General features: G+C 40.0%; 4 protein-coding genes and 1 long non-coding RNA gene across 5 annotated transcripts; 4 read left to right on the forward strand and 1 right to left on the reverse strand.

The window, feature by feature from the left end:
* Positions 1-25,075: 25,075 nt before the first annotated feature.
* Positions 25,076-51,328, forward strand: LOC139214367 (RNA-binding Raly-like protein). Its single transcript, XM_070845206.1, has 8 exons — positions 25,076-25,331; positions 43,917-43,992; positions 44,746-44,793; positions 45,535-45,728; positions 46,711-46,824; positions 47,087-47,244; positions 49,907-49,944; positions 50,579-51,328. The coding sequence occupies exons 1-7, from the start codon at positions 25,076-25,078 to the stop codon at positions 49,937-49,939; spliced, it is 879 nt and encodes a 292-aa protein (XP_070701307.1). The 3' UTR covers positions 49,940-49,944; positions 50,579-51,328.
* A 3,185-nt stretch (positions 51,329-54,513) lies between these two features.
* Positions 54,514-68,360, forward strand: lrrcc1 (leucine rich repeat and coiled-coil centrosomal protein 1). The gene is made up of 19 exons (XM_070845767.1): positions 54,514-54,637; positions 56,042-56,247; positions 56,417-56,482; positions 56,591-56,758; positions 57,998-58,164; positions 59,144-59,356; positions 59,857-60,053; positions 60,758-60,929; positions 61,632-61,780; positions 62,923-63,127; positions 63,421-63,560; positions 63,980-64,181; positions 64,669-64,854; positions 65,123-65,297; positions 65,804-65,967; positions 66,210-66,418; positions 66,638-66,775; positions 67,557-67,692; positions 68,067-68,360. Exons 1-19 carry the CDS (start codon positions 54,594-54,596, stop codon positions 68,175-68,177), a joined length of 3,048 nt encoding a protein of 1,015 aa, XP_070701868.1. The 5' UTR covers positions 54,514-54,593; the 3' UTR covers positions 68,178-68,360.
* A 780-nt stretch (positions 68,361-69,140) lies between these two features.
* e2f5 (E2F transcription factor 5) lies at positions 69,141-78,713 on the forward strand. The gene is made up of 8 exons (XM_070845442.1): positions 69,141-69,272; positions 71,693-71,802; positions 71,953-72,104; positions 72,940-73,058; positions 73,559-73,886; positions 77,218-77,352; positions 77,658-77,696; positions 78,577-78,713. The coding sequence occupies exons 1-8, from the start codon at positions 69,144-69,146 to the stop codon at positions 78,651-78,653; spliced, it is 1,089 nt and encodes a 362-aa protein (XP_070701543.1). The 5' UTR covers positions 69,141-69,143; the 3' UTR covers positions 78,654-78,713.
* Positions 78,714-81,691: 2,978 nt separating this feature from the next.
* Positions 81,692-87,345, reverse strand: ackr4a (atypical chemokine receptor 4a). The gene is made up of 2 exons (XM_070844723.1): positions 87,286-87,345; positions 81,692-83,541 (listed from the first exon to the last, which is right to left on the reverse strand). Exon 2 carries the CDS (start codon positions 83,524-83,526, stop codon positions 82,423-82,425), a length of 1,104 nt encoding a protein of 367 aa, XP_070700824.1. The 5' UTR covers positions 83,527-83,541; positions 87,286-87,345; the 3' UTR covers positions 81,692-82,422.
* A 10,945-nt stretch (positions 87,346-98,290) lies between these two features.
* Positions 98,291-99,500, forward strand: LOC139214692 (uncharacterized). The gene is made up of 3 exons (XR_011585472.1): positions 98,291-98,438; positions 98,608-98,676; positions 99,246-99,500. It is a non-coding gene; the product is annotated as an uncharacterized lncRNA (long non-coding RNA).
* The last annotated feature ends 10,663 nt before the right edge of the window (positions 99,501-110,163 follow it).

Below are 110,163 nucleotides of genomic sequence, written 5' to 3' on the forward strand. Positions count from 1 at the left end.
CAGAGAGCGTGTTTACTTGCAGACAAGTGCATGTACTGGAGGTTGTAAATTCACAAAGTTGCTCACATACAACTAAATTAAAGTAATTTATAGTACAACAACGAGCTAGACGTGTCTCCAGCCTCAGGAGGGACGGTGTCAAGAATATTCCTCTTGTAAATATTCCCTCAGCAGCACAAAGACATCAAACCAGTCCTTAAAAATGTAAACCAAAGTAAAGACAAAAATCAGATGACATCTTTAAAACATTTAATAGAAATATGGCACACTTCTTTCAAGTGTGTAGACTTTTTTTTTTCCTTTTGGATACAAATGTTTTTTGTGTTCAAAGGCAGTGATGCTGTCAAAGTGCTTCTCTGCCTCAGGGTTTATTTATAATTCAAAACGTTCCTACTTTTTTACAAAAAAATGGGACTGGGCCTCACCACAGCCATTTTAATGCTACTTTTTTGGATTGTAGAAAATAATCTACACATTTTCAGCTTACTTTTGGGGTGAATGGAGTTTTGTTTCAGCTTTTTAAAGCTTGTTTTAAGGCTACATCTCCCTTTCCCTTTTTGTGCATGAAGCATTTTTAAAAGAGGATCCCTCTGAGCCCTGTGGAGTTCAATGGTATTGACCATATTATGGATGGAAAAGCACACACACACACACACACACACGCACACACTGCTGAGCTTTTGCTTTGAAGCATTCGCTGCCCAGAATATTCCTCTCAGTATGAATTTCTCATAGTTGCTACATCTTTAACTCTTGTGCTCTTGATGTCGGATAGAAGCAGACTTCACAGGTCAGACTCTCTACATCTCTTTGACCCAAATACTCTCAGATTGCTGTCAAACATGCCACACGTTTATGCTGAACACAGACTCGTGTAGTGAAACCATCTTAGGGGGCTTTCAGTGCTTCAACTGGAGGCAGCATACTTTTCATGGATCTCAGACGTAGCTGACTCTACCGTATATGAATTTAAAAAAAAAACAACAACACAGTAGCATTTGCCATGGATGCTGCATTTGTATAAGGAACTAAAAAAGGCAGAGAGAACAGAGTCAGGAGGGAGATAGTGTGTTTCCACTGCAGGAAAGTACAAGACTCACATACTGTGGTCCCATGTCCCTCTCTCCTGCCTTTTGAACTTCACAACACATTTACTGAAGGTCAATAGTTTGCTGCAGCAGAGTGGAAGAGAAAGAAGAGCAGAGGCGAGATGGCATATCCTTTGTCTGTGAAGCAACACACTATCGTCTTTGTGAGACAAGGATAAGTGGCAAAGCCATCTTGTTTTGCTGTCTTCATTTCTCCAGCCGCAACCTTGGAAGAATAGAGTTTTTTTTTCTGATTCACTCACAGCTGGATGACTTATTCAATGCCCCTGAGGTATCTCCATATCATATATCTTGCCTTTTGTTCTTTGCCGACGAAATGTTCCACTGTAACGCCAATGCGGCCTTCAATAATACATACTGTGCAGAAATGGCATTTTCTGTATTCAGTGGTGAGCGTGTTTGAACCTCAAAGGAGTTGTTCAACATTTGGGGAGAGTTTGATGAGAAGATCAATACCACTCTCATATTTGTGAATTAAATATGAAACTATAGCCAGCAGCTGGTTAGCCTACAATAGTACAGAAACCGAAGCGTAAAAGCGGCTGCATCTGGCCAAGACACACCACTGCATATGACCACCTGTTAAACCTGTTAAACCTGTTGTACACTCTTTGTGCTAAGCTAATCTAACAGGGCGCTGGCTTCATATTCAAAAGATAGATATGAGAGTGTCACTGATCTTCTCATCTAACTCCTAGCAAGAAAGCAAATAAGGGCATTTCCCCAAATGCCAAACTCCTCTATTAATAATCTACTGGGGAACAATCTACTGCAACAGCAACGAAAGATGACATGAAAACCCTTTATTTTTACTCCCCATCTCTCTCTCCTGCAGAGAAACACCTTGACAGCTCTTCTAATGTACTCTGTGCTTTCTTTTGCTTTATCTCTCTCATGGTTGCTTATTATTTACTTTTTAAAAATCAATGCACTGCAGCATCTCGGGGTATGCAGCGATGTGAAAAAAAACCCCTGGAAATTTGCAGAATGATCATTATCACGGTAGTAGGGCTTTTTATCTCGGAGTTTATGTGCTTTTAATTTGGTCTGTCTCTGAAGCACGGAGCTGACCAGTCTGCTGCTCGGAGGCGGATGCAACAAAACAGATGCTTGGCAGATGTCAAGGTTAAAACATGCTTGGAGGAATTCACTTTCTGTTTAATAGGCTGTTGAGAACATGCCTTTCAAGTGTAGCCTATGGAAGTAGAAAGTTGTCACTGTAAACCTTTCCATGTATGTGTTTGCAATCAAAGCTCTACATTTTTGTTTGGATTGTGAGGTTGGTTAGTAAAGAGTCATGAACTAAGATGCTGCTCTCTGCCAGCCACAAAGATGATCATTTTCAAGACTGAACTTAAGATGAAGCACTGCTGCCTTTTGAAACGCATAAAGGACCAGCGCTCGTCTTTTCACGGGCAACACATGGGAGACGAGCGCCAACAGGGAGTGAAGAAAAGGTAGATTTCTTGTTTGGAGCCGTCACAAGACCAACACCACGTGGGCTTATTTCTCTTCCTGCTGCTTTGTTCCAAACTTTTGACACATACAGTAGAACATATTTGCATACATTACTGATTTTTGTCACTTTTATTTCAGAAAGAGGTACAATAAAAAGAGAAGCAAGCAATTGTCAGTGTAATCACATGGAAACAATTTCATCCCATCTCTTTGAGAGGATGCTGTGAGTGACATTTTGAGATTTATGGCGCCGTAGAGACAGAGGGGCGGCTTCAGCTACTTTTTCATCTTTGACAGTAACAGCTTCTCAGCAGAACAGCCCTCCCATTAGCTCAAAGACTACCATTACCTCTCAGCTATCCATACATGCACAAACTGGTCTTCAAGAGCTCATTTGGGGAACAGTAAACTCTGTAGCATTTCTGTTTACATCCCCACCTCATGTCTTTATATAGGCTGACTTGTTTTAGTTTTTATTTATTTATTTCCTGCTTCTTTTGTTTTAATGTTGCTTGACATTGATACTTGCGTAAACACAAACCGACTTACTGAAAATTATCAAGGCTGCATCTCTTGTTAGGTAGAGGTGGGAGTGGGCACGATACTGCGAAATTACCCACCTGATGCTTGCTGTACGCGTCATACACACAGGGAATTGCTTTGCTCCTTCACCATTTGATAATCAGCTGCAACAACAATCAGAATGGGAAACGAGCAGCCATAGCAACCTGTGCCTCTTGAGTGCACAATGCAAGCAATAAATACGCCTGCGACTCACTTTCAATTCTTCTCCTCAGCCAATCCTGCTCTGCAACTAGTTGTAACTGATGATTTATTAATATGTTCTCACTAATCATGCCCTGTATTGTAAGGCCTGCAGGGAGAAAGATTCAGTCACACTGTGCTCCTGCTCCCGGTCACCATCAGGTCAATCCAACAGAACCTGTTCAATAATTCAACTGCTTGACTGGAGGGCTGGGACCCACATGTCTCACACAATGAGGTGGCACATGACACTAAACTCCAGTCGGGCACTCACGGCTCATCATCAGCCGCCGACGGGTAATGAACCTAAATGACCTGACATGAGCAGAGAGAGATAAATTAAGTGCTGTGGAACCGGAGAGCAAGCACAGAGGATATCTAGGTTAAAGATGGCCCCTTTATCCTTATTTAATATTTATATAATGCTCCATCATATGACAGAGCAGTGTGACATTTGGTAAACACGCTAATTTGGAGTCACATGGTTCAGGTACCAGTAAGAATCTAAGGGTCGGACCAATCAGAGACAGACTAGGCTTGGGACTTGTCTTGGCCATACCATATCTAACTCTTGGTATAAAAGTAATTAAGAATGTTTCACAAAATGTCAGAACTATCCCTTTAAAACAGCTGTTGTTTGTGGTTGTTGTATTTGCAGAAGTAAATTGCGCAAGCATCCTGCCAAACACCCTTCAATTTTCAAATTTATGCTGAAGAAATTCCCCAAAACATGAAGTCAGAACCTTTACCGGCAGCAGCTCTTATAAGAGAGAACTGACAATTTTTGACAACTTGTGAACATTTTAAATCCGCGCAGGAAGCTTAATAACCACCCCTTGAGCTTAAACTAAGAGAGGGAGGAAATGAGCGCGAGCATCAAACTTCTCCATCAGCTGAATTAATCAGGAGCCTAAGAGTACTCTTCAGAGCGCAGGCTAGCATCACGTCTAATGATTCCAAGTCGGAGCACACTGTGTCCCTAATTGAACTTTAAACACTTGAGAAAGACAAGGAGCGAGAGGACAGAAATAACACTGTGTACCCATTACTTTTTGCATAGCAGAGCAAAAGTTCAGGCTGAATTCTCCGTGGGAAACAGAGATATGATTTCCCTCTGGGGTTAAAGGTGCAAACACAGATTTTCAGAGGAATCGGAGTCACAACAAATATTCAGGGTCTCTTTTTTTTTAGAGCAGATGCAGTGTTTTGATTCTATTCTTACTGAATGGCCATTTTCAGGAGTACTCATCATGCAGTAAGAACTTGCTTTGTGCAGTAGGCACATATTCCCTGGTGCACTATGATACATCATGGAGTTTGCATAGCAGGCAAGTCACTAGTTTCACATTTGCAATTCATAGCAGCTCCCCCCACATGTCTGCTCACTCTCTGGAGTAATAGACTCCTGTCATTGATGAGTCCCTGGGGTGTTCAGAGTGAATCCTTTCTCACGTCTGCATTGATCTGTCCGAGAGTCCTACCTGATTTACATTGACAGGAGCATTGGGGTCCAAATGAAAGTAAGCATGTTTTCCAAATTGGAAACACAAGGGACACGCTGCTCCACAAACAGACAGCTAGGAAGGTAAACACTGACGTTTGGATTGAATGCAGAGGAAGAGGGCTGACTTGGCTACTTTTCTGACTCAGTCCTTGAAAGGTAGTGGCCACTTTAGACAAAGTCTGTTCTCTTCAGATAAAAGGAAGGCTAACCATAATGAGAAGACTATTCTTAAAATTAAGTTTCTTTAACTAAAAACGTTTTTAATGTTTTTCTGTTTCTTATATGATGTTGCTAATACTATGGACTCAGCTCACAGACCCAAAACAAACATTAACCCTGTCAGGTCATTAAAGTGAAACTGAAAATGTAAAACGCTTTCAGGGAAGGTGATCTGGTACAAAAGTTTAAAGTGAAATGTAACACTGAGGGAAGCAGAACAAGCTGTTAAAACAACACTGATACGTTATCACCTCATTAAGTCTTCATGGCTAATGTGTTAGCCAACAGTTGTTTATTTACATGTCACGCTGTCCAACATTAGAATTCATTTGCAACAATATTTCTGGCCACCTAATGATTATAAATCCAATATTCATTCTCCTATTTCCTCTGTTTTGGTCTCCACCAACTCCTGAGGGGATTACCTGGCTCTTTAGCTGCTTAACGCCTCACTCTGTTCTCCAGCTAGTTACTAAATTTGTCTGTCTACCATTTCCTGCCGAACATCTAGTGTACAGCTGATTTTTAGCCTCATAATTTTCTGGAAGAGAGACTGATGAGAATGGTGAGAGTGAAGTGAAAATATAAAGTTGAGTACCAGAAAATCAAAACAATGAGCTGAATGACTCTAAAATTCTGCTTACAGTTGCTTAAACTGTAGAGTCAGTCTCTTTAGGTTTAGCACTACAAGCAAGTTACATGTAGTGATCTGAGCCATAAAAATATTGATCAGTACAGCTTTAAAATCAACATTTTATATTATTGATGTCAGCAGAAGGACGTTGCTCTGTGTTTCAAAGCTCGAGTTATACTTTTGCATGAACAGTTAAAGCTTCACAGAATAAAACCTGGAGTGAATCACAGAGTTTGCCAGGTTAATTCACAGTATGATACAGAGACCCACAACATATGGGTGGCCATATTGAGAAGCCAAAAGAACAGATGGTCTAAAATCCACATAGTCATTAGGTGTCAGGGCTCATTTAAGTGTTAGTATCATAGGCTGGGCATTTGATTTAAAAAAAAAGTGAGTATTCATTTTTAATATCAGCGAGATGCAGTCTATAAAGTGTGATGGACACACAGCCGGAGTGAGTCACCAGGTTTGTTTTCTTTTAAATACACACAGCTGCTGCACATTGGGAAATCTATGGAGCTCTATAAGTAGTCTGATATCAAGTATTTCACCCACGTGGACAGAGCAAGATCATCAGATGTCCAAATTACATCACACACAGACAGCGGGTGGAACACTTTGTTTTAAAGCAAAGACGGTAACTCAAATTCATATTTGACATGGGGCAGATGAGGTAGTGAGGCTGATGCATTTATGTTGTTGGTGCCGGCTTTGCACAATACGAGAGCTGCCAGGGCCGGCAGCTCAGGGTAATGTGAGCCTAAAGAATGTCAAGGGTTTTAGTTTCTCAGAGGAACACAGCAGATCTTAGGAAATGTCAGTGTGTAAACACATTAAAAGGTTACGCTTCATCAGTCGCGTGCGCGCTGGCAGATGCACGGACAAACACATGATTTGCAAACGCACTCTCAAACAAATAAACGCACAGAGAGACACACATAAATACAAAAAAAAACACCCACCAGTCCACCTACACAAACACTTGCACAACAACTACAAATGACCTTTTGTCTAATTATTTTTGAGTAAGCAGCACAAATGGTGTTTTCATGAAACTCAAAGTACTTTTCTTTGCGTAATTTCTGAGAAATGGCAGCAAATGAATTACAGAACAGAAGAAAAAGGGAGCAACGTAAGAAAAGAAAAAAAAAACAGACGAGCACTCAGAGTTCCCTCTGTATCTGTATCTGTAGCTGGATTTAGACACCAACCTTGAATAATACTTGCAGCATTACACCACGACAAATTTTGTTTGGTTTGCATATACATATATATACATATATACAAACACACACCACTCAGCCACTAGCTTTCATTTCCCTTTCGGCGCATCCTAAATTGTATTTAATAGCTCCAATCAGTGTGTAGATAGTGAATCCCTGCTGCTAATGCACTATCCACGTTTGAAAAGGGACTACTGTGGGCGAAGCATCAGCCTCTTTGCCATTAACGCTGCATTACATGTCCTGTTCCCCACTATAATTACAGCTCTTGCGCTGCCAGAGTGCAGACTCATGACTCGACCTGAGGCACAGAGTAAATCCAGCCCATCAGGTGTTTTGAGGAAGAAGGCTCGGCCTGAAAACGCACACACACACACACACACACCTTGACTGCGATCGCCTCCTCCGCCTGCAGAAGCATGGCTCGGAGCTGGGAGTGTCAGCCAGAGTATCAGCTAAAACAAGCTGCATGCCAAACGCTGTTGGACTGTCCACACAGAGTTTGGGATCCCAGCCAGAGAATTACCATGTGTATTGGAGTGGAGGAAGGTGGATAGAGATGAGTAGATACAGAAATCCTTTGTCACACTGTGCTGGAATGGTATCTGCTCAGTGATGTGTGTGTAACACTGAGATAGAGGTCTGGTTTGATTCTTCTTCTTTTTTTTTTTGGCTGTGTTTAGGTTTTAGCTGATGTGAAGTCCCAGACTATTCTGATGTGCAACATCTGCCCACAACAGGGCTGAGGTTGATACATGCAGTGCTGAAATCAGCCTCAGCTGTTTCCGGCTTGTTTTTAAAACTGCTGGATTGAGTTTTTAATGAATACTAACTAGTGTCAAAGAAAGAGACGTAATCGTGTTTTAAAGCTGCCATAATCCATATTTAATCACATGACTACTTGCATGTGAAAGATGTAGCTGTTAGTTGTAAACCCCCGCATTTCAGCGTTTATTTTTAGCTTGTTTTGGTTTTCTGGCCTGCAACATTACTGTTTTGGTTCACTCTGATGACGCCGTTTTTGGCCACAACAGGCAGCTGTTTTTAATGAAAAAGCTGCTAATGAACCCACCTGCCTCCCACCACGTGTCAAACAGACAGCTGGTGAACATTGTGGCATCTAACGAGATAAATACTTCCCTCAGGGATTGGTAGAGACCAAAAACAGAGCTAAAATGAGAGTGAATATTTAGACTTAGACAGTCTGATCATTGACGACTGCAAGCTAACGCAAAAATGTGAGAAGGAAACCTCTGAATATGCCAACGTAGCAAATGCATTTCAGTAATTTAGTCTCCATATTTGGCAGAATGTTTTGTCATTTATGGTATATTGTGCTATCATGTGAAGTTAAATTTAGTCTTCCTAGTTTACATAGTTAAAAAGGCTTTTGTTAAGTGTTGGGATGTTTGTTGCAGATATGTATGCGTGTATATATTCAATATAATCAAGCTAATGCTAGTTCTGTCTGTTGTTTTGGTTAACAGTTTCACCTGGATCCAGTTTAAACTTCACCTTGTTAGTTATAATAAAGTGTTAACTAAATAATGATTAATAGAAATCAAAATCACATTGAAACAAACAGGTTCTTACATAGGAATTAGTTATTTAATATTTACACGACTGCCAGGTGTAACTGCTACATAGCTCACTGTGTTAATGACAAAACTAGCTTTAGCTTGCTAGTATCTTATTCATTAAAATAGTGATGTTGTTTCTATAATTATACCTGTTATTGGGATGGTATGTAGGTAAAAAAAAAAAAAAAACAGCAGCCAGGCGAGATGCTATTATAAGTAGCCTATAAACTGCTGTAAATATGTCCAGCTAACTGATTAACACTGACACTGGACAACAACAGCATGCGTATTACAAAGCAATCATTACTGCTCATGTGCAAAAACACCAAAGACAATAAGAAATTGTTTATTTAATATTTTTTTCATAGCTTTTTTTTAGTTGATGTAGAAAAAACACAATTTGTTATAGATTGCTACAGACTATTTCCCAAAATAAATAAATAAATGAATAAATAACCATGATGGAGATGAGTTTGGCTTTTCAAGAGCACATGTAGCAAATGGCACCATGTTCAATTTATCATGAGTTCTTCTTTGAACTCAGATGTATTTCCCAGGTAGCAATTTGAATCTCTTGATATGGGGCCTGGTCTCCACTCAACACGTTGGAGCCTGCTCTATCTGCGGGTCCCCCCACCCCACGGGCCCCAGTGCAGCCCCACTGGGTGCACAGTCTAAATTAAAGCTGATACAGTATTTATTTCCCCTTTTTTCTTCGTCTTCTCCTCCTACGCCCATTCCTGAATTGTTTGAACACACATTTCTCCATGTGTGCGTACATCAATAACATGAAATAAATAAATAAAACCAAGCCATTCAAACATTTACAAAGATTTAGTTATGATAAATACATCTTGTTATGTAACAATGACCTCTTGTCTATATAGTTAATTGCGTTTTATTTGAGGGCACTACAGATGTTTTCTAACAACTAGTTTAATACATTAAAGTCTTGAATAGATAAGACATTCCTTTAGTTTCAATGGAGCCACCAGATTTCACTAGTTTGGACATTAGGAAGGACACACAAACTATATAGCTGGTTGTGTAAATTTGAACTTATGAATACCAAGTCCAACCTGCTCCTGCTTATTTGTCTGTAACAGCAATAAACAACAGCGATTTAACACATGGTGAGATTGTAATATGATTCCAAATCACACCTCATAAACTCACAAGAGCACAAAAACATGCCTGATAGATGCTTCTCCCGTGATGCTTGCCAAAATCTATCAAGCAACTCACCCTTGCAAAAAGAAAACAAAGAGGCCTGGTAGGAAGCGCGCTGGCTTTGCATCTGTCTGTCTGTGTCCATCAACCCCTTGAGAAGTCATTGATCCATACAGACCCTCTGCTCATATGCCCGGCAGACGCTGCAGCAACAGCAAAGACTTCTGTTCCTCCCTGACAGCATGACCACTCGCGTTTCCGTCAAGAATGGGTAGGAACCCTGGAGCTGTCAACCTTAGAGAGCGGGATCAAATGAAACATGATGACAAGCCAGGCTGGAGTCGAAGTTTTCCAGACTAGAAATACATTGCACCTTTAATGTCCCGGCGTTACCTTAATGCTTTGGAACACGCTCAGTCATTACGGATGTATGGGCTGTATGTGAACTCACCGCCCAACATTAACTCAGCTGTAAACTCTGTTAAGAACTGCCCCGAGTGTCGACATCCTCATTGATGATCAATATTCTCATAAGGCTCAATAGAAACTCAGTTGATTAAGCCTTTAAGTAGTTTTTAATGACAGAGCACTGAGACGTTGGAGTTGTGAGGCTGATGATATATGGAGACCTTTTTCAGTCACTGGGCTACAACAGCCTTCAGCAATGATGATAATTAGTGCAAGAGACTAAATTTATGTAAATAAGGCAATGAGCAAGAAGCAATAAAATGAAGAATACTGATTGACTTAATTATGGCAAGATTTTCTCCTTTATGTTATAAATGTGGTGGTGACATAAAGGATAGTCAGGGTTTATTACACATTTTTGCAGTTATGTCCATCATTTTTGTTACTCTGATCATGTTATTTCTTGAAGGATATAAGCAGTAACATGATCAGACAAGTTTCAAACAAACCCTCCAACTTCTTTGGAGAAGGGAGTATATAGACCGCCTCTCTGCTTCAGCTTTGACCTGTTGTACTTTTTCTGTGCAATGAGGGATTGTTACCAGGGATTCATGTGTGCTCACGTAAATAATTCAGATAATATGGCTAAACTGTTGGCTTTACCATAACTTGTCTGATCGTCTGACTACTTTTATTTCTTGCCCCACTGGACGTCGTTGTGGTGTAGCTGCTATGGCAATAATGGGGGAAAAAAAACAACCCCAATGTTTGAACTAAACTGCAATTATCCTGTAAAGGGTTAGTCTGACATTTTGGGAGGTGCCGGCAGTTTAATGTTGTCACTATTGGACAGAGCCAGGCCTAGTTTCCAGTCTTTATGCTAAGTTAAGCTAAGCTAACCAATTGTTGTAGCTTCATTTGAACCACCTTTTAATGCAACTTTTCATGACTTACAGCCCCTTTAAAAGCAAAACAATGTCTACCATCATCAGACTTTATCTCTGTCCAGTAACTGACATGTGGTGTCTTCATTATGATAACCATGACAACAAAGCTCCAGTAATCTTAAGGAACACTAAGATGTCTTTCTAAGCTCGTCTCACATAGCCAGGCCGGTCTCTACACTTTGTTTCTGGATAAAGGTCTGTCCATGACCCGTGATCGTTCTGGTAAGGGGGGGAAACGCTCCGGCTTGGTTGCATTTCTTTAAAACTATCATGAGCGTCTGTGATACAGTTTTTACTGCTAACAAAGACAAACGTTACTTCTTCCTCTGTGCCCTGGTGGTGAAGCCTGATTTAAGATGATTTAATCACTGCACAACAACAACAACTTGTGAGCACACCTTAGACCCAGCACCCAGACTCTGTCTCACAAGATTCTCACAAGACACTGGTGTTGATTGGTTCTCTGACACGACCATCGTGAGTCGAGGTTGACTTGGCACTCAGCGGCAGCATACATCACCGTATCAATGTACCGATCCTTTCCACTTCACAGGAGCTTCTGTCATATCGGTTTAAGAACATTATCAAGTTACGTTGGTCTCTTTTATCTGTAAAGGTTGCTTTTGTTTCACACAACGATGTGGAGGAGAGTGGCGACTGGCATGGTCCGCTAACAGAGAGGCAAAGTCTCGTCTCTTCCAGTTATTCTGAAAAAAACGTGCCGTAGTCGACGACAAGAGACAAATAATGTTCTGAACCTGTTTGAATTGTGCCATAAATTACACATATGCTGTTTGCCACTGGGCCAGTGGTTAGCAGTGTTGCCTGCTGGGGTCGTTGTGTGTGGAGTCTGACCCCTCTGCCTGCTCCTGTGACTGCATCCCGATACCAAACACACAGACATCGTAGCTTTAGCGACTTCTTGACTCCACTTGTGCAACTTAAGGGTGTTGTTTTTCTAGTTTTATGGCAAATTGAGACTGTTTTGAAAATTATCTTTAAAAATGACAAACATGTAATAAAACGGGATAAAAAAAAAAGACTTTTCTCTGTGTACGTATGTTTTTTAACATTAGGTCCCACGGTGGGGGAGAAGGGGAGGGACTTCAGGCTTTATACCCACATCCTACTTCCTGTGGGTCAATCTATTGCAAGTGCTAATTATAACAACAACCACAATGTTTCCCTGAACTTTACGAAGTTGTTAGCGTGCCTCAACAGATACTAACCATAGTGCTGTCACAGCATAAAACCTACTTATTTTTAAACAGTGATTTGAAAATGGTTTTGGAAGCCACAGAGAAACTATTTTTTGCTCTGTGGGACATAATCAGTTAAATCAAAAAGGGGATATTTTCATCTTAAATCATAAGATACAGAATACAGTGATTAGAGGTAATTATTGGTTTTAATCCTGACAATTTTGTGTAGCATAGATTTTCTGTTTTGTCGTCCTGTTAAACTTTTTCACATTCAGAATCCCCCAAATCATTTCATGTTAAACTGTCACTAAGAGTGCATAGGTGATGGGAAGTCATCTGAGGAGGCGTCTGCTGAATGACCTGCAGGATATTACTTCAAATAGAGCTGGATAATCGTCTACATCTGCATGTTTGCAATGATCAGACTGCAGGTCTGTGCACGTAATAGCAAAAATAAATCCTACTTTCCCTCTACAGGGACCCAGTGTCGGTGACACCGTGCAGCACCCGGACCCCAGTTTGAGAAACTCGAATAGCGCTGTGCAGAAAAATCAATGGCATTACCAGAAAAGATCCTATCCATTACAGCACTGAATGCCTCCGCGTGTAGCTACAAGAGAAAAAGCTCAGACTGATTCAAAAACTCTCAGTCTCTCAGTCACATGACTCAGCCACCGGCAGCGATAGAGAGCGCAAAAGGGGACGCAGAGCCTCGGTTTATACAAGCCTGCACACCACCAGTCCTCCACCGCTATACGCCCAATTTCTTTTTAATTGAAACCTTTTACTCCCGCTCGGTGAGTACATTTTCAACTGCCATATTTTTATCCTCTTTTTCTTCCTTTCTTGTCTTGGTGTTGCGACATGGGGAAAATGTTTTCTTCTGCATGCAATGATTTAAATCTTGGATGCTGAGTATTGTTGCTCCGGCGACATCCACTGAGAAATAGCCCTACGTGCTTGCGGACGCTCTTGATATATTTTTTTTTTTTCCTCCTCTCTCTCTTCCTCTTCTCTTCCCCAAGCAGCGAGCTCACTTGTTATAATCCCAACCTTTTGCTTATTTTCAGCCTTTTTTTTCCTCCTTCATCATGGCTTGTTTTGGTGTGGTTTTGGTTTTGGTGCTTTTCTCTGATCTTGCAGTGTTTCTCTGGTGTTGGAGCCTGTTCGTCTCCGAGGGCGCAAAAATAACAGTTTTGATTTTCATCCTTGAGGATTTTGCTTTTCTAATAGGTGAGAAATGGGACTTTGCTAGAGTTTGCCTCGGCATTTTCTTTGTGCTTCTTTATGCAGCCTTAACGTGCGAATGGGAACTTTTTGTTTTTCAATCTCGGACAGAGCTGGATCTGTATTGAAAAGCCAAGTAGTTTCAGATATTTTAAATAATGCAGATGTGTCTTCAAATCTCAGCAGAAACAGCATGTCACAATTAAAGATATTTTACACCTTAAATCCATATTCCTGTTTTTTTGGAGGACTAATGAAAAGTGATGTAAGAAGTCACAGAGTGCATGATTTTTGCCCTTCAAAGTTGCCTTTCAGTGGCAACAATCTGACAAAATTCAAACAAGTCTAATGAATGCAAATCACTGCTGTGCAAAACAAAACAAATTCCTGCCAATTGAACCAGACACAGCTGTGCTCCTCCACCCTGTTTCTCCTGCTGCACACACAAACCTCGTTGCGTTTAGGAATGATAACCGGGCGACTCACTCAGACATCACTCAGAGACGCTTGGAAACTTGGAGACTGGCTGAATGAGTCAATGGAGACAAGGCCGGGGGGGGGAGGAGGGACAAGAGGGTTGGAGGGGGGTCTTTAAGGCCCAGGCAAATTTCGCAGCAGTTCATTATGCAAATCGGGGCTGATAGATTTGATTAATAGTTTGACCTTGACATGGAGCCAGAACTCACCCACAAACCTGCAGGCAACAAATTAAAAAACACACGAAATCTCCTGCAATTAAAAGACAAAAAAGAGTGACATTGCCCTTTTCGTTATCACCTCTGTAAAATCCTTCACCAAAGTTCGTTTTTATGCTTTCAAGACAAAAACCTCCTTTCAATCATTTGGGAAAGATATGGGTGAAAGCGTTTGACAGCTATTCCAGCCCTCAGACTTCGCAGGTCAGGGAACAGGTGGGGGAAGCCGAGCATGAAATGTGCTGCTACGCAAACAATACTTATCTCTCACCAGGGATGAGGTGGGAGGCTGGCTGTGGAATAGCCAGCCTATATACGCATGCACTGAATCACTATGAGCCCAGAGTGGAGGAAGGAAGGAATAAAGTTTAGCCAGGCATTTCTGGACCGGTCAGTAATCCGTCTCTGCTCAGTCGAGGCCTGTCTTTACGTTTCTGCACCCGTGGGCCGGGATGATCATTGACCCTTAGCAGGTGTACGGTGTGGGCTGCCTCAAAGCCACGCACCACAGAGTCCATCTTCTGCTAGATACAGATGAAAACACATTTTAGAGCTGCTCCAGCCTTCAGACTATAGGTCAGAGAACAGATTAGGGGAGCTGCGTCTCTCCGTCGCTTTGTATATCCCTGCATGTGAAAGATAACCGAAGAGAAAAACAGATGAGGGAGTCAGACAAATATAAAAAAAGCTCACGTGAAAGAAAAAGAGCGAGTTTCTCTACTCACATGTATGATATCCACTTCACATAGCTCTATGTTACATTATGCATGTGGCAATACCCACTGCTGCCTATTAGACCTCCTATTCTCGGATCTGCATCTGCATGTTCCACGCCTGCATTAGTCATACTCAACACATTTTTCACTACTGCCTTTCCAGCCATTGAAAAGCAGCAGTTTGGATAAACAGCAGCCACGGTATATGCATGCACCTGATGCTCTGTTCTGTTGTGAGACGTGCCATTAGCCCAGCAGCATCAGTATCTCACTGATGCTACAACGGCCAGCTCCTTTTATTCTCCATTCAGAAAGATAGCGGTTGATTTCAGCACCATGGACAGCTGCCAGCACTTTATTACTCTGGCAGCTGGAGCGAGCTGATTCTTGCCTGGAAGTCTGGAGTGTCTCTACTCACTAACCCCTGCCCTCTCCACCGCACACGTCTTATTCTGAGCTATTTCGAGCTCTGCACCCTCCATTCAAAAGGCTAAAGAAGAGGTTGCACCCTAGATAAGAAACAAAATGATAATACCTCCTCAGAACGAGGCCCTGTATATTTGAAATTTGTCAAAAAGGCTTAATTTAATCTTTTTCAAAGCAAAGCTGGAATACACCTTGTGTTGTAGATGTATAGGTCTACAAAGGCTTTATGCTGTTTTCAAGAAAATAACAGGAGCACAAACTATGCACAGTAGTCACCATGAGCTCAATGAATGCTGCTATTGTTACATGAATACTGAATTGTGTTGTCAGGTGTGCCAGTTACAAAAGGGAACCATTCAACAGGCTAAAAAAGAGCTTTCACTTAGTTAAACAAAACAATAATACTGTCTCTTACAGAGTTCCTTAAAGGATACCTTTGTTGGATGTCCTGTGTTTTTCTTATAGACTACAAATCCCAGGCACTGTCTTATTAACATTGTTGTCTGTGTAGCCAAAGCGTTGCAGCTGATTTCTCAAGGCCACAGACATTTCATCTCATTTAAGAGAAACAGGATTTGAGCAAAGGGTTAAATAACGACACAAATAGGATTATAAATTGGTGTGTGATCTTTAGTGTATTTGCTGTGTCTTTAACCAATGAACTACCAGCTACGATAGGCCGACTGCACATGACACATCTCAGTATTAGTATTATCAGTATTAATCCCCAGCTGAAAATAGTCCCCACTGTTTACTCCTGTTTGCTAAAAACGGCAGTGCCCAGCTGGGTTAGGGACTTAGTTAGTCTTAGAAAACCACAGGCTTTCAGCAGCCTTATCCTTTAACTGAATCTTTTTAAACTGGAGTAAGTCTCATAAGGACAGACCTTTGATTTACATACAACAAATATTTGTGTCGCTTTGCCAACCACAAACAAACATATGGCCCCAGATTTGAATGAACACCTCTCTGACACAGCCCCAACAAACGGTAGACACTCTGAGCTTAACAAATGAAGCCCACCACATACTATGGGAACGGTTTATTATTGCATTATGTTGTCAGGTGTACCTGTTGTGAAATGCTTGTGAACAAATATAGAAACTAGGCAGCCAGTGGATCACAGACACAGAAAACCAACGCCTGCCTTAGTGTTTTCTTCTTTTTGCTGGATCTTTCCCAGGTGTGTATTTGCATTCATGAAGATGAACATTATTTACTGTTTTACCAGTTTTGATGTAACATGGTTTCACTTGAGTCTAAAAATCTGCTCCTTATCCAGTAAACTGAAAACATTACCAGCTTGTAATGTTTAATGGCAGAGGCCCTTTTTTTCCCATTTAAATTGCAAATTATCCCTGAAATGGAATTAAAATCAGTTCTTAGTCATGTTGTTTTTAGTATTAGCATTGAGGAAACTCAGTGTCATACCAGCTCGGCTTCATACATGTGTTCCACTTTCACCTTTGACCTCTGATCCTCGCTGTTAGGTCTGTCCTAAATCATCACAACACCCTACAGTCTTCTGGTGCCATAAAGCAGAAATCAGCTAATTACTCACAGCTCTAGTGACCCAGTTACTTTAGCCTGGTACAGCGGATGCTATATTTGGCAGTCACACAAGAGGAGAATTAAGAAAATGGAGAAATGCATCCGTGCCAAGAGATATGAGAAAGCGTAGCATATGTTCATATGCCCTCAGGCAGAACTGTGGACTCCCTGCTACAACAGTAGGTGGAGACTGTTCCCTCTTTCTTTCAAATACACATATTGATGCAGGAGCAATCCTTCGTGTGGAGTGTTTTCCACAGTGTGAGAGCAGGAATGTCTCCAAGTAAAATAAGAAAATACACTCAGAAGGCAGCAGCATGATACGCGGTGATGCAACAGAGGGTTTCTGAAGCAAACTAGTTGGCAAAGGCTGCTGGTAAAAAGACAAACGGGGTTAAAAGGTTCCCTTGAAACAATGCGTCCCTGAGGAATCAACCAAGCCACATCTAAGGAGCTGCTTGCCATCAAAGTCGCCCTGATCTGTGTATCACATTCATAACTGTGCAAAAGAGCAAACAGAGCAAAACAGTTGTAAGCTGTCCAAAGCTGCCCTCAAAGATCAGGTTTGTGACATGTAATGAAAGCGCCCACAAATGCCCTGATTAAGGAGATAATCAGCCCTGCTATTATTGCGAGATGCACGATAAAATGTCTTACAGAGATATGGCTTCATCCCATCTCCCTGTATAGGTCACATTGCGCTTTTATCTCCCCGCTGTCATCGCCGGTCGAGGCTATAGGTTGCTCAAATCAGATTATGGTACAACTCATTTTAGGCACGCGATCGTTTGCCCTCAGTTGTCACGCTTCAGAGCGCTTCCATAAATTCGCGCAGTGGGGGGAAGAGGAGAGATAAAGCTGATGGAAATTGCAATGTATTTTCTATACAGGAGCTCTGCACAGCCGCATACCTGTGGGCTCTCACACGGTGAAGCATAGCCTCACAGTTCAAGAAGTCAGTTCATTAAAGGTGTGAAAAATATATAAATGATAAAAGGCTGATAGGAAGGTAATATAAAAGGATAGTCATAGTAATAATTTATAAGCTAGCACAACCTACCTACCGCATGATGTACGCATGCATTTTCCATCTTTGATATTCTGGTCCGAGGCCCAGTTCTAAGCTCCTTGAAGATGATTGGCATTGCAAATGCCCCCCCCCCCCTTTTTTTTCGAAGTTCTCTCATTCCCTCCTTCCATCTCACCCCCTTTTATTTCCCTCTCTGCTTCTTTATCTCTCTCCTTTTGTTGCCATTTTCCTCTCCCCTTCTTCAATTCAAACTCAAGACAGGTATTATGCAGAAGGTAATGGGGTGTAGGAATGGAGGAAAAAAAAAACAAGAATAGTGCTTGACAGTCATCCTTCCTCGTTAAGATCCACAGCAGAACTGTTTCAAAGAAATCCAAGGAACACGTAGTAAACAGGGCACAAAACTGCAAGGCAAGTTGCTCGTTATATGTGGCCAGTAACAGGCTATTCTCTATCTTCTCTGCACCGTTAGCTGGTATTTACTGTACAAGTCCTGCAGGAGAGATTAGATTCCACTGGGCTCCTCTGGGCTGGGAGCAGAATGGCCCAGCAAGGACCTCTATTCATTAAGCTCTTAATTGCTAATTGAGGTCTTTGAATGATTCAGCAATAGCTGCTCCTGTTGGGGCATTAGCTGAGTAATTTATGGCTGCAAGGGAGCAGGGAAAAAAATGAACAAGGGCGAGAGAGTGTTATTAAAAAGGACATTGGTGCCAGCCCAGCGTTGTTATTACACAACCACCTCGTGTTAACTCTCAGAAATCTGAACAATGCTCTTTTTTATGGCTGGCTTTTACCATTAGTCTGAGTTTAATTCATTATGTTCTTTGATTAAATACCTTTTAGCCATCATGCAGTTTGTGTCTCTATTCGTCATGCAAATTTAATTTGATTTTTTTTGATAAAGCATATTATTTTGTCTTTGTGGAAGCTTGGCATTTGTAATAATGATGGTTTCTCTTTTGTCCACAAGTGATAATGGGAAAATTGTAGCAGTCAGGTCATCTACAATTATTACTCTTGCTATAAAATCTGTCAGTGGTTCTGTCATTGAGCACTATTTTTAGCTTTTTAATTATTCGCAGCAGTATTTTGATAAATCCTCATGTTATATGCTGCAAATGTTCTCACAAAACAGCAGAAAGACAGAAAATAAACCCACACCTGCACTGCAGCGTACTTCGTAAATTTAGACTGTATAAAAATGTAATTAGATTTCAGTCCACATTTATTCCCTTGTAATGCGTTTGGCTGTCATTCAAAAGACTGAGGCAAAAGGGGGAAAATGGTTTATTATAGACCCATATTTCATTCTCTTATGCAGACATATTTTTTCCAGGAAGGCGCTAAAAGTTGAGACTTGGCTCGAGAGATGTCCGTGTCCTGAACCTGATAAGGCAGGAGGTGATATGTCGATGTCTCTGCAGGCCGGCTATGAAGACGTCTGCAAATTAAACTTTCCTCTGGTGACGACAGTTGAGGTTAGATGCTTTTGGCTGTACACTGTCAACTCACTAAAGATAAAATGCTGCAATGCAACAGTCAAGCAGCGGAGAGTGAGTGTGGCCTGAATGCATCCTTCTCATCCCATATGTATTTGTCATATTGGATGAGGAGTTTTCATCTTTTCTCCTCAGACGTGAGCGTGAGTCAGTGAGGAGAGATCAGGGAGAGAGGAAGTGCTAAAATGATTACTTTCACCAGTTCCTCGCTTCTTTATCTCCGGAGAATTCAGACTCTGAAGCCCCTGACAGTCGCTGTGAAAGGACCAAAGAGGATCCATGAAATACTTACACTTGGAACCTCTGCAACACAGGAGGATGCTGTAGAAAAAAACATCACTGTCAAGAACTCACTTCTCCGCTATAAGAAAAGACTTTCAAGAAACAAACAAAACGTCTATGCGTGGAAAAAAAAACATGCCAGTGATGAGTTAGGATGCGTTCGCAGCTACACTGATGCATGGAAATGTTATTTAGCATTAATTCCTGGTGCACTGAGCATGCCAAGATGAATCCAAACTCAGCTCTCTCCTCCTGTCTTGCCTTTCAGGCTGCTTTGAATTCAGTGTGAGTGTTTTCTGGCCTGGGACGCTTCCACCAGCGTTATGCCAGCAGTTATGCCACATGTTCTTCTTGAAAGGCTTTGAGGATCTTAGAGTCTCATGAATATTATAAAAGAGTCATCTTTGAAGTCTCCTTTTTTCCACGCTAAGCACTCACTAAACATAACATTTTCTTGTGACTTTTTTCATTAAAAACATGTAATTGAGGGCAATTGACAAAGTAATGTTTGAGCATCCCTGGGGTGTTAATCTGAGGTGATAGCCTACATGTGGAGAGAGAGAGACAGACTGAAAGCTTATGAAGCCTTCACAGACCATAGATTGCCTCTAGTGCTTTTGTATTTTTCTGCCGGCTGCAGCCTGCGGTTATTTTCAGCAGAAGTTCAGCGGTTGCTCAGTGACCATTTGATGCTGTCAGCTGCTAATACAAGTGTGACAAGTTTACAGACTTTCTAGAAGACCACAGACCATTAGTGGAGCTGATGTCTTGTGTCCATAAGCAAGTTTGCATCAGCCTTGAAATTCAAAACAGTCACAGATACTTTCAAAAGCAGCTTGCAGTTTCTTTCTGGTCCACAGCCGCTTTTCCCTGCTATGATACTGAGCCTTTGGAGAAGATTGTTTAAAACTACAACGTCTTTTTTTAGCTTTAACATTGAGAGACCACTAGGTTTCACTTTTACACCTGCTTGCAAAATCAAAACACCTTTTATAAAAATATACTCATTTGGTTTTTTTTTTTGGTAAGAGTTAAATGAGAAAATGAGAAAGTCTCACACATAACCTCCTGTAAAATGTGTACAAATTAAATATAAAAACAACCAGTTGTGGTTTTATGACAAGTTGTGTGTTGTAGTTAGCACCAGGCTAACTGTCTTCCCTTTGTTTCCAGCCTTTATGCTAAGATAAGCTAAGATAAGCTGTTGCTTCATATTCACCGCACAGACATGAGAGTGATAATGGTCTCCTCATCTAACTCATCTCATCCAACAGTTTCGTTTATTTTACATGAGAGATTTCTGTATTTTCTTCTGTGCTCTTCTCACTGGTTTGAAGCGGGCAGGGTGTCTCATGCACCAGTCACTGATGCTAAATAATACTTTATGTTTAAAATAATGCCTTTTTTTAAATAATGTTGTTTGTTTAGTGCTTATGTTACTTATGATTTTTTAGTTTTCAGAGGCATTTGAGAGGAAACTCCTGTAACATGAGCCACATTTCTCAGCTTCAAACTCTTTACAACAAAGTATGAATGTAAATATTGAATAACTCTTAGCAACTTTTTTTCTTACGCTCACTTCATCCTAACTAGCTACTGCAGTCTTTCTAACCAGAAACTGTCCATTCAAAAACGCTTCAACTAGTTCACTTCAGCAGCGACCAATCAGTCCATTCATTTGGCTCTATGCCTCAGCTCAGCGTGGCCTTAAATTAGGGAGCTGACGCTTTCTTCTATTAAATCTGCTTAAAAACGTGCTCCTGCTTGCTTAATCAACCGGCTAATGGGTTCACCTCTGTACATTTGCCTTAAAGAGGCCATTCAACGCGCCTCACACCCATCAATCACCTAGTTGGTTAGGTTAGGCACCCGAGCTGTGAGACTGTTCAAAGGTAGACGGTGTGAATAGGATTTGATTTGATTGGATTGACTGGTGGGCTTTTTAGTGCCCCGCTCTGTTGATAATTAAGTTAATCAACTCCAGAAAACTCAATAACGGCACTGCCACATTATGGGACTCGCAGCAGTGTTAAATTATCTTCCATTCTGCGAGGTGCAAATGCAGATTTCTTTTTTTAAGAACAGTTGAAGAGATTTAGTGTGGATTATATGTAGGTAGAGGCAAAGGGTGGAAGTAAAGAGCAGGTAGGATGGGGAAAATTGTGACGGGAAACGTGCCCAAGACTTGATCAACTGCACAGAGTATTGGCATATGCATTAGTGCACTTATGTGTGTGTGTGTGAGTGAGATAATGTGTGAGTTATATTTTTGGAAAATACCCGTTCATATTATTAAATCTTTCCCTATCCTTTCCCTGTACACACTCATTTCTGTTCAGGCCCCTGACGGGTTTGAGCTGGAGGCATGAAAAACATTCACAAATTAAAATACATTCACAAGTCTCCTGTTCACCTCTTTGGACACACAAGAAACCAGAATAGAACTGAAATACTTTTTCAATTAAACAATTTGTTGATAAACAGAAAATTAATTAGCAATTCAACAAATTGTTTAATTGAATATTCCATTCAAGCAAACAAACTCCAAACATTTTCTGGTTCCAGCTTCTCAAATTTTAGAATTTTTTTTGTTTCTTATCAGTACAGCTCATAGACTATAAAGATGGATGACGCACCTCCAATTCCTCTCACTGTACAAAAATTAAGTCCAAATAACATGGATATAAGATATTTGCCTTCTGCAATGGTGATGTCATGTCATCACGGGTTAGAGTTGGCTGTCAATTATGACATTTCTGTCACGGTAAGTTGCAGGAGGTGGACCCAAATGCAAGACAGAACGAACCAAACACAATAGAGAATCCAACAACAGTGAAATGAAAATAGGACTGAAATATACACTGAACTAATGAGGGAATGGAGAACAGGTGACAAGACATGATAAGCAAAGGAGCTGGTAGGTTGGCGAAACACTGGGAACAAGGCAGAGCAAACAAAGGTGACGCAAGACAGGTGAAGCAAACAAGGAGCAGGTGCAGACAATCACAAGGACGGGGAAACGCACAAGGGCAGAAAGTAAAGCAGAACAAGACAAGACTACTAGAAAAATAGGAAACAGTGACTGGACAAAACCAAGAAATAACCAGTGAAGTGCAAACCTAAACTCAACTCAAAAGTCAAAAGCCCTTAAGGTGAACACAAAGAAGGGAACAATAAACAATCCGGATCTTGATTACAAGAACTGGTCTTTACTAAGTCTGGTCGTAAGCTGGTCTTTGTTAAGACCTGTCGTTAGGATGGACTTTAAGTTGGGGGTCTCAACAATGTGTGTTCATGTGAATGCCCACGTCTCAGTGGCTGTGGTCTGGCAGCGAGCGTTGTGAGGGTACATCGTACAACAGTCTGCCGCTGTCTTATTGTTTTCGTTGCTGATAATTTCTCATTTTCGGCAACAATATGGAGAATGAAAAGGAAATGTCATGGACATTGAAATACAGAAATTGAAAGAGCCGCACAGCCAACACAAGACCTTGCTGACTGCCAAGCAGTCTGATGTTATGACAAATTATTAACATGAGGAGATGATTTAAAGGGAAAAATGGAGCTGATTAAAGTCCTGAAACGGGTGCATTTCTCGGTCAGCTCTGCTTTGTGCGGTGATCTCTCCTGATCAGTGTGTCAGCACAGTAGACACTAATCGTCAGCCTGTGACACCCTCCATTGTGTTGATCAGGACAGATTACTAGACTTAAATCCATTAATATTTTGTTTACTTTAGTTGTAAGGGCCTGGCAGGCGGTGGACACAGCTGACAGCGCTGTGCTGTTCTGTTCTGTGGTCCGACACAAACTGCAGGTCCGGTGACAGAATCAAAACCTCTCCGTCAGCTCCTCATCATTGTAAATGTCTCATGGGTTGCTTCTGTGCCTAACTGCTCTCTCTCTCGCCTATTACAGCGTCCTGTATGAGACGCGCTATTGTCTGTGCTGTTACAGTAGAAACAGCCTAGTTTTTGACTTTATGTCTGCTCCTCACTCAGTGAAAAGAAGGCTTAAGCCCTGGTTTCTATTTGGCAGTAATGAAGCTGTCTTTGGTGCAATGTGCAGCCTGTGTTGTTAATACCAGTGGTAGAAGAAGTATTCACATCCTTTACTTAAGTAAAAGTACCAAAACAACAGTGTAAATGTGTAAAATGCTGCAATACCAACATTCAAAATCCTACTTAGGTAAAAATAAACACTTGTTCTGCAGTAAAATGGACCCTGTGAATGATTTATATGACAATACTGGATTGCTCATACTGATGCATGAAAGTTTTTTTTAATGTTGTCGCTGGTTTTAACTACTTCACGTACAGTCACTGTAGCTGGTTTAGTCCAGTGGTTCCTGGTCCCTCCCAAGAGTCACCGGATGAATCTGAAGGGTCATGAGATGATTCACAAGCCTGATTTTTTCTTTTGTACTAATCTTTGTTTTTCTGTGGAATATTCTAAGAAACGTCTAAAAAGTTATTTGGATTATATTAGTTGAGAAGGTTAGAGGGGAAATGTCTCATAGACATCGAAAACAGGACAGGATACTAAAACTAGACACTGTTTCTCATAATGTTGTTGTTGGTTGGACTAAACAAACAATTTAAAGTAGAGATGCAACAATTAGACAATTAATCACTCAGTTATTAACATTAACTGGCAGCTATTTTGATAAATGATTGATCAAATGAAGAAGAGAAAAAATGCCAAAATTCTCTGCTGTCAGTTTTCTCCAATACATGGATTCTCTCCTTTTCTTATTTCAAGGTAAACTGAATGTCTTTGACAACATTTGACATTTGAAGATGTCACCTTGGACGCTGGGAAACTGGGATGGGCCTTTTTCACTCTTTTCTGATGTGCTATATACTGAGCGATTAGTCAGTTGAACATGTTGCAGCTGTGACATGAAGACGTCAAGTTGAGTTTTGAGAACTTGTGATGGACAATTTTCACTATTTTATGGACAAGATGATTAACAATACAAAACAAAAACAAAAAAATCAGTGACTTCATTAAGAAATTAAAAAGTCATTAGTCGCAATTCACTGAAATTGTAGTTTTCTTGTTTTTAATTCTCATATAAACAAGTGAAAAAACATGATCTCATGAATCAGGCCTCTGCACGGACCAAAACATTGAAAAATCTTTTGCCATATCTTCAGAATGCTTTTTAGAGCATGAGAAAGCATTTTTCTTTATTCTGACCATCCAGTGGCTTTTACCATGGATTTATACTAATGTGCTATTTTGTGAACCAGTGGAAAACCCTGCTACTATCTCCAGCATATGCTTTCAGCTCTCCCCGGTGTTTACATCCCACCAGTGCTCGCTGTTTGGCTTTCTGTCTGTGACCTCCACAGTCTAACCTTCCTGGCTTTCTGAGCAGTGTGCAACTGTGTCTCCCAGCAGGCAGTGCTGCAGGACTAGGATGACTGGGAAGACCCAGACCAGCAACGTTACCAACAAGAATGACCCGCGCTCCCTCAACTCCCGCGTCTTCATCGGCAACCTCAACACGGCCGTGGTAACCAAGGCTGACATCGAGGCCATCTTTGCCAAATACGGCAAGATTGTGGGCTGCTCTGTGCACAAGGGCTACGCCTTCGTTCAATACGCCAGCGAGAGGAACGCCAGGGCGGCCGTGGCCGGGGAGAACACCAGGGTCATCGCCGGCCAGTCACTCGGTAATGTTGATCAAATGTGCTTTGTATTCTGATTACAGTCATAGACTGTGTGAAAGAAGTGGACGTAGCCTCCAGGTCTGAAAAGTGAAGCCATGCAAAGTCATAAGTCAATGAGAAAATGAGCCGTCTTCTCTATTGATTTATTACCTCAGTAAACACTTTGCTAATGAGTTTATCATCTCAATCATTAGTTTCAAGTCTTTCTCCAATACAACATGATGTTGTCTTGTCATTTTTTTTTTATTCACAAACAGGCCAACAGACCAAACAGAACCAAAGGAGGAGGCTACGTCACACACAAATAGGGGAAGATCACATCATCAACAAAGACAGTTTTACACTTCCCTACATGCAGCACTGCAGCAGAAACACGTAGGCATAAACAAATACAGAGATCAGCGCTAACAAATACAAACACGTGGTCACTGCCATCAGAGACAGCATCCAAGTCCTGCATTCCTGTACAGTACAACATCTCTAACACTTCAGCACTCGTATATCTTAATCCTGGCAACCACTTAGCAAATCAGTCAGGGCATTAGTACAACATGTGCTTTCCTTACTGTGATCCACCAGGATCCTTCAACACAACAGCTGCCAGTCTAGTACCAACATAGTGTAGGAACTCGGATCTTATAAAATCACTTAATCACATCTTTAGACATGCATGTCAAATATACTATTAGTATCATAGAAAAATAATCATCCCATCCCCACCCAGCTACTGCTGGAGTCTATCCATTTCAGAAATATAGTTTTTTCCATGAGTCGTCCATATATTTTCTATAAATATAATCCAACGCGTTGAATAAAACTCTCAGCATTACACAGTTCAGATTTATTGTGATGTGTTTTATGTCTAAACTGGGGAGTAAAATGCAGATGTTTTACCGTAGTAGTTTAAACTGAGTTTCCTTCATTCTATTACAAACTGAAATGTGATTGAATTGATTTCCATATTTGTAGCCAGGTTGCTTCATCGACATCAGTGTTCAGGTCATGCTCACTGTGAGCATGAAGGCCTTTATCACATTTAGAAAGTACCAAAGCCCCAGAACACCTTTCTTCTCTCCAACACAAACTATGTTCTCCAGCAGTGAAGGCTGATGATAAAAACTATTTAAAAAACGTTGTATCTGGAGATATCTAAAAAAAAAAACAACAGATTTTTTGGTATGTTGTATTTCTTTCATAGTAAATCAACTGAAAGTACTATTTCCTTTTTATATACCCAACTGTAACAATCCCTTTACTGTCCCATAACTCAAAGTTCCCACACAGCAACAATGATAACATGCACTAGATTGCTTATAAAAATACACCATATTGAAAAGCTGACATGTAATTCATCATAAAGAATATTTTACAAGCATGTCGTAATCCTAAAATAAATGACTTTACAACTAATTTAATTATAATATCATTCCTGTTACCCAGATTTCTCAATTTTTCCTAAATATTTGTGTTGGTACCAATTAACACGGTAATCCAAAGTGTTTAATGAATATTTGCATAAGTCAATGAGACGCCTTCATGTTTCACTTTAACAGGTAGAAAAGGGAGACCTGTGGAATATGATACTTTATTAACAGCCTCTTTATGGTTCATTTCACAAAACCTTGCCACAAAACAAAGCACTGTAAATAAAACGTGTACAATTTTACTGCAAAAGCAATAAAAACTAGACAAGAAGTAGATATAAAAGCAAGGGGAGAGTCATAAAGAGCGTCAATACCAATAAGAAAAGATCATTTCATAAAAACAGGTCTATATAAAAAGATGTGTAAGACTGGAAATATGATACAGATTTAGTCAGTGTGAGACCTTCAACCACTGAAAATGATCAACTCTTATTTTCAATCAATATTGTCTGAGAAAAGACAGAAGAACAGACACACAGACAGACACACAGGCAGACAGGCAGACAGGCAGACAGGCAGACAGGCAGACGGCTACAGGGAGGATACGTTCAGGGCCTAGTCCTCTGGGGCGTTCAGTGGATCCCTGTAAATCTTCCTTATATTACTTATTGATCAGTACTCAGCCTCCTCCCTGGAAAATAAAAGTCCTGCTGTCTCATTAAAAATGAATAGCAGCGCTGCGGGGTCACATCTGAAACTGCACCCTGTGTTTGTCTAGTTTCATGCATTTTTTGGTGTGTGAAATTACACATGGGGCTGGTAAAACTGCAAGGTTGTGTTCACACTCATTTGCTGCATAATTATGTGACTATTATTGTAGAGCTTTTTGTCTGATACATACTTATGAGCTGTCAGACAATCAGACACGTTGTAATCAAACCTTTAAGATTAGCCAAACTTATTTATAAGACAAATGAAGGCCAGCAATAGAATTATGACTGAACTGGCACCCATAACAGTTTACAGACCAGGCTGTTTATTACTCACATCTCAGGAGTGTAACGTCAGGTTTTGCTTACAGAGGAAATGGTTTAGATGAACTTTTTGCTAGTTTAAAATCCTATGAGAAAGAGCAGGTTCAGTTTTAGTATGAGACTGGATTGACTGACTAAAGCTCAAAAGCACAAACACACATACACACACAATATTTTAGTTCTTCTGTTGTAATATTTTTACTTACCATAAAAAGTGGTCGTTTTTTATTTGTCTCCAAAGATGCCAAAGTCAGACAGTAGTTGAGGACCTTTGTCTACAACCCATAACATCATCTTGTTGTTGTCCTGGATCTTTTTGTTTTCGTTGTTTGATGAGGAAAGTCTTATCATAGCACAGAGAAACCGCAGCGTATCATTTTTTTCATTTTGGTTTGTGTCTGACATAAACAAACAAGATGTGACAAGCTCATTAGAGAGCTCTCGAGCTGCTGGTGGGCAGAGTTTCTAACCTGTGAACAGAGCCAGGCTGTTCTTCTCTTCCTCCTGTCTGCAGACTGTGTGCTAGGCTAGAGTTTGTGTCATTTTGCACAACACATGCTTCAGCAGTGTTTTAAGGAGGCCTTCACACCAGTGTCAATACTGACAGTGATAAATTGTAGATGATGGCCATAAATTGTGGCTCTGATACTGTAGAGTCATTGATAAAAGGTCAGATGACTTTGAACTGTATTCAGTTACTGAATACAAATTACACGACAATTCCTGTAGTAATGTAATCCATTGGAGTAATAAAAAAATGTAATCTAATCTGATTAGTTATGGATTACTTCGATATCAAACATTGAAAATATTACACCTCATGCTGAATAAGTTGATACAGTCACAAAAAATTGAGTTCCACAGTGATTATTTTTTCACTTTAAACATCTCAAAACATGTTCAATGCAAATAAAATGCACTTTTCATATTCAGCGTTTGAAAACCAGAGCTGCTGTGTGTATTCAACAACATGTGTGTGGGATGCTGTTTCTTTTGCATACGTGTGTGTAAATGATGGCATTGTTGGTAACTTGGCACAGATTGAAGGGGTTTTTGGAGGGACTGCTGCTGCTTGAATGTTTCATCTTGACCCAACACCGTTGTTTTTTCCCCCGCCATGAAGGGGAGCGCTTCTGTGCCCATCTGTCACTGTGAGTTCACAGCATGAAGAAAGCTGATTTTAAAATTATGATTAATTGATTAATTATGATCACTTAATCCTGATTTCATGTGAGGGGTTACTGCCCACCTCTGTAAAAGCTTTACGTTAAGGCTTTTCATCCATAGGACCTGATCACTGCCAGGAAAAGCGAAGGCCATCTGTAAATACCACAGTGTAATGTTGCCACACCACTGAAATATTCACTCTGCTGTCAACACAAATTCACATGTCCCGTCTGTCTCGTCCTGTCTGCATCGTTGCATCCACTCAGAGAGGCTCCTCTCATTGTTATGCAGACTGATAAACCACAACACTTACATTATCTGAGAGACACAACAGCCTCGCAGAGAAAGGAGAGAAAGATCTCAGGTGAACATTGGCCGCCTGAACAAAGGCAGTGAGCACTAAATAATCACATAGAAACATATAGCAACCAAAGTGAGGTGTTTCTTTGGTTCATTGCAGCTCCACTGGCTGCACTTAACTGTAAAAACTGAGCATCTGTGGACACACACACACACACACACACAGTAAACTCAATATATTAGCATTGCACCATAAGTGTCAGAGGGTATACCAAAGGTGCCTACAGTGCTGTCTCCCTCTGCTTTGGAAATCATCTCCTCTGCCTTTATTCTGCTGCCCCTGTGAAATGTTACCCTCACGGTCATCACGCCTTATCTTTAAAACATGAACTCCATATTTGATTAGGCTCTGGAGCTATATTGCCAGAAGTGGGTGCAGTCTGCATGAGATGTGAATTCTTGATATTTTCTTTAACACATTCCACTTTTATTAAATTACGCACAGCGACGGGCGACGCCGAGGACAGTTGTGTAAAGGTGTGACATGCGACAGGAGGGTCAGATTTTAAACCTGTGAAGTACACAGCAGGCAGCTCGGCCCGCTGACTGACCAGAACGCCCCACGCTTGAGTAGATTTAATAGCAGTGAGCTACTGAGGCCCCGGTGATTTCTTTACTCAATTTAATTCCTTTGGACATGACTGGATTGCCGACACAATGACTTACAGTAGTTCTTGCAAATAAAAGTGACATTCAATCACACCGGTGGTTGGCCTCAGACAGCAGCTGCTTCGATCCTGATGAAGATGTCTTCCTTGTGATGAAGAGCACACACACACACACACACACACACAGCCAGGGGGGAGGGTTTGGTTCTTGTTTCAGCAACTCAGCATTTCTACTCTCTGCATTTGTGGATGAAATCTGGACATAGATTTATCGCTATCGTAGGGTTCATTTTTTCTAATCAGAGCCTGGTGTGATCTGCTTTCCCGTCATCTGTGGTTCACAGTGTGTGAGAGCTTTCATGCGTGACTGCTGTCTGGCAGTCTTTGAGCGTCTCTCTGTGGTTGAAAAACTTACTGCAGAACATCATGATAAGTCCAAGATATTTCTACTGTCTTTATTCATGATATTCTGCATTTTAAGTTACATAAAGCTGCTCCGTTTTGTGATGAATTCTTAGAAAGGGTGTGATAAAGCTTGAAGAGTTTTGAGACAGTTGTTAGTTTAAAGTGACGTAATGGTGAATGATCTGTTTACAATCAAAACCTCACATTGAAAATCTGAAAAAGAGACAGCTCGAGTTTTAGCTTTGTTTGTTTGTTTTTGTAAATATATATATGTGTATGTGTGTGTGTGTGTGTGTGTGTGTGTGTAAATTAAGGGAAGACAGTGTGACTACAACAATATAGACAACAAAAAGATCATAAAATCTGTATGTGATTGGAAAAATAGCACCTGTTGAATGCTAATTTGATTATTATGTAGTCAACATTGAACTTTGATCAAGAAAGTTACTCTGTTTACTCTGAAAACAGGGGATTTGAGCTTAGCCTGCCAGGCAGTTTTTCTGCATTTGTGACTTTTCCATCTGCATGAACACTAGATGGTGCTGAGAGAATAGCAATGAGGACGGAGCCACCAAAACTGGGACATGTCATACTGTCCCTCTGCACGAATGATCCAGATACATCCTCAGTAGGTAACTCTTGCAGGAATAGCATTGCATTTTGTGTCGAATATTCAGCCTCATGTTTGTCTTTGTCAGTTACTTAATGCCATGAAAAGCAGCGTTTATGATGGTTTCTACATTAGTGTTAAGCAGTTTGGACACTGTTGACACATGGATTGTTTTATATGAAGATGTGACAATAAGATGAGAATATGGAGTCAAATGTGTTTGAAAATTACCCTAGAAGAGAGCAGCAAGCACAAAGAACAGCTCCTTTTCACCCCCCACATCAAATAAGTAGAGACATCAATTTAATATTCCTCCAAAGATTGTCAAAGTGTCACGATAGCGGAGCACACCGGCGTTTGATTTCTGTGACCGGCCTGGAAACAATGAATCCGTCACACTCCGCCTCTATCTTTCATGAGCTTTTAGTTTCTTGTCTTTTCTTATCGGGAACAAAGAAGCCCGGGGACTATTAAGATGTCAGGCTGTGCGCGAGACAGCTGCAAACGCCGTGTCAGTGTAATTAGATATTGCAATTACAAGGCTTCATCTACAGCAGAGACCAAATGCTGCAACAGCTGGAGAATCAGTAGGCAGCCCCCGAAACCCCCCCCACACCCCTGGGTGCTCTGCTTTTTCAATCTGTCCCTTAAGTCCACAGCCCATCCACTTTAAATTACATTTTTTTAAAAAACACAGAGATGAATGGGAGACAGTGAATAGGAAGCTGATTTACCAATACAATGGATGAAAGTGACTAGTGAGGTCAGACAGTGTTTTCCTGCAGCTTTAATGTGGAGAAAGACGGACCTTGAATATCAAACAGGAGTCATTCACTTATGATTCTCTTGATTAAGTTATTTTTGTTAATTTGCTACAAATGTGTGTTGAATTGCTTGAGTGAGTTTAACAGAGAGAATCATAAAGCACGGCATGCTTCAATGTAGAACATTTCTTCTCTTGGTTTTGTTTCTTTTATGCATATCATTTCCTTTTTTCTTTTTTTAATTCTGAGCATTTCTCATTTCCATTATGTGCTAACAGCATTTCATTCCATAATTTCCTTCTAGTCAATTTATACTGCTTATGTCTGTGTTATTTTGATAGAATAAAGCTTTGTTAAATTGAGAGAGGCATGTTTCCACTTGTTATGAAATAGTTTTACAGTGCTGACAATACTGTTGAATATTGTATGTAGATGTAGGAAACAATAAATGCTGTAGATACAATCTATGCACTGGTTAAACAACTGATTAAATAAATGGAGAAAACAGATTCAGGAGAAGAACAACAGAACAGTAACAGACAGAGGATGTATCATACATGACAAGGATGCACTGACGTATATTAAAATGTGTTTTACAGTCTATGATTAAAACTGATTCAGTGCTCACAGTTTTGTTGTTGTGCATTAATCAATAATTTCCTATATACACAGCTCCTCTCAGCTCTACAGACCTCTTTAGCGTCTTTCATCTCATTGTCTTGGTTTTCTGGCCCACAACTTAATGTTTTGTCTCTCACTCTCACTGCTCTGATAAATCCACTTAACGCTACCTTCCAGTACCAAGTAAGCAACTAGCTGTTGAACACACTTGAGCTTTCAGCAGCTAAAGAGCCATGTACTTCCCTCAAGAGTTGGTGGAGACCAAAAGCAGAGCTAAAAGGAGAGTTAACGTTGGACTTCCTCAGGTGGAAAGATACTCAACTCTCATGTGCTAACATGCTAACGTTAGCCCATGTTTGAATCTAACATGAATCTGAAAACACTCCTCAAGTTCATCAGGTAAATCAGTCTATAATGCTACATTATGTAGATCTGAACTGATATTAATGTAGAGAAAAATAGTACATGTAAATATACCATGTAAAGTATTACAGAGGCACTGATGTGCAGTTTAAAAATCTAAAGTTGAAAAGATAACTTTTTTTCCATCTTCTTTGATAGTAGATCAATATTTTCACTTCATTTGGACTGTTGGTTGGATAAAACAACATAATCTCTGACTGGTAACTTATTCACCTTTGCATTTTACAGACCACACACTTAATTGAGAAAACATTTTGCAGGAGTCTTATACACATGAGGATAATTCTAAATAAATTATTAAAACATCTGTATTCTTTCTTACAGCTAATTAAAACATTTCCATGGGCTTCTTTTTTGGCGTCTAATCACTTTTTTTCTGAGGGTGATGGTGGACTAAAGTCCTACAGCAACTTACTAAACTACTGTGGAGTAGTTTAATGATCTCTATTTTCTTTTACATCCATCTGAAGTGTTTTGCTCCAACTGCTTCACTCTGGGAACACACATTTATTATGGGGGACTTTTTGGAAGTCAAATAATCTGAAACTATCATCCATAAAAGACCATAATTAAGACTTTTTGTTATTTCTCAAAGCCTAATCTTGCAGAGGCAAAACAGGGGGTGTTTGGTTCAGTTTTTGTTCGTGCTTTTGGAGGAACAGGATGGAGGATTTGAGGCGAGAGTTTCCCCCTGGAATAGTTTGACAAATGGTATGGTCTGAAGCGCCTGGGCTCACAGTCTGGAGCTGGGAGCGCACCGGCAGGCTGTCTATTTTTGGGGAGAGAGAGAGAGGGAGAGAGGGAGAAAAGGGGGGGAGACAGACAAAAGGAGCAGCAACGAGTTATCACCCGCGTTTTACCCGCTCGTCATGACCATGTACAAGGGCAGGCGTCGCAACCACAGATGTGAGTATGAGAGGCGTCAGTGGAGCTCCTGTCACTGAGTGAACGCTCCCAGGTTTGACTTAAAGTTGATTAAATCAGGTGTTTCCAGCGATCACTGTCCTTTCCTTTACGTTTAAATTCGCTGCAAATGCATGCAAATGGGGCGTAAATATTTGAGAAACTTATTGATAATCATTGTTAAAACACATCTACTGCATGCAGCCTACTTTGCAGTGTTTTTGTCTGTTGTCTGACAGTTGATTGAAATCTGTGCCCTCTGCGCTCTGCTTCTTTTTTCCCCCCTGTCGCTCAGCATGTGTCAGCATTTGCATGTAAATCAGTTTTTTTGTGTGTGGAAGGAAAGTAAATCCTTCTTTTATCTTAAAATGCACTCTTAGTTTCTGCGTTGCAGCTTTCATCACGCATGGGAATTAAATTCTGGGAGCTGATGCAGATCATGCAGGGTAGTCATTGATATGCTCAGGTTAATGTGATAATAATGTACCAAATCACTGACATCAATCATCAACATAAATCCATTTTCATCCAGTTTTTTTTGTACTTTTCACAGGAATCGTCTCAGTGATTTGATCACAGGCAGGAGATTGCTGCCTAAAGGGCATAACATTTGTTTTAATCTACTTGGTGACTGCAGTCTGAAAAATTACTGTGGTGGTCTTGTGATGTGGACTGCAGAAGTGCCTCTGAGCAAAGTGCTTCTCCCTTGATTTGAGCTTTTAGTGGAGCTGTTCACTGGTTGGTTGCACGTGGCCGCTCCAGGTGTGCTGTTGGGCACCTGTGTGCACATGAAGCTACGATAAGATGGAGATTTTCTTGCGTGGTTAGCAGATCTGTGGGTAAATGAATGATTTATAATAGTAATTAATTTCTTATTTTACCATATATAGCCTAGTGTATGTACTTATTAATGGTCCAAATCAATTCTTAATACAGCCAGTGTGTTTTGCTTTTCAAATCCTTTATTCAAATACATGAAGTTAGGTCTGCAGCTAAGTATTATTTTGATTATCAATAGTTCTTTCTCACAGCAGACATTTTGACTGGTGTTACCAATAACATTAACGATGGCTCTGTTCTATTCAAGTGTCCTTGTTAGCCATGACAGTGTGGCAGTGAGCCAGCTTGCACAATACTCTGAATATGAAGCAGCTAAATGGAATACAGCCATCATTAACTGTATTATTTATATATGCGCCTCATCTGTTTCCTACTTTTCTCATTCATCGATGAATCATGTGGTAATGAAAAGAGGGAAAATAGCCGTTGTAATTCCTCAGTGCCCAAGCTGATGCCTTGTTTTGTCCGCCAAACTTTACAAAGTCTACCACATGAGATAACGAAATGCTCCACATCTTCACGACCGAGAAGGTGAAATCAGAGTGTTTGACATACTGCATGTCCATAAAATTAAACCAGTGCAGCTTGTCATTGTGACTCCTGCTGTCACCAGTTGTAACCATTTCAACTAAAACCTGATTTTTATGCTTCCTTTGAATAACGTTTAAAAGATCAGAAATTTAGAGAAGTATCTGAAAAACGTAATCCACAGATTTAAATTACGATCCTTGTTGGGGGCTTGACCCACAAATTGGGAACCACTGGATTAAATGATTAATAAAATGTCAAAATGTTTGCATATTCATTTTCTGTTCATCAGCTAAACAATGCATAAAGTAGCCTGTCAGTGATGCATAATGCAGCACAGATGTGTGCTGCGCAGTGTTTTCACAGTCAACTCATGATCGACGAGGCCAAGTTTCAGAACAGATGTACAAGTGGTTTCAAGCAGGTGGCAGCTGCCGGTTACTTTTCCAGCTGCTTGCTCAAATTCACGAGCATGTGGTGAGGATGAAGTGATGGACGAACCCGGGGGATTAAGATGTTTCAAAGCGTTGCATTTAAGAGCCACATAGTTACATCATCAAGGAAAAAGTGCCAAAACGGAAAAGGAGGAAAAGTGCATTAAAAGCTCAGGAGAGATGAAAGACAAAATTAGTTTTACCTCAGGCAGTTTGTTCATTATGATTTAATGCAAAAATTAACACGTACAAATTGAGATGTACCACAGCTGCATCAAAAATGTACCTTTTGTTCAGCTGATCTGTGACTTTCAATATATGACCATTGACCTACTAATAATCGTGTTCCCACTGCAATATGTTGGGAATTGTCAACCCAGAAGTTTAGCAATCCCACATCCCGTGTTCTCCTTAATGGACCGCGACTCGCAGGTCTAATGAAAATAATTTTATTAGATGCTCAGGAGCTTGGGAGACTAGCTGCCAAATTTATGTGCTGCCAAATAACCATTTTCGTTAAGAGGGCAAAGGAGCAAAGTACAAGAAATTCATTAGGGAGGGACAGGCTGTTGAGCAATTAATCCACATGTCCCCTTCCAACCCTAACAAAAAGTGTAAAAGCCTCAAGGTTCTCGTCCTGATTGGAATCAGTCAGGATTTAATATACCCTGGCTCAGTGCATGTTGCTCAGAGTGAGTTGACAGAGTAATTTGAATAGATGTCACTGATGTCTGAAAGCTTACAGAGTCGTTGTCTTTTCTCCTGCGTACATAGCAGGTGGATTTATCATGTTGTATGTAAGGCTGACATGATTCAAAGATATCTGCAATTTATTTCAAACTTTAACATAAAATATCTCAAATTACGTTTTGAGTAGTCAAATATAAATTTAAGATATCTTTAATTACGTTTCCTTCTAGTAAGAATGAGCTATTGCTTTGTATTCAGTCTCTAACTGAAGAAATGTACAATTGAGTTTTGATTATCTGATGTCTTAATTCCATATATCTCCATTAGGGGGCTAAAATCACTATTGATTAATCAGCCAATTATTTTCTAATTTGATCCATTAATTGTCTGGTTAAAAAGTCACAATATTGACATTAATTAATATAAGATATTTGCAGTCAAGGTCCACTATTCCATTATTCTGGAGCTTTTTTTTTTTATTACCATATTTCACTGTCCTGATCAGCAGATTTAGCTGGTACTGTAGTTTGACAAAGGGGATATCTTGAACTTCAGCAAATACCAGTCGCAATCAATTTTTAAATACCTACAAGTGTTTCATGGATTTTCTGAGCAGGTTATTTAAGTAGCATAAGTCTTTCTGCTCTCACTTTGCTTTCAGTAAAAGTGGAAGACAGAAGCTGGCATTTGAGATTTCCACCGGAGGTAATTATCAATTCTGTGAAAATAGCACCGCAGTCATGGTTATTACAAGTCAGACAAAAAGACGAGAAAACCTAAGTTTCAAAGGTATTGTGAAAGTAAATTGGTTTAGTAACAAGGGAATTAGACAACAAACAACACCAAGCCACTTTAATTAAACACATTAATTAAAGTAAACATTCACGTAGAGTTCAAAAGATTAAAAAGTAAGAGTTGTATACAATTAGCCAAAAAGTAAATTAACAGTTACTCAGATTGCTGTGTTAGCTAATGCTAAACATTAGCTTAAGACAGCTAGTTTAATGGCTAGCTTGATTAGCAGTAAACTGTCAACAGAAAAAAAACTACAAACAAACAATCACATACAGCTATAATGAAGATAAACCACAGATAATGATTCATCAAGTGTATTTGGGGAGCAGATAAAAGATTAGTCAATACAGTTCTGACAAAATGGCGGCTGTAAGAATGGCAGTCGCTATAGCAACTGACCGTTCATCTGATCAATCTGTTGATCACAGTTGAACACAGTTTTGACAGACTTTTTAACAGCAGCTACTGTGGCCACAAATGATAATTATGTGATAATAGAGAATGATAAAACTTAGTGTAACTGTAGTACGTGACTAGCATGCTAATATGAACAGTTAGCTAACATAAGTCATTAAAAGCTATGGTAGTGGTCATACCAGAGGAAGGTACTTTACACTGTACCAGTTTATAGTGTAGGCCGGTCTTAGCTATGTTTTTAGGCTAGTCCATTGCTAATTAGACACTTCCACAAAATTAAGATGCACTTGTTTAAAGTCTAAAAAGTTAGCCAGCCTACATCGAGGCTAATGCCGACCTAAAAGCTGTGTTTCCAAGGTAACAGTCAGTCACGTCTTGCACCAAATGACAAAAAGGAAGGAAAAGGAAAATATGGCTCCTAATTTGTAGTTTTTTGTTGACAGTGTTGTGGAGACAACAATGACAAAGGACAGAATTAGAGTCTTCATACAGCACAGTAACCTGACAACCACCGTTCTTTATAGTCTGACCAACAATTAGCAGAAATACTGAGTCATGCTACATTAAAAAGCCAATTTTATGCTAATGTTGAAGTTTATGCTAACTGTAACGTTTAGTGAATGGTGCTTACCGTTATGACATGCCAAATTAGTCCTGCTCACGATTGTCTGCTTTGAGCAAAGGATGAATATAAATTGAATTCAGATGAATCTACCTGGCGTCTGGCCATTAGCTTGATCTGTGCCACAGTCAAAGTCTATTATGAAATTAAAATTCTTTGATATACCATCTATACAATTACATCCCATATGTCTACAAATGCATTGTGACTTGTGACTGCGATTACAGTGTTCCCAGAAGGTCATCATGTACACACACACACACACACACACACACACACACACACACACACACTAATGTGTACCTATGTGTGCACACACCCAGCAGACACTCACAGTGTCTGCTTTCTCACCCTGTCACTCGCTCTGCCCTGCTTGAGGAAATGCACTCTCAGGTGTAATATAAAGCTGAAAGCTGCCTGTGCCCTTGAGCCGTGATCGGAGATTATTCAAGTCCTCCCTGTCAGATTTACAGGGTGCGAGAAGACAGCGTAGATTCAATCTGCGACTGCTGTCATGCGGGATGTCTCTTCATCGCACATTTGTATTCACACAGGTGCCTGGATGATCTCTTAATCAAATACCGTTCACCTGCTCTCAGGATGCGTATTACAGCCGAGATGGAGTTTGTTCTGTGCCAGGACTGATCCTTTGCCTGCCAAAGATTATGTTTAGGCATTAGTTCAGGGAGGAAATGGATTTCTCATTTCTCTTCTCCGCTTCTCCGGCTATATTACTACGTCACTTACCTCTTCTGTCAGCCACTTACAGCTGTTTCCATTACGCATTTACTGAAAGCCATGAATCCGGGAAGCCTTAAAAGGCCAAGTTGATTCATAAAGTTTCTTCAGATGCATTGTTACCTATGAGAATAATCCTTGGAAAATTGCTAATACACCATAATTCAGCCTGTGCTTGGCTAAACAGGAGCAGTGCAAGGGCTATACTGTTATTTAGCTGCTTTCCTTTTTAAACCAAGCTCATCCCAGTGGACCAATTCAAGTTTATGTGTGTTTGTGTGTGTGTGTGTGTGTGCGCGCGCTGTGATTCTCATTGTCTATAATGAATTGCCCACACCTCCAGAGACAAAGAGCTCAAGGGCACACTGAGCTGAGGGTCTATATCTAACTAAAATAGACACACACCCATGCAGTAACGCAGCAACACGCTCGCAGGTAATTTAGCACAGCTTCATTAATATGAATGAACCCAAACTGTGTCAGAGGGCCCTGAGGTAGTGATGATTGTGTTCTTTAAGAATCCAGTGTTCGTGGATAAAACTGTTACTCAGCTACATTTTTGCCGTAGGAGACGCTCAATTAAAATGAGGTCTAGTGAAGGCAGAGTTTGATGCTTTTATCTTGAACACACATGAGGAGAGACGGTGTGAAAACACCCGTTTGACCTCAGATGTATGACTCACAAACTAAACTGAATAAAATCTGTGCTTCTAAATATATTTAGGGAAGGTTTCATAGAGTATGTTAAGTCCTTCTTATGGCTGTGCAACATGGCTCAAATTAATATATATATATATATATATATATGTATGTATGTGTGTGTGTGTGTGTATATATATATATATATATATATATATATATATATACGTATATATACACAGTGCTGTGAAAAAGTATTTGCCCCCTTACAGATTTCTTCTGTTTTTGCTTTTTTGTCACACTTACATGTTTCAGATCATCAAACAAATTTTAATATCACACAAAGATAACCTGAGTAAACACAAAAAGCTGTTTTTAAATGATGATTTTATTTATTAAGGGACAAAAGCTATCCAAACCAAACTGGCCCTATGTGAAAAAGTAATTGCCCCCTAAACCTAATAACTGGTTGTGCCACCCTTGGTGGCAACAACTGCAACCAAGCGTTTACAGTAACTGGTAATGAGTCTTTCACATCGCTGTGGGGGAATTTTGGCCCACTCTTCTTTGCAGAATTGTCTGTTGAATTGTCGAGCATGAACGGCCTGTTTAAGGTCATGCCACAGCATCTCAATCGGATTTAAGTCCGGACTTTGACTAGGTCACTCCAAAACCTTCATTTTGTTTTTTTTAGCTATTCAGAGGTGGACTTGCTGGTGTGCTTCGGATCATTGTCCCGCTGCATAACCCAAGTGCGCTTGACCTTAAGGTCGGACATTCTCCTTCAGGATTTTCTGGTAGAGAGCAGAATTCATGGTTCCATCAATTACGGCAAGTTGTCCAGGTCCTGTATGTACAACACAAACCCCCACTGTAGTTGGAGTGCATTCCCAGTACTTTTGAATACTTAATAATGCACAACATGCACCCCCGGCCTACAATAACTGGAGCACAAACCCAGTGCTTATATACACTGTTTAATGTACATTATGCACTTTACTGCTGGACATATCTGCAACAACTTATCCATAACAAGATTACAGTGGGAGTGATCATGCTGCTCTGAGTGCTCATATCTCTTAGTGCTTTTTGATTAATTCATGTTTTTTGTCATTTTGTCACATGTGCTGAGAGGACTATGCAATTTTGTTGTCCTGAAAAGCTAGTAATGGACATACATTTACCAGGTGGCCAGAAACAAAACTCTGAATGAATGCTAATGTTGCCCCATAAGCTCCATAAAATGGTAATATATCAATGATGATTAGAGCTTGCTGTGTTGTCCCCATGTGGCAAAAAGATCACGTAATGCAGTTTTAAGATTTACATAAGGCTGTATGAAGGACCATTTTTGATACTTTGAGTAAATATTTGCTATATTTAACATTTGCATTCTATAATTATTTCATATAGTAGTTTGTATGTTACTAGGCAGCCTTACCAGCCCATGATTAGCATTGATCTGGCATGCTTGGCAGACAAAGGCTGCTTGTTGAGTGTCAGGTGTTAATTGCCTTGCTGAAGGAAACCTTCTCAGGATTTGTGTGACAGCACCGTATTCACACTTACCCAGCACAGAAGAGGACTGACCTCTCACAATCCCAGAGGATGGCCAGTGGTTTTGCAGCATCTGTGCCTGACTCTGTTTGCAGTCTGTGAATTAGTCTCTGTTTTATTGTGCTGCAGCCAACTTGCCATAACGGCTTCAGCATAAAGTAACTTTTCATGTTCTCCCTCGATGAGATGCAGCAGCAGACAGTTTACAGTATCAATCAAGTCCTAACTGGCTATTGCTTAGCAACACAGTCTCCATCTCCAGTCTCAATCTTTTTATGGATACACGTACAAACAAGTCAGCCTGCATATACATACACACACGCGGGCTCCATTTTTTTTATATTTGGTTAGTCTAATGACTGTTATTAATCAGAGGTTCAGTGAATGTCTGTCGGGGGTTTGGAGGGTCGGGGGTGTTGTGAGGTGGCAGTGTTCGTTTGAGAGCTTTTTAGTGTGCCGCTCTCTCTTTAATGGTCCCAGCAGGGGACCAAAGGAGAGCATACTTTACAATGTGGACCATTCCTCACGTCTTCCTGGAGCCTAATGGTAATGATACAGCTGTCCCTGTGCACCTGAGAGCTACCAATACATCCCAGATTCATTAGTCCATTAGGGAGAGTGAGGAGGCAAAGAAAAGGTAAAAAGAGAGAGGACTGGACTCCAAATATAGCACCACGGTTAATCTGCAGACAATGTGCTGCTGCTGCTGCTGCTGGTGTGTGTGTGTGTGAATATGTGAGAGAAAAGGTGTAACAGAGGAAAACGGATATAAGGAAAAACAGATCTTGTATACTGTAGTCTGAAATATCTCACATTCTCAGTGCATTGACGCTGCAGCTCAGGATTTCATTATCACCGCCACCAACGGCGAAATGACTTGACTTCAGCTCCCATCATGACATTTGCTGCTAGCATGAGTCCCAAAGCGGTTGATGCAAAGCTGGTGTTTTATCTGTGCAACTTGTTGAAGCTGTCAGAGGTGACTCATCCATCAGACATGGATCTCTCGAGCTTTGTCAGTGTGAGCTTCAGTGTGCGAGTGTGTGTGTGTGTGTGTGTGTGCATGGGAAAGGGGTGTTTGATATTTGTTGGTGTTTCTGTGTATGACCTTGAGCAGCACTCAAGGCTGATTGAGCGGAGTTTGAGCTGTGACGACAAGCGGGCAAACTAAATGCAGCGATACCAGCCTGGTTTAGGGCAGTGGGGCTCTTGGCAGGTAGAGGAGGCTGTCAATCATAACAAGAGCCATGTGGTGTGTATGGATGAGTCACAGTGGTCCGATAAAGCATTTACTTTTTGCCTTGTGGAACGTATGAAGATTTTTTTTTGGCAAGATCATTGTCTCGGGCGTCTCAAGGTCCTTAAAACCCTTAAAAGATGTTCACCCCCTCTGCTTGTCGTTATCCACGTCTCTTTTAGGGCAACCAGTGAACAGAAGTGAAATCACTAAATGACTCAATGCTCATTTCCTTAATTAACTTGGTTAGTCTCATCCCACAGAACCCTATACTGAAGGTGCTCAAGCAGCACAAAACCTCTGGCAGCTTTAGGGCTCCCACCAACAAATACTTTCAGTAAAAAAGAGAGTAAAAAATCTGTGGACTTTCGGAGGAGCAACTAAAACCAGCTGAAATCAAATTCAGTTATAAAACTTTTTTGCAACTGATATCCTTGGGAAGTGTAAGTCATACTGAAACTAAACATATGTGCATCATTTATGTGTGTTCAGAGTTATGACTCTGAGAAGGAGCAGCTTAAGTACCTGAATGGCCTCATAGCTGTATGTCACCGCCACTGCTGCAGCTCCAACTACTAATTGATAAGTGTGACAAACTACAATTACCAACTTCCTGAGTTAGGGTTAGGGTTATCATAAAAGTTGGATAGAAACGATGACTCTTTCTTACACTGTTTGTAAAGCGTTTTCTTCAGTCACAGACTCTGAATATGGAAGATTTCCCTGCAAAGTTTAGGTTTTGTGAATAGAAAAGATGGAAACTTTTCCCGCATAAGCCAAACTTCTCTAAGATGGTGGTGGGGGGGGGGTCTGTCGTTTCAGCGAGGTTACCCAAGAGGTGAAATTTAGAAGACAGATAGAATAAAGTCACTGTGATGTGTCCGTGCCTGAGAGATGATTTAGGGGAATCGGCCCTCGAGCATTTGTCAGTGACGCTCTTCCTCTAATCTCACCTTGCATTGTTTTTCTCCACGAAAGAAAATCCTCTAATTAGTGGTGTCAGTTGACGTGGGAGACAGAAAGACTGTGTGGTTTTACGTGTCACTTATTGTCTAACAAACATGTAACTCCAATGATGTTGAGTTTGTTTTCAAATGGAGAGTTACATGTTCCTCTAAAAAGTATGTAGGCCTAGTCTATTTGAAAAGGCCTCCAACTAACGATTATTTTCATTATAAATGCATCAAGCAATTACTTTTTTTTTAAATTATCAATTAATATTTTGTTTATAAAATGTCAGAAAGTAGTGAAACATCAGTTTATCAGTGGTTCTCAGTGCCCTAAAACCTTCAGACTCCTTTGCCCCCCAATTATTTGTTTCTAAGCAATAGTCAAAACCCAAAAAATATGCAATTTCAATTCATATAAAACAGAGGAAAGCAGACCTATCCAGGTCTACTAGTGACCCTGAAGTTACAAATGCTGTAGCTTGTCTATAATTTTTGTTTTTATACAGATACAAACTAGATTTAAATTTTGAGAATATGAACATCTGTGTATGTTTACATGTATTTTACCCTGCAAGTGTTTCATATACAGCAATGGGTAGTTCAAGGTCAACCCAAATTTGACAGTGATCATGGCAACATTTTTAATTTAGTTTGAGCTTGGAAGCTTATAAAGCTGTATTTTGTCAAAGCACATAAAGATAATCTGTAACATTTGCACAGAAGATACAGCTATGCAGGTGTTTCGGTGTAAAAGCATTCATTTGACCCCCATGTTTTACACAGAATGTCATTTCTGAGCTGCAGCCTTTCATTTTAACACACAGAGTGTTTTCTGTGTATTCTGCTTCACATTGTCACATTGATTTTTCATTTTGTTTCCAGATATTAACATGGCAGGAGAGCCAAAACCATACAGGCCTAAGATGGGCTCCAAGAGGCCTCTCTCGTCCCTCTACAGGTCTGTGTGAAACACTTGTGTTATTTCACTGTATCAGACGGATATTGCTTTGCTGACCTACTTTTCCCTGTGCAGTTTTTCACTCTGCTGTCTGTAAAATGTGTGCTCATGATCCTCACCGGCAGGCCCGCCGGTACTTCTGGAGAAGCTGTCGATGCTCTCTCTGTGCTGTCAGTGCGCCTTCTGTGTCTCTTACTATAAGACGTTCGCTCATTCTTGACATTTTAGAGTCTTGTTGGAAGCAAAAAGAAGAAAAAAGCAGTAGACAGGAAGCGACGCAGCTGACATCTTTACAGGCTAAAGAAATACAAAGTAGCTGTTAAGCAGGGCTTTTAAAGGAATAGCTTGACATTTAGTGAAATTTGCTTACTTGGTTTCTTGCTGAGAGTTAGATGAGATGAAACCAGTCTCATGTCTGTACACTAAACATGAAGCCACAGCCAGTTAGCGCAGCTTAGCATGAAGACTAGCATTAGCATTTGTTCTCAGCCATTAAATGGTCCAACACACAAACTGGTTACAAAACAGCAAGTTGTTATTTTTACTCTCTGATTTTCGTACAAATTAAACAGACAAGATATAACTTGTTGATTAATAAACTTTAGAGGTGCTGGTAGGTGAATTTTGTTGTTGTTGGACAGAGCTTGGCTTGGCATTTAGTTTCCTCCCTGACAATAAATATACACAAAAAACTATGCATTTAACACTATCACAGAGAAAAAGTACTAAAGAAAATCTGTTTTATCTTCACAGTGGCTATGAGTTTGACTACGACTACTACAGAGACGATTTCTACAGCAGGTATGTAGAACCCCCAGTCTGGCCCTTACTCACTACTTAATTTATAATTTCCAGGTCCTTTTTCTCCTAATGTTTTCCTCTTTAGTATACACCGTCCTTTCTCACTATTTCTGAGTCAGCTTCTTACATAAAGAGAGTTTTTAGCAGAATGATCCCATTTCCATCTGAGGCAAAGTAACGACATTATCATAGGCATAATGAATGTCATATTGGGGAGGTTTTTATTCCTCTCCGTTGGGCTTACTAATGATGCTTTTATCCGCATAGGCGAGTTCTGAATGTCAGATAGTCCCCCGGCTGGTCATTTGCGCTGGCAGGGCAGAGAATGTATCTTCCTTCTGACATTTTCATTGGTTTGTTTACTTCCTCTACTTTGCAATATCCCCGAGAGTTGAATCCTTCAGCTTTGAGTCATTATTGCTATTTTGGCAATTTGGTATGTTGTAGGCGACGGGGAACAGGATTTGATTTAATGGTTGTGGTGTTGCTCAGTGATGTACCACCATCGTTCAAACATCTTTTGCAGCATGTCTGTTAGGTGCTTTGTAAGCACTTCTTTTTGCTCCAGTATTGACATCTAGTGACCCCTGTGGGAAAAGAAATCATTGGTGACACACGTTGCTGCTCAGTGTCCATAATAAGTCGAGAAATACCTCTCTTTAAATACCTCTTGTTATTCTGCAAAATCTTTTGTAACATTACTGTTGCTTAAATTGCTGCAACTTCTTCATGTGTCTTCAGACTCTTCGAGTACCACGGCCGTGTCGTGCCCCCGACCCGGGCCGTGATCCCCATCAAGCGTTCGCGGCTAGCTGTCCCGTCCACACGCAGAGCCAAATCCTCCTTTCCAGTCAGGGCTTGCTCTTCCTCCTCCTCATCCTCCTCTTCCTCCTCCCGAGCGCTCAATGTCGGCTCTTCAATTACAGCCCCTAAACGTATGTTCTCTTTGTCCTTTTTTGTTCTTATTATCCACTTTTTCCAGCTCCATTCAAAGGACACATCCAGTTTAACTTGTTTCTCATGTTTGTAGTTTTCATTTCTTTAGGTTCTGTACCAAAATGTACTCATCAAAGTAATTGATCAAGTAATTGATGCGATCTTGAAACATGGAAAAATGGCTTCAATAGCAGAGTAATAGGGTTGCAGCTAATGATTTTCATTAACTGACTAATTGATCCATCCATCCACAATTTCTATGAGCCCTAAGTGACATCTTCATGTGTCTTATTTTGTCCAAATAAAAGTACAAGCCCTCCCAAATTTAGTTTGCAGCCATAAAAGACAAAAAGAAGGGTCAGGTAACCCAATGAGAAAATGTCTGGAATAAGGAATTAGGCATTTGGCATCCAATGCAGCATTTAGCAGCTACAGAGTCAGGCATTTCCCTCAGAGGTTGGTTGAGACCAAAAGCAGAGCTAAAAGGAGTGCGAGAATTGGATTTACAGTTATCAGGTGACGAGAAACATGACTCCAAATGAATGATAAATTTGTTCCTTATCTGCTGGATGTGTGAATAATGTGAACACATTTGCCATATCAACTTAATCTATGTTGAAAGTGTATTGGCACATTTCAGAAAATGGCATACTATTCCTTTAAGCAAAGGGTTATTATTACTGACGGCCAAAACTGTGAAAAAAGATCCAGGTTGGATGAAGCAGTAATTTATTGTTGAGCAGTTGCCTTTGCACTGCTCGACTGTTTCTAATCAGTATTCTCCTCATGATGCGGTTCAGTAAAATATCCGAAACTTTGGCTTCCTTTTCCTATTTCCTGTCACTAATTGTGCCTCAGCCATATTTTTTGGGAACTTTGCCGCTCAAACATGCAGTGGCTGTTGCTGTTGTAACGGTGTCTGTCTCCGTGCCAAACCTCACATTAATTATGCGTTTTAACTGTATTAATGTATGCTGACAGTGAAGACAGACCAGCTCCTAACAATCAAAAAGGAGCTGTCACAGATCAAGACCAAGATCGACTCGCTGCTGGGAAGGCTGGAGAAGATTGAGAGGCAACATCGCTCTGATAGCGGTAAGATCTGACAGAGAGGAGGGGAGGGCCTGTCTGCTGGATGAGCATGCATACATACATGGGGAAGAGAAAGAGTGCTCACTAGACACTAAAGTGAAAGACACACACAAGGCAAAGTGATACAGAAAATATTAAAGCTTTTATAGAGTTCCTCGTCTGACAGAAAGATTATTCTTTTAGCAGAAAAGTGACATCTGTGAATCTATGATGTTCTGATGTTAACTACCAGTCTTTCCCCCTCTATCTCTCTCTATTTTGGCAGATATGCAGAGGAAGCAAGAGGAGATGTGTGAGTGTCTCCATGGTGACGCAGCAGACCACTCTGGCGGAGAGGAAGCGGAGGGGACAGCTGAGGTGGAGGCGGGGGAGATGACGGACGGCGGCGAAGACGACTTTGAAGACGAGGGCACCAGCGATATGGTAAGGACTTACTCGCTTACTGTACAGTCTCGGGGGTCACTGAGTTCTCATGTGTGAGTGAGTGTCAAGAGTCTGTATGTCAAACATCACCTTTGTAACAGCTGCATGTCATCACATTTTATTCTAGAGAATCAAAGTCACAATCTTAGGTGTTAAATGAATAGTTCGACATTTAGTGAAATATGTGTATACATTCTCCGGGGTGGGGTCAGGTGTGGAGATTTATACTACTTTCACGTCTGTATGGTAAATATGAAGCTATAGTCAGGATTCAATTAGCTTAGCTTAGCACAAATACTGGAAAAGGGGGAAACAGCTAGCCTAGCTCTGCAAGAAATGTGACAAAAACTGCCTGCCAGCACCTCTGAAGCTCACTGATTAATGCATCATATCTCGTTTGTTTAATCTGTAGAAAAACAAAAGTTTAAAAAAGACAATTATGTACCAGACAATGTCTTGCCTCTGAGCAGTTGCCAGGCAACCAGTGGAAACTCCAGGAAGTTACTGGTTGCAGCAAAGAAATTGTTGTTTTTACACTTCTGTTCCTGTCAGGATTAAACAAACAACCGCATTACCACACTGTGGTAATTGGTTATCTTCAGAGCTGCTGTTGGGCAGATTTTTTTCATTTGGACAGAGACAGGCTGGCAGTTTCTCCCTGTTTATAGTCCTTAAACTAAACTAAGCTAACTGGCTGCTTGTGTTCACTTATATTTACCCTACAGACATGAGGCAGGTATCGGTCTTTCTTCTAACGCTCTTCAAGAAAGCAAATATGTGTATATTGCCCGACATGAAGCTTTTCCTTTTTTAAAGGATAAGCTGTGCCCTAGCATGAACTACATTTTTCTACCAATTTCAATATACTAGATACACAATCAACAATTATGTGCCTTTCCCTATTACTATGGCTGACCAATACAATGCCTTTGTAAGTTTTTATAAGTTTATAATTTCATAATCATTTGTTATTGAGAAAATTGAGTGTGTTCAATTGGTACCGTTCCAGTTAATTAATTCAAATTAAATGGTAGCACAGTCCAGAGAGTCGGGGCACAGCAGGTCAGCTGATTGTGAAAAAAATTAGGAAATTTTTGTACAAACCAGCATACAATTCAACTTATACAAAGGCTAAAGTTTCCAATGAAGAGTGAATGATAAATGAATGCAGTATGTTCTTGGGTTCAACAGTTGTTTCAATGATATTCTTATTTTCTACGTGATTACTGTCATTTTCTCTCCAGGAAACCCTTTGAGAAATTAGCAGGAAATTATGAACCCCATAAAACAAAATGCCATCACTTTTGGTATTGATATCAAAAAGTACTTTATTGAAACCTTAGTTTGGGTAATAAAAACATGTTTTCAAACACTTTTCCTGTTTGACAAAATATAGTAAACTGTTAAGTGAATTGGTGTTTAATTAATGACTTAAATGATGAGGCTGGTGATGTATTATATTTTTCTTACAGTCAGCAAATACCATGAAAAGGTTACAACTAACAAAGCATTACTCCTTCTCTATCTACTTCCTGTCTGAGACTCTGAGTCTTAGTCAATTGTTCCATAAATCTTTCAAAATTGATTGGCTGAATGTGGCTGAAGGTGAAACACTCCAGGCACAGATTTTTCTTGGACTGGTCAATTTTGAGATTTCTGACTATTTTGCTTCCATAACATGTCTTCTTTCAGACAAGTGGAAAAAAAGTATCCAAAAGACACATTACAAATCTGTAGATATCTCCTGAATTCATATCTTTAAAGGCCATTTTCTCAAAATGGGTTTTTTTTTTTTCTCTCATAGTCTGAGCCAGAAATCTCTACTTCAGTAGCACTAACATACACCAAACTTTCCATCTATATTCCCATCTATCTCCAGAAGGATTTTTCTTCGTAAATGAGTCAGAGCCTGATTTTATATAACATTTTAGCCCTGAAAACATGGTGAAATGGTGTTTTTGGGCTGTTGACAGTATTTTTTTATTGGGTGATTAAAAAAAGATCCCAAAGTTTCCCCTGTAATTCCTCAGTAGTTTCCCTGCTCACATTTCTGTTGTGGAAATGTATGCAAATGAGGCAATTTTGTTTAGACAATGCCTCATTTGCATATTTAAACATACAATTTTAGAAAACTTGTAATACAGAAAAAATACTGTCTTAATGTAAGTAATGAACTGGGGAAGTTTCTTGGTGATATCTATTAGGTGTCTCCCCTGACGAGCCTCTCAAGCTGCTCAAGCTTACACATGCTGCTGAAAGCCAAATAATATGGGAACGCCGTATGTACTCCTGTGAAACCAATTTACCCGAACAACTCTGTACTTACTGCACTAATGAACAGTAAATGCTATTTTTCTTTTCCTTTATATTTGCTCTAATATATTCAACTAGAATATTCAACCAACCTGAACTAAAACTCTCTAGTTTTTAGTGGTTTTAGAAGCAGCTCTTTTATTCTCATATTTTGGCATTTGTACTTCGTAAAAAACCATCCATGTGACATTTTAAATGACAAATTCATTTAAGATGATTAAGAATAAAAAAAAAAGCTCTTATCTTTCTGGCCGGTTATTATAATGTATCTCACTTATGTCTCTATTAATGTACTAACTAATTAATGTAATAACTGTGATTTATGTATTTTTTTGTCATTTAAGTGCAGATAGAGAACCACATATCGGACATTGACAACTGAGTGAGGTCAGTATTTAATCTCTGCTTAAAAGGGCAGAAATATATTATATTTCATTTCATTTTGTGAATAAAAAGGACTTCCTCTTCAGTACCTAGCAACTTGTAGTCAGCAGCAACAGCGACTCCAACAAGATCTGAGGCTTATTTTTCCATAAGCATAAGAGAGAGTGGGAAACACCGCTTTTGTTAATGACCTGTCGTTCTCTCCATCCGGGAGCGTGAGGAAGGGCAGCTTCTTCACTGATGACTGTCTGAACAGCGTCACAGATAGGGCTCCATCTCCCTCTCATCCTCACCTCCCATCAAACAACATTTAAATCCCCCTGATTTTCTTTGTATGAACAAATAGCAATGAGATTTAATTTCCTCTTGGCTGACATTTCCTCCCTGCTGTCCTCAAGTGCCCATAACGGAAATCTGTTTCAGCCGCTCTAAACATGATAGAGGGTAATATTAGGGGCCTTAATGTTAGTCACAGTCCCCACTCCTCTTCTGTTTTTCCACCCACGTCAAATCTCGCCGATTAAGCACCTACGTATGTAGCCAGTTTTTCTATATAGATTTACTGTGAAACACTGTCTGGCGGTAATAATGAATTCTCACTGCAGTCTGTCTGTTTTTCTCATCTCATTTTTTCAAGTTGGGAAGGGGGGAAGGAAGCCTACGGTACAAGAAGATGGGAGAACAGATACCAGCAAAACCTTCTTGATCACGAGGGTTTATTTGAAATTAAAGGAATGACGGGAGTGACTGACAGCAGGGGGAGAGTTTTTCCAAACTTGTTTGTTGCTTGTCTCATTAGAACATGACACTCCTGATGTGTGCTTCATCAAAATGCTGGTTATGAATATTCTCCAGACTACTGCAAGATCACCCGCAAAGAGCGATCAATAATTTCCCTTCAAACTGATTGCCTCTCTGAAAAATAAGGACAATGTATTGTGTGCTTAATATATTATGGTCTGTATTGTGCATAAAAATGCAGTTACGTGATCAATCAGATGAACCATGAAACGCCCTCCTTTTGTTGTACCGCAGATGTCTGTTTGTTCTGTTTCTGTGCATTGAAAACTGTGACGAGCCACAACGCTGGCAGAGAGCTAAATATGAATGTAAGAGGAACACATTTTCTTTGACACTTTATTATTATTTGATCTGCTTTATTGGTACATTTGGCTGAAATGTACTGTATGTAATTTGTCTCCACAGTATTGTATGCATATCATGTTTGCCATTTGTTACACACAGACGAGATAAACATTTTAAATTCTGTTTATGGGAAACAAATGACTATTTTTTACTATCAGCATGTTAAAAATGTGGCTGTTATGGATCATATGCATTCGTTGCATCTGTTGTACAGCTATAGATGATATCAGTTTTTAAAATAAAACCGTTCCTCCTAAAACAAAAAAAAATAAAAACAGAACAAACACCAAAAAAGTCTGCTTGAGTGTTTTGTATTTTCACAAACAAATGAAGAAAAAATGCACATTGTGTTTCTGCTGGGTTTTTCTGCTTAGTACAAACTTTTTTTTTTGTTTTTTTCACTTAAGGCTTGCATAACAGCTTCCACAATCTGTTTTTGTTCACCTTGTGTGACACGAGAAGCAGCACTGGAAAGTTACAACCTGAGAAAAACTCTCCAGCATCAAACACGTGAGCAGCACTGGTGTTGGAGACGATGACGTCGGCCTGTCGGTTGGTCCGATGCTTTGGTCCAGACAGAAATATCTCAACCACCGTCCGATGGGCTGTCATGAAACTTTATTCATACATTCATGGTTTTCCAGAGGATGAATAGTGGTGACTTTAATGCCTGACTTTTCTTCTTATGTCACAAAAAGATTTCATGGATTTCCATTAAAGTTGGTGGTGTAAACTAACTTACCTATAATACTTTATACTGCGCTTCTAGTCCGCCACATTTCAGTGGGACATGGTATCATTTTAGACAGTTATTAACAAATGTGAATCCACAGAACAGTACGTATAATTACAGCTGGAATGATTAGAATGATTTTTTTCCTTAATAATTTTAGCCAGTATGCTGAAGTCACTTTTGGCTCTGGGTATTCGTGATGACATGCATTTTCTGAAGTTTTACAAAACAGTGCTTACACATTAATAGACGTGTAATAACGTAATGCTATATATTAATGTATAATAACAGCCACAGGGCATATTCTTTGCATTATGTGCAATTTACATTTTCCTGATTATATTTAACAACAAGCTCTGCTGTACATTGTGTGTTATGCTAGCAAATGTTAGCATAACGACATGTTAAGCTACAATGTAAAGATAAGATATTCCTTTATTAGTCCCATGATGGGGAAATTTACAATGTTACAGCAGACCGGAGGAGATATAAAAAATATGTACAGTCAAGACAGAGGAAGTATGAAAATAGAAACAATCTAATATACATAGGGGGAGATATTAAAAAGTACTGCATGCATAAATATGGTAAACATTATACCATAAAGCATCAGTATGTAAGCATTGAACTCAGAGCACTGCTATGCATATGTACAACTTTATAGTGCCGCAAGCTGTAAGCTCCTTACAGTGCTATTAACTTTGCATAACCTCAGAAAAAAAAGCATTGCACATTTATACTGAAATTATACTTCGGTGTAACTTTCCCCTTCACCCTTATACCATCATTTCGAGAACAAATGGGAGTAGCAAGGTGAAGTAAAGACACAGAATGATCCTAAATGTTCAAATTCTCCACTTAAGTTTAATTATCGCATCCCTATACATTAGTCCTGTACTCTAATTGGCTATGAGAATATTCATCTTTTTTTTTTATTTTTTTTAACACAGTGCCCTTGAAAACTGCAGCCTATGAGAGATAAGTGGCAGTGAGGCAGATGGCATTTCTAATTCACTCACTTCATTAGCACCAGATCATCATTTTCACAGGTTAAGGAGGGCCATTGCCTGGGTTGCAGGTATAATTGGTTCTATCATTGCTGGCTAGCAGCCAGTGAGTACAGTGATCAGTCATGCAGCGCCTCTAATATAGACAATGTTCAGTGTGTGATGAACTGAATCAATCACCAGCCTGTATCTGCTGGAGGAATTATGGGCATAATAGGGGTCAGGATCTTTAAAATGCATCTGTGGTTAGGCATAGCTGAGTGAGGAAGCACAACCCACAGTAAGCATTGTTTCACAGGCCTGCAAGTCAAAGACAGAACTAATGGGGGGAGTTTTATGACTTCCATTTTAGGGAAAGTAAGCATTTATATTTAACGTATTGCCCAACAAATAATCCTAAAATGGCAATGTCTTTAGCTTTGTATTCTTCTACCTCTTTGTTCGCTATGGTCAAAGTTGATCTATTTCACAGGGAGATTATGTTCAGGTGTTTGTGAAACTGTTTGATTAGTTGCAGTGAACTGAGAGGGGATTGTCTTAAAGGATGAAAATAACTGAAAACAGTTTTGTTCTTCCTCACACACAAAGAGCAAAGGACGTTTAATATAAAGAACGAGATTTAAGGTTTTTTAATAATGCAAAACAAATGCGTTGTACTTTGTTTTGGCAGGCATTCAATATTGTATTTTTTTCATGCAACGTGTTTCATTATTTGTTTTTTTTTTTAGCAGACAGCTTCTGCATTTACCAACTTGTGTTTTCCCAGCTTCTAGAGAAGTAAACACACCACTAGGCTGGTAAGAATAAACAAATCTATAGAAATCACAAGTGCTGTAAAACTTGAAACACATATACCTATTTCACACAACCTGCTTACTGTATGGTATATGTTTTTGGTTTAAATCTCCATCAGTGAGCTTCAAAATCACATCTGACAGCCACTAAATGGCCATTCAGCTGGCATTGTTTTGTCCCTTTTTGTTTTTAAAGTTAAGAATAAACTTTACAGCTCAACTTTGATGCACACGAGTCCTTTAAATGGACAGAAACATTTGACATTTGCAATTGCATGATCAGAGTTTGGGACCTCACTATATTAACAGAAAACCTGCCTTCATGACTGGAAGTGTTGAGTTTAAAATAGGTTGGCATTTACAAGGGAGGGAAGGTATATAGAAAAATGGTATTGCTTGTTCCATATTGGGAACTTAAAAACAGGATAACTCATCCTCTACTATAGTAACTGCGAGTTACTATGTCACAACTTATTCACAAAGTTGTTTATTCACTGTTATACTGTTTATACTATATTTTTCTATTTTTTTTTATCAATTACACATTTATAATATGTGTTTACCTAAAATATCCTGATGGAGGAAGTTGGAGAAGATTTCCCGGATGTTACCGTTAGCGACGTCACGTAAACAGGAAGTAGGATGCCTGAAGCGGCTGATTCAACTCGACAGAGGAGAAGCTAAAAGATGACAACAAATGTTTTCACCGACTCACAAATGCTGCGTTGGCTGCTAGAAAATATAATAGAACACGTTTAGGCTGTTCCAGCTTTTAATAAGTGAGCTTTAATTGTTCGAAGCGAATTTGCCTCCTGAGCTCGATCGCTAGTAAACTTTTGCTAGGATGCTAGGTGGCTAATTGCTATCAAGTCAAGCAGGGGCGTTTGTTTTATTAACTTGAAGATTTGATGACTGACGGTCACAAAAGCTACAGAACAACAGTTAAACAAGGGTTACCTGCATGTCGTCGTTATGGGAGACAAGGAGCTCAGTCTTATTGACAAGAATATAACAAGGTAATGTTTACTACCTGCGCCTCTCTTTTCAGCTTTGGTGAGTATCGCTAGATTACTAAAAGCTTTGGTTTTAGCTCTGGTTTCCAGTTCAGCTAAGCACAAGTAGGCAATGTAAAAATACTTGCCAAGTAAAAGGACAAGTATTATCAACTAAACATACTTAAAGTACCCATTATACAGCAGAATGGCTTCTGTCAGTGTTGAGCTATCATATGTCACCACATTATTCCTTTGTTTTGATTGTGAAGCACTTTGGTCATCCTTTGTTTGGGCTGTTGGAAAGGGCTATATCAATAAACTTTGATTTGATTTGACCTATTTCTCATTATAATGTGGCTTAAAGGTTAAGCTAATTTTTTTTTTCCCAACTGTTGATTAGTTTAATTAATCGAAATTCATCACATTTCATCATTCATCACGTGTTTGAATGTAAAAGTGTCTCTGCAAAGTAACTATATCTCTCAGAGGAATATAATGGAGAATTTCCCTCAGAAATGAAAAGGAGTAAAAGTTCTAAAGGTATGAAAGTGATGTATTCAAGTTAAGTACTGGAATCTCAACACGGTACTAAAGTTTAATAATTGTCCATAGATAGATGATTTTACATTCCACAACTAAAGGTTCCTCATCTCAATATAAAAAACCTAAAATGATGTCTTAACATTGTTTGTTTTGTCTGACTGACAGTCCAGAGTACCAAAATGTTCAGTTATGTATCATCGCCCAAAGAACAGCCACAAATCCTCAACCAACCAGAGATTGTTGCTTTATTTTATTAATCACTAAAATAGTTGCCAATTAATATTCTGTTGATTGACTAATCATTTCTGCTTGAATACTTTTACCTCTTTGGTACTTGAAATAATCAGATGGAGAGAAATCAGCGCTTGGCTGAACTGCTCACAATTCACGTCCACATTTAAGCCATAAACTGTGGAGAGAGATCACAAGTGGATTTCAATCCCAATAGGTAGGGAACAACTACTCTAGGCCTCTAAACACGAGGTTTTAGGACCATAATAGTCAGTCGATCGACAGATTGAAAGATAACTGGCAACCGTTTTAATAATCATCAATTCAGTTAATTATTCTAAACATTTCAGACAACAATCAACCAAAAATGCCAAATATTTACTAATTTCTAGATTAATTTGAGAAAAGGCTGATGAAAACTGAATATCATCTGGTTTTTAGACTGTTGATTGGACAAAACAAAACATTTGCAGATGTCACATTGAGCTCTCTAAATGTCAGATGATCATTTAAACAATTTATTAATTAAAGAAATAATTAAAAAAACTTAATTTTTTTTTTTTTTAATAATAAAGGTTTTCCTACACACAATAATAAAAGTTTTCTCTTCCATGGTGAATTTGTTGGTTCACCTTGTTGCTTTCTGTCTAGTTTGCCAGATGTCCCTCTGAGTGCCACTGTACCATCGCTCAATCTGCACTGCAATCAAATCCCAAGAATCGAGGGCCTGACCTCAGCTTGGCACCTGCGGCACTTAGACCTTTCCTCCAATTGCATTTCTAAGATTGAGGGTCTAAGTTCCCTCACTTCCCTGAGGACTTTAAATTTATCCTGTAACTTAATCACCAAGGTTGAAGGTCAGTCTTTGGTCACTTCTACGATTAATTAATTAATGTTTCAGCTCCGTGGGTGTTCTCCATGTAATAATTCTTCGTTACAGGGTCTTGTGTTTACTCTGATGTTGCTGTCACTGGCTTATGGGCTGTAAAATCACTCAGTCGTTAATATCCCCTCCCTGTACCTCAGGACTGAATGGCCTCGTGAACCTAACAAGATTAAACTTGTCGTACAATCAGATAAACAACCTCGCTGGTGAGCTGAATACAGACTGAACAGAGTTCTCTTCTTCTACTCTCAAATGAAAACACCAACGAGTAACTGACCTGTCAATGCTGTTGATTCCTTCGTCTCTTGAATCAGGCTTGTTGTATCTTCATGGCCTGCAATACAAGTTAAGGCACCTCAGTCTCCATAGCAACCACCTGGACAGCATCGATCACCTCCTGCAGTGCCTGCTGGGACTGCAAGCATTAAGAGAGGTCACTTTGAGTCAGGATGGCAGAGACAACCCTGTGTGTAGATCACCAGGTAGGGCATGAAACTGTTGTTTTGGTTATTTTATAGTGGTCGGACCAATAAGTGTTAATATTGGCTTTTGACAAATGTACTGCAGTACATGTTAGCAACATGCTTCACCCCCATTTTAACCAAAATACACCCTATATACTACTGAACTACTGAATGTAGTTGTTTGTTTGGGAGGGATGCATTTCCAGTTTTTGAAAACCTCTAATTTGAATACACTTATTTAAAGTAGCTTACAAACTAACAAAAGCATTTGCTAAAACAATGTAATGTGATGTCATACAACTGGCCTGCACAAACCTTACCTTTATGATGATAATGTTCAGATTTTGTCGAGACACGTTGATTCAACTTTATGTCATTAAAACATAATCAATACATTATGAAATTCAGTTCAACTGCACCACCAAACTCCAAAATCTCCAAAATCCTGCAACCATCATGAAGGTCGTGGTTTTTGCAGGTCTGCTGCATTAACTTCAGGTGTACTTAATAAACTAGTACTGAGTTTATAGGAACGAAAGATGTCACTACTGTGTGCTATAAACAGCAGATTTCATGATCCTTTGTTGTTTTTGATGAATCACTCTGTAATCCAGTAAACAATTGTCAGATATTGAAAAAATAAGTGAGTCACAGCCCTCCCCTGTGTGTCTGTAATGAAAGCCCAATGAAAATCAGTGGTGGTCAAATTGACAACCACTAGTAGTAATGACTGTGATCGATTTATCTTGGTTTGCGTTTTTATATCTCTTCTATATCTTTATATCTCTTCAGATGTGGATTGACAGCAGTTATATGAGTGTAAAAATCTATCCAGTGTTTTCCTTTAAGTTATGCTGTGCACCCATTATCCACATCCTCCTGCTCATGATTAATTCACAGCAGTAGCTGTTTAACGCACATGTTTAAATCTATGAGGGCATACTAAAAGCATTCTTACTATCCTTGCTGGCAATATTTGTGGGTACACTTATGTCAGCAGTGCTCAGTTCTCATTAAATGAGCTGCATGAATAGTGTAAATGAGCATAGCACGCACAGAGGAAATGTTGTAAATTTAGAAATGAATTATTTGGTTTTATGCAGCATAACCACTATACTACCTAATGTTTTATCCAGGCCATAAACCTCTAATGTGAAAATACTGAATTTGTCGACAGTCACACAGCTGTATCCTGGTCAGGTTTTCAGTGTGTGTGTGTGTGTGTGTGTGTGCTTGTGTGTGTATGCTTTGCTGCAGGTTACAGGGAAATTGTTTTGCAGTCGTTGCCACAGATCTCTGTTCTGGATGATCTGGACCGGCTGGGAAATCCATCACAACAAGGCCCACAGAGTCCCTGTGATATCCCAGGTCTGGAGGACTATGTGGACCTCCTGCTGTCGTCGGATACCAGTCGAAATGAAGCGGTAATTTTTAATGTTATATCGCCATTAATAATAGCCTTATGTTTATATAATTATATTCCATTATGATGTCTATATTCCAGTGAATTTCTTTCTTAATACAACATTTTTGATTTATAACACCCATAAATTGCACAAGAAATATCCTATTTGTTTCATTTTTACTGTGTAATTCCAGCTGTGTAGTATGCTACCCAATCAAATTAATAAAATATGACAGAAAAAGCTTTATTTTAAAACAGTAAGAGTCCTCACACAATGTTTTGTTGAATGTTGCTTTTGAATAGCTGATATGAAGGCAGCATTTAATGTGTTTCTTGTAAAATATTTCAAGTGAAGTGTGCAAAAATGCTATTTTGACAAGTTCAGAACAGACTATGCCTGCTGCATTAATAAGCTTATGGCAAGATATCATAATTACACAGTGACACTTTTTGATACTAAGGAAGCTCCCTAATGCATAATTCAAGTATCCACATTTTTGCATTGAGAGGACCTCAGATAGGCAAATGAAAGAAATGTCCTTTGGCATTTATTTAGAATTCAACTTTGATTGACTTTTTTCCACATCTGTTTATTTGGATTTAAAAGAAATCATTCACACGTACAGGAAAAAAAAATTCAGATTCCTTTTTTCAGATTAAACACATTTGAAGTCTTACTCAGGACTATGTCGCTGTGGCTTTACAGTGCAGATCATCCAGCCACTGCGTCACCCTGTAGCCCAAGTAGTTGTTGGTAGGTTGTCCGTGGTCACTGAATAGCTGGAATATTGTGTAATTCGGTGGATTGATACCAGGATGTGTTACTGAAAGTTAGGAATCATCTCACCAAAAAGTCACATTACACATTCATTGCACCAGATGGCAAAATCCATCTGCTTTCTCTCCAGCAAAACCTGCTGCAGCAGAGGACACCACAGCCACAGTTATAAGAAAGTGTTCCCAGTGAAATGGAAAGCTAATTTAAGTTTCCATTGCAGGTTAGAGAGGATGTCCCTCTCACCACACCCCGTATCGATGAGGTGCTGACCCAGTTTCGTCAGCGGATTGCCTCTGAAGCAATCGCAGATCCAGTCGCACAACCAGATTGCAGCTTCCAGCCGGTTTGTTTCACTATGGCTGATCCAGCAAACCCTGTTAATGAACAACGCATCAGGAAACTGGAGCACCAGGTGTCCCAGCTCATCCAGCAGGTGCTTATGTAACACTGCTGATGGCTCATTTTATACGACGTATATAAGACGTTTGGTATACAGGAGGTGAGGTTATATGTGAAGGGATAAACATAATTGTAGATTCATTCTCAGCAAAAAATCAGTAGGACAGTATTTGGCCTGCAGGCATAGTTAAAGGTTATAAATCACATAAAATATACGACTGCATTTTCACATTTAAGCCAATGTTTCTCTGAAAGACTACTGATGTTGTCATTTGTAGACTTATTACTTGCATGATATCTAGGCTGTATCTGAGCTTCTATACCACATTTTGTATTTTTTTACCCTTAGTGTGAAGTACTTTTACTAGAATTAGATTTGCAAGTGTTTCCAATTATATTTGCTGCTATGTCCATAAAATATACCCTACGTTTAGTTCTTTCAATATTTACTTTGCATTTATCCAAACATGTAGATTGTTTCATGCGTATTTAATCCCCTTTCATATGATGAGTATTTCTGCAATATTTACCCAGGCCCCTGCAGGTGACAAACCCAGTGGCTCTACTCATTCTGTGGTGACGGCACGGAGAGCCAAGAGGGACACAGATCGCACGTCAGAGAGCGAGTGTGACAGCGGGAAGGAAAACAGGAGGCGCAGCAGGATCCCCAAACATCGTAACAGCACATCGAAGACGACCCCCAAGGAGGCAAAAGGCAGGAGATCAGACAGGTGATCCGTACCTGTTTGTCTGTTTCTGCACAAAAAAGAAATATCAGCTGTCAGGGTAACTGCTATGTGATTAAAATAATTAGGTTTGCTGTCATGTTTACATGTGTACACCCAGATTGTGTTATAGTTGGTAAATGCTGTCCCCATAAAACCTAAAAAATTGTCAGAACTCATTGTTAATGTTTTGAAACTTCTTAACTTAACACAGACACACATCTTAACACAGTATGCAACAATGGATATTTCCATTTTGCTCAGCATGCAGTGACCTAATATCAGCAGGCCTCTTGATGATAGTGGAAATCCTTTTACCTCTCAGCTGAAAGGGGGTGGTACATTTTCAGTTCTGAGCGATGTGGTAAACTTTCCTCCGCTCTGTTAGAGATTACAACTGTCAGCTCACTCCCATGATTAACGACCGCGCCCGTATGGTCTAGCCCCTCATCTTGCTTCATCAGCCACTGATGACGGGCTTAGGATTCAGTAATTTAACTTAAGTAAGCTCCCAACTGTCCTCATCAAAAGCAAGGTGATTTTAGAATATTAACTCCAAATTCAATTCAAAGTTGTTTAAAGTTTGCCGATCCATAAAAGTGAGCAGGTCATCTGCTTTGACCTTTACTGAGCCAGACATTAGGGTGAGGGCTGTTTATAATCTATTTTATAATTGGTTCAATAACTGATTTTTTGTTTTTTATGTGCAGCGATCAGGAGAATTCTAAACAGAAGAGTTCAAAGTCTGCTGTGGGGCCCAGGAGGAAGGCTGGGAGCGCAGGCAGCATCGACACAGTAGGGCCACCAAGAAGGGCACCTATGAGAGCTGGCAAGGCCTCAGATGTGAAAACCAAATGCACTGAGGAGGCGGAAACCTACAGGGTATGGTATGGACAGGTCACCTGTGGACTGAATGGCAGCTTTTATTTTTTAAGGTTTTAATTTAGTATTAAAAATGTTCCCACACAAGAGAGGAGTAGACATCCTCAGTGTGTGTGTACCCATATATGTGTGAAAGCATACTTTTGTTTGTATTTCTTTTTATTTTACACAAAGCTGTTGCACAAAATCATGCACATACAGGAGTTAGATCATAGATACCGCTCACAAAATAACCACAAAACAAAGATAATAACAACAACATTAATATTGTTCATTTGACGTTTTGCCCTCTTTGAGATAAAACTGACTAATTACGTCCCACTGGTTCCAACATTCGGGTGTGTTGTGCTAATAGCAGCTAATGCAGCTGTGAACCAATAGCCTCAGGTAGAAATGAGAAAGAAGGGTGTAACAGAGGTCTGCTAAGCTCACTTCTGTGTAACTCTATATCCCCGGATTTTTTTCATCTTCAAAGTTTTATGCTTCATCAAACGACATCACTTGAGGGAATTCAACAGACTTTACCCAGGTCCCTCTGGAGCCAAAAAAGTCCTCAAGACCTATAAACAGACTTTTATGTGGAAAATCAGTGGAGTTCCCTTTTATTCTTGTCAATATTTTTTACAGGAACATGCTGAAAAAACCTTTGAGGCATTCAATGTTGTTTAGTTGTTCGTTCCTTTGTACTTGTGTTTCTCTCAGACTATTGTGGAGGAGCGTGACCAGGAAAGGGAGAGGCGCTGGAAGGCCGAACAAGCTGTGAGGAAACTAACAGAAGATTTAAAGTGCCTGCAGACTAAGGTCAGCGATGAAAAAGACCTACAAAGCATGGCCCTGCATACTACTGACAGGTAAGAGGAAAACTGGTTAGACACACAGATGCACATGAATGCGCTATGCACACAAAACATCCACATGAAGCCGTGCTGCAGCTCTAAAGCAGATATCATGATGAAAAGGGATAATTGAACTTGTCTCTGTGGATTTTAGTTGTCAGCTGCATAATGGATTCTCATCCATTTCTACCCTCTTCATCTTTTGTATTGGCTCTCCTGAGACCAAGACCTGCTGCTTGCCTCATTCTTGAACAATGAGTATCCATTCCACCATTAAAATGCCCCACTATCATTGTCCTGTAGCCTCTCATGAAATCAAGCACACGCTCCTTTCGGCTCCATTACCCCAAAGCCTTAAAATATGCCTGCATTATCTGTGATAATGTAGCTATGGAGTATAAAGATCACTAATCTATACATCCATTCTGCTTATATATCTTATATTTAAATTGCAGAGGCTATAGTTATCCATAATTAAATAGTCTTATCTCTGTGCCTATGCACATGAGAGACCATTTTGCTTTGAGCGTCCTTGCTGCTGCACTGCACAGATACAGACAGGTGTTACTGTTTTGTGCATTGTTCCTGCTTGCATTGCTCCCTGCTTAGATAAATCTGCATTATGGTTGTAATTAGAAACCCGGTGACAAGCATATGTCAGCAGTATTACACGCATCAATCTTAACTGTCACTTTCTAATGACACTGAACACGGCTGCTACTGTTGACTTCCTCACTCATCAGGAGACAGATTACAGAGAAATTAGTCACCATGGCAGGTTTAAAGGGGAACCACTGTAGGTGGTCGTCCAGTTTTTGGGTTTCATGGCTGTACTGTGTGTTCGCAACTCTCCAAACTGTTTCTTTCAATTATTTTTTATTTTCACCAGACTGCCCTTTTGTATAATGTTTTTTTTAATCCTATTTCCATTTTCTCTCCCTTAAGATAGGATTTTGACTATTCTGTAATGTCAGATTTCTTCAATTTCACTGGCTATCACATTGAAACAGTGCAAGATAAAACACAGGACAATCAAGGGCATCACATAATTGGATGTGGTTGCCTCTACCAGTTTCCACACACAGTAGAAAAATAAACATTCGGGGTATCGCTGCAGCTGCTCTTGCACACTCTTATCATGCTCTCTCCCCATCCAGACTCAAAGAATTGCTGCTAAAGGAGCGATCGGGACGCTCTGAACTGCAGACTCGTGTTGAGGATCTGGAGGGTAGGCATCAGTCCTTAATCCAACAACTGGAACAGGCCCGCAGCAGTGAAGAACAACACAAGGCTGCACTGCGCAGGCTGGAAGAAAGCATATCCCATGGAGAGGCACTCAGGGCTCACCGTCAAGCTGAGGAGGTACAGCAGTTGGTTTAGTATACACAAGAACACCTGTATCTCTGTCTTTATACAGACAGTCTGCCTTCTAATCAACACAGAAATCAGAGCAAGTTATAGTCGTATAAAAATCATGCTGATTCTGTTACCTGACCCGAACATGTCATCTCTATGTCACTGTCATTTTTAACCATACCATAATCTCTCCTGCCGAGTGAATAAATGCAGACAGCTGAAAGGGTTCAGCAGTGAGCTTCATGCAGCTCTGACAGTATGTGACAGGCTGGTATAAACCATGTGCTGCCCTTCCTCAGATGAAGCAGCACCAGGAGCTGGAGAACAAGGCAGCAGCTCTGAGGAGAGAGCTGGACATCCAGAGAGCCTCGGTACGTCAACATAAAGAAAAGCTGCAGCAGCTGCACGAACTGCTGGCATGCAGAGAACAAGAGCACAGGTACACCTGAAGGATTTTATTTTGACTTTCTGGAAGAGGTCTTGCTTAATATCAACTTTGGCCATCTTTTTAAAAGGCCCTTAAAAGCTGAGTGCTGACTTGAGAAATAATATTGACAGGTGCTATTTCTCAACATTGATTTATAGAGAAATACTTGAAGGACAGGTTCACTATTTGAAACAATAGTCAGGCGCTTGTATGACCATTAAATCCAAAGTTTGTCTGAAGCTAACATGAGGCTTCAGCAGAACTAGTGGATATTTATCTCATGCCAAGAGTGTCAGACATTTTTTAGCCTCAACTATATTTAGTATTTCATGTGATGACCCACAAATTACAGCAAGTGCAGGCTTCCTGTTTTGTGTTAAGGCCCCTTTCAAATGGCTCAACATACTGTTCTTGTTGGCATCGTGTTACAGAAAACAGCTGGATTTGCGGTTGCAGCCCGGCGGGTCAGATTTCTGTGAGGCGGTGGCGAAAGAAGTTGCATCAGTGGAGCAGAGACGCGCCCACAAGGAGGCGGAGCTGCAGGAGAAACTGGCGGAGGGCAGGAAACAGTACGCTGCTCTGGAGGACGAGTTCCGCATGGCGCTAACCATTGAGGCCGCTCGCTTCTCTGAGGTCTGCTAAAACATGGACACCTGCCATACAGATGGCCTGTAATCACCGAAGTTCCACTGAAATGTTATTCTACAGCCTCCGAACAGACCAGCTGATAGATGATCACTGTGTTCAGTACAAAGTGAAATGATTGAACTGGAATTGAACCCTGACTAGATAGACTGGGTGGATTTTTTTTTCAGCCTGATGATGAAAGCTGAGATTGAATTAGGGTCATCACTCTGGACAAGTAGCCTGTGATTGCCACAGGAAGAAAGCTGCACAAAATGATTGGATCTGTGTCAGTCTGTACTTTCTTATGGTTACAGGATTCATTCAGCTACTGCACAAAATGTAATGTGTCTCTGTAAACTTTCTCTGTCTGACCTCAAATGTGACATTGACGGATAAAATTGTCAAGTCAGGAAAAGCTAAAACCAAAAGAGTGAGTCTCGAGTCTCTTCAACTCCTAGATGTCTTATTCATATTCACATCCTGGGTTCTGTAGGTAAAAGAGGCTTGTGATCAGATGGCTGCAGAGCTGCAGGGACTCAAGGCGACCCTCACCCAGTCTCAGCAGAGGGAGAAGAAGTCGGGCTCTCTGGTGCAGGAGCTCACAGCCATGGTCAAAGAACAGAAGAGCCGCATCTCTGAACTCATCAAGGCTAAGAGAGACGCTGTCACTGATCTAAAGGTACCCCGCTGAAGTGACAGAACATCGAGTAAATAAGATTAAATTGTGTGATCAGGTTTGAAAAATCACATTTTCTATCAGATACAATAGATGACCTGGTCTGGTTTACAGTTATCAAACTTTTTCAGAAACTGCTCAGCCTGATCCTGTAGGAGAGTCACTTTGAGACGTCATAAATAGTGAATGGTCCCGCTGCCTTTCCATCTGTCAGCCACGACAGATGGCCATTGATCATTAATACTGTCTGTCTCCTTTCTTCCTCTGCCAGAGCCGCCTGCATTCCTTGGAAGCAGAGGTGGAGCAGGACCGGCGTCTCAGCCTGCAGCTCGAGCTGCTCAAGAAAGACAAGGCGAGACTCTTGTCTCAACTCACAGCTCAGGAGTCAGTGATAGACGGCCTCAGGGCTGAGAGGAGGATCTGGGGCCAGGAGCTTGCTCAGCAAGGTGGGAGACGTCCAGGAGGGAACTTTTTATCCATTTTGAATGAGCCTGATAGTGCATGACTCACCCTGAAAACCCTCATTTAGTTGTTCATTAGCAAACACTCGTACAGGCCCTTCCTTGAGTCCGTGTTAGTTACTATGATGTATTGGCCTGGTGGGTGATCCATATTGGCGGCGGGCAAGGAGAGTCACTGTAAACATTTTGGAGTGTGAAGAAAGCATTGAACATTCTTATTGTATAAGGTGATGTTTTATGGCATCTGTATCAAGTAAAGCCTGCCATCTAGTGGTTTGTTGGGGAAAAAAACTCCTTCAGACAAGGTTAAGCATGATAATTTTACACAGCAGACATTTTCAAACACATTAAAATACACAACATTTAAAATAAAATACATGAATAAAGAACAGACAGAAAAACAATAGATGTTAAAGTATTGGAGTTTAACATTGTTTTATCATTCAAGAGACTTGATTGAATTTATAAGGTGATGCATTTCTCTTTCCTAGGAGTGTCCTTGGCTCAGGATCGTGGACGCCTGGAGGCCAGGATAGAGGTGCTGGGCACGGAGCTGGAGACTCACAAGAAACAGAGCGAGCGGGACAATGATGCCCTAAAAATCAAAGCCAAAATCATTGATGACCAGACAGAGACAATCCGCAGACTCAAAGAGGTATGAGGATACTTTGATTATTCAAATTGATGTGATGTCCTTAAAGCAAAACAACAAAAGAGCCCATCGCGCCACAACCTGGTGTGATTCAGCGTTCATACTTGTGAACATTGTGTGTTACAAATGCACTGTATGTGCGTTTGTGTAAGTTTATGTGCGTTTGTGTGTATCTGTCTTGTCCTGTTTTTATCCTGAGACACCCTGAAGCTGTTTCTCTCACCTCCGCCTTCCTGCTGTCTAAGACCCTGCAGGAGCGTGATGATCAGATCCGGAGGCTGCGTGAAGAGCGCGTCCAGGCCCAGAATAGGTTCCAGCAGCAGCTGGAGGAGGAAACATCTCAGCAGGCTGAGCTGAAGGAGCGGCTGGAGCACCTGAGCCTGCGCAAGGAGGAGCTGAAACATCAGCTAGTGGACAAGGAAGCAGAGCTGCAGGAGGTCAAAAGAGTTTACAGGCAAGCATCCCATCACACAGACTCATTGAAACACCAGAAAAAACCTGCATTCTAATCATTGCAGTTTCTAAAAGTACTTTGGAAGTGTCAGATTCATGTTTAAAGGGGCAGACAGCTGCAGCTTTTGGCCTAAGACAGCTTCCCCTAGTGTCTACTCGATCAAATCCATTTCTTCACCATCATTTTTCTGTTCTCTCTCTCTCTATTCTTTTTTATCAGTGATTCCAATAAGAGGTGGCAGGAGAAGGCAGACTTGCTCACTCAGCTGGAGAGCCAGGTGAAGCGCATGAAGGAGAACTTTGATACCAAGGAGCGCTTGCTGCTCCAAGAAAGAGATAAAGCAACCGAAGAACTCAAGTATGACACAGTATCTGATGAGATCAAGATGTCTCTGAAACGTAATCAAGAATCATGCTTACATAAAGAAAACACAAATATTGATATACAGTAGTAAGGAAGTTTTCAAAAACTAGTAGTATTGTAGCTTTGAGTCAGAGTCACATATTTCAGCTGAGCTTGCTTATTGTAAAGTCAGTATATATTTTAAATAAGTTGTATAAAAGTCCCAAGAAGTTTGAAGAAACTTGCTGTTAATGTAAATCTAGTGTTCTTCATTCTGTATTTCCATATCTACCAGGGTGAGCACAGGTTTGAGCTATCATTGTCCACCTGCTGGGAGCAGTTTAGGACAGCTCTGCAGCTTTACTAAATCCTGGAGGAGAGGAAAGTTATTTTCTAGGACCAGAAAGCTGATGGAACACTTTTTTTTCTCCTACAAATCCGAAAAGGAAAACTATTTGGACTGTTTGTCACATACGTGCCCTTTCTATCTTTCTTCCAAACCCAAAAGCTAGAGAACTGTGAAGATTCAGAATTGTAAAATCATATTACTTGGGGGTCTGTGGTAAAATTATGATCAGGGTGTATTTATTAGTGATGCTTTTCTTTGAGGCAGGAGCAGGAGAGTGATGTCATTTGAAATAAATGATCCGTATAAGTCGATGCCAGGGCTTCATTTCTGAGAGTCTCCGCCGTAAAACATGCACATGTTTATTACCCAAAGCAGTAACAGCAGGACTCCATCCTGCAAGTGTCTTTCTTATATAAATTCATGTTTTATTGGTTGTCTGTTCTGCAGGGCTGCAGTAGAGAAGTTCCACTGTGTGGATGATGCATTTCGCCGACAGCTGGAGTCTTGCCAGGCTGCCCATCAAGCTGAGCTGCTTCGACTGGCGAATGAAAAGCAGAAACAGATTGAACAAGCCAATCAGAGGGTAAAATATACAATGCTTTTGATTGGAAAACAGAACAAATATGACAAATATGAACAACAGCAAAGTCTAACCTTCACTGTGATTAATAAGGATTAGTAAGCATAGTATAGTAGTAATTAAAATACTGTCATTATTTGATATTGTGCAGCAGTTTGATCTTCTGATGTTTACCTACTTGAATCTGCTAAAAAAAAAAAAAAAAAGCAGTTTTGAAAGTGGTTCCCAAAGTTCACAGGCCTCTGTTTCTTACTACACTGTTGGATTTATAATTCATACATTTTTGACACAGCAGATCACTGATCACTGCCAGCTGTCCTCTGTGAATTTAAGAAAAGAATAAACCCAGACATTTTGTGTGTATGTGTCTTCCTCAGGTGTTTGAAGTAGAGGAGGAGATGCGTCAGCTTCTGGAGGAGACGGAAACTAACAAGAGAGTCATGGAAGAGAAAATGAAACGTCTCACAAGTGTACTAAAAGACTTTTAACACATGAAACACGACTTCTGTGCAGCTATGGCAATGTATAACTCTAAACTTTTGTGAAATACAAACATTTGGTCATATTTTTTATGCAAAGTTGCTGTTCATCATGTTTTAACTAATAAATTAACCGTTGAGTATTTCTTTTCTAAATGATAGAAAATGAAAATGTATCAACACAAATTAAAGAGAATGGTGGGGAAGTAATAATAAAACTTTATACATATACAAAAATATGCAATACAGTGCCCCACAATGTGTGTCTGTGTGTGCATAAAAATTAACCAGTAACATTTCTTTACATAACTGAAGTGTTTAATGCTGTTTCAGTCACGAAGAAACTAGATTGCGAGCAGAGTAAACAGATTCACCTCTGTTTAATTGCAGAAATGCATACAATGAATCTGCAAAGATGAAGCTTATCTTAGAGCATGGAAGGGGGCATAATATGAACACAATGTAGTATACAACTTTTTATATTAGCATATTTTATTCAACTAAAATAGTATGTCTTACATTTTGTATCTCAAATCAGAATTACTAGTCAAATTATTGGATTACGGGCATCAAAATTTGAACTTACTATGTCAAAATGTACGAGTGTGACAGTAAATCTGTATATTTATTTTACTCTCTTTACTGTCGGTGTACCTATTTTCGGCCCAAAGTGGCTTCCGTACATGTCAGATGACGCTTGATTTGTTGTACCCGTCTGTCCGATTGAACGCGGGAGGGGGGGCGGAGTCAGCTCCGGGTGGCGGAGGGAGGGGCTCCGCTGACGTACCGGACTGTGGTTGCCGTGGCAACTGTAACCCAACGTAACGTCCGTTGATTTAAAAACCGGACAGGTAGAGCGGCCGTGGAGGTAACAACAGACAATTAAGCGAAAGAGAAGAAATGTCCTTTATTTGTCGTTAAACGCTGAATTACAAAAATAAGCAGGGTGCTTTTTTTTCTTTTTAGAGGGAGAAGATGGAGTTTGAGAGCACGGAGGCTGTACGCTCGACCCCGAGTCGCCACGAGAAAAGTTTGGGGCTCCTGACGATGAAGTTTGTCGGTCTGCTCCAGGAGGCGAAGGACGGCGTCCTGGATCTGAAAGTGGTCAGTGAAGCAGGGCGGACGGGCTCGGTGCCGATGGCTGCGGGGTGTTTCTGTAGTTTTTGCGGGGCGTCAGTCGGTGTTTCTGTGAACAAAGGGCTGTCAGTCACTAGTGGAGCCAGTCAGGTGCATTGATTTGATGAACAGGTGGACAAGCTAGCAGCCATTAGCCCTGAGCTAACACAGTGCGTTCACTCTTATTTATGCTAAGGGGACCTAAAATTGAACATAACTCCAATTTAGAGCATAAAACTGATGTGAGAGTTTATTTAAAGCTTGTGCTAATTGTCTGCTCTTGTCCCTGGCTGGGCTTTTACATGTAAAGAGGAGTGAACATATACAAATGTCAGCTACAATAAAATGCACATTCCACAGTATACCAAAACACACCCACCACAAGGCACCAATCAGCAAAAGATGGGTACAGCTCTGGTTTGTTTTTAGTCAGCACTTAGCCTTTCTTGTAAAAAAGTTTATAACTGAGATTAATGTGATTTTACTTAATAAGTAATATGTTCCAGAGTTGACTGCCCTTTATGGAGAAAGGTGACTGTCCAAATTAAGCTTTACGAGAAGTTTTTTTATTGTTTTCCTCAGCAGATATTACAGTACAGTTTGGTGAGTACATATAAAGAAAATGATGAAAAGTCAAAGTGATCCCATGATAACACAAGACAGAACTAAAAACACAGCATAACCAAGTAATAATGGTTAATAAAAATAAGAAATAAATAATAGAGGTAGCAAGAAGAAACTCTGGTAGTAGCACCAACGGTCTCAGGAGTTATTCAAGACCTTTGTTGTAGTTTAGAAGGGGATTCCAAGTCTCAAGGAAGGCTGCCAGGGATACTTTATATGAATATCTCATTTTCTCAAGCGTGGCTAAGATTTCCTGTATCCACTTGTTATATGTTTCCATCTTAGAAGGATGGCATGTCTGTCCATTGGAGTAATAATGGCAATGACGTGTTTTGTTGTAGAGGGGATGCTGGGAGATGGTGTGAGGCCGAAAAGCGCTGTTAACAGATGTGGTATTTTACAATCACCACCAGTGAAGCCACCAGTCTGCTGTCACATTGTTAATGGCGATAAATCAGCTTATACTAAAGAAAGGCTGGGGGTCCTAGAAATGTTAATTCTGATATCAAACTTAAAGCCATGAGACACATCCAATGTAAGACCGTGTCAACTGCAGTTGAGGGCAGGACTGCATATATCATGGAGTGTATTTTGAAATAACTCCAGTAAAATTAACCTGATCGAACTAGAGTGAAATTAAACGGATACATTTAATTAAGACTCCCTTAAAACCCCTTTTTAATGACCGGTGGAGGTCCCCTGACGCCATGTGGGGAATCACTTTACTACACCTTCATCAGTCTTTTTGGATCCAAACACCTCAAAACAAGAAGAAGAAAAGGAGAAGAAGGAAAAACTAAAAAAGAAAGATACATTTACATTTTTTATTATTGCTTTCCTGTCATGAACCATCATATTTGTCTTGTGTGTCCTGAGCACCATCCCAGTCATCATCCCAGCTAGAACTGCATCACTTAATCTATCAATCAGTTTGTTGATTGACTGAACATTTATATGACTGTTTTGATAATTGATGAATCTTTTCAAGTAATTATTCAAAGAAAGAAAGTTCTTTGGTTCCACCTTCAACGTGAAGAGTTGCTGCTTTTTCTCTGTTTTTCTTTTATAGGGAACTGCATATCTTTGGGTTTTCAGCTGTTGGTTGGACGAGACATTGATGGACATTTTCACAGTTTTCTGATGTTTTGTAGATGAAACAATAATCAAGAAGATGATTGACAAATTAGTTGATAATGAATATAGTCATTACTCACTCCTTTTTGTTTCCTTCCTGAATTAATAAGTTAATTAAGTTAAAAGTTTTTTTTCTGTCAGCCACTGCTATGCTCTATGAATTAAGAATGAATGGTGACATTTCTGAACCCCCTCCCCTCAGATATTAAGGTTGTTATAGACTTTGTTGTACCATTCACCTTTCTGCAACACCTACCTGAAGTGCTCCTCACAAATCAACCTTCTTTTCATGGCAGTGATCAGTAGTTTTCCCTCTCTTCTTGCGCGCCAAAGCTGGGTAATGTTTACACAGCAGGCTCCTCAGACCCTCTCCCTCCTCCTCCCTCCTCTGCTATTGTATAACTGTCCTCTTCTGCCAAGGGGGTTTATTTGCTGTTTGTGCAGCTTAATTTGCCAAATCCTTCATTTGTTGGCTTTGCTCGAGCCACTCTTTATTTCCAACTTAAGAAGTGGTTGCCACAGAAATTTCGGGTTTCCTATTAATGCCTGTTTAAAGTGTCTGTGATGTGTCTTGTCAACATGGGTTCATATTAAGCTGCCATTAAGTAAGAAGTCTGTCTGTTTATGGAGAAGTCTGTCTGAATTAACAGGCTGCAGACAGCCTGGCAGTGAAGCAGAAGAGGAGGATATACGACATCACCAACGTACTGGAAGGAGTGGGGCTGATCGAGAAGAAAAACAAAAACATAATCCAGTGGAGGTTTGAAAAAGCAAATTGTTCAGATCATAGAATCAGTGAAGCAGCCAAACTGATGACTGATTTAGAGCAAATACTGACTCGTAATTGCAAAACATTACTAGTAAATGAATTTGCGTTCATACTTCATGCTTTCTTCCCTTCCCCCTCCAGGGGCGAGAACTCAGGCAGCCAAACTCAGGAGGTGGTGGAGCAGGTGAAGGTTTTGAAGGCCCAAATCTCTGAGCTGGAAGCCCAAGAGAAAGAGCTGGACAAGCAGAAGGTGTGGCTAGAGGAGAACATCAAACACCTGAACCACGACCCCATCACCAGCCAATATCCTTGTACAGCATCTGACAGTGAAATCAGATGTTTTGACCATATTTTAAAGGTTATCTATGTGAGATTTAGAACATTATATGTAGCACTAAACAACTGTTTGCTATGTAAAGATACAGTGGAGTAACGTCGTCCTGAGCAGAGAGTGAAGTCACACTCACTCTGTGAGCTGGTAACACAGAAGCTAAGAGAGGTTGTCAGTCAGAGGCTGTCACACTGAACAAGAAGAGGCGAGAGACCTGGCTTAGGAGCCACGGCAGCGGGGGTGGGGGAGGGATGAGGCGAACATCTGCTTTTATTTCGTACAGAGAAGCTTTGAGGTTGTTCAGGTCCATGTTTTTGTGTATCTCCTCTCTTCAATCATCTTCTAATTTTGTGTTAAAATGTCATGTTGAGGGGGGTTAAAAGTGGACACGCACCCATTCCTACAAAGAGAACTTTACTGTTTGACTGAACTTATTAAGAGTTTCAAATATTTGCCGCTAAGACTTAACGTTTGATGCCTTTCTGGTGAAATGTCACTTGGTGCGTTTTGTATCCTGATTCCCTTTGGCTCTCTCTACAGTTTGTAATTCTAGTCCTCCTTGGGCCCCATTTAGCCATTTCAGAGGGGAAAATACTACACTTGATCCTTTCAACATTGTTTGCTTATTGAACACAGAAAATGCTATAAAGGGGGATTATAGATATAATTGCTATTGTCATTCTCTTGGGAAATCACAGCCAGGCTAATCGTGTCTTGCACAATGCTCACAGTCTTGTTTTTCCAGTATATTCTCTCCATTTTCCTCCCATAAGTAATCCTGCTTGTGTTTCCTCAACACCTCTCCACTTTCAAATTTGTGACACATGAAGACATCTGTAATGCCTTCAGTGGAGACACTCTTCTAGCTGTAGTGGCTCCTGCAGGGACCCAGCTGGAGGTACCGCTACCTGAAATGGTTGGTCACTTCTTAACAAGCTTTCTTTGCTGATTGGTACATGTGGGATTTTGTTCTGCACTATGTTAATGTTGATCATCACCAGAAACACAGGAAACCACCATATTTATTCATTGATTTCTGTGGTAAACTAAAAGTCTTCAGCTGCTGAATGCTTCACTGTGTTCACCAGCTTGTCTGCATGCCATTTGATGCTGAGCAGGTAGTGTACAATGGGTTTTTAGAGCTTTTTCACTGGAAACTTCTGCCTGCTGCTGGGAAATTTGCTGTAGGAACAGTGAAGGAAAATCAAACAGTAAAGTTGCAGGCTGTAGAAAAACAAAAAGTGGCAAATGTGCTAAAATACTCCATATATCTGAGGAAAACTGCAACTTTTGATATTTTTCTGTGGGTTCATCAATGCAAATTACCCCTCTTTACACGCAGGCAGTCATGTGATCCATTGTACTGTTGATCATAGCTGCTGTAATGACAATTAACTCCACACTGCTGCTCCTTAGAGCCAAAGTGGTCAGAAGAAGTACCAGGTGAACCTACGCAGTGACTCGGCCCCCATCCAGGTCATGCTCATCAACAGGGATTCAGACTCCACAACACCCGTGGTCTTTCCTGTGCCGCCCACTGACGACATCTGTCTAATGCCAACTCCACCCAGCACCCCCGCCAGCCTGCAGAGGCTTCCTCTCTCAACGTCTGTGTTCTGCACCTCCAACACCACCTCCTCTTCCTACTGTAGCCAGGACTCTCTCTGCTCAGACCACCAGATGGTGCTGCCAGAACATGATGAAGTCCTGACGCCGTCGTCCAGCCCTCCTGACTTGCAAATGGGTAAGAACAGATTATAGTTACTCTAGAAAACCACCACTCGCCTCTCTTAGGCTGCAGGCCTCAGTTGACACTTCAAACAAGTTCACCTTTTCTAACAAAAATAAGATAGACCTCAAATGAATCAGTTATGGTAAATATATACAGTGATATACAGTGACACATGCAGAGCAGCTTGCTTATAGCCCAAAAATGAAAAAACTGTTAGTTAGAAAAAGCATCTAAATGAAATAAGATCCTCCAGACCATGAGTCAGTGAGCTGTTACTCCCACTTGCAGCTGATCATTTTCACTTCCATTGAGCGTGTATTGTACATTGTGGAAATGTATGCTCTGAGAACAGTGAAGATAAACCAAAAACTCATGATCTAACTGAAACAACATTCCCTAGCCCATGAGTCAGAGGACATTACGCCCACTTGTAGCTGATGATTATCACTTTTGCTCCATATCATTAATAGTGTTGGATGTCTATGGTGATGCTGGCTGAATGCACTGGATGTTTCAGTTAAATGAGAACAGATATGGTTGAGAAAATCACACCAGTGTACCAAATGCCACTGGTATTATCACCCAGTGACATAAACCCGTTAGACATACAGTATACACTCAGTTTAATTGGCTATCTAAAACTAATGCAGCAGTTATACTATTGCTCTAATGTTTGTTAATGTTATAGAGTCATGCTGATTAAACTTGAGTCAAAAAGAGGCTTGCCTGGTGTTTCCAGCTTTTGTTGTACTTTCAATGCCACTGCCAAGGTGCTTTCACGTATTTTACCTGATAAGACCTCTTCTCATGATTACTATGTTCAGAGTTGCATTCCTATTCAATCAGTTTGGACTGCCTGCTGCCTACTACGATTAAAATTGCAGTTGGTAACATGGAGAAGAGAGTGGACCTGAAAATGTATAAAAGTAAATGTGCCACTCCTCCCTGCAGAGGAGGCTGCCGTACATACTCGGACTAGTAAAAATGGTGTATACAACAGTACGAAGGAAAGATGAGCTATGCTCCACATCGGGACAAACAACTGTTGCCTAGCTTTATTTCAGCTGGACACTCAGTTGTCATTCCATTACCTTTGTATTTAGAAATGAATAGTCATGAACGTACAGTAATGTTAGCTTCATATCTGTGTTGCACCAGCCACCTGGCACACTAGGACAAATCCTGGAGAGCTGCAGCATCGGTGGACTGTCAAAACATCCATGAAGCTAACACAGTAGCTGCTACAGAAAGATGGATGTTTCAGCAAATATGACAAAGATATTTTTAAAAAAGCTCCCTACTGAACCTTTAAGCGTGCCATTCTCTGCAGACTGTTCAGACTGAGTGATACTCAAGACATGACTGTATTGATGCTGACGCCACCAGTCAGAGTTACTGCTGAATAGAAATTGCTGGTGGGGGAAAGGAAATGGTGTGGACAGGGTTTTAAAGCTTCTTATCAAACATTTTACTGCTGTTAACCTTTGTTCATATAATAATTATAATATAATATAGCAATCTTTGAATATAAGAACTATATTTCCTGCATTAGAGGTCAGTCCCACTCTCAAACTGGCTGGACATCATAACTCATTGCAATTACATGTGTCCAGGTTTAACCAGTTTGAACTGAACTGGAGCAAAGTGAAGCAGGTTGGTCAGTAACAGACAGGAGGTAAATGGCTCTCACCCTGTTCCACATGAAAATGAATGGGAGGCTAATTTAGGTTCCACCAACAGCTATTGAACAGCAGGTGTGTTCAGTTACACCTGTCTGCCTTTAAACACCCAGTGCTATCGACGTCCTATGCTGCCACCCTTTCTACATTTTAAATATCAGAGGATCTCCTTGTTGTTGAACTATATCGTGTTCTACTAACATAACAAACTGTAACCCCAAATGACCACCAAGTTGATTCAACAAAAACTGAACATAATCATCTTCTAGGATTAATTGCAGGCAAGTTTAATGAAAGTGCATTAGTTTTAGTTTGGTGGACCTAATAATAAAGTGGCAGCTAAGTGTATACAGAGGTTTTCCAAAAAAGTATGGCATTACTATTACTGTGTTGTTAGGAAATCGAGTCCTGCAAGCGAACAGTAAGAAAACACCTTATGCCCTTATGGATCAAATCATGTGAATTTGGTTGATTTTATTGTTTTTCTACCGGCTGACTCGGAGATATCAGATGACAGCGTGGGCTGACATGAAGAAAGAGGAAATATCATGTGATCATAATATAACTACATGCAAAAATAAAAGCACTGTGTCAGTCATAACGGATTCAAACAAGCCAGTAGTTGTCTGGTTTTACAAAATGGTCTGTAATAAGACATTGACATGCAAAGCCACAAGGTGTGACCATTTCAATAACTATTTTATTTGCAATACAAATATCATAAGACAAGATACTGTATGGATACAAAAGCAACAGACACGATGACAAATGACAAGACATCAAAATAGTGTTTGAACTTTGTAAACCCAACGTTTTGAATGCCTAAAATTCCTTCTCTTGTTGAAATCGGAATATACAGCATCTAAGAAAATGAATTAACCAGATTGTTACACATCTAATGACAGAAGGTTAGAACAACCTCTCCTTTCATTGTCTTTTTCCCACATGAAGTGTAACTCGAAGATGTTATGTCTTGTTTCTTCGTATAAAACACTGTGACTGAGCCCAGAATTTTCCTGTGTTTGAGACTCCAGTATGCATGGGAAAAAAAATATGACTTCTTTAACTGGGTCTGAGTTTGTAAGAAAGCCTGAGCCACTGGATTGGCACCCGAGTAAGGTGCTTTCACATTGTGAAACTGAAACCAAATCACATCTTTCTTCCAGAACAAATGGTCAATTAGCGCAGCAGCAGCACAGTAGATATTTACTAAACGGATGGCCAGGTTTATAAGACAGAGCGACATAAACAACAAAAGTCATGTGTGGGACTGTTTTTAGGCCAGACGCTATGACTACTTGGAGTCTTAATGCTAAGATAAGGTAACCAGCTGCTGGCTGATGTATTGGCTGAATTCAGATTAAATATTAAAGGTTTGCTAATATGATGGTTTGAAGGGACAACTTAACTGCACATAGTGACCATACCTGTTATGGATAGTGTGTAATGCAGCAGACCTGCACAAGTCAAGCTTTAGTTGCCAGCATACTGTGAGGAACCGTTCAGAAAAATACTTCGAAATGAGTTTCAGGGTCAGGATTTTCTCTCCCAGGGTTTTCAGTCTTTTTTTTTCATAATAGGTGCAGATAGCTAAAGCCCGTAATGTTGCATGTTTGATTCTTTATAGCTAATTCCTGTGGTTGTGCCTCCCATGCTCCCTGCAGAGTGTCACAGTCAGTCAGCAGCAGTGTTGGAGCAGCAGATGGACCTGGCAGGCCCAGAGTTCCACTCTGTGCTGGATGTGAGCAGCCTGCTTAAGCTCAACTCTGCTGGAGACCACGTGAAGGACGACAGAGAGGGTAAGACGCAGGGGCGTGGCCACAGCTTCACTGAACACTGAGTTGTTTATTCTGTAATTAAATCCAGAAATGAAGCTCGGGGGCAGTTAAATGCTTCACATATGTTTCAGTTACGGTTCTGTAAAGGCTGTAAGTTTTGAGCTTTTGTTCAGACTTGTATGATTGACTGGTCCCAAGTTTTAGTCCAACTGGTGAGAGAAAATGGCTGAATAATGTACTAATATATTTGATATTCTGCCTTATCCTGCTTTGGTGCTTATAAATTTATGTTACATACTCAATAAACTTGAATAATTCTCTTGTAGGAGCTGTTGACCTGATTGATGAGCTAATGTCTACTGATGGTAAGCATCTAAAAACAGGGCTTAACAAATTTTATAAATAAATTGTCTAACAATATTAGCAAATTTGACAGTGTATTTTATAAAGACACTGGACAAAATCAAGTATTGCAGCAGCAGCTAACACGCCAGCAGCTCCGTGCTGTGAGCTAAATGCTAAAGTTAGCATGCTAACATGCTCGCAGTGAATATGATGAAGTTTAGCAGATATGTTTACCATATTCAACATCTAGTGTGTTAGCATGGGGTGCTTTTCATCACGCTAACTTGTACGCCCTCACTTCCTCTCTCCTCCTGTGACCCACAAATGATTCCCCTTCTGCCACGATGGAGGATCTTTTACCCCCTTAAATGCACCTCGATGAGACGAGAAGAGAGGAGGCTTCTGGAGGAGCCTAGGGCGAGGAAACTGGTTTATCCTTTGGCTCCTCCATCCTCACATCTCTCTCTCTCATCCTCACTGGGGGGGTGGGCTAAGCCACAAGGAGGAGACGCATTAGCGTAATTAATTAATAACATTTGCTAACTACTGCTGAACAAAGTATAGCTGAGGCTCATTAGTGTCGTTTTGGAGGTATTTGTTAGCGTTTTGATCTGACGATGGTGCTAGAGGAGAAATCAGAGTATAACCAAAGTCGGTAGCCTTCACTGTCTGGGATGAAATATACGGACAAATTTTGACATTTATCCATTTATAAAAGATGCAGAGATTTTTTACAGGATCAGTGAAAACTCTGCCAAACATTTTGTTCCAGACTGATGTTTTCATCCTTAGAGTTATGTTGCTAACGGGGCTAAAATCTCTTCCCAGTGTTTGACTGTCGTTGTCTTATTTGTGTTTGACAGGATTTACTTTCACTACTGCTCCTCTCTCCTCACACAGGTATAGACTACAGCTTCAATCTGGATGACAATGAGGGAGTGTGTGACCTGTTTGACGTGCAGATCCTCAATTACTGATGGCTAACTGCACCTCTTCTCATATTTTTGTTACACTTGCACAGCTGATACTTAAACGTACCATTACCACCATATATAAAAAACAAACAAACAAATATCATCACAAAAACATTATTGCCTTAAAAACCCCTTAACCCACATTCATGCCCGCTGTTCATCAAACAACTCTTGTTTAAAACACTGTCGTTTTGCCCTCAGCCAACACGAAACAAAGTGCCTGACAGAATTAAGCATAAAATATGTATGTAGTCACGTTGTCATGTGACCACTGGGTTGTTAACGGGCTGCGACACTCCAGTGAACTGAGGTGCCTGAGTGGAAGTAAGCCAGGACAGGAGCTTCAGCCTCCTACTGCACTTTTGCATGTTTGTATCTTTGTATGTTTCCACATCCAGTGGAAAGTCTGAGACTTGAAGACTATTTACTTTTATGAACAGTTGGGGTTGTGACAGTATTTTGCTTTAGCTGATATTTACAGTAACCTGTAATGATTCAGTATTGGCTTCTTTCTAACATTTGAACAGGGTTGATGATCTAGTTCAGGGTATGTGAGTAACTGTCTTTACATGGAAAAATATTGTGTGTAAAAACATAAGCAATTCTATAGTTGTATTTCATAAAATGGCACATCCTATTTAAGGAGTGAATGTTTCGGTTACGTTCTGTAACCTTGCTCTCGTTAAAATGCCAGAAAAAAAAATTCTTTTCTAAATTATTGTGACACTGCCATTTTAGGCCTCTTGTTTTTGTTTTAAAAAAAAGTCCTATTATTACAGTTATATATTGGAATAACTAATATTTTTTACTTAATTTAAGAGAAAATAATTTTTGGTTCTAGTTTGAAGAAACCGAAGCTGGTTGACTGCCTTAATCGTAATTTAAAATGTGAACTAGCCAAATTTCAGATGTTGAGAGAATAAGTGGAATTTTTGTATATTTATAGTTTTCTTTGTTTAAAAGAAGTCATGTCTTTTGTTACATTTTGTTTTTTTGCATATTTTTGAAAGTTTCTTTTCAATAAATGGATTTAATCTCTATATAAAACCTTTCCTTATTGTAGTATTGATCAGAGTTTAATTTGAAAATATAAAATGAAAGAAGCAAACATTCAGTTTGCTTAAACATGTTTTTGACTTTCTTTATGTGAGACTTGTTTGTTTGGAGGCCATCTTAAACCTTACAGATGGCTTCGTTAATCACACATTATCTAACAGTTTGGTTCCCAGGTTGAAACACTCTTTTTTTTGGCTGAGTAAAATGTTTTGCTCAGTCAACAGATGGGAAAACCTGAAATGATTTCCACATGAGATGAAACTGGTGCCAGAGTGTGACCTGCAGCATCACCTCATACACCACTCGGTTTGCACCAGATGGGATATAGGAGGACTAAACTGAAAACACTCAAAATGTTCTAATCTAATCTATCAATGTAATGTACTTCTGAAATTCTAGTGCACATTCTTTGTGTTTACAGAGATGATTCATGACATGACAAACTACAGAACAGGACAGGAATTCAAAATATATAATCTAGTTATATGGTTACAATCGGAGACTGTTTTTTTTTTTATTATTATTGACAGGCTGACAACCCCTCTTGTGTCAATGACCCCTGAACTACTTTTTTTACTGAGACAGTTTAGAAAATTAGACAGGCTCTTGTTTCCTGTATTTGTGCTTGTGTCCACTTAAAACTAAAATACCAATTTGATTCTATCAGCTATTAAACCTTGGAAAAAATGGGAAGAAATTTCCTCATCTCCTGAAAACTCTTCTCTATATTCTCAGGACCTGGAAACTGCAGTCAAAAAAGTAATTGTACACTATTGTTGATGGTGTAATGCTGCGCTGATCAGCTAGTTTGTTTGTGGTATTGTGCGATGATGTTGTTTAAAAGGGTTAGTTCGGGTCCAAGTCGATATTTGTGAAACACAAGATAAAAAACAAAGAAACAAGCTATGCTAAGTGATCGTGGCAGCAGTAGACGAGAGAGTCTCATGTTCTCCCATGTAAAATTACTGTTTTTGCAAATAGTTTGGTGGGTTTCTGGTTAAACTGAAAGGATATTACAGGTCTAAAGGTACTGTAGTTATCCTTTAACATCCTCTTGGCCCTGAAGAATTGATGTCAGGATGTCGACCACCACAGCACCAAGGCTGCTCTTGTCAAGGCCTTGATTGACATCCATTTAAACAGACTGGCAAAGTTTCCCTCTTGGTATTATTAGATCTCAGTGCTGAATTGGACGTGGTTGACACAACATGTTACTAGAGAGACTGGACTTAACTGGTGTGAAGGACGGGCTATTTAGTCAAACAATGATAAAACAGAAATAATTGTCTGTCTTTTTGTATTTGTCATGTACAAGGGGATGTTGTAACCAGTTTGCAAACAGAAAGCAAAATAGCACTGACCTGTGTTTATCTGAACAAAGTGTCCCAATACTGGAAGTTTGAAATGTTTGAGTCATCTTGTCAGGTTAAAACAGCTTTAAAGGAAAACGTCTAATGATTAAATAAGGATTGAAACTAGCAGAAGGATTTTAACATTTCATCATCACCCTCTGAAAAGGGTCCCAGAGGTTGTTTTTCAGTCTGTTGTGCAGACTCGCCTGTTTGCCGCTCAAACTGTGAAGCAAGTGTGCAGTAAATGTGTCTCAGATGCTCTAAGGAATTCAGGAAACAACACAGCCGTCTCTTCCTCTCATGAAAGGGAGTTAAGTCCCACTGGATGAACTGTAGATTTGGCACAAGACTTTGCAAGCAACACCACGAGTGCCAAAAAGATCTCTGGTTCACCGTTTTGATCTGTTATCTTTTAATTCAGTTGATCAAGGTCATGTTGAGCTGAGAAATAAAGCATGTGACTAGAGAGAGAGAGTAGTAGTCGCAGTATAATGTGTAATCAGGAGTATCAGGTTTAAGAATCAGTCTTATTTGTACTTTGTACTGTGTGCACAGCTGCAAAGTGTTGAATGGTTCTTGTGAAATCCTGGAATATCATAAACAAAAAACAAGCAAATTCTGGCTTGTGGGTTAGTGGCCTTTTTATTATTCAACACTTTGTCCGTAGAACAAGTTTAGGTCAAAGAGTTCGTTGTCATGCCAGCTATGAAAAACCCAACTGAAATGAAATATTCTTCCTTGTGGAACAAAAATGACAAATTAATTTTTAGCTACACCAGCAGCAGCAGGTCTGTCGGTCTGAAGTTCATGTCCCCTAAAGCTTTAATCTAGCAGGTCTACTGTGGTCCTGAACTAATGGCATTCTCCTCATCACCAGCTCTACTTCATGCTCACTGACAATTAGCAAATATTTGCATGCTAACATGCTAATGCTAAGACTCTGAACATGACAAACGTTACACCTGCTAAACATCAGCATGTTAGCGTTGTCATTGTTAGCATGCTAAGACGCTACTGGGATGAGCTGGAGTGGCTGTAAATTCTTTGTTGTGTTTCATTTCAAGTTCAAGTCAAAGTTCAAAGAGTTTATCTGCGTGCCAACTGCAGGAAATGCAGCTAAAAGGAAATATTGCTTCTTCTGGACCATGGTATAAAAATGTAGTTATAAAAGTATATATTTGTATATTTTACTTGGAGATGGACAAGACGATAACAAACTCCTGTTTTATGTGTTGAGTGTTAACTTAATAATGATTTCCACATGTGCTTCTTTCGCTGACATCATGAAGTACTCGTGTCTGCTCTTGTACTTAACTAAATAAAGGATACACAGACGTCTTTTACCATGACGTGCTAATGATGACTCATATTGAGAATGTGTTTGTCTCTTGGGATGCATTACGGGAGTTAAATGACATCTCCATCCCGCCCTCCTCTGCAGGATTCTCTCTCCTCCTTTGTCTTCTCTTCTCGCCAAACTTCTTGGCCACTTTCATCATGTGCTGCCTGAAGGACGACCCCATGAAGGCGTAGAGGATCGGGTTGAGGCAGCAGTGAGTGAGGGCCAAGCTCTCCGTCACCTGAGCCGCCTGATCCAACACCTTACTCGTCCCACAGTGGATCACCAAGGTGTAGACCGAGTCCATCGCTCGATAGACCTTCAGCGTATTGTAAGGCAGCTGAGTGACCACAAACACACCCACGACTATGAGGAGAACACGTAGAGCTTTCCACTTCTTGCCTCTGCTCTCCACAGGGAGGCCCTTTAGTGTCTGGCCCACGCTCCAGTAGCAGACCACCATGACCAGGAGAGGAAGTAGGAATCCCAGCAGCACCTCTGCCATCTCCAAGACCATTTTCCCCCCGCCAACCATTGACGGAGGGTAGATAGCCAGACAGATGCTCCTATTAGACGCCCATCTCACTTCTGAAAGTACTAAATCAGGAAGGCCGAGGATAAAAGCTGTCGCCCAAACGACTAAACACATCCTCCAACAGTGTCTCCTGGTGAATATCCTCTGCAGCCACCCTCTTTGGTCTTTCCCTTGCACCCTGGCTAACGCTAAGTAGCGATCCAGGCTAATGCAGGCCAGCAGCAGCATGCAGCAGGTGAAGTTGACCGTGTAGCAGGCCGACACGATCTTACAGGCGACCGTCCCCAGCTCCCAGCCCCTCGCCGCGTCAGCAGCCCAAAAAGGCAACGTGAAAAGCAGGAGCAGGTCGGCCACGGCCAGGTGGGTCAGGAAGGTGTCCGTCATGGTCTTGAGGCGTTTGTGGTAGGCGTAGACGGCCACGACTAAGGCGTTTCCTGCCAGTCCAACCACCAGACACATGGTGTACATGACAGGGAGGAAGAGGGCCGCAAAGGAACGGACGTCACCCTTCTCACAGAGGGCGGGGTAGTCATCGTAGCTGAAGTTGAAGCTGATGTTTTCGTGGTAATAGTAGTCGTCCTCTGAGACCTCCATGCTAATCAGATGAAGCTGTGAGAGAGGACACTTTGAATTACTGTCTGTGGCCATTAAACATTCACAGCTCTGCTTCAACAATGTACTTTGAGTCATGGACAGAAGCTTAGTAGTACTGAGTCAAAGTGAGAGTCTACTTCAGGGACTTCAACAGTCGGCTAAGGGCCCCAGTAGTCTGCCAGGCTGCCCCCTCAGAAGAGTCTCAGTCGACCAAGTTTGCATTGGTCCATGTTTCATTAGTTGGTCACAGGAAAAAGTAAATAACAAAACTCAAACTCTAATTGGGAGCTGTGCCTCGTCAATCTTAGATCAATTGTGTTGGTGTCATGAGTTCATAACTTCTATGATGTTTTGTAATAAATTAGCTCATGTCTGATATGAAAATACTCAAAAGTGATTTTTTCTAAAAACAAATATATATTTAACATGTAACAAAAGATAAATAAACAATTAACACAGGAAATATATGTTTCATTTCACTTTGTCCTTAAACATTCAAAAGTCTGGTATTTAAAGCTGACAGCTGGCAAAGGAAGCATCTTAAATTAAAGAGTAACACACATTTAAACGTCATTATAATTTAGTGTAATTACTCTGTAAAGTGAGTGTCTGGATTCAATATGCTCACAGTTAAACTTTCATCGACGATGATTTAAATGAGCTGTCTTTGTTTTACAGCTGAACTATAACTAGAATTGGTCCCAAAACAGGAAAATACTGTATGTGCAAACCAAAAAAATTCCTCTACTTTGGGAAAAACACTGAAGTCTGTAAACGATTGTGTGATTGTAGACTAATGTCTGTGGCGTCCCCGTCAGCATATGGACATCCTGTCCCGACCTGAACTCTTCCTCCCTGTTGTACCGTCACTGAGATAAATAATGTGAGTTCACCCTGCCCCTCTGCGTCCTGATAAGAGCGAAGGGCAGAGGAAGATACAGTTTCCACTTTGTGTAAACTATCAGATTCCCCCAGAGATCCGCCTGCTGAGATCTCTTCCCTCCTTAAATGAACACAATGAAGATGAAGAGTTTTGTAATGATGATGTAATGAATCAAGGACACGTCGCCACACAGAGACACTGATTATTAAAGTGTCGCTGGTTTACCACCAGTGCTGGATTGTAACTAAGCACATTTACTTAAATACACATTTGGGATACTACTAATACTATTTACTGAGTATTTTCAAGTCTTGGCATGTTGTACTTTTTACTGCACTACATTCGTCTGACAGCTGTCAAAAGTATATACAAGCACAGCGGAGATGATTAGTCGATCAGTTCATAAATTAATCAATCAGCTACTGTTTTGGTAATGATTCACTTTTTAAGTAATTTTTCATGCAAAAACATGGTTTCATTGTTTCAGTATTCTCACATATGAAGTTTTAAATTACAGTAATCAATCATTTTGTTGGTTGGACAAAAGGCATTTGAAGGTATCACTGCTTGTCACCACATTTCTCACTATTTTCTTCCATCAAACAATAAATTACTTGATCGAGACAAATAATTAGCAGATTAATTGATAATGAAAATAATCATTATTTGCAGCCCAATACAATATAGTTAAAAAAAAGAGCTCCACCTCAACCACAACAGTAAAATCCTGCTTTAATGCATGAGTAATAATAATTTAATGATATAATATATATGAGTACAACACTCACAGGGGTTATTTTTCTGAACTGAGTACTTTTACGTTTCATACTTTAGGAGCATTCTCTTAATTACACTCACATACTTTTACCTATAACATTTCTTTTTTCTTTGTACAGGTATCATCAGTACTTTACTTAAGTCCCTGCAGAGTTACTAGTGCCACCTTCTTCCTAACTGTATAAAATGCAGCGGTGCAGGAAATATTCAGCTTTTATATTTAAAAGTTAAAGCATTAAATCGAAAATGTCACACGTAAAAGGACGTGGGTGTTTAGAGCAAAATGTGCTTCAAGAATCTAAAGTATAAGAACTCATGACTTGTTATGTGACTGTATGCTGTATTATTGGTCTCCTATTACTGAAGCACTCATGTGTTAGTGGTGTTTTCAGTTGTAATTGCTAATTTAAAGTACTTTGAGTTCTCTTCTTTGAGTAATTTAGTCTGCAACTGTGCATCACACACAAAGTCAAGTTTTCCACGTGACATCTCAATCTATAAAGTCACACTCAACAGTTAGACCAGTTAAATGATCTACAACAGAGAAACGCTGTTTAAAAGTTGATGCATCAGTGATAATAACAACCCGCTCACTTCACATGTCTCATAACGTGTCGGTCAATCTGCAGAACACTTTGACTTAAGGTGGTTTGAGGTAGTTCAGTAATACTTACTGTACTTTTACCTGAGGAAGGGGTCACAATAAGAGAAGCAGCTCTTCAACACAAAGATGCACCGTCACAGATCAAACAGGTAAACAAGGAGCTAATACTGATCGATACTGATCGATACTCACGGTGTGTTAGTCACACATTCAGCTGGCTGTTCCGTGGATTTGCGCCACAGAGACTCAGGACTCCACAACACACACTCCCCACAGAGCAGGGTTGGTTTGATTTCACACCAGCGCAGCACACGTGGGCGCTGCTGCTGTATGAAAGCTCACTATGAGTATTTTACCATTAGCTGCCTCTTAGTACTTATACTTAGTCAGGCTGCATTTCAGAGGTCTATCTATCTATCTATCTATCTATCTATCTGTCTGTCTGTCTGTCTGTCTATCTATCTATCTATCTATCTATCTGTCTGTCTGTCTGTCTGTCTGTCTGTCTATCTGTCTGTCTGTCTGTCTGTCTGTCTATCTATCTATCTATCTATCTATCTATCTATCTATCTATCTATCTATCTATCTATCTATCTATCTATCTATCTTTACCAGCTGCAGCTGTTGACTCATGTACATATTAATGACATATTAATGCAGCAATAATTATAATCCAATAACCTACATTGTTCTGAAATGGACCATTCTGCCCTAATTAGCACTTTTTGCACTTATAATATATTTTCATGGTAACGCTTTTGCTGAGGTTCAATTCAATTCAATTTATTTTGTGTGTCTCACAGTGCTTTACAAAGTTCACTGAAATAAACAAGAAGTGTAAGCGAACAAACAATCAGGTTAAATTTTTAAAGCAGGACTTGAGAGAATTTCTGCACTTTTCTATTTCCACCACTGCTGTATATGTAAATACTATCCTGATACTGAAGTTGACCTTTTCTGCCCTGCACTGTGTTCCTCTCAGGTGCGTACAGCCCCTTTATCCATAAGATCAGGCAGCCTGTAAAAGCCAGCAAAGCCCTCGCTGCAGCTCTGCTGGTTAAGTTAATAGCTTTGAGTCCTTGGTAATAACTCAGACGTTTATGTAAACAGTTTTATCTACTCAGATCTTCTCTCAAGTGGGCTGTGGAGGCAGCACAGTAAAAGAGTAGACTGTTTGGACAGAATGTAGTAAGTAAAATGCCTGTTAGAGCTGTTATCCTTTGTAGCTCATACATCAGCTATAACATAAGAAATATAAAGTGTGAAAAAAGCGTGAAACTCATTCTGAGCCTGGAAACATTCTGGAAAAACTCTCACTAGATTTGGATCAAGTAGAGTTTTTCTTTCATTATTTGTTTGCATCTAAGTCTACTGGGACTCTAATATAAGATATTTGTCAATGTCACCAGTTTACAGGATTAGAGAAGCCGTGGGATTTGACTCATGTCTGTATCATGTGAATGCACCCAATAACCAGTTCAGAAACCAGTCTTACCGTCAGTCACTGCTGTGTTCCTCTATGTCGGAGATCCGGGAATCGGTCCAGTTTCAAATCCAGCTGAGTCTTGTACTGTAGCTCCGCACTTTGTGAATGCGCCTCTGAGAAAGATGACTCAGAGAGAGAGAGAAAGAAAGAAGTAACAGCAGACAGAAACCAAATCACAACCAAACCATATGCTCGGCTGTTTATTGAGGAAACCATTAATAACACTGAGACAAAAGCAGAGGCATTAACAGCATTTCAACACCAGGCAGTGAGTCATTACGTCAAAAGTGAGCCAAAGTTTCTGCAACTTTCTGCAGTTTCTTCTTTTACGTCTTCACTGTAACACATTCTGAGCTGAGCGATGGAAACATTGCATTTGCAAAATGTGCAATAATCAATATTACATCTCAAATATTCAATATTATAGTATAGTATTGAAGGATATTGCATGGAGCCGTGGTGTCGTTTCAGTCATCAATCTTTTATCCACACCCATGATAATAACCTTTCTGCAGCTAAGACAACGAGGAATGTGGAAGGTTACATTTCATCCATCAAGATTTGGCTGAGGCACATTCTTCTTGTTTTTTTTTCAAGAAAAGAAATGCTTCCCTCTTCTGTTGTGCCTTCCCTCAGAGGCCAGAGTCACTGAGATTTCAAGATTTTTATATTAGTATGTGTTTATAGCACATATACAAGTAAGAGATACCATTAAAGAAAGCTTTTAATTGTTTTAGAAAGACGTGTAACTGCAGGGTCAGTAATAGTGCACTATACTATATACTGTATAATATTATATAGTAAGACAGGGATGGTTTTGGGCACAGCTGACAGCTTTCTGTTGGACTTGATGTAAAAACATGCGTGCACTTCTTCAATCTGAGTGAATCCATCAATCACAGCAGTTCCACTGAAATCAGCTTATCTCTCTGTTTTAATTACCGTAACGCCCTGTTCCTCCCATCCGCCCCTCCGGGCAATAAAGCTACTTGCCCCAGTTTTGATTTGACTAAGCACCAACACATTTAGTAATATGCATTATGTGAAATAATCAAAGTCTCAACTGCGTACTCTTCAGTGGATTTTTTTATTTGATGTCTGAAAAAATATCTGTGGAGCAGGGTGTCAAGAAAGTGACAGGGTTTTTCAAGAAAAGCAACATATATGTGTTATCTCATGGCTTTTTGATACCTTCCTGTTGTTACTATATACAGAATAGGAATGAATAATCCTTTGCCATACACTACTGACCCTACTTCCATTCTTACATAGTGTACATAAAGACAAATGCAAAATTTCACGACATTAATTATTTTTGGAATAATAAGAAAAAGGAACAGAGCAAACTATAACAATTGGTGCAGGTGTTCATGTCTGTCGTCAGTTGTCAGAGCTTCATCTTTCTTATTTTGATCACTAACAGAAACAAAAGAGAGAAATGAGAGTCAATCCATTAATCAACCAATCTAGGAGTTGAAAATGACATAAAACAAGTTGTGCCCCTGTGTTGTCTGACTGTTTTCTGCATGCTCACAGTTTTGTTCACTTACACAACAGTTCACGACAGATGGGACGTCTTTTTAACCTGGTGTCACGGTAGCAAAATGACAGACAGGCCTCCTGGTCGAGATCTGAATGCAACAAAAACAAGTCCAACACTTAAACGTGTCCTTTGTTCATTTTCATCTCTAAAATAATCAAACACACTTTGTGTTCACATGAGACAGAAGCTCTTACTTGGGACGAGGGTTATGTTGTCTAGGTTTCTTTTCGTGCTCTACCGTCTGTAATATACAAACAGAGTCTGAGTTTCACACAAGCACAAATATCTATATATAAATAATATCTATAATATAACTAATTATTATAACTAATGAGAAGAGGATAAAAACAAACCACTGATCATCTTCTTCATCGGTAATCTTTGACGCAGTTTTTCTAAATGTAGATTTGACACATTTTATTGTAAACAAAATAAATTCAAAGTCAATCAAACTTGGTCTTACTGAGTGCACGCCTCTACATCTTCCTCGTCTCCAAATACAGTTGGAACCTTGTTTACTTGTGTTCCTGTAGTTCACAGCCCCTTCTTCTGCCTATAGAAAAATGAGGTTAACATTTGAATCAAGGGCGTTCTTACAACACAAGAAAAGCTCTTTGTGGTCAGTGGATCTTCTTACCAGATCAGGAGACTGTGGTGATTGACCGTCTGTCTCCAGAGCGGCTGCATCAGTAGGAGTGAAGGCTGAGACGAGCAGGAAAACCTGCAGACACAACAGGACCAGCAGCACAGTTCTGTCCATGGCTGATGGGCTGAAGTTATAGCTATTACACACACGTTTATATACTCACTGCCAAACAGCCAGTTTCATGTGTGCAGACTTGTGTATACAAACTGTATCAGACTATCTGAAATGATTTAACCACAATTTAATTACAACACTGTCTCTCTGTGGCTATATCTGATTCCTTCCCCTGCGACCCCTCCTTGGACATTCCCTGATCAGTAAAAACATGCCAGCATGTTTACAGAGAAATCTTCCATCTGATAACTTATATGCTTGAGGTTTCTTCACCTAAACCTGAACTTCACTGAACTGTAACCTGTGATGACAGTGACAGTACAGAGAATACACATAAAATCACGTATAGCTCATTATTTATACCTATTTGTTGTTGCTTATACTTATTTTGGTGCATCTGTACATCGTTATGCTGATGATACTGTTTTATATATCTACACTGTTGCCCGTAAAGTTGGAATAATTGTTCAATACCCCCAATTTTGTTAAAGCCTGAATACAGGCTTAATTGTGGTTTAAGTTTCACTGTGATATGTTTGGAAGAGTTTGATCAATAAAGTTGAGAAGATATACACTTTATTTATCAAGAATAAATCGCATTGTCACAATCATTTCATGAGAGGAGGTAAAAAACATTGTATTCCAACTTTATGGGCAACAGTGTTTATACATATATTGTTGTGCAAACTGTTGCCCTGACATACAAGCGTCTGTGGTCTGCATTTGACTCTATGAGTCGCACGATGTCCCACCTCAGGTTGGTGTTAAAAGCAGACAAAGCCAAGGATATATTATTTTTTAGCAAAAAAAGGTGACAGCTGTTCTTCCCTGCATCATGCCCACACAAGGTACTCCTATTCAAACTGGGACCACCTACATATACTCAGACATCACAATGAAAGCTGTCTTTTCAATTTCATACTGAGCTTTAGTTTTACTTAGACAGTCAGGTGTTTTATCATGTAGACATGTTGGACTTTTTGTAACCATTGAACAATCATTGGAGAGTTAGACTTCATCCAACTAATAGTAATTACTTTTCTTGCAACCATCCAAAACATCTTTTAAGGAAATTATACTTAGAATTGGAATTCTTTTTTTAGGAACAGGTCCTGTTTTTCTATTAAAGCTAAGAAACATGGGGAAGTTTTGTACTTGAGCACCTCAGCTCACTCTCTTCATCTGCTGCATGCTGTCTATCAGCACTCTTCATTCATAACTGACTGTAAACCCCTCATACATATATCCTTTAACTGCTGCCCATTTATTTGTTCACTTACCCCCTCAGTCTGTATAGAAGTTTGTAAAAAGGCTTTCTCCTACTCTGCCCCCTCAACCTGGTCTGGGCTCCAGCAGAAACTGCAGCATGAGTCCCTCAGGGGATTTTAAACCACTTTTAGAAAATCTGGAGAGAGCATCAGTGTGTTTTCTCTGTGCTAAATGTCCTGTTTGTCTGTAACTTTGTGTTGTATTTCTGCTGTTGTTTTGACCAGGTCTCTCTTGAGAATGAGACCCATGTCTCAATGAGATTATATGTATAAATCCCAGAGAGTCAACAAATCCCTCTGTTATGATTTTTACAAAATGTACATTGTGTCATGGTTTTGATATTCAGTCTGCTCAAATATTCAGTTTGCTGTTCATATTCTAACTCTAACTTCAGACCCAGCCACTCTCACCTGCTCATCCCGTCAGTAGATTACCTCACCTGCTCTGTCTCCTCACTCACCTGTTCGCCATTCCCTCATTGGCTCTCGAGTATATATACCGGTCATATATACCAGTCCATTTCCACTGGCCAGGTTGTCTTTGTGCCTTAACTTTCCAGCATGCTGTTCCATGCTTACCTCTGCTTTTTGTTTTCATCCTGACCTAGTTTTTAGCCAGCCTGTGTGCCTCTGATCCTGCTTCGGCCAGACCCCCTTGTTCTTTGTTCGCCTGCCAGGATTTTTGAATCTTTGAACTTTTCTGAGTAAAGACTGTTTACTTTTCATGCCTGCCTCATGAGTCGAGCTTTTGGGTTCTGTTGTCTTTGAACTGTGACACACTTTGCAGCTTGTCAATGACAGATTTTTCAGATTAGAATATACAGAAGTATTCCAGCGTCAACCAGTAACAGATTGTGGTCATACTGGGCAGTTAGCTGTTCGGATGTGTGGAAATGCTCAGCAATGGAAGTATAAACTACGATGCATTACTTGTATATTCTTTATTTTGTCTGCAATGAAGTATACAAAGTAAACTATAATTATTATCTGAGTAAAAGTAGATGTAAAAGTAGACATTTGTAAGCAACTTACTGCCTGCAAACAGGTGAACAGATTTTAAAGGACTCTAACCAAATTTGAACAAAACTACATATCTATGTGTTTGCAGAATGTCATTATTTATTCATGTTAACTTTCTTCTCCAATTCTTCCTTTCATCGTTAAGTTACAATGACTTACAGCAGCATTTGGATTAACATGCACACAATTAAACAAGAAACTCAAAGGATGGATGGATGAACCTTTTATTTGAAAAATGAATTACTTGTTCTTCTTAAAAAACACTTTTTTATGTGATGTGTAAAAAGCTGTGGAACACATACAGCATTGTGAAACAATAATGACAATCTTAAATTACATATATTAATTTCTCACATTTGTAGCTGTAATGTATTAGCATAGAATATAAAAGTCATAAAATGACCAAAATGCCTAAATGCAAGGCAAAAGATAGAAGCTCTCCTGAGAAAAGATATAATTAGTGCAGGTCTTCACTTCACTTCTTCACTTCTGTTGTCTTTCGTGCACATTTTCCCGGCGAGGGTCTGGTGTAACACCAATCTGTGAACAGAGAGAGAAAGAGAGCCTCAGAAGGAGCCGTTAAATTCAAGACAGTTAAAAGGCAGTAAAACAAAAGTGAAACAAACTGAGACGCCCGTATCAATGGCTTGCTCTGTGTTGTACCTGAAGGCAGCATAATCAGCAGCATGGGCCACATCATGCATCATGCATAACAGCCAGAGCAGTTCAGTTCAGATTTCCTCTCCACAGGTATCTGAACTGTGGAGTGTGTTCTTTTTGCTGCATGCACTCAATTATTTTCTCCTGATTTTACTGACAAAACCTTCTTATTTGTCTGTATCATTTCTCTCCATTAAGTTGTTGTAAATACTTTTAGTGTTCAATCTACCTGTGTGAAGTCAATTTCTGCCCGGCCCTCCTGAGAGCGCTGTGACAGAACAAACACAAATAATTATTAATTGATGTCAGTGCTGTGATCAACACAAAAACAAATTCAAACACTGTTTTTTAAGATATGTATTCTGGGGCATGCACTTATTTTTTACTTATTTTACTGTAAATTTAAAAGAAAAATTCAAGAATCAAGCATTTTGTTTTACACTTGCGATGAGCACACATCCACCTCGCTTCAAGTTACACTGGGGTCCTCGTTTACTTCTGTGTCTTACTAAGCCCTCCTGAAACAAAACCAGGAGAAAATAGCCATCATTTTCCCACAGAAAACCACCTAAAAAGCCAAAAAAAGCTCCTTGTGCTTGGTGGGTCTTCTCACCAGACCAGGAGGCTGTCGTTGTTGACCGTCTGTCTTCAGAGCGGCTGCATCAGTAGAAGTGAAGGCTGAGACGAGCAGGAAAACCTGCAGACACAACAGGACCAGCAGCACAGTTCTGTCCATGGCTGATGAGCTGAGTGGTTTGGTGCAGCTGTAACACACACGCAGATGTTTATATGCTCTCCAACAAAATGATTAACTCCATGTGAACAAAGAGGAGGGCATTTGTTTAACAAGTTCAATTTCATCATAATATCGACTCCCTGTGCTTGACTGGAATCTGTGCTTCCTTCTGTTGCAATCCCTCCCTTGACATCCCTGCCCAGATCAGCAAACACACTGCATGCCAGCAGCCTGTTAGATAAAAAAGTGTATTGATCCCCTGGAAGAATGTCCTGAATGTGGATAAAACCAATACAAAAGCTGTTTGGAAATAGACTTAGATCCTTTTCTTAAGTAAAACTACTAATTTACCAATCTGAAAAACTCCCTTACAAGTCAAAGTGCAGAATTCAAAATTCTACTTAGTGTTATATTTAAAATGTCCTTCAAGTCTCCAAAGCACTTCTAATAACAAATGGTGAAGAAACTGTGATATGGTCAGTGAACACACTGCCTGACTGCCTGAAACAACAAACATTTTGGAAAAATGTCAAAGAAGAAATTTCAGGATTTACAGGATAATAAAATAGGATAATAAACTCAATTAACCAAAGCACCCAAACACTCCAAACTCTCCAAACAAAGTATACTAAGTTAATTACAGCTGTAAAAAATAATAAAAGCATACTGCCTCCATCTTGTGGCCACATCCTGCAGCGCCCAACACCACTGTGGGATAAATAAAGGCTGATCTATCTATCTGTCTACTTTGTATTCAAACTGCAGCAGAGAACGTGTTTCTTCTGTCTCCTCTTTTCTATTTTATTGATAACTGATTTAGAAACAGACAACTCAAAGAAAATAGAGAAGAAATACATTCTTTACTCTTTAGAGGATGGATTGCAGTCAGCCAGTCTCTGTTGATCGAACACATGCTTCCTTCTCGTACAATGATCAGATCCTCAATGGTCAATGGACGTTTAGGCCTTTGATAAAAGAAATGGAGCGCTTATTCCTTTGTAACCAATTTGCATCATGGTCACTATTCTTTTGTCCTTTTTTACACATTAAAAAAAAGACTGATAAAACTACTGTAAGATATATGAGGAGAAACTATTGAACCTACTAGCCGTCTGGAGTCTTGGTTAATTTTGATGAAGTTGCATGCATGGTATCCCCTTTTTCCAGCACAAACTCAAGCTATCTGTCTGACTTCACAGTTAAAGGTTGATGAAAATGCTGTTTCACTCTTTTATACACACAAATACAGCAGAAAAAATGTCTGTTTACATGCTGTGTAAGTGATTTTATCTCAACTCTTTTTCATTGAAAGTCCATGTCTGGTTAAGGGTTGGAGATTTTATCTGAGACCTTGTTACTCACTCTGATGAGATCTTAGTTATTGATGATTTCAATAGTCACCTGAATAAGGCCTCCGACCCTCTAAGTGAAGTATTTTTAGCACTTATTGGTACTTTTGGTTTCACTCAAGTGATAACAGTCTTGATCCATAGGATAGATTCATGGCAGACACAAAAGCATCGTTGTTGGTAAGGAAATTCTTAAATCTCAGGCTCCCTCCAACAGTAAATAAGGAGCAGCCATTACAGTATGTACAGTGCCAGAACGTTTAGCGCAGGTACAGCAGCAACAAAGAGTAAAGTGACATCCATGTATCAATGCGATGGAAGTAAAGTTACATAGTGACGAACTTGAAAATTCAGAAGTTCCTCAGAGGTGTTGAGGAAGTGATGGTGCTCATCCACACAGCTGGTCCACAAGTTCAGGGTCCAGTCACATAGCGATCCAGGTCTCTGAGCTTGATGACAACTTGAGACCCCAAAGAACAAAAATGCGTTTTTTTAGACTTAAAAGCTGGTGATATGTCAACATTATGTTTTTAGCATCAAGCATAAAGACAGAAAACAGGGGGAAACAAATAAGGTAACAACATCTAATAACTATGAGCACATCTAAAGCTCACACATGAGAACAAGACATCTAAGGTAATTTGTTTAATATTGGCATAAAATGAAGCGTAATATCTGAGCTTTAGTTGTGGCGGTAAAGATAAACCTACACAAAATGCGTTGTTTCTTGTGAATAACTAATTTTCATGTCCAATAGAACCAAAGGTCACAAAACCTTCAGACAGCTTTGTTGTTTTGAGTAAAATTTGGGAGTATTTGTTTGTATTTTTTAATAACTGGGCACTTCAGATTGAATTGATGATGTGTTTTCGAGAGTTCATTTGCAAATAGCCAACAGCTAATTACACTGATATATTTGTAAAATATCGTGGTTTGGATTAAAATGATAAGTCAAATACAGATATAAAAAGCAGTGTACATTACATACACAATATCGTCTCCAGTGTAGTGTGTAGACTACTGATAGAGGTGTGCACATAGCATCTGATATGAGTTTTAGCTGCTGTAACAGAGTAGTGAGCCACATGTCAGGACCACGAATGTTGTTGCACCACTTCTATCGAACAGTCATGATGAAGCATCGCACATATCAAACTGCCATCTCTCTTTCTCCACACACACACACACACACACACACACACACACACACACATTTACACATACGTTGACTGTTTTGAAATTGACCAACTCATAGTTTGCATTATGTTGTAATAAGTGCGACTCATTGGTAAAAAGGAAGCTTCACTGCAAAGTTGTTTTGACACCCATCATTTAGCTGCTATTGACAAACGCTGCTCCAACCTTACTGGTGCAGTTAGAGAACTCTTAGTGGCACAAAGCTCAGGGTTCAATTAGCTGTAACCTAAATGTTGTCAGCTACAATAACACATAGTGGAGTGTTAGGAAGAAAATATGGTTTTGGTTGAAGGATTAGGTTAGCATTTTGGGAAATAGATGAGCGGATTTATACCACTCATGTCTCTGCACAGTAAATATGAAGCTACAACTATGAGACAGCTAGCTTAGCTTAGCATAAAGAGTGGAAACAGGTGGAAACATCTAGCCTGGATCTGTCCAAACATGACAAAATGTGCCAACCAGCACTACATCCTGCTAACAACATGTCATCTTCACACTTTGTTAAACAAACAAGAATATATGTTAGTAACGGTGGGATACGGTGCTGGTGGGTGGACTTGTTGCTGTTTGACAGTAGTTTAGTTCAGTGGGTCCCAATCAACAAAATAGGGTTGTGAGATGATTAATGAGGTAAGTAAGAGGATAAAAAAAAAAGTTCTGGTACACAAATGTGAATAAATAATTAGATTTTTTTTCAATCTTTGTATTTTTTTCCATTGAAAATATTGGATAAATGTATCTGGTTGGACTTTGAACAATTATTTAAATGAAACCATCAGAGAAGGTTAAAAGGGAAATGTCTCTTTGGATGAACTGCAAACAACTCAAGCAAACCAAAAAGGTCGGGAGTCACATAACCACAGGTTTAATCTTAAACTACGTAGTGGTTAGACAATTATAAGATTATAGAATAGCTCATCATATGATGTTTTATGTCAAATCTTAATGTGAATATATCTTTATATTAACTAGTAAGCTGTCAGATGAATGTAGTGGAGTTGTCTCTGAACTGTGGTGGGTTTAGTCAGCCATTAGTTACTTTTATTTGACTTATTGTTTAGAGGAGCAGTTCATTCTGTGTAAACTTTGTTGCAAACCAAACCAAAGACTTTGAATAGAAAATACACAGACAGTTTGGCACCTCATGCTACTTTGTAATTCGAATTAATACGGTCTTTACCTACAAGATTATTTGTAAAAGAGATTTTTTTAATTCTTATAATTTATAATCTAAACAGATAGTTTGTCACACAGTCAGAAGCGAACTTCAAGCACAAAAGTTATCCAACGTTGCATCATCTGCAGTGGTAGTAGAAGTAACTAAGTACATTTACTCTGTAGTACTGTGCTTAAGTACGGCTTTGAGGTACTTGTACACTACTTGAGCATTTCCACTTTATGCTTTTTAATATACTTAAAACTACTACTTTTTCACAGCACTGTATATACTGATGCTCAATGACTGTATAGAGCTTTCCTCAAGGCCCCTGATTCACAGGCTGTATATACATTGCTGTGACATTTTGAAATTGATTGGTAGAGAGTGGTTTTCTGTGTAAAATGATAAATTTTGTTATAATTATGCTCATTTTGTTGCACTGAAGGTGAAGAGAACACGTTGGAAAGGATGCTGTCGTCTCACATGTGGATCAGGTTGCCACCTCCACCAGAGGTGCCTCAAAACAAAGAAAATATGGACGCCTCATTTTAGCCAAACTGAGCGTTGTTCGGTGCAGTGAAACTCAAATTGAATGGTGCTATATCGTCTTTGCACATTTACTCTTAACAAGAGCGAAATATGGTGTTTTCTGTCTAAAATATTGCATCATCTATCCTCATTTCTTCACTCATCAGTCGGTTGGAGTGAAGGTTGACAAGGTTGTTTTTATGAGATGCTCCCTCTTTATTATTTCAATGAAAAAGGTTTGTGGAGCAATTGATTACTGTAGATTCATTATTGGTTATCATGTCAGACTTGGAGCTCCGCTGTTAAGACAAGGCGCTACAGTAAAGATGTTTTAATATATTTAATTTGCTCTTAATGAGTGTGCACAGCTTGAAATAAGAAAGACTAAGGCAGGTTGCTGCACAAGCCTTGTAAAAAAAATTCAACTTGATTTTAGAAAATATTTGAAACAAGTAGATTTGCATTGAAAACAGGTTGAAATATTCCAGCATTTTTCACTTTTGTATAGAAAATGTGACTTCAAGGACTCAATTGCAGACTAAATGAGCTGATTTTCTTGCACTGACGCACCACGTTATTATTTATTAAGTGATCAAGGTGGGCTCCCTCGCAATCTTCCTGGCCTTTGACCTGCAGCGCTGCTGGTAAATGTCCTGCAGGTTGGGGAGGGTGGTTCTCATATGGCCAACGGACGTGAGAGTGATATCAACACTTATCACCTTATGACTTGCATCTTGCTGGCAGCCAAACCCTGCTATAACTTCCTCTCAGAGATCATATAAATGTGGGCTTTTTGAGGACTTCAGCCCATCAGCCATGGACAAAAGTGTGCTGCTGGTCCTGTTGTGTCTGCAGGCATTGCTGCTCATCTCAGCCTTCACTTCTAGTGATGGAGTCGCTCTGGAGACAGATGATCGACAAGAGCAGCCTCCTGATCTGGTAAGAAGATCCACTGATGCTCAATGACTGTATAGAGCTTTCCTCAAGGCCCCTGATTCACAGGCTGTATATACATTGCTGTGACATTTTGCAATTGATTGGTAGAGAGTGGTTTTCTGTGTTAAATGATACATTTTGTTATAATTATGCTCATTTTCTTGCACTGAAGGTGAAGAGAACACGTTGGAGAACATGCTGTCATCTCAAATGTAGACCAGGTTGTCTCGGCCCAATCGTGGTAAAACGTAACTTGTTTTATTTTGAACAAATTTTCTTTCTTTCTGATTGTGAAAAAGCCAGACAAAATCCCTCAGGAGTCTATTCATCTGTGAATACACTGAGCTTGTTTTATTTATAGAAACAAAACCTTAGTTATACATCATGTAGAGACAATCTGGGAAGGAAGACACTTTTAAAACTGTGAATTATCTTTTTTTACAGTGATTTTTTCACTTACATAGACTTAAAATGGAAAAGACACAGAACACAGTGGGATAAAATCAGTTTACATGTAATAGACTGTATGACACTTTTATTTTTACATTTTTCATTTGTTTGTGTAAAAACTGAAACGATATTCTTTTCAACTGTGAACGGTGAAGTCAGGCTTATCTCTTGAGTTTGTGCTGAAATAAGAGATACCATGCATGTGAGGCAAAGACAATGTAAAAGGTGTTAAACAAAGGCAACAAATCTGCAAAATTAAAATAGACTCTAAAGGGCCAGTATATGCAGTAGTTTTGTCTTATTCAACTTAAAGTACTTTTATCAGTTAATAGTTCTTTGTTTTTCTCTCTCTCTCTTCAGGACCAGTAGTTTCTTGGTGGTCGACTGGATCAGCTGCGGCACCACATCTCCACTTGACCACTGACTAGAGGACTGCAGCGCACCAATCCTCAGTGATCATACATTATCAACCCAAGAACAGATCTCATCAATTCTCTGTGGAAATGTTATACATTATCTATTTTCACTGTGATTTTAAATGACATAAATACAACAATTCACTGTTTTATGGGGTGTTTTGATAATAAATAAAAGTCCACATGGAGTGCAACATGGTATACGCCTTTATTATTGCGCTGAAGTCTTTCTGTCAAACATCAAAACACAGAAGAAGCTTTTCCATAATAAATTATATCAATTAATATGAAAAACAACAGTAATGACAAAGTAAACTTTGCAAATTTGCACAAATTTGCACACGCATCAGTCGTGGTGAAAAATTTCGTATTTTAAAGGTATCGTAAATGGGCGTGGCAAAAAGGCTCTTGGAGTGATGACCTAAACCAAACAGGAAGTCGGCCATATTGGATTTTTCACGCAGTTTTTGCCATTTACAGGGGCCGTAAATGAACGAACTAGTCCGAGGGGGTTGAAGCGATCGACTTCAAACTGAGTATATAGGACGTACCGGAATATAGGACGTCATTAGCGGCTGTTCTTTGGCGCCACATAGGGGACACAGGAAATGACGTGTAACTCCTTCACGCACTGTCCAAAATACATGAAAATTCTGAGCCGCGTAAAAGGGTCGGAGTCCAGCAACGGGACGAAGCCTGAAGCCCCGACGTGCACGGAGGTGCGAGGGCCCTCCAACGCTGCTTGCAGCTTTAATTGCAAAGCATTGGCGAGGACCCTATTGTTCTTCTACGTATTCTTATTATTAATATTTGTCTTCAGCCACTTTGCAAGGGGAAATGGGGCGCAAGGGATAGTTGAAAACTCACCAAAATATGCAAACATTTCAGGAGTGGCGAAAAATTTGATATTTTATGGGTGTCAAATATGTGCGTGCAGAAATGGCTCTATAGCGCCCCCTAAACGGCAGGCCCTCCCACCACTTTGAGCTAGAAACATGCAATTTGGTGAGCACGTGTATCCTTCGAAGGATGTAGCCGATTGCGAAGGCCGAACAGAGAGCGTTGTAAAATGCAATGGTCTGGTCTATGTCGGACACACTCTTATGCTGCATAGGGCTGCTCCTTTACCACATTTCAGAGGAAAATATTATACTTTTTTACTCGAATAGCACGTAGCTGAATAACACATGACCATAACTTGCCATTGTGATTTAAAAATGTATGTTATATACTTTACTCCCGCAATTGACTGCCACTCTCTGCCTATTTGTGTTGTGGTTAAATTGCACAGGGAGATTAATTACAATGGTGGAAAAAAAGACATGATTGGTTTTGACGCTTCATCTTGCCAACGGAGCCCGAAAAACGTTACTGTACTTTGTCATGCCTGCCAGGCCAGGCCAGGCCACGCCAAGTGTCGGGCATCTGTTTGCAGCTTCATGTCACCGGTTTCCTTTGAAAATTATTTGTATGCCATCAGTAATGTTATTATTAGCTAAATAACACCAGTTAGTTAAGGTTTACATAGTTAATATCTATTAACACTGATTATAATGTTCTTTTTATAATGACATTAATCTTACTTACTTTACTTAACCTCTGCTCTCATCTGCCTCACTCTGCAACCTCACATTTATAAGCTGAAGAAGACATACATTCTCTCTCTCTCTCTCTCTCTCTGAGAGAAATGGAGCAGAGGGGTGAATTAAAAAGGAAAAGATATATTTCAATGTAGGATAAAGAGAGAGGGAAGAGGAGACAGGAAGAGAGAGGAGTGTGTAGAGTGAGACAAAGAGCGGGCTTGGCTCACAGAGGGAGCACACTGCTAATAGAGGGACAGCATGAGAAGGGGAGGGAATACTATAGTATGCTGACTTTATGTGCTGTGAACAGCCACGTCTTTGCGCGCTCATTACTGCCTTAAAAACAGGGAAAGTCTGGTGGATAGTCAGATACCAAGGTCTGGAAAGGGACAAGTAGGGCAACAAAAAAAAAATAGAAAGAAAGAAATTAGAGACAGACGAGAAGCGGGCAAGACGCAAGAAGGCAGAAAGGAGAGCAGCATGAGGAGAGAGAGGCAGGAAAAGAAGAAGCAAGCAGAGCAAAAGGAAGAAGAAAAGAGGGACTTGTGAACAAAGGACCCAGACTAACCCTGGAGTATCTAACCAGTGCTCTGCTTAGCCCAGCTGGGAAGATGTCCAAGTCCTGTTCTTGGCTGGCTTGTCCCGGATCAGCAGGGTCTAAGAGCTGCAGGCTGAGAAAGGAGCTGCAGTGTAATCGCTCATGCATGTTGCGGATTGGAGAGAGGCTGATGAAGGCAGGCAGTGAGGACAACCTTGTCCTGAGACCCATACCAGTCCAAAACCAGAGTGAGACTTCCTCAGCTGGAATAAGGCATGGATCGAATGGGCAGACACAGCCTCCCGCTAAGCATCCGGGACTTAAATCCTGCAAAGGTAAGGTGCCTCTTGTCAGGTTTTTGAATAAACATTGTTATCTACTATTATGCATTAATATGGTACATTAGATTAGACAAAGGCAGCATAACATAATGCAAGATAACATTATACGACAAGGAGACTTGAGCTGTAAAACATATCATTAGATGCTCCAGACAGAGGCTTTTCTACAACTTAACTTCTGAAAATGGTTGGTTAGAGTTGCTGTATCTGAAGGGTCTTTGTTCCAGTTCAAAGAGCTTCCTATATTTTACTGGCTCTCAAGTTCCCCATGGACTTTTACCTTAAGTGTTATGTGAGGTGTCATTTAATACATAATTTTTTATACATACTTTTATATATTTATATTTTTACTTTGTGTTTGAAGTTTATCCTTATTCTTTTGGAGCTGTGTGTAACAAAAAGCAACTCAGCTTGGTCTCACTCTAGACATGATTAATATTAGTGACTTGCTTATGACAAGTTTCAGTTCTCTGGTGTTTGGGTAAGTTGGGTTGTTGGAACTTAGGAGCACATAGGACATCAGCGAACTCAGAGGCACTTTTATTATGCTTGGCAAGCAGGTGAATGCAGTTCAGAAAATAAATCTGGTTCAGTCTCTTTGTGCTTGGAGTATGTCCCAGCTCACACTCACAGTACAGTTCAGAGGGGGCTGGCGGAGGATCAGGAAGCCAGCCCAGGGAATTGAAGTGGGCCGGACCGGTAAAATCATGGCATAATAACTTATAACGACAACTTCAGATTGTTTTCTTTGTTTTACGTTGGTCCAAAATAGTACAAGCACATTCTGAAAATGTATACATCCCAAATAAACCTCTTGACAAAACACTTAAAGTTAGTTGAAAATTCTGAGGAAAAAAATGGTGCAATTTCAAGAACAGAGACTTCAGTGTATCTACAAAGCCATTAAACTTTAAGTCACAGTTTAATTGGGATTGAACAAAATACAAAATAAATAATAAATGAATAAAACTTAATAAAACATTTGTCATTTCCACACATTAATCCTGTGCTAACTCAACAAACCATATGTAACCAGGGTTGAAATCACTGTTTAGCCCAGTGTGTGTTTTTCCCACTTTTTTGAATGTACCATGTCACATGACACAGTCACATGACTTCAAACTCTCAATCACTTGTCTCCGAGGCACTATATAAGCTGCCCTGACCTCATGTCCCTTTTGGTTGTGTGGGAGAGAGGCCAGGGGACAACAGCTACAGGTCAGGTTTCCAAACAATTTCATACCTTAATTCAAATATCATGTAGTTTCCTGGTTTAAATCATGTTGTTTGTAACCAACCATTTAGAACCAGACCATTGCATGTGTGTTGGGGCCTGTTATCTTGTGTGCCGTGAGACTGAACTGCTGAACTGGTGAGTTTTGAATTGTCAATTAAATGTGATGATCCATGACGGCCTGTTAGCATTAGCTACAATGTTAGCATATAGGCTAATGCTAACATAAGAGTCTAGTAACTTGTCGACACTTACAAGGCTGATTTTGGATATCAATGTATCATGCTAACATGCTAATATGCTAACACAGGATTGTAAATGCATGTCTGATTGTGGTGTAATTTATACTACTATATGGTGAGACATGCTATGTTAGCATAGCATCCATTAGCTTTGTCTTTGAGGTTCTAAATGGATTGTTTGGTCCATGCAGGCCAGGTGCCCTGCCTTGGCACCAAATCCAAGATGGTGAGCTAGGAAACAAGGCCAGGAGCCTGAAGAGAACTTGTTGCAGTCAGTTTCACCTGCCAGCCTGCCTACTCTCCCACCTTCTCGATCCGAGCATTTCACCACATTCATATTTCTGGATTATATGCATTTCTCCATCATTACTCCTCAAACCCAAAAAACTCTAAGCTCGTTCATTTGATCATGTGTTTTGATCAGGGAGTTAGACCTGGGTGACTGCACTGTGACTCATGTTAAGAAATTATTGGCCAATTATAAATGTGCATTTTGAATGGTTGAATGCTAAACCAGTTATTCAGGAATTGCAGGATTGTAAATATTATGATTTTTGATTTTGTTTGGTGCACTTTATGTTTCAATATATTTTCCATATTCAACTGCAAATACTGTGTCATCGTTTATTTACTGCACATCCCTGCCCTCCAGTAGCCGTATTTAGTTTCTTCTGATATTCTAGCCATTTCAAATCCCATTTGTAGTTTAATTATAACTATCCTTGTATTCATTTAATACATGTTACACATACAAACCGAGGTAGAAACTATTCAAGTCGGTTGAGTTACTCCCTGCCTTGTAGGCTACACTATGGATAGAAAAATAAAAGTTGTGCAATGCATGAACCATTTCAACAAAGCAAACTCATGAACTGAAGTGACCGACAGTATTACAGTAAATCACACACTGTTCACTTTCTTTAAATTTCCACAGAACTATATCAGGGTGCAGTGTCTCATGTAGCATTTTAAGTGGGGTCACCCATTGTTTATTTTACTCTTGAAACCTGGCATCTTTTAGCTTTCACAAGTGCATCAATATCAGGCGTCACGTCCTGAGTGGCAGCCAATTTCAGGATGTTATTCAAGTGCTTGTGTGTTAGCCTTGAGCACAGCTTTGTTTTATTGATGCTCATTACAGAGAACTTGTGGTTCCAACCATGCACAACACTTTTGCAGCAAGGGCTGTCATGTTGGGGTAACCTGGCAAGAGATACTGATAAAATGTGTCCAAGCCATCTGCCTTCAAATCTGAGTCACACTGCAAGTCTATTATTTCAAGTTGGATGTTGACGGGCAGATCAGAAGCATTCACGGTGAATGGCGAGCAAAAGACTTTGAAGTCTTTCCCCAGTTCAGCAAAAATCTGAAAGCGTTGCTCAAACTCCTGCAACAGTCCTGTTATTCTTTCTTTGAACTGCTTCATGTCTGCAGCATGTTGGGTCACGCTTACATCTTTCAGACAAGGAAAGTGAGCTGCATCACCACCTGCGAGTTGCGCCTCCTCCCACAATGACAGCTTCAACTTGAACGCACATATGCTGTCAATACTGCGTGACAACTTTGTTGCGCCCTTGCAGCATCTTGTTCAAGTTATTCAGGTGCTCTGTAACATCCACCATAAATGCAAGGTCCTGCATCCATTCTGTGGACTGAAATTCTAACACTGGTTTGCCCTTTTCTTCCATGAACTGTTCAATTTCCTCTCGAAAATCAAAGAAACACCTCGGCTCATCGGTGTCGTACGACAGGCCAAAGGTGTGGTCTTTCTCTCTGAGAAGGCTGTCAAACTGACGGTGATTCAGGCCTCTGGATCAGATGAAATGAACAGTTTGGACGACCACCTTCATGACATTATCCATCTCTAACGACTTGCAACACAAAGCCTCCTGATACAAAATACAGTGAAAAGTCCAAAAATCACGTCCTCCATTTGCAGTCTGCACTTTCTCTCTGAACTTTGTCACAACAGCTGCTTTTTTTCCCGATCATTGAGGGCGCACCATCTGTAGCCAGGCTGACAGCGCGGGACCAGTCCACTCCGACCCTGTCCAGTGACAATATCAGCTGCTGTTGTGGTGTCTGTCATTGGCACCAACTCCTCGGTGACGGTCAAAGTGTCATCAACTCCGCGGATGAATATGGCCAGTTGCGCAACATCTGTAATGTCCGTGCTTCCATCAATTGCAACTGAAAACACAATAAATGACTTTACTTTGCACTTCAGCTGGCTGTCCAAATCTGCCGAAAGATCAGAAATCCTGTCTGCAACTGTGTTTCTTGTCAGGCTGATATTTGCAAAAGCCTGGCACTTTTCAGGGCACACGATCTCCGCAGCCTTCAGCATGCATGTTTTCACTAAATGGTTTTGAAGCCACTGCAATTTCATTAGCAACAAGGTAGCTAGCATTCACTGCAGCCTCACTGGTGTCTCGGCTATGAGTGAACACAGACTGCTGTTTCTTCAGACCCGCCAACAATTCATTCACCTTCTTTCTTCTCTGTTGTCCTTGAAAGTTATTGTATTTGTCGGCATGAAGAGTCTCATAGTGGCGACGAAGGTTATATTCTTTCAGCACTGAAACATGCTGTGAACACACAGCTTTCCCACTCACTTCCGTGAATAAATAGGAGGATGACCATTTTTCTTGGAACACTCTGCGTCCACTTTTCTCTTTTTTGGGCTGGCGACCAGTCACCCGAAGTCAGCTGGGATAGGCTCCAGCTCCCCCTGCGACCCTGACGGATAAGCGGTATAGAAAATGGATGGATGGATGGTTCAGGAAAGGTAGTTGGAGAAAAGCAAATATAAGGTTTATAGCTGTTTCTAAGGTTCCTGTATTTGAGGGTAAGTCAGACCCATTTAGGGCAAGATGTAATGAATTTTGTATCTAATAGTAAAAATTTTGAAATTAAAGAGGTTACTGGAGCATTTGGGGGTTAAACACCTTTCTCATAGGCACCTCAGTAAGAACTGCTGCCTTTTCACTTACCAAGTCACACCAACACCAACTTTTTGGCCATTACTTTTTGAAAGAGAAAAAAAACATAAATTATTAATTTGTCTGCCTGTCACTCCATTTTTCCATTCCTTAACTTAACACATTAGGATGTTTCTGTTGCTGTTTCTCTGAGGTGCTCTTCTCTTACAGCAGCAGTGTAATTTAATCTCAGACATCTTTTCATCCCTGATGCCTATCCACTCCATTCAAAATCCATGCAACATCTTCTGCATCCTTACCCACTATTCTCATCTTGTTTCTTTATTCTTTTTTTTTTATTTTGTCAAAATGTGCTGTGGTGTGCCTCACTGAGCACTGAGAGCCCTAGGAAACAGCTGTTTGGTCTGCAAACAACATATTTATGATAATTCAGGTTACATGTAGAGCTACTTGTCTCTGCAAATAAGACTCATGCCACAATTACCAGTGTTTATTTTTGATCATGCCCCCAGTGTGGCTATATCTGTTTTTAAATACAAATCATGTAACGTACTATGCTAGCAAACAAAGAGAAAAGTGATTTTGAAAAGAATGTCTGTGGTCATATACAGTAAGGTTGCAGATGTAAAGCTACACCCAGATGGGCAAATGAGGTTGGGATGCTCCTGAAAATCTACTGTTTGGGTAAACTGGGGATATCAATTGTTTAGCAGCAAAGAAGCGCTTGTTTAACATGTTTAACAGTCTTATAGAACAGTAGTGAAACATGTAACTGAACAGAGACTCACTACAGTGTGCAGCTATTCAAAAGCTGTTTTCTTGCATATGCATGAGATTTGATGGCGTAGTTGCACATCAGCCACTACAGTGGATGCTATTACATCATCTCATACACTGCTACCCAGTGGGAAGCCATTGCAAGAGAAAAATAAAGTGAAACCAAGATGGTCTACAGACATCAGCTTGCAGATTTTGAGTTGTATCTCCTGGTGCTGAATAAACTTGGTTCAGGCAGGACTTTGTATCGCTGCCTTGTATAGGCTATGCTAAGGCAGACAGCTGGCAGCTGAGGATCTCCTCAGCCCAGAAGAAGAGGTGAGGATCAGCCAATCTGGAACCTCAGGCGTCCAGGAGAGAAGAGTACAGCAGAGCTGGAGTTGGGGCAGAGTCCAGGAAGAGAGCCCCTGGGTGACATATCCCTGGATTAACATGAGCACACACATTGTAATTTATTTTGACATAGTTCTACATGCACTGTCCTGCTGCCCTAAATACTCACTAGAGCACGAAATGTGGATTAATCCACCACGGAAAATAGTTCCTGACACATATACAATTTCAACTGTTTCCATTCCAATTTCCATCTGTTCCAAGGAAATAACTTTTAATCTTTTTTAGAAAATGAAACGTAATAGTTGGGAGCTGTATAAAGTAGGAACCCAGTCCCATGGTTTAGTTGGAAAGTACAAGTAAGTATGGTCTTATCATGGGAATTATTAATATAGAATAAAATATAGAATAATACCAGATATATCTGGGAGAGGATTAGAGAAGAAACTGAGCAAATATAAGTAACATATATGTTGTATGTAAACATATACATTTATGTTTTTTTATATCTATTATTAACTTGATTGAATAAAGAACTGTATGTTGTGAGCCACACTGCGCTTCAGCACAATGAAGAGATGACATTTACCTCCAGGCCTCCACTGAACTAGATCAATCAGATCTGCTTTGTCAACGAGAGAGAGAGAGAAGAAAAAAAGGAAAAGGAAAAGTAGGTCATAGACAAAAAATATTGTTAAGAAATAGAAACGTTTGTCACCTTTGCTTTCATTCATTCATTCTTTTCCTTCTGCTCCATCTCTATTCATTGATCCTACAAATTCATTGGAGTGTGAAGAGTATTGTGTGAATGTGCGTTTGCATTCCCATGGAATATATCACTAAAATCTAAATATTCTGAATGCCACAGAAATATTTGCGGCCTCTTTCCCTGACATGCCAAGCACTATAAAGGACATCATGTCAGTGAGATCAGGACTTGATGGGAGAGGACATGCAAAGGAAATTCAATATTTTCAAATCAAATCAAGTTTTGTTGTCACCAGAAGGGTCACTTTATATCAGTATTGACCATGTATTTAAAAATGAAATATTGATATCATACAAAAATACACCTGCCATGCAAAATCATGGTGGAGGTGATGACAGGTGAGAGTGAGACACTAAAAAATTAGCTTGCCAGTTTTTTAGAGACGTGTGCAGAGAATTAGTACCACTAACCTGTTTAACCCACCTTCACTTCCATCACCCTGAAGGTTTCAGCACAGTAGACATTTTACATAAGGCTGTGGCTCACAGGTAGAGTGGGTCGCCCCTTAATCCCCAGCTACTATGAGTCAGAACGTTGAGGTGTCCTTGGGCATGACGCTGAATTGTTTGCTAGTTAGTCACACTTAGTTAGATTGTTTGATTGATTTTGTTCTGTTTTAATAAATGTTTTAATACATGCTGTCTTCTTTAATGTTGTACAAGGGTGAATACTGCCAACCTCTACACTGTCAAGAACTCCAAAATCCTTCAGCTAACTATCAGTGTGGTAATTTTGGTAGAAGTTAAGTTAATTATTAAACATAATTCCAAATTGATAGTTTAGTAACCTTTTGCTTTTCCTCCGTTTATTGAGGTGGGGCCCCAATCCATTAATTTTAATTATTAATTATCTTTGGTAATTATTAATTATTTCTGATAGCCAAATTGAACATGGGTGTTACTGAATAACCTTTTCAAAAACATTTCTTGTCCATTGATAGATTTAGTGATATTATTTCTCTCAGTTGTTGCTGAAAGGAGATTAGAAACTCACCAATTAGTCCAAGCTAACAATATACAGACTGTAAACCAAAATGAAATGGTCATGGAGTTCAAGACAGTCTATTTAAAAAACAGCAATTGGCATCCATTCTATTTTTGAATTACCAACTGAAGCCAGAGTTAGTGTTTTTTGGATGGGTGGTCACTTAAACAGTGTTTCTGCACCACTGATGTGTCATCTCTGTTGTGAATTCAGGGTCTAATTCTTTGCTACGTATGTACAGTGGGGCAAAAAAGTATTTAGTCAGCCACCAATTGTGCAAGTTCTCCCACTTAAAAAGATGAGAGAGGCCTGTAATGTTCATCATAGGTACACTTCAACTATGAGAGACAGAATGGGGGGAAAGAATCCAGGAAATCACATTGTAGGATTTTTAATGAATTAATTGGTAAATTCCTCAGTAAAATTGCACAAAAAGAACTTGCACAATTGGTGGCTGACTAAATACTTTTTTGCTCCACTGTATATGTGCTTGTTAGAGCCTGCAGGTCTGACAGTGTAAAATGCCACACAGCTCTTTTGACGGCAGCAGTCACAGCATCCAGAGCAGTAAGCTTGAGTTAATACTGGATTAGTGGCATTTAGACTGAAATAATTATTTTGTCCAGCATCATACCTTTTGTTTGTGCATACGTGTGGCGTTAAAAGGGAGGACTGCAAATTATATGTGATTAGTGCATCATAGTACATTGAAGTACTCAACACACACTTTTTCAACTCACTGTTTCACAAATCTTCCTGAAAACCCAAATGTTAATTGTGCCATTTGGCAACTTATCTGTTAAGTGTTGAGGGCAGACACTAAAATCATAAATGTGTTTTTGGTAAATAATATTCAGAACTTATTGGATAATTCAATTGATCTCCTTTCTATCCTTGACTATGCTCAAATATCGACACCTCAAGAGATCAGTATTTTTCAGGCTTTAGGTGCCTACATAAACATTTGTAATTCCTAGTTCACACACTGTTTAAATTTTGATGGCAATCACTCCCCAGCTGTGTGTGGACAAGTGATATCTGAAGCTGAATGACGGCAGTGTTATATTTTTAGCCTCATGTTGCCAGTATCTGCAGGGCTTTAGAGCTATTGTTCCCTCA

The sequence above is a fragment of the Pempheris klunzingeri genome, chromosome 15 (genome assembly GCF_042242105.1).
Source record: "Pempheris klunzingeri isolate RE-2024b chromosome 15, fPemKlu1.hap1, whole genome shotgun sequence".
Classification (NCBI taxonomy): domain Eukaryota; kingdom Metazoa; phylum Chordata; class Actinopteri; order Acropomatiformes; family Pempheridae; genus Pempheris; species Pempheris klunzingeri.

Excerpts from the sequence above, each read along its gene's own strand:
- LOC139214367 (XM_070845206.1), top strand. The coding sequence starts at position 25,076 with ATGACTGGGAAGACCCAGACCAGCAACGTTACCAACAAGAATGACCCG. Across the intron at positions 25,332-43,916 it reads CATCGCCGGCCAGTCACTCG|ATATTAACATGGCAGGAGAG; the intron begins GTAATGTTGATC and ends TTTTGTTTCCAG. Across the intron at positions 45,729-46,710 it reads TTCAATTACAGCCCCTAAAC|TGAAGACAGACCAGCTCCTA; the intron begins GTATGTTCTCTT and ends GTATGCTGACAG.
- lrrcc1 (XM_070845767.1), top strand. The coding sequence starts at position 54,594 with ATGGGAGACAAGGAGCTCAGTCTTATTGACAAGAATATAACAAG. Across the intron at positions 58,165-59,143 it reads ATACCAGTCGAAATGAAGCG|GTTAGAGAGGATGTCCCTCT; the intron begins GTAATTTTTAAT and ends TTTCCATTGCAG. Across the intron at positions 66,776-67,556 it reads AAAGCAACCGAAGAACTCAA|GGCTGCAGTAGAGAAGTTCC; the intron begins GTATGACACAGT and ends TCTGTTCTGCAG.
- e2f5 (XM_070845442.1), top strand. The coding sequence starts at position 69,144 with ATGGAGTTTGAGAGCACGGAGGCTGTACGCTCGACCCCGAGTCGCCAC. Across the intron at positions 73,059-73,558 it reads AGGTACCGCTACCTGAAATG|AGCCAAAGTGGTCAGAAGAA; the intron begins GTTGGTCACTTC and ends GCTGCTCCTTAG. Across the intron at positions 77,353-77,657 it reads CGTGAAGGACGACAGAGAGG|GAGCTGTTGACCTGATTGAT; the intron begins GTAAGACGCAGG and ends ATTCTCTTGTAG.
- ackr4a (XM_070844723.1), bottom strand. The coding sequence starts at position 83,526 with ATGGAGGTCTCAGAGGACGACTACTATTACCACGAAAACATCAGCTTC.